This window comes from Oncorhynchus kisutch, linkage group LG26 (genome assembly GCF_002021735.2).
Source record: "Oncorhynchus kisutch isolate 150728-3 linkage group LG26, Okis_V2, whole genome shotgun sequence".
Classification (NCBI taxonomy): Eukaryota; Metazoa; Chordata; class Actinopteri; order Salmoniformes; family Salmonidae; genus Oncorhynchus; species Oncorhynchus kisutch.
Window position 1 is genome coordinate 34,129,089 of NC_034199.2, and position 144,179 is coordinate 34,273,267.

Here is a 144,179-nt window from a genome sequence, read left to right on the forward strand (position 1 = left end):
CCAATACAGGGCTAAGATTGAATCGTACTACACCGGCTCCGAAGCTCGTCTTATGTGGCAGGGCTTGCAAACTATTACAGACTACAAAGGGAAGCACAGCCGTGAGCTGCCCAGTGACACAAGCCTACCAGACGAGATAAATCACTTCTATGCTCGCTTCGAGGCAAGCAACACTGAAGCATGCATGAGAGCATCAGCTGTTTCGGACGACTGTGTGATCACGCTCTCCGTAGCCGATGCGAGGAAGATCTTTAAACAGGTCAACATTCACAAGGCCGCAGGGCCAGATAGATTACCAGGGCATGTGCTGACCAACTGGCAGGTGTCTTCACTTATATTTTCAACATGTCCCTGATTGAGTCTGTAATACCAACATGTTTCAAGCAGACCACCATAGTCCCTGTGCCCAAGAACGCTAAGGTAACCTGCCTAAATGACTACAGACCCGTAGCACTCACGTCCGTAGCCATGAAGTGTTTTGAAAGGCTGGTAAGGGCTCACATCAACACCATTATCCCAGAAACCCTAAATCCACTCCAATTTGCTTAACGCCCAAACAGATCCACAGATGATACAATCTCTATTGCGCTCCACCGTGCCCTTTCCCACCTGGACAAAAGGAACACCTACGTGAGAATGCTATTCATGAAATACAGTGTTCAACATCATAGTACCCTCAAAGCTCATCACTAAGCTACGGATCCTGGGACTAAACACCTCCCTCTGCAACTGTATCCTGGACTTCCTGATGGGCCACCCCCAGGTGGTGAGGGTAATTAGAAACACATCTGCCACGTTGATCCTCAACACTGGAGCGTGCTCAGTCCCCTCCTGTACTCCCTGTTCCCCCACGACTGCGTGGCCAGGCACGACTCCAACACCATCATTCATTTTGCAGACAACACAACAGTGGTAGTCCTGATCACCGACAACGACGAGACAACCTATAAGGAGGAGGTCAGAGACCTGGCCGGAATAAGAATAACAACCTGTGACAGAATAACAACCTATCCCTCAACGTAATCAAGACTAAGGAGATGATTGTGGACTACGGGAAAAGGAGGACCGAGCACCCCCCCATTCTCATCGATGGGGCTGTAGTGGAGCAGGTTGAGAGCTTCAAGTTCCTTGGTGTCCACATCACCAACAAACTAGAATGGTCCAAACACACCAAGACAGTCATGAAGATGGCATGACAAGCCTATTCCACCTCAGGAAACAAAAAATATTTGGCATGGGTCCTCAAATCCTCAAAAGGTTTTACAGCTGCACCATCGAGAGCCTCCTGACTGGTTGCATTACTGCCTGGTACGTCAACGGCTCGGCCTCCGACCACAAGGCACTACATAGGGTAGTGCGTAAGTTCCTGCCAGCCAAGACCTCAACACCAGGCAGTGTCAGAGGAAGACCCTAAAAGTTTTCAAAGACCCCACCCACCCGAGTCATGGACTGTTCTCTCTACTACCGCATGGCAAGCGGTACCGGAGCGCCATGAATGGACCAAAAGGCTTCTCAACAGGTTTTTCCCCCAAGCCATAAGACTCCTGAACAGGTAATCAAATGGCTACCCGGACTATTTGCATTGTGTCCTCCCCCATCCCCAACACGACTTTTACGCTGCTGCTATTCTCTGTTTATCATGTATGCATTGTCACTTTAATCGTATCTACATGTACATACTACCTCAATTAGCAAGACTAACCGGTGTCTGGATGTAGCCTCACTACTGTATATAGCCTCTCTACTGTATATAGCCTCACTACTGAATAGAGCCTCGCTATTGTTATTATTCACTGTCTTTTTACTGTTGCTTTTTATTTCCTTATCTATTGTTCACCTAATACCTATTCTTTACTTAAGATTGCACTGTTGGTTAGGGCCTGTAAGTAAGCATTTCACTGTAAGGTATTCAGCGTACGTGACAAATACACTTTGATTTGATTTGACATTGATATATTTACCATAATGAGGTTGCTTAAGAATTTTTTTAATCTGAAATATTTGGATAATCTATAGAGAGAGATTCATTTATTTTTACTCAGTTTTTCTTAACAGCAAGGGGGTTCCAGCAGCTCTGCCAAGGAGTAGATTTGTCACGGTGAAATTATGCTAGGATCAATTGTAGTCCAAGGGAAGATTACAACGACGTCAAGAATGACAGCCTATTGGCAAGAGTATGAAGGCAAAAATATGACACAGTCTACTGTACTGGAAGGGAAGGATAATGACATAGTCTACTGTTATGGAAAGAAAGGTAATATGACACTGTCTACTATACTGGAAGGGAAGGTAATATGACCAGTCTACTATACTGGAAGGGAAGGTAATATGATGAGTCTACTATACTGGAAGGGAAGGATAATGACACAGTCTACTGTAATGGAAAGAAAGGTATTATGACCAGTCTACTATACTGGAAGGGAAGGTAATATGACACAGTCTACTATACTGGAAGGGAAGGATAATGACACAGTCTACTGTAATGGAAAGAAAGGTAATATGACAATGTCTACTATACTGGAAGGGAAGGTAATATGACCAGTCTACTATACTGGAAGGGCAGGATATGACCAGTCTACTATACTGGAAGGGAAGGACATGACACAGTCTACTATACTGGAAGGGAAGGATAATGACACAGTCTACTATACTGGAAGGGAAGGTAATATGACCAGTCTACTATACTGGAAGGGAAGGATAATGACACAGTCTACTATACTGGAAGGGAAGGGAACATGACAGTCTACTATACTAGAAGGGAAGGATATGACACAGTCTGCACTACTGGAAGGGAAGGATATGACACAGTCTACTAAACTGGAAGGGAAGGATAATGACACAGTCTACTATACTAGAAGGAAGGAAATGACACAGTCTATTACACTGGAAGGGAAGGATATGACGCAGCCTACTGTACTGGAAGGAAGGAAATGACAGTCTATTACACTGGAAGGGAAGGATAATGACAGTCTACTATAGTGGAAGGGAAGGATAACGACACAGTCTACTATACTGGAAGGGAAGGTAATATGACCAGTCTACTATACTGGAAGGGAAGGAGATGACACAGTCTACTATACTGGAAGGGAAGGTAATACGACCAGTCTACTATACTGGAAGGGAAGGTAATATGACCAGTCTACTATACTGGAAGGGAAGGAGATGACACAGTCTACTATACTAGAAGGGAAGGTAATATGACCAGTCTACTATACTGGAAGGGAAGGATATGACACAGTCTAATATACTGGAAGGGAAGGATATGACACAGTCTACTATACTGGAAGGGAAGGATATGACACAGTCTACTCTTCTGGAAGGGAAGGATATGATACAGTCTACTATACTGGAAGGGAAGGTAATATGACCAGTCTACTATACTGGAAGTTGAGGCTATGACACAGTCTACTATACTGGATGGGAAGGATATGATACAGTCTACTATACTGGATGGGAAGGATATGATACAGTCTACTATACTGGAAGGGAAGGGTACATGACAGTCTACTGTACTGGAAGGGAAGGATAATGACACAGTCTACTATACTGGAAGGGAAGGATATGACACAGTCTGCACTACTGGAAGGGAAGGATATGACACAGTCTACTAAACTGGAAGGGAAGGATAATGACACAGTCTACTATACTAGAAGGAAGGAAATGACACAGTCTATTACACTTGAAGGGAAGGATATGACGCAGCCTACTGTACTGGAAGGAAGGAAATGACAGTCTATTACACTGGAAGGGAAGGATAATGACAGTCTACTGTACTGGTAGAGAAGGAAAAAGACACAGTCTACTATAGTGGAAGGGAAGGATAACGACACAGTCTACTATACTGGAAGGGAAGATAATATGACCAGTCTACTACACTGGAAGGGAAGGATATGACACAGTCTACTATACTTGAAGGGAAGGTAATATGACGAGTCTACTATACTGGAAGGGAAGGATATGACACAGTCTACTATACTAGAAGGGAAGGATATGACACAGTCTACTATACTGGAAGGGAAGGATATGATACAGTCTACTATACTGGAAGGGAAGGTAAAATGACCAGTCTACTATACTGGAAGTTGAGGCTATGACACAGTCTACTATACTGGAAGGGAAGGATATGACACAGTCTACTATACTGGATGGGAAGGATATGATACAGTCTACTATACTAGAAGGGAAGGTAACATGACAGTCTACTGTACTGGAAGGGACGGATATGACACAGTCTACTATACTGGAAGGGAACATGACAGTCTACTGTACTGGAAGGGAATGATAATGACAGAGTCTACTATACTGGAAAGGAAGGGAACATGATAGTCTACTGTACTGGAAGGGAATGATAATGACAGAGTCTACTATACTGTAAGGGAAGGATAATGACACAGTCTACTATACTGGAAGGGAAGGATATGACACAGTCTACTATACTGGAAGGGAAGGTAATATGACCAGTCTACTATACTAGAAGGGAAGGATAGGACACAGTCTACTATACTAGAAGGGAAGGATATGACACAGTCTACTATACTGGAAGGGAAGGTAATATGAAGAGTCTACTATACTGGAAGGGAAGGATATGACACAGTCTACTAAACTGGAAGGGAAGGATAATGACACAGTCTACTATACTAGAAGGAAGGAAATGACACAGTCTATTACACTGGAAGGGAAGGATATGACGCAGCATACTGTACTGGAAGGAAGGAAATGACACAGTCTATTACACTGGAAGGGAAGGATAATGACAGTCTACTGTTTTTTATTTCACCTTTATTTAACCAGGTAGGCTAGTTGAGAACAAGTTCTCATTTGCAACTGCGACCTGGCCAAGATAAAGCATAGCAGTGTGAGCATACAACAAAGAGTTACACATGGAGTAAACAATTAACAAGTCAATAACACAGTAGAAAACAAAGGGGGGGTCTATATACAATGTGTGCAAAAGGCATGAGGAGGTAGGCAAATAATTACAATTTTGCAGATTAACACTGGAGTGATAAATGATCAGATGGTTATGTACAGGTAGAGATATTGGTGTGCAAAAGAGCAGAAAAGTAAATAAATAAAAACAGTATGGGGATGAGGTAGGTGAAAATGGGTGGGCTATTTACCAATAGACTATGTACAGCTGCAGCGATCGGTTAGCTGCTCAGATAGCTGATGTTTGAAGTTGGTGAGGGAGATAAAAGTCTCCAACTTCAGCGATTTTTGCAATTCGTTCCAGTCACAGGCAGCAGAGTATTGGAACGAAAGGCGGCCAAATGAGGTGTTGGCTTTAGGGATGATCAGTGAGATACACCTGCTGGAGCGCGTGCTACGGATGGGTGTTGCCATCGTGACCAGTGAGCTGAGATAAGGCGGAGCTTTACCTAGCATGGACTTGTAGATGACCTGGAGCCAGTGGGTCTGGCGACGAATATGTAGCGAGGGCCAGCCGACTAGAGCATACAAGTCGCAGTGGTGGGTGGTATAAGGTGCTTTAGTGACAAAACGGATGGCACTGTGATAGACTGCATCCAGTTTGCTGAGTAGAGTGTTGGAAGCCATTTTGTAGATGACATCGCCGAAGTCGAGGATCGGTAGGATAGTCAGTTTTACTAGGGTGAGCTTGGCGGCGTGAGTGAAGGAGGCTTTGTTGCGGAATAGAAAGCCGACTCTTGATTTGATTTTCGATTGGAGATGTTTGATATGAGTCTGGAAGGAGAGTTTGCAGTCTAGCCAGACACCTAGGTACTGTACTGGAAGAGAAGGAAAAAGACACAGTCTACTATAGTGGAAGCGAAGGATAACGACACAGTCTACTATACTGGAAGGGAAGGTAATATGACCAGTCTACTATACTGGAAGGGAAGGATAATGACACAGTCTACTATACTGGAAGGGAAGGTAATATGACCAGTCTACTATTCTGGAAGGGAAGGATATGACACAGTCTACTGTACTGGAAGGGAAGGATAATGACACAGTCTACTGTACTGGAAGGGAAGGATATGATACAGTCTACTATACTAGAAGGGAAGGATATGACACAGTCTACTATACTGGAAGAGAAGGATATGACAGTCTACTATACTGGAAGGGAAGGTAATATGACCAGTCTACTGTACTAGAAGGGAAGGATAATGACACAGTCTACTATACTAGAAGGGATGGATATGACACAGTCTAATATACTAGAAGGGAAGGATATGACACAGTCTACTGTACTAGATGGGAAGGATAATGACACAGTCTACTATACTGGAAGGGAAGGATAATGACACAGTCTACTATACTGGAAGGGAAGGTAATATGACCAGTCTACTATATTGGAAGGGAAGGATAATGACACAGTCTACTATACTGGAAGGGAAGGTAATATGACCAGTCTACTATATTGGAAGGGAAGGATATGACACAGTCTACTATACTGGAAAGAAAGGTAATATGACAATGTCTACTATACTGGAAGGGAAGGTAATATGACCAGTCTACTATACTGGAAGGGCAGGATATGACCAGTCTACTATACTGGAAGGGAAGGATAATGACACAGTCTACTATACTGGAAGGGAAGGTAATATGACCAGTCTACTATACTGGAAGGGAAGGATAATGACACAGTCTACTATACTGGAAGGGAAGGGAACATGACAGTCTACTATACTAGAAGGGAAGGATATGATACAGTCTACTATACTGGAAGGGAAGGTAAAATGACCAGTCTACTATACTGGAAGTTGAGGCTATGACACAGTCTACTATACTGGAAGGGAAGGATATGACACAGTCTACTATACTGGATGGGAAGGATATGATACAGTCTACTATACTAGAAGGGAAGGTAACATGACAGTCTACTGTACTGGAAGGGACGGATATGACACAGTCTACTATACTGGAAGGGAACATGACAGTCTACTGTACTGGAAGGGAATGATAATGACAGAGTCTACTATACTGGAAAGGAAGGGAACATGATAGTCTACTGTACTGGAAGGGAATGATAATGACAGAGTCTACTATACTGTAAGGGAAGGATAATGACACAGTCTACTATACTGGAAGGGAAGGATATGACACAGTCTACTACACTGGAAGGGAAGGATATGACACAGTCTACTATACTGGAAGGGAAGGTAATATGACCAGTCTACTATACTAGAAGGGAAGGATAGGACACAGTCTACTATACTAGAAGGGAAGGATATGACACAGTCTACTATACTGGAAGGGAAGGTAATATGAAGAGTCTACTATACTGGAAGGGAAGGATATGACACAGTCTACTAAACTGGAAGGGAAGGATAATGACACAGTCTACTATACTAGAAGGAAGGAAATGACACAGTCTATTACACTGGAAGGGAAGGATAATGACAGTCTACTGTTTTTTTATTTCACCTTTATTTAACCAGGTAGGCTAGTTGAGAACAAGTTCTCATTTGCAACTGCGACCTGGCCAAGATAAAGCATAGCAGTGTGAGCATACAACAAAGAGTTACACATGGAGTAAACAATTAACAAGTCAATAACACAGTAGAAAACAAAGGGGGGGTCTATATACAATGTGTGCAAAAGGCATGAGGAGGTAGGCAAATAATTACAATTTTGCAGATTAACACTGGAGTGATAAATGATCAGATGGTTATGTACAGGTAGAGATATTGGTGTGCAAAAGAGCAGAAAAGTAAATAAATAAAAACAGTATGGGGATGAGGTAGGTGAAAATGGGTGGGCTATTTACCAATAGACTATGTACAGCTGCAGCGATCGGTTAGCTGCTCAGATAGCTGATGTTTGAAGTTGGTGAGGGAGATAAAAGTCTCCAACTTCAGTGATTTTTGCAATTCGTTCCAGTCACAGGCAGCAGAGTATTGGAACGAAAGGCGGCCAAATGAGGTGTTGGCTTTAGGGATGATCAGTGACATACACCTGCTGGAGCGCGTGCTACGGATGGGTGTTGCCATCGTGACCAGTGAGCTGAGATAAGGCGGAGCTTTACCTAGCATGGACTTGTAGATGACCTGGAGCCAGTGGGTCTGGCGACGAATATGTAGCGAGGGCCAGCCGACTAGAGCATACAAGTCGCAGTGGTGGGTGGTATAAGGTGCTTTAGTGACAAAACGGATGGCACTGTGATAGACTGCATCCAGTTTGCTGAGTAGAGTGTTGGAAGCCATTTTGTAGATGACATCGCCGAAGTCGAGGATCGGTAGGATAGTCAGTTTTACTAGGGTGAGCTTGGCGGCGTGAGTGAAGGAGGCTTTGTTGCGGAATAGAAAGCCGACTCTTGATTTGATTTTCGATTGGAGATGTTTGATATGAGTCTGGAAGGAGAGTTTGCAGTCTAGCCAGACACCTAGGTACAGTACTGGAAGAGAAGGAAAAAGACACAGTCTACTATAGTGGAAGCGAAGGATAACGACACAGTCTACTATACTGGAAGGGAAGGTAATATGACCAGTCTACTATACTGGAAGGGAAGGATAATGACACAGTCTACTATACTGGAAGGGAAGGTAATATGACCAGTCTACTATTCTGGAAGGGAAGGATATGACACAGTCTACTGTACTGGAAGGGAAGGATAATGACACAGTCTACTGTACTGGAAGGGAAGGATATGATACAGTCTACTATACTAGAAGGGAAGGATATGACACAGTCTACTATACTGGAAGAGAAGGATATGACAGTCTACTATACTGGAAGGGAAGGTAATATGACCAGTCTACTGTACTAGAAGGGAAGGATAATGACACAGTCTACTATACTAGAAGGGATGGATATGACACAGTCTAATATACTAGAAGGGAAGGATATGACACAGTCTACTATACTAGATGGGAAGGATAATGACACAGTCTACTATACTGGAAGGGAAGGATAATGACACAGTCTACTATACTGGAAGGGAAGGTAATATGACCAGTCTACTATATTGGAAGGGAAGGACAATGACACAGTCTACTATACTGGAAGGGAAGGTAATATGACCAGTCTACTATATTGGAAGGGAAGGATATGACACAGTCTACTATACTGGAAAGAAAGGTAATATGACAATGTCTACTATACTGGAAGGGAAGGTAATATGACCAGTCTACTATACTGGAAGGGCAGGATATGACCAGTCTACTATACTGGAAGGGAAGGATATGACACAGTCTACTATACTGGAAGGGAAGGATAATGACACAGTCTACTATACTGGAAGGGAAGGTAATATGACCAGTCTACTATACTGGAAGGGAAGGATAATGACACAGTCTACTATACTGGAAGGGAAGGGAATATGACAGTCTACTATACTAGAAGGGAAGGATATGACACAGTCTGCACTACTGGAAGGGAAGGATATGACACAGTCTACTAAACTGGAAGGGAAGGATAATGACACAGTCTACTATACTAGAAGGAAGGAAATGACACAGTCTATTACACTGGAAGGGAAGGATATGACGCAGCCTACTGTACTGGAAGGAAGGAAATGACAGTCTATTACACTGGAAGGGAAGGATAATGACAGTCTACTATAGTGGAAGGGAAGGATAACGACACAGTCTACTATACTGGAAGGGAAGGTAATATGACCAGTCTACTATACTGGAAGGGAAGGAGATGACACAGTCTACTATACTGGAAGGGAAGGTAATACGACCAGTCTACTATACTGGAAGGGAAGGTAATATGACCAGTCTACTATACTGGAAGGGAAGGAGATGACACAGTCTACTATACTAGAAGGGAAGGTAATATGACCAGTCTACTATACTGGAAGGGAAGGATATGACACAGTCTACTATACTGGAAGGGAAGGATATGACACAGTCTACTATACTGGAAGGGAAGGTAATATGACCAGTCTACCATACTAGAAGGGAAGGATATGACACAGTCTACTATACTAGAAGGGAAGGATATGACACAGTCTACTCTTCTGGAAGGGAAGGATATGATACAGTCTACTATACTGGAAGGGAAGGTAATATGACCAGTCTACTATACTGGAAGTTGAGGCTATGACACAGTCTACTATACTGGATGGGAAGGATATGATACAGTCTACTATACTGGATGGGAAGGATATGATACAGTCTACTATACTGGAAGGGAAGGGTACATGACAGTCTACTGTACTGGAAGGGAAGGATAATGACACAGTCTACTATACTGGAAGGGAAGGATATGACACAGTCTGCACTACTGGAAGGGAAGGATATGACACAGTCTACTAAACTGGAAGGGAAGGATAATGACACAGTCTACTATACTAGAAGGAAGGAAATGACACAGTCTATTACACTTGAAGGGAAGGATATGACGCAGCCTACTGTACTGGAAGGAAGGAAATGACAGTCTATTACACTGGAAGGGAAGGATAATGACAGTCTACTGTACTGGTAGAGAAGGAAAAAGACACAGTCTACTATAGTGGAAGGGAAGGATAACGACACAGTCTACTATACTGGAAGGGAAGGTAATATGACCAGTCTACTACACTGGAAGGGAAGGATATGACACAGTCTACTATACTTGAAGGGAAGGTAATATGACGAGTCTACTATACTGGAAGGGAAGGATATGACACAGTCTACTATACTAGAAGGGAAGGATATGACACAGTCTACTATACTGGAAGGGAAGGATATGATACAGTCTACTATACTGGAAGGGAAGGTAAAATGACCAGTCTACTATACTGGAAGTTGAGGCTATGACACAGTCTACTATACTGGAAGGGAAGGATATGACACAGTCTACTATACTGGATGGGAAGGATATGATACAGTCTACTATACTAGAAGGGAAGGTAACATGACAGTCTACTGTACTGGAAGGGACGGATATGACACAGTCTACTATACTGGAAGGGAACATGACAGTCTACTGTACTGGAAGGGAATGATAATGACAGAGTCTACTATACTGGAAAGGAAGGGAACATGATAGTCTACTGTACTGGAAGGGAATGATAATGACAGAGTCTACTATACTGTAAGGGAAGGATAATGACACAGTCTACTATACTGGAAGGGAAGGATATGACACAGTCTACTATACTGGAAGGGAAGGTAATATGACCAGTCTACTATACTAGAAGGGAAGGATAGGACACAGTCTACTATACTAGAAGGGAAGGATATGACACAGTCTACTATACTGGAAGGGAAGGTAATATGAAGAGTCTACTATACTGGAAGGGAAGGATATGACACAGTCTACTAAACTGGAAGGGAAGGATAATGACACAGTCTACTATACTAGAAGGAAGGAAATGACACAGTCTATTACACTGGAAGGGAAGGATATGACGCAGCATACTGTACTGGAAGGAAGGAAATGACACAGTCTATTACACTGGAAGGGAAGGATAATGACAGTCTACTGTTTTTTATTTCACCTTTATTTAACCAGGTAGGCTAGTTGAGAACAAGTTCTCATTTGCAACTGCGACCTGGCCAAGATAAAGCATAGCAGTGTGAGCATACAACAAAGAGTTACACATGGAGTAAACAATTAACAAGTCAATAACACAGTAGAAAACAAAGGGGGGGTCTATATACAATGTGTGCAAAAGGCATGAGGAGGTAGGCAAATAATTACAATTTTGCAGATTAACACTGGAGTGATAAATGATCAGATGGTTATGTACAGGTAGAGATATTGGTGTGCAAAAGAGCAGAAAAGTAAATAAATAAAAACAGTATGGGGATGAGGTAGGTGAAAATGGGTGGGCTATTTACCAATAGACTATGTACAGCTGCAGCGATCGGTTAGCTGCTCAGATAGCTGATGTTTGAAGTTGGTGAGGGAGATAAAAGTCTCCAACTTCAGCGATTTTTGCAATTCGTTCCAGTCACAGGCAGCAGAGTATTGGAACGAAAGGCGGCCAAATGAGGTGTTGGCTTTAGGGATGATCAGTGAGATACACCTGCTGGAGCGCGTGCTACGGATGGGTGTTGCCATCGTGACCAGTGAGCTGAGATAAGGCGGAGCTTTGCCTAGCATGGACTTGTAGATGACCTGGAGCCAGTGGGTCTGGCGACGAATATGTAGCGAGGGCCAGCCGACTAGAGCATACAAGTCGCAGTGGTGGGTGGTATAAGGTGCTTTAGTGACAAAACGGATGGCACTGTGATAGACTGCATCCAGTTTGCTGAGTAGAGTGTTGGAAGCCATTTTGTAGATGACATCGCCGAAGTCGAGGATCGGTAGGATAGTCAGTTTTACTAGGGTGAGCTTGGCGGCGTGAGTGAAGGAGGCTTTGTTGCGGAATAGAAAGCCGACTCTTGATTTGATTTTCGATTGGAGATGTTTGATATGAGTCTGGAAGGAGAGTTTGCAGTCTAGCCAGACACCTAGGTACTGTACTGGAAGAGAAGGAAAAAGACACAGTCTACTATAGTGGAAGGGAAGGATAACGACACAGTCTACTATACTGGAAGGGAAGGTAATATGACCAGTCTACTATACTGGAAGGGAAGGATAATGACACAGTCTACTATACTGGAAGGGAAGGTAATATGACCAGTCTACTATTCTGGAAGGGAAGGATATGACACAGTCTACTGTACTGGAAGGGAAGGATAATGACACAGTCTACTGTACTGGAAGGGAAGGATATGATACAGTCTACTATACTAGAAGGGAAGGATATGACACAGTCTACTATACTGGAAGAGAAGGATATGACAGTCTACTATACTGGAAGGGAAGGTAATATGACCAGTCTACTGTACTAGAAGGGAAGGATAATGACACAGTCTACTATACTAGAAGGGATGGATATGACACAGTCTAATATACTAGAAGGGAAGGATATGACACAGTCTACTGTACTAGATGGGAAGGATAATGACACAGTCTACTATACTGGAAGGGAAGGATATTGACACAGTCTACTATACTGGAAGGGAAGGTAATATGACCAGTCTACTATATTGGAAGGGAAGGATATGACACAGTCTACTATACTGGAAGGGAAGGTAATATGACCAGTCTACTATACTGGAAGGGAAGGATATGACACAGTCTACTATACTGGAAGGCAAGGTAATATGACCAGTCTACTATACTGGAAGGGAAGGATATGACCAGTCTACTATACTGGAATACTGGAAGGGAAAGTAAGATGACCAGTCTACTATACCAGAAGGGAAGGATATGACACAGTCTACTATACTGGAAGGGAAGGTAATATGACCAGTCTACTATACTGGAAGGGAAGGATATGACACAGTCTACTATACTTGAAGGGAAGGTAATATGACCAGTCTACTATACTGGAAGGGAAGGGAATATGACCAGTCTACTATACTGGAAGGGAAGGTAATATGACCAGTCTACTATCCTGGAAGGGATGGTAATATGACCAGTCTACTATACTAGAAGGGAAGGATATGACACAGTCTACTATACTGGAAGGGAAGGTAATATGACCAGTCTACTATACTGGAATACTGGAAGGGAAGGTAATATGACCAGTCTACTATACTAGAGGGGAAGAATATGACACAGTCTACTATACTGGAAGGGAAGTTAATATGACCAGTCTACTATACTGGAAGGGAAGGAGATGACACTGTCTACTATACTGGAAGGGAAGGATATGACACAGTCTACTGTACTGTAAGGGAAGGATAATGACACAGTCTACTGTACTGGAAGGATATGACAGTCTACTATACTGGAAGGGAAGGATAATGACAGTCTACTATACTGGAAGGGAAGGTAATATGACCAGTCTACTGTACTAGAAGGGAAGGATAATGACACAGTCTACTATACTAGAAGGGATGGATATGACACAGTCTAATATACTAGAAGGGAAGGATATGACACAGTCTACTGTACTAGATGGGAAGGATAATGACACAGTCTACTATACTGGAAGGGAAGGATAATGACACAGTCTACTATACTGGAAGGGAAGGTAATATGACCAGTCTACTATATTGGAAGGGAAGGATATGACACAGTCTACTATACTGGAAGGGAAGGTAATATGACCAGTCTACTATATTGGAAGGGAAGGATATGACACAGTCTACTATACTGGAAGGGAAGGTAATATGACCAGTCTACTATACTGGAAGGGAAGGATATGACACAGTCTACTATACTGGAAGGGAAGGTAATATGACCAGTCTACTATACTGGAAGGGAAGGATATGACCAGTCTACTATACTGGAATACTGGAAGGGAAAGTAAGATGACCAGTCTACTATACCAGAAGGGAAGGATATGACACAGTCTACTATACTGGAAGGGAAGGTAATATGACCAGTCTACTATACTGGAAGGGAAGGATATGACACAGTCTACTATACTTGAAGGGAAGGTAATATGACCAGTCTACTATACTGGAAGGGAAGGGAATATGACCAGTCTACTATACTGGAAGGGAAGGTAATATGACCAGTCTACTATCCTGGAAGGGATGGTAATATGACCAGTCTACTATACTAGAAGGGAAGGATATGACACAGTCTACTATACTGGAAGGGAAGGTAATATGACCAGTCTACTATACTGGAATACTGGAAGGGAAGGTAATATGACCAGTCTACTATACTAGTGGGGAAGATTATGACACAGTCTACTATACTGGAAGGGAAGTTAATATGACCAGTCTACTATACTGGAAGGGAAGGAGATGACACTGTCTACTATACTGGAAGGGAAGGATATGACACAGTCTACTGTACTGTAAGGGAAGGATAATGACACAGTCTACTGTACTGGAAGGATATGACAGTCTACTATACTGGAAGGGAAGGATAATGACAGTCTGCTATACTGGAAGGGAAGGTAATACTGCACAGTCTACTATACTGGAATGTCACATTTTTAGATGTTCCAAATTAATTAAGTTTAGGCATTAATTCCTCATTTTTAATTAAGGTTAGGGTTAGATTCAACATTCAAATGATTAACTAAGGTTAGGCATTAACTTTGAATGGTTAAGGTAAGGGTTGAGGCATGGGAAAGGCTTAAAACAAAAATGACTTTTTCATTCCTGGATTTGAACATGCAACCTTTGGAATTAGAGGCAGATGCTTACACCCATCTACAACAGCCTAGCAAAACGAAACCTACTTGAAGGTAACAGCGCTCACTCTTGCCCCTAGATGCCGGTTTCTATGTCATCTCCCAATATCCTTAGAAATGGTTTGACATCAAATTGTTATTTTATTTGTATTTAACCTTTATTTAACCAGGAAGGACTCATTGAGATTTGAAATCTCTTCTTCAATAGCGTCCTGGCCAAGATAGGCAGCACCAATTCATTACACAAGTACAGACACTCAACATGAAAAACTACAAGTAATCTAGTAAAAACCATAGAAATCACAGGAGTACGAAATCATTAAACAGTAAATTAAAACATTTCAGGTCAAGGAATCAGTCTCAAAATCCTTCATCAATGATTTAAAATGACAAGTTCTTCCAGTTTAAGTATTTTGTAAAGTGTTCCAAGCCGATGGTGCAGAGTACATAAAAGCCATTTTTCCAAATTCAGTTTGGCCATTTGGAACAGTTAGCAGGATCAAGTCTTGCGGATGAAGAGAGTACCCACCACATTTCTGAAGAATAAAAATGGCCAAAGAAAATGGTAATAAACGCACAATTGTAACGCTTGTCGTCTGGGGAAGGAGAGGAGGACCAAGATGCAGCGTGGTAAGTGTTCATATTATTTAATGAAATATACAACACTAGACAAAACAACAAACACGACAAACAAACAGTTCTGAAAGGTGAAACAAAAACACTAAACAGGAAACAACCATCCACAAAACACAATGGAAAACAGGCTACCTAAATATGGTTCTCAATCAGGGACAACGATTGACAGCTGCCTCTGATTGAGAACCATACCAGGCCAAACACAGAAATAGAAAATCATAGACAAACTAACATAGACAACCCACCCAACTCACGCCCTGACCATACTAAAACAAAAGACAAAACAAAGGAACTAAGGTCAGAACGTGACAAAAATGGCTTTGTAAATAAAAGTATACCAGTGACTGAGCTTGCAAATGACTAGAGAAGGTCAGCCAACCCTGGTATATAAAGTGCAGTGGTGCGTAAGGGTTTTGCAGTTTAAAATAAATCTCAATGCTCCATGGTAAAGGGTGTCAATTGATCTTAAACACTGAGCAGAAGCGTTCATATATCAAATGTTACCATAGTCTAGTATAGGTATCAATGTAGCTGATACTAGCCTCCTTCTGGATTCAAAAGAAAAAATCCTAAAATTCCTCAAATAAAATCTTCAGCTTCCATTTTTTTGTATATGCAATTTTAAAGAGAGGCTGTCATCAATTAAAATGTTTATGTGCGGTTACAACCTCAATCTCATTACCCTGACAGGTAATAATAGGTGAAAGGTTCAGAGGTCTATTTCTTGCTTTAGAAAACACCATGAGTGTAGTTTATTCAGCATTGAGGATAAGCTTCAATTGACACAAGGTATGTTGAACAGTATAAAAAGCAGTTTGCAAGTTCTGGAAAGCTTTTGTGAGACGAGGCACAACAATAAATAACAGTATCATCAGCATAAAAGTGAAGTTGCGCATTTTGCACATTTTTGTCAAAATTATTTTTATAAACACTAAATAAGGGGACCAAGAACAGAGTCCTGGGGCACACCATTACAGATAGACAATTTAGCAGACATGAGCCCATCAAATTGAGTGCTATCAGATAGATAGTTAGCAAACCATACAACTGCAAGCTCCAAAAGACCTACGCTCAACAATATCTGCCTCAGTATAGGATGATCAAATGTATCAAAAGCCTTAGAGAGACCAATAAAAAGTGAGACACTGCTGTTTTTGTCAAGCGCTTCAGTGATATAATTTTAAACATTCATGGCTGCTGTAATTGTGCTATGCTTCTTCCTGAAAGCCCAATTGGTATATAGATAAAATAGTTAGTATATAAAAACTATTGTAGCTTTTTACAAGCAAAGGTTTCAAGTATTTTTGCAAGGGGTGACAGCTTTGAGATTGGCCTATAATTATTTAAAAGAGTTGGATCTCCCCTTTTAATAGTGGTAGGACAAATGCTGATTTCTAGATCTTTGGAATTTCATTACATTCCAGGGATTGATTGAACAGATATGTAAGTGGTTCAGCTATGAAATCAGCTGCTAGTTTAAAAAGCAGGGATCAAGAAGATCAGAACCTGCAGGCTTTCTCTGATCTAAGGATGTCAGGGCTTTATATACCTCCTGCACTGAGAATGTGAAAAGGCTAAAGGTTTGACCAGCTCTCAACAGTTCATCCACACAAGGTTGTACAGAGACAGAGGATACTGAATCAAACAGCCTACCAGATGATGCAAAGTGCTCATTGAAACAATTCAGCATTTCAGTTTTGTCATATACAGCAACAGTCCTTCAATACACATAACGGTAATTCATTAACATTACTTTTACCAGACATAGACTTAATCTTCTTCCAAAACTGTCTAGGGTCATTCAGATTATCAGTGTTGACTTTTTTGGGGGGGAAAAAACATAATGAAATCATTTCCAGGCAGTTTCCACATCAGGAATAAGCTCAATCTTGCTCCAGTCAAAATAAAACAAATCATGAAAGAAAGCTCATTAAAACTCTTAACATTTCTCTTACGAATAAAGCGTGGGTTTGTCTTAGGAACCTTAGTATTTCTACCAGCAACAACAGCACAATGGTCACTTAAATCATTACAGAAAACACCAACCGCAGAATATTTGTGTGGAACATTTGTCAATATCAAATCAATCAAGGTAGATTTCTCTGGACATTTGAGAGTTGGGCGGGTGGGTGAGTTAATCAACTGGGTAAGATTCATAGAATTACAATACATTTTAAAATCTTTCACACACCAGCTTTAACCAACACCAGTTGAGATCACCAATCAAGATCATTTCTCTGTAAACATAAGGTGCATAAGAGAAGAAAATGCATCACCGAGAGCAGAGGGGGGTCTATAACAGCCAATCACGTACTGACTTGAATCACGGGTGACATGGCTGGGAACCCAATAGGAATTAGACATCACTTTGCAAGCCAGCATAATGTGACTTGCAGTCCTGAAAACCAAGAGGTTCCTAACACCACTGTGATTGGGTAAAACTAGATCAACAAAGTAAGACCTTTTGAGATCTGTATTGTATTATCTTAGCATTACATTTTTATGATGGTACTGAACTAAGTATTCACTTGGCCACAAGTCTATATATTATAGATTTCAATAACTATGTGTCTGTCACTAACAAATACAGTCATGGGTGGTAACTCTACAATTCACTCAAAAAGAGAAGGCACCATGGGAAATATGCACATTTGGCTTTGCACAACGCGCACAAAGGATCTACTGTAATAATACAGGTGTTCATTTCTTACACTGAGAAAGTGTAAGAGTTTCAGCACTAAGCAAAGTAAATCCAGTTCACTCTAAATCAAGTGTTATGTTTTACACTGTAGGTGTTGCATATTACTCCAGAGCAGAGCTATGCAAACACAACAATCAAGTTCTTTTGAACACTTTAAGAGTTGAATGGGGAACACTGCAACAGAGGTAAATCTTTAACACTTTATTTAAGTTATTTTAACACCAATTCTGTGGGAATCATATGTTCACTGAAAATAATGTACATTTAACACTTTTAGAGTTAAAAGTACTCCATTGATTTTGCTGTGTAAAGTACACCTGTCCGCAAGAAAGACCTACAGTTGAAGTCGGAAGTTAACATACACCTTAGCCAAATACATTTGAACTCAGTTTTTCACAATTCCTGACATTTAATCAGAGTAAAAATTCCCTGTCTGAGGTCAGTTAGGATCACCACTTTATTTTAAGAATGTGAAATGTCAGAATAATAGTAGAGACGATGATTTATTTAAGCTTTTTATGTATTTCATCCAATTCCCAGTGGGTCAGAAGTTTACATACACTCAATTAGTATTTGGTAGCATTGCCTTTAAATTGTTTAACTTGGGGCAAACATTTTTGGTGGCCTTCCTCAAGCTTCCCACAATAAGTTGGGTGAATTTTGGCCCATTCCTCCTGACAGAGCTGGTGTAACTGAGTCGGGTTTATAGGCCTCCTTGCTCACACACGCTTCTTCAGTTCTGCCCACAACTGTTCTATAGGCTTGAGGTCAGGGCTTTGTGATGGCCTCTCCAATACTTGGATTTTGCCACAACTTTGGAAGTATGCTTCCAAATTGTCCATTTGGAAGATCCATTTGTGACCAAGCTTTAACTTCCTGACTGATGTCTTGAGATGTTGCTTCAATATATCCACATAACTTTCCCTGCCTCATGATGCCATCTATTTTGTGAAGTGCACCAGTCCCTCCTGCAGCAAAGCACCTCCACAACATGATGCTGCCACCCCTGTGCCTTACGGTTGGGATGGTGTTCTTCGGCTTGCAAGCCTCCCCCTTTTTCCTCCAAACATAACGATGGTCATGGTGGCCAAACAGTTCTGTTTTTGTTTCATCAGACAAGAGGACATTTCTCCAAAAAGTAAGATCTTTGTCCCCATGTGCAGTTGCAAAGCGGACTCTGGCTTTTTAATGGCGGTTTTGGAGCAGTGGCTTCTTCCTTGCTGAGCGGCCTTTCAGGTTATGTCGATATAGGTCTCATTCTACTGTGGATATAGATACTTTTGTTCCTATTTCCTCCAGCATCTTCACAAGGTCCTTCGCTGTTGTTCTGGGATTGATTTGCATTTTTTACACGTTCATCTCTAGGAGACAGAACGCGCCTCCCTCCTGAGCGGTATGACGGCTGTGTGGTACCATGGTGTTTATACTTGTGTACTACTGTCTGTACAGATGAACGTGGTACCTTCAGGCATTTGGAAATTGCACCCAAGGATGAACCAGACTTGTGGAGGTCTACAAATTATTATGAGGTCTCGGTTGATTTCTTTTGATTTTCCCATGATGTCAAGTAAAGAGGCACTGAGTTTGAAGGTAGGCCTTGAAATACATCCACAGGTACACCTCAAATTGACTCAAATTATGTAAATTAGCCTATTCTGGAATTTTCCAAGCTATTTAAAGGCACAGTCAACTTGGTGTATGTAAACTTCTGACCCACTGGAATTGTGATACAGCGAATTATTTGTGAAATAATCTGTCTGTAAACAATTGTTGGAACAATGACTTGTGTCATGCACAAGGTAGATGTCTTAACCGACTTGCCAAAACTATAGTTTGTTTACAAGAAATTTGTGAAGTGGTTGAAAAATGAGTTGTAATGACTCCAACCTAAGTGTATGTAAACTTCCGAATTCAACTGTACATACAGCTCTTTGGCTGTCATGTCATTCAAGAGAACATCTTTGTACAGTGACTGACATAATAGATACCTCAAGGCTGTAGAGGCAGAACTCACCTCAGGCCTTTACTGCCACTCTGGCATTGAGTTTATTAGGCCAGTGTGAACAGCCGTGACCGAATATAATACTGAGAAAATCTGATAGCAGTCTATAAATGTAACCCTAATGGCTAAACCATTATAACATTGTTACAGTCCCTGCCTGGTTGCAGTTTGTGAATGAAGCCCTGGGAATGGAAAAGGAGGAGCAGGATGCATGCTGCTTCTTCCATTAGCTAATTGAATTTGAATCGCTCCTACAGATCTCTTAATTTGATCACTCTTTTGTTGCTGAGAATTTTTATGCACAGTAGCAAATGGAAACGTTACTGTATTCAAGGTTTAAAAAGGCTTCTAAAGTTTATAATTTCCACTTCAAAATTGCAGACTTGATATGCCATAACAAAGAATTATCAACCCCTACATCAGTATACTGACGTCTGATTTTCTCATCTTTTGTTTTTCACAGTATGTCAAATGCAGTGTTAGGAGCAGTAAATAATTACACTTTTGGAAGTAGCTAGAGAAAGGAAAAGTCAGCAGTGAGAAAATAAATGCTAACCTGTGAGATGGAGCTATTTTAGGTAAACGGCTGTAAACAACAGTATGATCCGTTGCATGGTTTCCACAAGCCAAAGTGAAGGGCTAATGGACCAAGGCTTGCTGTAGTAGTGGTTAGTTGTCTGTACCTAGCCGACCTTATAACCCTATAAGGACCAGTGTGCAGCAGTGTCACTAAATAATTGATCCAGCTTGTTCTGGCTTGATGCCATTATACCTTCACAGTTGGAGTCCTGCCTTAAATGTGAAATCTGGGAATCTGTTCAATGGTCAATTAAAAAGGAAAGTGATAGGTAAGATATACAAAACCTTGCAAGCAAAGAGCATATCCAACTGACAATCTCTTAGAAGAAAATATAAACTATTGGAACCAAGACTTAAAAAGAACTGATGTTGGCACAAGATGGAAGGAAAGTTGGAGCATAACTAATGAATGAACAGAAATGTAAGCTTAATCCAGTATAAACTAATATATATATATATAATGTATTATACAATTCACAAATTCTACAGTACAACAGCAGAGTCATGTTTTAAGTGCAAAACGAACAATGATTCAATAATCCATGCTTTCTGGGAATGCTATAAAGTCCAAAAGTTATGGGCAGAGCTAGAACGTTGGCTGTCAGAAGTATTACTACAACTTACTTTAAATTTGTCTGTCTGCATATTTCAAGACATGGCATATGGGGGTGTAGTGAGATACCCAACTGACTGGATGATTCTCTTCTCATCACTCATCTTGAAAAAAACGTATACTAAAACTTGGAAATCAATTAATCTGCCATCAATAACACAATGGAAAAATATAATGAATTGTTATTGAAATATTGAATTAGCATGGCGACAGAAAAGAAATTGGTACAATTTAAGGCCATGTGGCAAACAATAATGCAGGCTCTGGGGATAGAGGTGTGAGCATGCAGATCTGGTCAGAGGAGATGTGTAGTTCGTGTGTGTCTGTAAGTTGTTGTTCGTATGTGTATGTTTGTATTTGGTGTGAAAAAATACATAACAAAAATACAAAGGAAATTGACTTGGCTACTATGGAGCTGAATTGTTTTTCTCCAGATTGAAACCATCAGTGTTTCTAGGCTTCATACAATCATACAACCAGGTCACAGACAAGCATATACTGTAGTGTTAGATGGGAGATGATGTGATTCAGAGCTAAGAACTAAGCATGACACAGCCTGTGACTGTGGCTGCACATCTAGCCCCTGCCCATGGTCATGAGGAGCGAGCTCTCATTCAGAAGTCACACGAGCCGGTCTCGTTAACATCTTCAGAGGCTTACACAGACTCAAAAAGGCACGAGGAAGGTAAGTAAGGTAAGGTAACTCCCTGATAAGTACACTTAGGGCAGGTTTCCCAGTAGACTAAAGAGGGATTTTCAGTAGAGATTATCCATTCAACTTTTTATGATCAGAATTAGGCTTAATAAACTGTGTCCGGTACACAGGTCCATAAGCTTTGCTGGGTGTAGACGAATATGAAGACATGAGGGATAGCATCAATATGAATGAAGAAGAATATGATAATATTGTCAACAATGTATTTTAGTGAGAGACAGGGTCAGCACATTTCATACTGTACATTCAGGATAGATAATTGTTCTTATCATCAGTGCAAGTGCAACCTTATCCTTGCTTGTTAACATTTCAGCTGAAAATGTAATATAATATAGATGCATGTCACATCACACACGATGGCGTCAAACACCCACTTCACCAAGCGGCCACAGCTTCCCATTGGACTGCATCTGGATCTCACTAATCATTCAATACGAGAAATTACCCATGTAGAATTTCAGCAGTAGCGCCTTAGCTCAGAGAGTGTGTGTGTGTGTGTGTGTGTGTGTGTGTGTGTGTGTGTGTGTGTGTGTGTGTGTGTGTGTGTGTGTGTGTGTGTGTGTGTGTGTGTGTGTGTGTGTGTGTGTGTGTGTGTGTGTGTGTGTGTGTGTGTGTGTGTGTGTGTGTGGCTGATCGTCTTATGGAACATGCTGTGCCTATGATACTCCAGTACTGTGAAGGGTGACCTATCTATATGTTGCTATAGTGAAACCTTTCAAAGTCTGTGTGGGTCTGTATACCTGTGTGTGTTCATGTCTGTGTGTGCATGCATGCATTTGTAAGTTTGTGCCTGTGTATGCTGTGTGCATGTGTGTGAGCGTACGTGAATGTTTTTGTGCCTGTGTGCCTGCCTATATATGTGTGTGTGCATGTTTGTGTGATGGGTGTTGTGGGTGCGTGAGGAGCCAATTAGAGAGTACATTGCGTCGGTGATCTAACATGGAGACAGCTAACACGTTGCTATTAAAAATGTGAGAAATCATGCTTCAATTACTAAGGAGCAGGGATATGACATTAGTGATGGGTATTCCGAGTCTTTTCGGTGAGCCAGATCTTTTGGTTCAGCTCACCTAAATGAGGCGTTCATTTGGCTCCCAAACGGCTCTTGGTCCAGTGGTGCTTAAAATGTGATGAAAAGCAATGAAAAATAGCACATTTCTAATGTAAAGCCTAAAGGGCTGCCTACCATTATGTCAGATCATGAAATTTGAGTTCAAATACTACATTTCGCCTGACAAAATGTTGCATGGACCAGAATGTGGCTCTCTCCCCACTACCTATTGTTCCTGCAGTGAGGAATTACCATCTCCAGATAATGTTTTTATAATGTTTCTATAGATCATCATTTTCTGGTGCTCAAAAATCAGTAGAAGTAGTATACAAATCAGGTACTCAATTGAACGGCTCTCTCTCTCTCTCTCTCTCGATCCGGTTCCCTATGTTCTCCAAAAGATATCTGGTCAAAAAGAGCTGTTTGTTCGCGAATGAATCATCACTGTAAAACGTCATCCAGGGCTCTGACACAATTCATCCTGATTATCTCTGATAGGTGTTGTTTATGCTCCATTTAAAGAAGCATAGCACTGACTCTGACAGAGAGGACGGAGACAAGGCTAAGCACACACAGAGACATTATACCACACGCAGGCAAGCATACGCACACACACAGATGGACTTACTCACGTACTCTCACACACACACACACCGATGCATGGTACTCTCTCACACACACACACGCACACACACACACACACATACACACAACATTCTACAGTAGTGTACATGCTACATGTCTCTGCATGGCTACTTGTCAAGTGAGGTATTATGAGTATGTTTTCACTCAGAGATTAATCCACCCTTGACATTTTACACCATGTTAGCCAGAGATCCCCAGGGACAGCCTGAGAAGAGAGCTTTAATTATATCCATTATAGACATGAACCATACCCCTGTACTGTACAAGCAAATGCCTTGGGAGCTGAGCTCTGTAGTTTCTTATTTCTCCCCTCCACTCGAAAATGTTGCACCTCTGTAGGTTCTCTGTAGAGCAGATACGGTATAATGTGGAATTGTGTTAATCTTCAATCCTGGGAAATTACTGTGTAGTCTATTCTGAAATGAACATAACGCCACATTGTACATCATCTTTTCTCTAAGTCTATTTCAGTTATTTGCTGCAAGAATGGTAAAGTGTGTGTGATCTAGCTCATAGGCTACAGTAGCATAAATAACGTCTGCGCACAGAGAAACTGTGCTATCTGTTTATGAAGCTTTCAATAAAAAGTGTTCCACGTGATATTTAAGAGAGCAAACCCCATCCATCTATTTCGATTGATTCCGTGCATTTTGGGCGGATATCGATATAATAAAATGCCACTTCAAGTTCTTTGAAGGGTGATCTAGCTGCGCCAAACCATTCGCTTTTTCCTTGCTGGTCTGGGGAGCAACACAAGATGGGAAAGCTCTCCAATCTCCGCGTGCTCAGCGGGACGCTCGACTGAACAGCGACAGTGCTGAAGATAGCGCTGTCTGCCGCTGTGCCCTCTGCCACTGTCCGTGGTCCTGAAGTCAAATGCGTCCCCTCTTACTCACAAGGGCGATGTAAAGCGCCGCTGTTCTGCACGCTCCTCTTCACAAAATTGGCGGTATAGGCGGAGGACTTGAATCGGGGCTTTTTCGCCTCAGCTTATTCAACTAACGAGAATCAAGCTATGATTGGTAGGCTACCATATTCTCTGCTTCTTCCCGGAGAGTGCGCACGGAAAAGTGTGGACAAATAAAATATCTTTAGTAGGCTAAACATTTAACTTTTACTGGAGATGCTGGGTTTAAACTTATTTTCTTTTAGTTAATTTTTCTCTTCTTAAAGGTGTATCTTCCAGAGTTTGGGTCTATTGTTCAAATTGCACTCGCTGCTGGGTGTATGTTACAATGCATAATTCTGTTTTTGATCTACCTGCAGCATTTGGTAGTTGATTGAAATGACTCTCACTGCCGTGGACGACTATGAGTAGCCTATTGGCAAAAATAGAAGGCAATATAATTTCGTACCATTTTTTTCAAGGCTTCTTTTTCACACATCAGTACCTATTGTTATCTTTATCTACGGGAAATACGGGATCCTCTGAGTCATGTATCAGATTAATTTGTGTGTGCATATCACATCGCTCGCGCTGCTCCGAAGTCATCCGTACCGAAAATGGTCTGGTTTCTAACTGCTTTTACGCGCAACAACAGCAACTGAAGGGGGATTATAATTTTTTTATCTGGAGCCTGTTGGTTTAATCCAATGGTCAATCTGGAAGTTATTGGATCCTGTGTTTAATCCATTCTACTGGGTTTGGATCTCTGTTGATCCCGACTCCAACTAGTGGAACCGAACATTTCAACGCGGTGAGTTTATAATGCCCAATGTATCCACCTTCCCATTCACTGTAAAACTCATCCTAAAACCTCATGTCTGTTTTTCATTGTAAACACATCTTGTTTTTATTGGGGGGGGGGGGTTATCTTACTTAAAATACTGACATTCTGCAATGTATGTAAGAAATGTAATAATAGACAGAACATTATTCAGTGTTAAATCAACACTAGTCCATTGTCTATATGGGTCCACACTTTTCAGTGTTATATTAACAGTGTGTTAAGCATTATTTGCATATTTCCCAGAGTGCCTTGCCTTTCAGTGAATTGTAAAGCTACAAACCTTAACTGTATTTGTTAATGACAGAGACATGATTGTTGCATTCATCAAATAACATTTCCTGGCCATCAAATGAGATCCTATGCAAACATGTTATCATAAGATGTAATTAACACACTGAAACACTTCTATAATAAGATCTTATTTTGAGGGCTGCATTTTTACCTAATACAGTGGCCTGAAATTCATGGCTTTCATGCTACATCAGGCCTGCAAATCACATTATGCTGGCTTGGAAAGTGATGTGTAATTCCTATTGGAATACAGCCAGAGTGGAGATATTCAACATTTTGAATCTTTATTCACCCACAACCTGCATTTAGAAAGACTGCCAGGGTTGGGAAGACTAAGATAGGAGACCACACCATGGATGTCAAACATACGGTCCAATCTGGCCAATTTAAAATGACTCAAATCAAAACTGTGTATAAAGTATAATGGACCTACATTCATACAGTTTCAGTGGGGCCCTCTGGACCTCATTGAAGATCAAATGCAGCACCCAGGGAAAAATGTATTTGATACCCCTGAGCTAAACCATTTAAACTGGAACACCCATTTCAGTAACGGGTAACATATTTTTTCTCTGCCCCATGGCAAAAACTGTGGAATTACAGGAAAATAGCTTTAAAACTTCAACATGTTCTCTTAGCCTCATGACAAAAAGTGTAGAAATGCACATTTTTCTCTCTGCGCCATGGCAAAATGTATTGAAATGCAGTAAGTTAGCTTATTTCCCCCAAAAAACGGTGGGTGGGCCCCTGGAGGTCGGTGCCCTGGGGCCCCAAATGCGGTAATCCGGCCCTATAATGCAATAAATCCAGCTCACGGATTGGATTAGATTAGAAAAATGTTTGTTATTTATTTTTGAGTAGCATAATATTAATTAACCAATCAATGTACATGCACAAACATAGATATTGAAACAAACAATTCTAAAAAGCCACCTGCAATAGAGCATACTGGGAAATATGATAAAGATGAGCATGGTTTTAATTTAACACTGGTTATTAACACCAACACTGGGGTTATTTTACATAAGTGAGTATTAAATTAATTATGTTAGTGTTAAATTAACACCTGGATCAACACACTGGACCCGTGTTAAATTTAACACTAAGTGTTGAATTAACACTTGAGAATTTGCTGTGTTAGATTGTAAATCTTTTCTGGGATTGTGTCTGTTGCTGTGGATACTTCTAATTGAATATATACCATTCTATTTGCATGATATCATCAGCATGTTAATTTGGCCTTCGTGCTGCACAGACTGGGAATGGAATGGGCAAAGTAAATGCAACTTCGATCCTTTCCTTGACTGCAATAGGAATACCGCGGCGAAGGATGGGCCCTCTCTTTCCAACACCCTGCATTGTCCTCCTCGTCCTCCACGCCACCTTGTCACCAGCCTCCCTCAGTCCCGAGGATTACGCCGCGGACGAGGCAGAGCGAACTGCCAACAGCGACAACATAATTTTCGACGATTACCGGGGGAAAGTTTGCGTGGACGACAGTGGCTTTGTTTACAAACTGGGGGAGCGTTTCTTCCCAGGACACTCGAACTGCCCATGCGTGTGCACTGAGGATGGGCCAGTGTGCGACCAGCCGGAGTGCCCCAAGATACACCCTAAGTGCACAAAAGTGGAGCACAATGGATGCTGTCCTGAATGCAAGGAGGTTAAAAACTTTTGTGAATACAGGGGGAAAACTTACAAGATCCTGGAGGAATTTAAGGTAGGGATGTTTGGTGTTTATTGTTTTAATTTGCATGGTCTATTGATCAGTCGTTTGTAATCATTTTAAATGTTCAATTCTCATTTGGATGCAATTGCATTTGTACCACAATACACACTATAAGCAGTGTTGCTTATTTAGGTAGGCCGAATGAGCTACAGTGCCTTGCGAAAGTATTCGCCCCCCTTGAACTTTGCGACCTTTTGCCACATTTCAGGCTTCAAACATAAAGATATAAAACTGTATTTTTTTGTGAAGAATCAACAACAAGTGGGACACAATCATGAAGTGGAACGACATTTATTGGATATTTCAAACTTTTTAACAAATCAAAAACTGAAAAATTGGGCGTGCAAAATTATTCAGCCCCTTTACTTTCAGTGCAGCAAACTCTCTCCAGAAGTTCAGTGAGGATCTCTGAATGATCCAATGTTGACCTAAATGACTAATGATGATAAATACAATCCACCTGTGTTTAATCAAGTCTCCGTATAAATGCACCTGCACTGTGATAGTCTCAGAGGTCCGTTAAAAGCGCAGAGAGCATCATGACGAACAAGGAACACACCAGGCAGGTCCGAGATACTGTTGTGAAGAAGTTTAAAGCCGGATTTGGATACAAAAAGATTTCCCAAGCTTTAAACATCCCAAGGAGCACTGTGCAAGCGATAATATTGAAATGGAAGGAGTATCAGACCACTGCAAATCTACCAAGACCTGGCCGTCCCTCTAAACTTTCAGCTCATACAAGGAGACGACTGATCAGAGATGCAGCCAAGATGCCCATGATCACTCTGGATGAACTGCAGAGATCTACAGCTGAGGTGGGAGACTCTGTCCATAGGACAACAATCAGTCGTATATTGCACAAATCTGGCCTTTATGGAAGAGTGGCAAGAAGAAAGCCATTTCTTAAAGATATCCATAAAAAGTGTTGTTTAAAGTTTGCCACAAGCCACCTGGGAGACACACCAAACATGTGGAAGAAGGTGCTCTGGTCAGATGAAACCAAAATTGAACTTTTTTGCAACAATGCAAAGCGTTATGTTTGGTGTAAAAGCAACACAGCTCATCACCCTGAACACACAATCCCCACTGTCAAACATGGTGGTGGCAGCATCATGGTTTGGGCCTGCTTTTCTTCAGCAGGGACAGGGAAGATGGTTAAAATTGATGGGAAGATGGATGGAGCCAAATACAGGACCATTCTGGAAGAAAACCTGATGGAGTCTGCAAAAGACCTGAGACTGGGACGGAGATTTGTCTTCCAACAAGACAATGATCCAAAACATAAAGCAAAATCTACAATGGAATGGTTCAAAAATAAACGAATCCAGGTGTTAGAATGGCCAAGTCAAAGTCCAGACCTGAATCCAATCGAGAATCTGTGGAAAGAACTGAAAACTGCTGTTCACAAATGCTCTCCATCCAACCTCACTGAGCTCGAGCTGTTTTGCAAGGAGGAATGGGAAAAAAAATTCAGTCTCTCGATGTGCAAAACTGATAGAGACATACCCCAAGCGACTTACAGCTGTAATCGCAGCAAAAGGTGGCGCTACAAAGTATTAACTTAAGGGGGCTGAATAATTTTGCACGACCAATTTCTCAGTTTTTGATTTGTTAAAAAAGTTTGAAATATCCAATAAATGTCGTTCCACTTCATGATTGTGTCCCACTTGTTGTTGATTCTTCACAAAAAAATACAGTTTTATATCTTTATGTTTGAAGCCTGAAATGTGGCAAAAGGTCGCAACGTTCAAGGGGGCCGAATACTTTCGTAAGGCACTGTAAGTGTGACAATTGTATGTGATCAAAACAATGCAGCAGTGTTGACTGGATAGCCATTCCACTCAAAACATCATGATTTTGTTTTCCCCCAATGTTCTCTGCTCGTAGAGAATCGACACAGCAAATTCTCCATTGTTAAAGAAAGTCTAAATTAACAGTGTTCAATCAACCATGAAAGGATTGAGTCTGTGGACCTGTATAGACACCGCGACAGTGTTAAATTTACACACTCCGTAGTGTAAAGCCTTATTCAAATATTTCCCAGAGTGCCATTACTTTCGAGTAAATTGTAGAGTTACTGTATTTATTAGTGACAGATACATATTTGTTGCATTCATCCATTTCCAGTCCTATGGACTTCACCAAGTGACATCCTAAGTGGATATGTTATCTTTCAACATATATATTTAACACAACACCATACATTTTTTTCTTAAGACCTTATTTTGAGGGCCTAGCTTCACCCTAGTACAATGGCCTGAAAGTCATACACAGCTCATTATCATATTACCCAGCATTCAATATTGCAAACATTTATAAAAAACAAAATTATTTCATTAGCCTTGAAACCATGTCTCTGTAACTAATAAATTCAGTCATGGGTGGTAACTCTACAATTTACTCGAAAGGCAAGGCACTCTGGGAAATATTTAAATAAGACTGTACACTAAGCAGAGTTAACATTTAACACTGTTTCGGTGTAAACATGGGTTCACAGAGACTCAACATTTTAATTGTTGATTCAACACTCTTAGTCTTAATTCATTATATTACACTGTAAAAAACACAACTTGTTTTAATGGTAAATTACTGACAAACAGTTACCTGTAAGTTACTGTAAAAAGAAGTACAGCATGTTACTGTACATTGTTGTAAATAAGTGCCTTCTTTACAGTAATGTAGAGTTAAACCAAGGTTTATTGGAATTTACAGTAAAATAAGTTACCTTAAAAACAAGTAAACATTTTTACAGTGTATAATACTGATAATAATGGCCCCGGAGGGGATGGCTGCCGTTTTACGGGCTCCTAAACTTCTGTGCTATTTTGTTTTGCATTGTTTGTAACTCATTTTGTACATAATGTTGCTGCTACCATCTCTTATGACCTAAACAAGCAATTACTCACCTAGAACTGGACAAAGAGTTTTTCTTTAATGAGTCCGATGCAAAATATATGCTGCTTTGTCAAGACAAGGCCCAAATCCCACCTTTACTACACACACATACAAAGCATACAAAGCTCTCCCTCACCCTTCATTTTTGCAAATCTGATAATTAATAATTATAATAATTATATCATCCTGATTACTGCTTACAAGCAAATACTAAAGCAGGAAGTACCAGTGACTCATGCAATATGGAAGTGGTCAGATGATGCGGATGCTAAAGGACTGTTTTGCTAGCACAGACTGGAATATGTTCCGGGATTCATCCAATGGCATTGTGGAGTATACCACCTCAGTCACCGGCTTCATCAATAAGTGCATTGGCGACATCGTCCCCACAGTGATCGTATGCACATTTCCCAACCAGAAGCCATGGATTACAGGCAACATCCTCACTGAGCTAAAGGAGCGAACCATCAAACAGGCAAAGCGTCAATACAGGACTAAGATTGAATCCTACTACACCGGCTCTGATGCTTGTCAGGTGTGGCAGGACTTGAAAAATATTACGCACTACAAAGGGAAACCCAGACACGAGCTGCCCAGTGAAACAAGCCTACCAGACTTGCTAAATGCTTTTTATGCTCGCTTCGAGGCAATCAACACTGAAGCAAGCATGAGAGCACCGGCTGTTCCGGCTGACCGTGTGATCACGCTCCCCGTAGCGGATGTGAGTAAGACCTTTAAACAGTTCAACATTCACAAAGCCGCAGGGCCAGATGGATTACCAGGACTTTCAGAGATCAAGGTAAGACCCAGATGCAGACTGTCAAAGTAACACTGTTTATTGTAGCAACAGGGGCAGGCAAAGACAAGTCAAGGCAGGCAGGGGTCGAAAATCCAGGGTAAGGCAAAGGTAAAGGACGACAGGCGGGTACATGGTCAGGACAGGCAAAGGTAAAAACCGGGAGGACTAGCAAAGAAAGGCTGGGAAACGATAGGAGCTGACAGGAAAAACGCTGGTAAGCTTGAACGAACAAGACAAACTGGCAACAAACAGAGACCAACTGGCAAGTGTCTTCATTGACATTTTCAACCTGTCCCTGACCGAGTCTGTAATACCTACATGTTTCAAACATGTGCCCAAGAAAGCGAAAGTAACCTGCCTAAATGATTACCGCCCCATAACACTGACGTCGGTAGCCATGAAATGCTTTGAAAGGCTTGTCATGGCTCACATCAACACCCTCCTGCCGGAAACCCTAGACCTACTCCAATTCGCATACCGCCCCAACAGTTCCACAGATGACACAGTCGCACTCCACACTGCCCTTTCCCACCTGGACAAAAGGAACACCTACGTGAGAATGCTATTCATTGACTACAGCATTCAACACCATAGTGTTGCTGTTAATTGACTGTGTCCCCATCACCAACAAACTTTCATGGTCCAAACACACCAAGACAGTCGTGAAGAGGGCACGACAGAACCTATTCCCCCTCAGAAGTCTGAAAAGATTTAACATGGGTCCCCAGATCCTCAAAATGTTCTGCAGCTGCACCATCGAGAGCATCCTGACCGGTTGCATCACCGCCTGGTATAGCAACTGCTCGGCATCTGGCCGTATGGCGCTAAAGAGGGTAGTGCGTACGGCCTAGGACATCACTGGGGCCAAGCTTCCTGACATCCAGGACCTACAGTGGGGCAAAAAAGTATTTAGTCAGCCACCAATTGTGCAAGTTCTCCCACTTAAAAGATGAGAGAGGCCTGTAATTTTCATCATACGTACACTTCAACTATGACAGACAAAATGAGAAAAAAAAATCCAGAAAATCACATTGTATGATTTTTAATGAATTTGCAAATTATGGTGGAAAATAAGTATTTGGTCACCTACAAACAAGCAAGTTTCTGGCTCTCACAGACCTGTAACTTCTTTTTTAAGAGGCTTATCTGTCCTCCACTCATTACCTGTATTAATGGCACCTGTTTGAACTTGTTATCAGTATAAAAGAGACCTGTCCACAACCTCAAACAGTCACACTCCAAACTCCACTATGGCCAAGACCAAAGAGCTGTCAAAGGACACCAGAAACAAAATTGTAGACCTGCACCTGGCTGGGAAGACTGAATCTGCAATAGGTAAGCAGCTTGGTTTGAAGAAATCAACTGTGGGAGCAATTATTAGGAAATGGAAGACATACAAGACCACTGATAATCTCCCTCGATCTGGGGTTCCACGCAACATCTCACCCAGTGGGGTCAAAATGATCACAAGAACGGTGAACAAAAATCCCAGAAGCACACGGGGGGACCTAGTGAATGACCTGCAGAGAGCTGGGACCAAAGTAACAAAGCCTACCATCAGCAACACACTACGCCGCCAGGGACTCAAATCCTGCAGTGCCAGACGTGTCCCCCTGCTTAAGCCAGTACATGTCCAGGCCTGTCTGAAGTTTGCTAGAGAGCATTTGGATGATCCAGAAGATTATTGGGAGAATGTCATATGGTCAGATGAAACCAAAATATAACTTTTTGGTAAAAACTCAACTCGTCGTGTTTGGAGGATAAAGAATGCTGAGTTGCATCCAAAGAACACCATACCTACTGTGAAGCATGGGGGTGGAAACATCATGCTTTGGGGCTGTTTTTCTTCAAAGGGACCAGGACGACTGATCCGTGTAAAGGAAAGAATGAATGGGGCCATGTATCGTGAGATTTTAAGTGAAAATATCCTTCCATCAGCAAGGGCATTGAAGATGAAACGTGGCTGGGTCTTTCAGCATGACAATGATCCCAAACACACCGCCCGGGCAACGCAGGAGTGGATTCGTAAGAAGCATTTCAAGGTCCTGGAGTGGCCTAGCCAGTCTCCAGATCTCAACCCCATAGAAAATCTTTGGAGGGAGTTGAAAGTCTGTGTTGCCCAGCAACACCCCAAAACATCACTGCTCTAGAGGAGATCTGCATGGAAGAATGGGCCAAAATACCAGCAACAGTGTGTGAAAACCTTGTGAAGACTTACAGAAAACGTTTGACCTCTGTCATTGCCAACAAAGGGTATATAACAAAGTATTGAGATTAAGTATTTGGTCAATAACAAAAGTTTTGTTAATTTGCAAATTAATTAATTAAAAGTCCTACAATGTGATTTTCTGGATTTTTTACCTTAATTTTGTCTGTCATAGTTGAAGTGTACCTACAATGAAAATTACAGGCCTCTCTCATCTTTTTAAGTGGGAGAACTTGCACAATTGGTGGCTGACTAAATACTGTTTTGCCCCACTGTATATACTACGTGTTGTCAGAGGAAGACCCCCAAAATTGTCAAAGACTCCAGTCACCCAAGTCATAGATTGTTCTCTCCTCTACCGTATGGCAAGCGATACCGGAGTGCCAAGTCTAGGACCAAAAGGCTCCTTAACAGCTTCTACCCCCAAGCCATAAGACTGCTGAACAATTAGAAATAGCCACCCGGACAATTTCCATTGACCACCCTGTTTGTTTTTACACTGCTGCTATTCGCTGTCTATTATTTATGCATAGTCACTTTACAATTACCTCAACTAACTTGTACCCCTGAACGTTGACTCGGTACCGATACCCCCTGTATATAACCTTGTTATTGTTATGTAATTTTCTTGTCTTACTTTTTATTTTTATTCTTCTTTAGTTTATTTAGTAAAAAAAAATGTTGAACTGCATTGTTGGTTAAGGACTTATAAGTAAGCATTTCACTGTAAGGGCTACACCTGTTGTATTCGGTGCATGTGACAAATACATTTTGATTTGATTTGATAGTCATAGTGCAACATGAACTCATTAACTTATTGCATTATTTGACATCTGTCCTATTTACCTAATACACCAGATTTTGACGTTAAACTTTATTTTCCACTCAAAATGATGCCATAATATCCCCAAACTCTTTACATAGCAAGAACCTTGAAATGTTAAGGTTAGGTAAGAACCCTGAAAAGGTTAAGGTCCTTTAATTTGGTTTTTCAAAATTCAAAATGATAAATAATTATAACAATAAGCTATCAAGTCAAATTAGGCAAACCAAATGGTCATCTAATCAAGGAAAAGCAAAAACAAAAGCAATCTGTCCATCAGTCAGTCCACAATGTGTCTTTGTGTTGTGGGTGGGGTCTGGGCTGGCAGTTGCTGGATGGAGGTGGCAGTTGTGGTTGGTCAGTGCTGTGTCCAGGGTTGTTGCTGGTGTTGGGGCCAGGACTGAAGTCTTGTTGGTGCTGGGACCAGAGTGGAAAACTGGAGACCAGGAAAAAACAGGAACCGGGAACAAGGAACTGGGGCTGGTTCAGGTGCTGGATTGGTATCTGGGTCTGTAGAGGGGAGGAAGGACAACCTGATGAGCAAGCAAACACACAAAGGTGCCTTAGACCCACAGGCCCATGGTGTTACTTTCCTGTGGCCTGATCACCAGGTGAAGGTTTGATCTTTGGTCCCTCCTCTGCACTTTGTCTGGTGGTCTGGTGCTGGAACTGGTGCTGGAAGCCGGGTACTGGGATGAGGCTGTAACTGGACCTGCAGAGGGGAGAAAGGATAACCTGAGGAGGAAGCAGACACACAAGGGAGCCCTAGACCCGGATATCAATGGTGGCACTCCCCTGGTCTGCTCGCTCCGGGTGAAGGTTAGATGTTGGGTCCCTCCTCTGCACCTCTTCCAGTATTCTGGTGCTGTGACTCGGTCCGGTGCTGGAACTGGGTCTGGTGCTGGAACTGGTGTTGAATCTGCAGAGGGGAGGTTAAGGTTGGGGTTAAGGTTAGAGGAGAGGCTGGGCCTGAACCTGGTGGCAGAGAGAAAGTTGTAAATGTGCACGTTTTATGACACAGCAAATCATGGTATCTTGTATTCAGGCCTACGCCTACTCTGTGGATTAGAAATGGACAAAATTAGATTATATTAGATAATCTGGTCGGCGTCTAGCCTATGTATTTATCCATCCTCCAGGCTAAGATTCTCAAGCGTCTCAAGCATCTTTGCTGTGACAGTGGGGGGCGTAACGGATATGGCTGATTAGTAATGACACTGTGCTGCACAACTACAGGCACCTCACACTTTATCAATGGGCTTGGAGATTCCCCAAGCACATTCATCAATGGCAAACTGAATGCTTTGAGCCATGGTTGGAGCTGTACCACGCTTGAGGTAGGCTGGCCTACTATACTGTCCTATTATACTGGATAAAATCTACGCATACCCAGGCCTACCCTAAGGCCTGAACTGGCCTGATATATTTATATGATGATTAATCATGGCAATTAGTCATGTTGGTTGGACATTACATGATGGAAGAGGCTGAAGCACATTGTCAGTGTTGGAGGGCTATGTGTCAGTCGGGTGAGAGCAAGAGAAGATGGCAGAGTCATATATTTATTGTTCTGTAGTTGCCATGGCACCAGCCTAAACAGAGAGCTTAAACAGAGAACTCCTGTAAATGTGTACATATTTAATTATTTGTTATTTGTTTTTTATCAACTGTTTTGTTTTTGATAACATTGAGTTTTAGTGCATATTTCTGGTGTTTTTTACCCACAGATTTGCAGATAGACTGGCAGGTCAACTATTTTTGGCTTGTTAGCTAGCCAATTGTTTTTGTTTGAATGATGCATCTGGACACTGTACCAGCTTTTTTGTTTCACCTGGCTGCTGGTTCCTGATCTTTTGAAAACATCCATTTAAGAGTCACCTGAAGCCTGAGAAGAATGGGAGATGCAGTAAATTAATGCAGTGCTGAGGCAGAGGGCTTGTGGTTGGGGACGACTGGCTAGTACTCTGAACTGTGTGTGGTGAGCTTTCTGGCACCAAGAGCTGCTGATGCGTCACCCAACTGGATGCCATACATTGTGAAGGAGGATAAGTCCAGTAGCTACACGACTCGTGCTGGTTCCCAGAGTAGACTTCTACATGATTGTCACCAGACTCTTCATCAACCATCTCCCTGACCATACTACCTCTGATCAAGCCATGAACTTCCCATCTCTATCTTTGGATGATGCATGGACTCAAAGACATGACCTATTGGTTACCTAACTATGTCTAAACTACTCATGATGATGTATTGCTTGTTTATTTTTTGCTTTTGAATCGATTTAAGATTGTTATGAAAAGTGCTGTAGAAATGTGATAAATTATTATTATTATTATTATTATTATAGTGTTTGTATGGACATGTCTTGTCTATACTGACCAATAGTGATTCTTATCAGTGGCTTGTAAACATTACCTACAGTATACTACAGCGCTGCTCATTTAATTTAGCTATGAGAGAGTCAGTTGAACCTACAGATTGGAAGAGTAGGATTGAGTAAAGAATAAGTCGATTTTCACTTGCATAGATAGACCCATTTTTCACCCACACACTTGCCTATATCCTCCAACACTGTTTAATAGAACTCTGCCGGATAATGCAGCAATCATTCTAAGCATGAGAAGGAATTGTACCAACTTTTATCTCAGAACATATCTTAGACCTGTGACAGGAGGAACACCTGGGGGGATACACAATGAGCTGAATACAGTACAGTAGCTCTGACATGACAAACATAAACAAAATCATTCAGAGATATGCCCTAAATAGTAATGCATATTGAGACTGTAATGCCTTTTTTTACTGATGTGAAATAGGAAATGTTATATTAGAAACAGTAGGCTAGCTAGATGAGCAGCTTAATCCCATGGTGCCTCCCTAATCTGCTGTTAGAGCATTGTTTTTCTCTCCCTGTCAATAAAAAACAATATACACTATTTACAGGGTTCATATTTGTTATTATAAACTGGGTGGTTTGAGCCCTGAATGCTGACTGGCTGACAGCCGTGGAATATCAGACCCTATAACACTGGTATGACAAAACATGTGTTTTTACTGCTCCAATTACATTGGTAACCAGTCTATAATAGCAATAAGGCACCTCTGGAGGTTGTGGTATATGGTCAATATACCACAGCTAAGGGTTGCGTTGTACATAAGAACAGCCCTTAGCCCTGGTATATTGGTCTTATAAAACACCCCCTCAAGACTTATTTCTTAATTATAGTGTCAAGAAACATACCAACGCTTATGCAGTATCATATCATTCCTAGTATATCTTGTGTAAATTCCTCCAGTGAAGATGTGTATAGATCAAATCCAATTTAATTTTTCACATGCGCCGAATACAACAGGTGTAGACCTTTCCGTGAAATGCTCACTTACAAGCCTGTAACCAACAATGCAGTTTTAAGAAAATAATGAGGCTATATACAGGGGGTACTGGTACTGAGTCAATGTGTGGGCTTACAGGTTAGTCAAGGTAAAATTACTATGCATAGATAATAAACAGCCAGTAGAGATGTATAAACAAAGGGAGGGGGTGTCAATGCAAATAGTGCAGGTGGCCATTTGATTAATTGTTCAGCGGTCTTATTGTTTGGGGTTAGATGCTGTTAAGGAGCTTTTTCGACCTAGACTTGGCACTCAGGTACACTTGCCTTGCGGTAGCAGAGAGAACAGTCTATGACTTGGGTGACTGGCCTCCCTCTGACAACACGTAGTATGTAGGTCCTGGATGATGAACTAGGCCGTACGCACTACCCTCTGCAGCGCCAAGCAGTTGCCATACCAGGTGGTGATGCAACCGGTCAGGATGCTGTCAAGGGTGTAGCTGTAGAACCTTTAGAGGATCTGAGTACCCATGCCAAATCTTTACAGTCTCCTGAGGGGGAAAAGGTGTTGTTGTGGCCTCTTCACAACTTTCTTGGTGTGTTTGGACCATGATAGTTTGGTGGTGATGTGGAAACCAAGGAACTTGAAACTCCCGCCCTGCTCCACCTCAGCTCCATCGATGTGAATGGGAGCATGTTCAGCCTTCCTTTTCCTGTAGTACACGATAATCTCTTTTGTCTTGCTCACGTTGAGGGAGAGGTTGTTGTTGTGACACCACACTGCCAGGTCTCTGACCTCCTCCCTATAGGCTGTCCAGGGTTGGGTCGGTTACTTTCTAAATGTAATCCATTACAGTTACCTGTCCAAAATTGTAATCAGTAACGTAACTTTCAGATTACCCAAACTCAGTAACGTAATCTGATTACATTCAGTTACTTTTAGATTACTTTAGATTTAGATTACTTTCCCCTTGAGGCATTAGAAGAAGACAGCAATGTATGTTACCAATTGAAGAACATATTTTGCAAGATAAATATATGTTAAAGTTTATATTGCTGGCCATATATATTTTTTATTTAACCTTTATTTAACTAGGCAAGTCTTACTGTAAATTGGTCAGTGTAGATTAGATTAACAAGAATTTAAGCTTTTGCCCATATCAAACATGTCTATGTCCCGGGGATTTTTTTGTTTGTTTCTTACAACCTCATGCTAATCACATTAGCCTACATTTGCTCAACTGTCGCGTGGGGGATATTCTTATTTACAATGACGGCCAAACCCTGGCCTGGACGACGCTAGGCCAATTGTGCACCGCCCTATGGGACTCCCAATCACGGCTGGTTGTGATACAGCCTGGAATCAAACCATGGTCTGTAGTGATGCCTCTAGCAGTGAGATGCAATGCCTTAAACCATTGCGGGAGCCCAAAGTATATGGCTGTTAAATTTTATGGTTTGGTTATGTAGGCTTCTTCTAACCCATCACCACATACAATGATATGATTAAATGATAATATTTACATTAAAATCACAATTCCAGTCATTCCAATAAATGTTGTACCCCTTGATCTTCAAGAATAGGACTTTGAAATATGGAAGTCTAGATTAGCCAAATTGTTTTCCCTGAGCATAACCCCAAAACTAAGGATTTATTAGCCAGCCCTACTCTGTTGTTTATGATTTTGTTGTCATGGAGGACTGATTGGGCTCAATGATTCAAGTTGAAAAATAAACGCTGTGCTCATGGAAAGGCATGCTTTGAGCGCTACTTAAAAGTGCTATTTACATGTGATAAATGAATGCCATATGCTGCATTTGCAATAGGCCCATTGTTTACCTTTTTGTTGGTGACACTTTTATCTCGTTTAAAGGGCAAATCCACAGATGAAACAATAACAAAATGGATGCCCTGCTCTGTTTTTGGTAAATGGCTGAGGGATGGGCCACGAGAAATGAACCACTCTCAGATTAATAGACAGAGCTATCGATGCAAGGACAGACAGTCCATGATATATAAAAAGTATTGTTTTAATCATGTTATGAGGCTACAGTGTTTGTTTACATTTACAATGTTTACAAACTTCGGAGAAAAACAAGCTTACAGTTGAAGTCGGAAGTTAACATACACCTTAGCCAAATACATTTAAACTCAGTTTTTCCCAATTCCTGACATTTAATCCCAGTAAAAAATTCCCTGTTTTAGGTCAGTTAGGATCACCACTTTATTTTAAGAATGTGAAATCTTGGTTCCAGGAAGATTTCTTTTGGTTTTCCACAGAGGGTTTTACATGGAACTAAAAAGGGTTATCCTATGGGTACAGCCAAATAATCCTTTTGGAACTCTTTTCCCATTATACTTTAGTATTCACTGTGCATGCAGTTGCCAATGGCATTCATTTCCTTTACATGTAATGTGTCCCCAATCATCAACTTATGTGATGATTAGCATTAAATCAAATTATGCAAATGTTCCATTTCCATTCCCAAGCAAACCATGGTCCCTAAAGTTTGATATAAAAGTTAGACAGTAGCTAGGTTTCAATCCAATTGGCAAAATATTTTCATGCAAATATTCTAGAATCTGCATAAAGAAAACATGTGCATTTTCTAACCAAAGGTGTGTTTCCACCAAATGAACTTGTTGTGGATAAAAATCAGTGCGTGATGACATAGTGCACACACAAAATAATGATGCACCGAATCTAAAGTTCAATGTTTCCATCACTTTTTCAACTCTACCGATTTTGTTTTCACAAAACTGTTGCGTTAAATGGCAAATGTGCCTACTCTGGCTCTGGTCTTGGCACCGGCGCACTAGCCAACAGCTAGCAGATACAGTGCGGGTTAGCTAGTCTACAAAATGAGAGTATTTTTATTTGAGAATATTTTGACTTGTCAAATAGCAGTCAAGCATCGCTCATCATGTCCCCAGAGTAAAACCCTCAATAGTTATTGGAAAGCAGCATCAAGCTCATCACTGTGTACTTTCACCACCCTGTGAAATTCATCGTAACTTATTTTATCTGTAGCCTAATAAACAGCATGGTTTTCCAAGTAGTGGGAGGACCACACACCATATTGTTGCGTGACTTCAAATTGACTTTGTTTCCACCACCATTTCCCGCATAATTAATTTTACTAACACAAAAAGATCCCACCATGTCGAACTTTAGAAAAATTACACCGAAACTTCCTGTTTCCATCACATTTTTTTTTTATATATACGATATGACTTTACTTGGATAAAAACTGTGAATTGAAACGTGGTTAGTGGGCACCAAACTTTGTAATTTTTGTTTGTAAGAAATCTCATCTCTCGAATAGCTCAGTTCATTGATTTGATTTTCCTATTGTCCATGTTCCACCTTTGTCCTTGATCACATTCTTCAACTCAATTCAATTCAATCACAATGTGACTGCTCACCCCAGTGAAACACCTGCCACTAATTTTAGACTCCATATCATTTACAAGGCTTTTAGATCTCCAAAAAGAGCATGGCATTAGCTAATTTAGTATGAGGCACTTAAGTAAAGCAGTGTGTTGCTAATAAGGTTGTGAGAGATCAGCCCTTTAAACCCGTGTACTTAATCCATTGTGATCAGTGACTGGGGGCGCGTCCCATGGCACCTTATTCCCTTTATAGTGCATTACTTTTGACCAGGGCCCTTAGGGTAGTGCACTATAAAGGGAATGGGGTGACATTTGGAACTCAGCCTGGCTGGATCGGTGTTGAGCGGACGAAGCCTCTTAGGCCTGTATTGGGATGCAGATCCATGCTCCCCTCAGGGAGAGAGAGAGGCCTGTAAGTAAAGCCTGCTGGTTTGATGTGAGATCAAGTCCATCAATAGTGCAGCTCACCCTCACATCCCCACTAACCTTGAGTGGCAGGGCCGGGCGAGAGGGAAGGACATTTCACACCTCTTGAAAAACCATTCATTTGTTCCTATCGATTTTCTCACCTGAACAGAGAAATTACAGGGAGAGGCAGAACACAGAGGGGAAACTGTGGATGGTCAATGAAAATCGCCATTTTCAGATAGTTTAGATAAATAATTGATATAGCAAAGAATTCCCATTGACCACAGCTTTGAAGCTTTGGTCAGATCACTGTTGTGGGGTTGTTGATCCGTGACAGGCATCTGATGACTTGAGGAAGCTAAAGTCATAATCACCATGGTTGTGCCAGAATGAAAGTGCCTATTTATGAAAGTATTAAAGACATGAAAGTATAATTTCTCTTTGAATTACTGTATAAAACGATGACTGCATAGTGTCCAGCGGAGTAAACAAAAAATTGAAGGGTGTTGGTAGCTTCTGATCAAAGCCCCAATTAAGAGGATGCTGACAGGGCTGGCTGGTTAACCTTTGGCGTGGGCTGCGGTGGCATTTCCTTGGCCGTCGTCCTGGCTCTTTATGCATAGCTCCGCATTTACTGAACACAGCAGGCGGGGAAGGAGTCCAACAGAGATCTATATCTTTAAGACCCACAAGGCAGGTTCGATCTCTTTATGGTTGGAGATCTCTCTGATATCTCTTCTAAACAAAGAGGCATGCAGACATAGGGACCATGAGAGAAACACTGGGGTTTTGGAACACAAGCAGTGTATCTAAGAACAACAAGGCAGGTTTCATCTCTGTAAGGTTGGAGATATCTCTGAGGGTTGATTCACACTACTGTGCCAAGTGCCAGGCCGAGCTGAGCCATGATGCACTGGCTTGGTTAGTCATTCAACATAGTTGCTGGAACCGTGCTGGAAAGGACAATGTAGGGAGGATGTATAGGAGCCAGGATGTGAAAAGGGTATTATATTTCTCCTAAACACAGGCCAAGAGAGAAACACTAAAGTTTTAATCTCACAGATCAGACTGTATCACCACCTTGTCCAACATTTTGTGTCTCATAGTAACTAATTCACTGATCATGGAATAGGGAATGTGATCAATCTTTTGTGCAAGTGTCTCAGGGTTACATTCTGTATAGATGTAGGGTCTTCATTTGATCACTATTTTGTTAATGAGAATTTCCCTGCACAGCAGGAAATGTAAACTTGTAGTGTATTCAAGGTTTTAAAAGGCTTTTAAAGTTTGTAATTTCCACTTTAAAATGTCATACTTAATTTGCCCTAATGTAAAATGTATCAACTCCTACAAAAAATGTCCATTAATTATAATCCACATAATAATTTACATTTACGGTTGCTGTATTATTTTCCTGCTGGAGAAAACTGGCTCAAATTAAGATACTACATCTGTAGATACCTTGTCAGTAATAAAACCCTTTGATAAGTAAGGAATCTCTAAGCATTGATTGATCACGGACGATGCCCTGTAATCTGTTAAGAAATATGATCCAGCCTTAAAGACCTCATTCATCAGAAAGTGAATCTTTCCATCCACAGAATGCTGAGTCAGTCTCTATTGGGCAGTGGTCCATTTTTAATATGGATGTAATGTAGTTGATGTGGAGCTACTTTCTTAGCCTGATGGACAGTTATGTGGTTTGGTGATGGGGACGGTAGAGTGAAAACAATAGTAGTTCCATAGAAAAATAGTCATATTTGTGAGTTAGTCTGTAGAAATAAAATCACATAACTATGGGTGGGTCTTTGCTGCTGTGTTGTATTCAGTACTATAGCACACTAAGTACAGTTTCATTTCAGATGCATGTAATGTAGAATATAACACAGATATATATATAAATATATATATACAGTATATTTATAAGATAGAGAGATAGTATACAGTATGTATATAAGACAGTATGAGAGAGTTGTGCCACTCAACCTCGGTAGGTGTTTCACCTACAGGGTTCCCCGTCCGACGAGGAAGGGACCAGTCCGCCCGCCGTCGCGCCCGTACTACCCCCGGTCCTACCCCCAGCCTCTGCAGCGCAGCTCCAATCAAGAACCAGGAAATATAGGGTGAGTTCAGATCCCAGGCCACAGATATAAAACAACTGTTCTATATCTATGTCCCAGGTGAGAAGAACAGGACTCGACAGGCTGTAGGGCTGAAATCCGATCAATCCCCATCCCATCCATGCTCCTGACTGAGATCTCTAGGGGAGAGAGATGGGCTGAGAAGGACCTTAAAGACATTTGTTGTTGGGTCCCCATCCATTCAAAAATGACACAAAAAGCAACTGTAGTCTTACAAGCTACACTGATTTATTTTGTTTTTACATAACGTTAATCCTCTTAAATATATTCTGAGTGTAAAAAACATTATGAACACCTGCTCTTTCCATGACATAGACTGACCAGCTAAATCCAGGTGAAAGCTATGATCCCTTATTGATGTAAATTGTTAAATCCACTTCAATCCATGTAGATAAAAGGGAGGCAGGTTAAACGAGACAGGTTAAAGAGGGTGAATGGGCAAGACACAAGATTTATGTGCCTTTGAATGGGGTATGTTAGTAGGGGACAGGCGGGCCGGTTTGTGTCAAGGACTGCAATGGTGTTGGGTTTTTGACGCTCAACAATTTTCCGTCTGTATCAAGAATGGACCATCACCAAAAGGACATCCAGCCAACTTGACACAACTATGGGAAGCATTGGAGTCAACATGGGCCAGCATCCCTGTAGAATGCTTTTGTCACCTTGTAGAGTCCGTGACCCGATGGATTGAGGCTGGGCAAAAGGGTGGGGGTGGGTACAACTCATCAGCTAACATCACTTCTCGTGAATTTTTAAGCATTTATGTAATAAAAAAGCACATCGAGGCTTTATTCTTAATGTTAAATGACTGATATCATCTCATAGAACAAAACGTATTAGATCTCCTAAACCTGTGTTAACCTCAGACCATATTTTGCCGTTTATCCCAAAACCCTATTCTTTCCCCACTATTTTTCCCATAGGAATGTCTGAACAAACCAGAGGGGACTCATTTCCGTTTTTTAGGAATACAAGCTGGCGAGCTCTATTACCCACATTGTTACAAGAGACCGATTGGACACAGTTTAATAACATGGGAACCCAAGAGATCCAGCTCTGAATCTACTGAATACTAAAGCACTCATCAGAATCATAACAGAAGTGACTGCAGTGGACGTTTCTAAATAAAATGCAGTTATTTACTAATGACACTTTTGGACAAAATGTCAAGGTTTAGGTTCAATTCTGAGGGTTTTATAACTCTCAGCTCTCTCAACTGCCCAGTCTGACATTGCAGCAGCTTTTTAAACACTGATCAGGCTCATAAGAGTAGTGTCTGACTGCAATAAAAGTTCTGCAACAAAATGCAATGCCTTTCAAGATCACAAATCACAAATATTACAGGAAAACCAATTTACAAAGTAATGAACCAATATATCACCCTTTGCACAGCAGAAAATGATAGAATGGAGGACAGAACACACACTTTTACACACACGTGTGCATACACACACAAAAAAACTTCACCGCCCACACTGCACATCCTACACTAATTAGTTACTGTGCTCTTCAGCACTGACACCTATGAAAGGAAACCTATGAAAAGCATCTAAAATAAGTTGCTCAAATTGATTTTCCTATCCAATTTGCCTGAAGAAAAAAAGCATTGTTTTAATTTGAAAAGCTGATTAAGAGAAGCAAACAAGTAGGTCAGAGATAACTGGAGCGTTGAACTAGTTTGAGCAAGTTCCCCGCATAACTTACTTTAAATGAGTTAACTGAATGAGGTAAATGAAAGCTAAAAAAGATTGCCTTGTGTCTTTATCTGACTTTGGATATCCCTTATACCCCCCCCCCCCCCCATCCCTTCATTTCCCATCTCTACCTCTCCTCTCCCATCCCTTCATTTCCCATCTCTACCTCTCCTCTCCCATCCCTTCATCTCCCATCTCTACCTCTCCTCTCCCATCCCTTCATCTCCCATCTCTACCTCTCCTCTCCCATCCCTTCATCTCCCATCTCTACCTCTCCTCTCCCATCCCTTCATCTCCCATCTCTACCTCTCCTCTCCCATCCCTTCATTTCCCATCTCTACCTCTCCTCTCCCATCCCTTCATTTCCCATCTCTACCTCTCCTCTCCCATCCCTTCATCTCCCATCTCTACCTCTCCTCTCCCATCCCTTCATCTCCCATCTCTACCTCTCCTCTCCCATCCCTTCATCTCCCATCTCTACCTCTCCTCTCCCATCCCTTCATCTCCCATCTCTACCTCTCCTCTCCCATCCCTTCATCTCCCATCTCTACCTCTCCTCTCCCATCCCTTCATCTCCCATCTCTACCTCTCCTCTCCCATCCCTTCATCTCCCATCTCTACCTCTCCTCTCCCATCCCTTAATCTCCCATCTCTACCTCTCCTCTCCCATCCCTTCATTTCCCATCTCTACCTCTCCTCTCCCATCCCTTCATCTCCCATCTCTACCTCTCCTCTCCCATCCCTTCATCTCCCATCTCTACCTCTCCTCTCCCATCCCTTCATCTCCCATCTCTACCTCTCCTCTCCCATCCCTTCATCTCCCATCTCTACCTCTCCTCTCCCATCCCTTCATTTCCCATCTCTACCTCTCCTCTCCCATCCCTTCATCTCGCATCTCTACCCCTCCTCTCCCATCCCTTCATCTCCGATCTCCCATCTCTACCTCTCCCATCCCTTCATTTTGCATCTCTACCCCCCCTCTCCCATACCTTCATCTCCCATCTCCAACTCTCCTTTCCCATCTCCACCTCTCCTCTCCGATTCCTTCATCTCCCATCCCTCATCCCCCATATTTCATCTCTACCTCACCTCTCCCATCCAACTCCCATCTCCACCTCTCCCATCCCTTTATCTCCCATCTCCACCTCTCCTCTCCCATTCCTTCACCTCCCATCTCCATCTCTCCTCTCTCATTCTTTCATCTCCACCTCCTCTCTCATCCCTTAATCTCCCATCTCCACCACCTCTCATCTCCTCTCCCATTCCTTCATATCCCATCTCCACCTCCCCTCTTCCATCCCTTCATCTCCCATCTACACTCCACTCCACCTCTCCCATCCCTTCATCTCCCATTTCCACTCCACCTCTCCTCTCCCAATCCTTCATCTCCCATCTCCAATCCACCTCTCCTCTCCCAATCCTTCATCTCCCATTTCCACTCCACCTCTCCTCTTCCATCCCTTCATCTCCCATCTACACTCCACTCTACCTCTCCTTCATTCTGGTAATATAAGATGTTGTTTTGACGTAACTTAGAATAACGTAGAATAGTATCAGAGTACAACCACTACAGTCTCTAATGCAGCTTCGACAGTCAGTTCACTCTTATGTGAACCTAAATGGGCTCACAAATCACCATATAGTTTGATCCACAAACTCACTAACACACCCCTCGGCATGGCAAAACATCGTCTTGGTGTTTTTCTTTTTTTTGTGAGTTACTGTCGTACTTCCAGACCGTGGCATGATTAATCCACTTCACCGAACGGTACATCTCACACAAAAGGTTGCATTCAAAGCACTCTAGCACTGTTACAGTAAATACATTGATGGGCGCATGCACTAGACTGCAATGTATTTTTGAGATGCAGGAAGTACAGTATACAGTGGATACTTCCCGTTCATTTTAAATATACTTTAATTTCAGATGTATCAAATGTATAACAATGCATCCAGTCAAGAAATTGCATTCAATGTGTTTTTCTTGTCATGATTACAGAGAAATATGTAATTATTCCGGTGATCATGTCAAATAAATTAATCTTACAGTCTTTGTAAGAGACACTGTGACAGCACATGAACATGTACCGTAGGGACGTAACACAACATATACAAAGGAAATAAATAATAGCTTCAGTTGAATTCAACCATCCATATCTAATGTATCCCTCGATGAGTAGTGTGCAATTTCTTATTTTGTTTCATCTTCTATCTATGCCATGAAGAAGCAAATGTTTGTTATATGATGGTAAATATAGAGTGCAGTAAAGGCTTGTCAGTGTTTTAACTTCATCACCTTCCCCATAGATTTGGTAGTGGCACCAGATCAAGCAAATTCAGCGAGATATATCCGTCCATTTACAGTGCCTTGGAAAGTATTCGGCCTCCTTGAACTTTGCGACCTTTTGCCACATTTCAGGCTTCAAACATAAAGATATAAAACTGTATTTTTTTGTGAAGAATCAACAACAAGTGGGACACAATCATGAAGTGGAACGACATTTATTGGATATTTCAAACTTTTTTAACAAATCAAAAACTGAAAAATTGGGCGTGCAAAATTATTCAGCCCCCTTAAGTTAATACTTTGTAGCGCCCCCTTTTGCTGCGATTACAGCTGTAAGTCGCTTGGGGTATGTCTATCAGTTTTGCACATCGAGAGACTGACATTTTTTCCCATTCCTCCTTGCAAAACAGCTCGAGCTCAGTGAGGTTGGATGGAGAGCATTTGTGAACAGCAGTTTTCAGTTCTTTCCACAGATTCTCGATTGGATTCAGGTCTGGACTTTGACTTGGCCATTCTAACACCTGGATATGTTTATTTTTGAACCATTCCATTGTAGATTTTGTTTTATGTTTTGGATCATTGTCTTGTTGGAAGACAAATCTCCGTCCCAGTCTCAGGTCTTTTGCAGACTCCATCAGGTTTTCTTCCAGAATGGTCCTGTATTTGGCTCCATCCATCTTCCCTGTCCCTGCTGAAGAAAAGCAGGCCCAAACCATGATGCTGCCACCACCATGTTTGACAGTGGGGATGGTGTGTTCAGGGTGATGAGCTGTGTTGCTTTTACGCCAAACATAACGTTTTGCATTGTTGCCAAAAAGTTCAATTTTGGTTTAATATGACCAGAGCACCTTCTTCCACATGTTTGGTGTGTCTCCCAGGTGGCTTGTGGCAAACTTTTTATGGATATCTTTAAGAAATGGCTTTCTTCTTGCCACTCTTCCATAAAGGCCAGATTTGTGCAATATACGACTGATTGTTGTCCTATGGACAGAGTCTCCCACCTCAGCTGTAGATCTCTGCAGTTCATCCATAGTGATCATGGGCCTCTTGGCTGCATCTCTGATCAGTGTTCTCCTTGTATGAGCTGAAAGTTTAGAGGGACGGCCAGGTCTTGCTAGATTTGCAGTAGTCTGATACTCCTTCCATTTCAATATTATCGCTTGCACAGTGCTCCTTGGGATGTTTAAAGCTTGGGAAATCTTTTTGTATCCAAATCCGGCTTTAAACTTCTTCACAACAGTATCTCGGACCTGCCTGGTGTGTTCCTTGTTCTTCATGATGCTCTCTGCGCTTTTAACGGACCTCTGAGACTATCACAGTGCAGGTGCATTTATACGGAGACTTGATTACACACAGGTGGATTGTATTTATCATCATTAGTCATTTAGGTCAACATTGGATCATTCAGAGATCCTCACTGAACTTCTGGAGAGAGTTTGCTGCACTGAAAGTAAAGGGGCTGAATAATTTTGCACGCCCAATTTTTCAGTTTTTGATTTGTTAAAAAAGTTTGAAATATCCAATAAATATCGTTCCACTTCATGATTGTGTCCCACTTGTTGATTCTTCACAAAAAAATACAGTTTTATATCTTTATGTTTGAAGCCTGAAATGTGGAAAAAGGTCATAAAGTTCAAGGGGGCCGAATACTTTCGCAAGGCACTGTACATCTACAAGAAAACTGGAGGCAGTAATCTAGTGCTGAAAATATTTGTTCAAGGTCTCTTACTAAGTAAGGTATTTTAATGACCATTGAGTGCTGGTAAAAAATATTCCAAAGGAAAGGGGATAGAGAAAGTTACAGGTATGTTGGAAGATCAGTTGCAGGAAAATATGTCAATTAGATTGATATTAAGTAGATATCACAGTTTGAGGAGTTTTGTGTTGTCTGAAAATGACAGGTTTCATGAAAGTCTGTATCATGAAATTGCATGTTACTACTAGTTACAAGCTGAGGATGCTTGAGTTGTCTGACAGTTCACTTTTACTAAAGGTTCAATAAGACCATTATCCCAGAGCTGAATTCCATAGACCTTTAAATGCCTTCATAAAAATGTTACTGCCAGTCTGTGTATAATAAAGTGTTTTCAAAAATGATAAATTACATATATGATAAGGCATTTCTTTGGGGGCCTAGTTATGTCTAGTGATGTTTGATACTGGAGCTCTGAGGCATGCATCAAAATCTCTATGCAGTATACTTCAAAGCAGTGTGCTGATGCCTGTATCACTTTATCAGAAGCATGTGATCAATGATGTCTGAAGTTTAGTTTCATCGAACAACCACCTGATTGGTTTGGAATTGGTTTGGTAGAAGACAAAAAGGCTGTTGCGCACGAGATACGGGGTGTGGGACGTCATCTATAATAATTTGGCAGCTGTAAATTATTTTTACCAGCAGGTGCCACTAATGTACACTGTGTTAATCAATGTCTCTAGTAATGAACCTGTTTTCAAGACTATTGGAAAACCACAATGCTTCATCAAGCTTTGTTTCACTATCACTAATTATACCCTAACACAGTGTTAAGAATCTCCTGTTTTACAGGTCACATCAAGCATGCAAGTCACATGCTGGCTTACAAAGTGACATGTAACTCCTATTGGAATCCAGCCAGAGTTAGGATATCCAACAAGTGGCATTGTTAATCACCTGCATTCAGACTGACTGGCAGAGTAAGGCAACTTGAATACTGAGACTGTCAGTCATCCAAACTGGAACAACCATCTCAGTAACGGGTGCAATACATCCAATAGATTGGATTAGTTTAGAAAACTGTATGTTCTTTATTTTTGTGTTGCATAAAATGAATCAACCAAATAATGCACATGCAAAATAACAGACATGCTAGGAAATATTATATGGTTCTATGTAGAACCCTTCTTGCCTTCCAAAGAATAATCAAATAACCCTTTCTTCCAAAAATAGTTCTTAAGATGTTAATGTTCTAGGTAGAACACTTTGCCTTACAAAGAACCCGCTTTTAACCCTTTTTTTATGTACAGTTGAAGAGTATGTACAGTTGAAGATGGAAGTTTACCTTACACCTTAGCTAAATACATTTAAACTCAATTTTTCACAATTCCCAACATTTAATCAGAGTAAAAATTCCCTGTCTTACATCAGTTAGGATCACCACTTTATTTTAAGAATATGAAATGTCAGCTTTTATTTCCTTTATCACATTCCCAGTGGGTCAGAAGTTTACATATACTCAATTAGTATTTGGTAGCATTGCCTTTAAATTGTTAACTTGGGTCAAACGTTTCGGGTAGCCTTCCACAAGCTTCCCACAAGAAGTTGGGTGAATTCTGGCCCATTCCTCCTGACAGAGCTGGTGTAATTATAGGATTGAGGTCAGGGTTTTGTGATGGTCACTCCTGCAGCAAAGCACCCCCACCCCCGCAAAGCACCCCCACAACATGATGCTGCCACCCCTGTGCTTCACGGTTGGGATGGTGTTCTTCGGCTTGCAAGCATCCCCCTTTCTCCTCCAAACATAATGATGGTCATTATGGCCAAACAGTTCTATTTTTGTTTCGTCAGACCAGAGGACATTTCTCCAAAAAGTACGATCTTTGTCCCCATGTGCAGTTGCAAACCATAGTCTGGGTTTTTTATGGCGGTTTTGGAGCAGTGGCTTCTTCCTTGCTGAGCAGCCTTTCAGGTTACGTTGATATAGGACGCATTTTACTGTGGATATAGATAATTTTGTACCCGTTTCCTCCAGCATCTTCACAAGGTCCTTTGCTGTTGCTCTGGGATTGATTTGCACTTTTCGCACCAAAGTATGTCCATCTCTAGTAGACAGAATGTGTCTCATTCCTGAGCGGTATGACGGCTGCGTGGTCCCATGGTGTTTATACTTGCGTACAATTGTTTGTACAGATGAACGTGGTTCCTTCAGGCATTTGGAAATTGCTCCGAAGGATGAACCAGACTTGTGGAGGTCTACAATTGTTTTTCTGAGGTCTTGACTGATTTCTTTTGATTTTCCCATGTCAAGCAAAGAGGCACTGAGTTTGAAGGTAGGCCTTGAAATACATCCACAGGTGCACCTCAAATTGACTCAAATTATGTCAATTAGCCTATCAGAAGCTTCTAAGTCATGACATAATTTTCCGGAATTTTTTCCGGAATTTTCCAAGCTGTTTAAAGGCACAGTCAACTTGTGTATGTGTATGTAAACTTCTGACCCACTGGAATTGTGATACAGTGAATTATTAGTGAAATAATCTGTCTGTAAACAATTGTTGGAAAAATGACTTGTGTCATGCACAAAGTAGATGTCCTAACCAACTTGCCAAAACTATAGTTTGTTAACAAGACATTTGTGGAGTGGTTGAAAAATGAGTTTTAATGACTCCAACCTAAGTGTATGTAAACTTCCAACTTCAACTGCATCACTAACTGTGAGGCTTCACAGTAAAAGTCATGCAGTTTCAGTCGAAAAGACTGCCATTTCACCCTCAGGCACAAACTTGTTTGTTTGTTCTTGTTTACCATTGAGCTCAGTACAATTAGGGAGCGTTTCCATGGATAAGAGCCCTTGGCTCTGTGGCCAAACAGTGTTATTTAAGGCATAGACAGGTAATTGCCAGACTGAGACAGATCCCCTATGTACAAAGTTTAAACACCTTGGCTACTGAGAGGGCTCAGGCTTCTCCTCTGTCTCTCATCACCCTATTGACACACACACACACACACACACACCACCAGCCAGACGGAGGCACCGCTCCAAATGTATGAGTCAACATCTCTCTGGCTTTGTCTCAAATGGCTCCCCACTCGCTTTATAGTGCATTATTTTTGACCGGGGCCCATATGCCTATGGTCAAAAGTAGAAGACTATATAGGAAATAGGGCATTGTTAATAGACATTGTTAAGTTGGGGCAGAGAAAAGGCCATTGGGGCTGCAGGGACTTTTAACATTGCTAAAAGGATACCCTTTGCAGTGGGTGAATGTGAAAATGAAAGATAGTGGTTTTGTCATTCTCTAGAGGCAGTGACTTGCTTTCACTGTAGCTTACAACATGATGGCATACATTCTATACTACAAAAGGCATGTAGTACACTCTTAGGAAAAATAAGTGCTATCTAGAACCTTAAAGGGTTCTTTGGCGGTCCCCATAGGATTACACTTTGAATAATCCTTTTTGGTTGCCGGTTGAACCCTTTTGGTTCCAGGTAGAATCCTTTTGGATTCCATTTAGAATCCTTTCCACAGGGGGTTCTACCTGGAACCAAAAAGGGTTTTCCTATGGGGACAGCAAAATAACCCTTTTTTTTTAAAGAGTGTACAAACTATAATCGAAATGTGGTCAGTGGGTAAACTAAAGGTTTCTGCTTATGCAGACATGGCATGACAACAACTGTTGGAGTTCATTCTGTTTCAATTGGGTTGAGTTCTCCCACGCAGTATATTCTTTACGTGAGCTTAATATTTACTACAGACATTTTTCACTTTTATTTTACCTTGGACTTACTCTAAGTCCCGTGGACATGCAGTAACTTTTTTCCAATAGGAGACCTGCCCATGACATTAGGTACCTTTTGGTAGAGGGACAGACGGAAACATACCCTGGTTGATGTGGCGTGATTGAGATGTTCCAATTCAATCACTGTTTCCAGCATGGCCCCCAAGGATGAGTAGGCTAAGCACTGTTGCTTAGGAACACTGCTAAATAATATCATAGTTGTCAGTTTACAAGTGAAGTGTCAGTGGATTTCCTAATGTGTTGTAAAGAGTAACCCTACACACTTACAAAAAATGTGTTATCTAGAACCTAAAAGGGTTGTTCAGCTGTCTCCATAGCAGAACCCTTTGGTTTCAGATAGAACCTTTTGGGATTCAATGTATAACCCTTTCTACATGGGGTTCTACCTCAAACCCCAAAGGTTTCTAAGTGGAACCAAAAAAGGTTATCCTATGGGGACAGCCAAAGAACTCTTTTGGAACCTTTTTTTCTAAGAGTGTGCAGACATCCTACTGTGACCATGAGTTGATCTTTTAAATGTTCAGTCAAATTAACCATTGTATTTTTTCAAGGCTTATAACTTGATATTAACAGTAATCTTGCCACCATGTTGTTACAATAGTTATATGATTGGTATTCAAATGCAATTAAAATCTTCCCCCCTCTCTCTGCCTCTCTTTCTCCCTCCCTCCCCTTGGTCTCTCTTTCTCCCTCTCCATTTTCTCCCTCCCCCCTCTCTCCCTTCAGCCTTCGCCTTGTGAGTGGTGTCGCTGTGAACCAAATAACGAGGTGCACTGTGTGGTCTCTGACTGTGCCGTCCCAGAGTGTGTCAACCCAGTCTACGAGCCAGAACAGTGCTGTCCTGTCTGTAAAAACGGTAAGGACACTTACTGTCGTGTGTTTCTGACACGCATGCACATAGGTTTTACTGAAATACTTTATGTATATCAACCTTACGATTGCATTGCTGGTTGTTGTGTACATGTACCCTGGTAAACCAGACTGACGCTGTGCTCACCATTGTTTCACAAAACAGAATGATGAACATAGCTATTTGTCTGGTTAACCAGGCTAGTATGTTTGTATATTTCTTGCTGATCTTGTGATTTTATTGTGAGCACACTGGAGAGTTACATTTCTAAAGTAGTCATTACACATTCGTTACACAAATAAACTTGAAACGAAACTGTTTGAACCTCAACCCACACACACACACAAAACCACTACAAAATAATTACACTTTTATCACATCGAAACCAACCAAAAGATTATCTTTCTCTACGTCTATATTTTCATGATTCAAGTCTTCAGTCTCTTTAATTGAGGACGTGCATCTTTTATGTTTTACTGTATATTAAACTGTTACTTTGGGGGGGGTTGCCCGAGCACTAATGAGGACACAACAAACTGCTTTAATTAAATACAACACACTAAGCAGCATTAACACTGCAAATGTGTATGAGTCTCAGGCCCATGTATTTGTGTAAAACTAGGCCCTCTAAACAAGGCTTAATGAAATATGTATGATATTTAGTGATGTTACGTTTGATACAGGAACTCCAAGGCATGTGTCGAAATCGCTAAGCAGTGTGTCTATGTCTGTATCACTTTATCAGAAGCACATGATCAATGACGTCTGAAGCTTTGTTTTGTCAAACAACCATCTGATTGGTTTGGTATTGGTTTGGTAGGAAACAAAAAGGCTACACTGCAAACGCGATATGGGGTGTGGGACGTCATCTATAATAATTTGGCAGCTCTAGATTATTTTGACCAGCAGGGGCCACCAATGTACACTGTGTTGATCAAAGCTTCAAGTAATGAACCTATTTTCGATGCAATTGGCTAGGAAACATCAACGCTTCAGGAAGCTCAGTTTCCCCATCACTAAATGGTATTGTGTTAAATAATAAAACATTTTAATTATAACATATGACAGAAAATGAATGAATGCAACAACATTGTCTCTGTCACTAACAAATACAGTCATGGGTGGTAACTCTACTAAGTCCTGTGTTAATTTAATATGGTTCATGTGTATATATTGGTCCACAGACTCAACATTTTCAGTGTTTAATAGATTAAAACATTTACACTGAAGAATTTGCCTTGTAGCTCAGGGCATCCATACCTGAGCCAAATAGCCACTATGCGGGTATGGTCTTGCAGGTCAGACGTCATGATGATTTTGCCGTTGTATAGGCTAACTCTCTCAATGGAAAATGCAAAAGGGACTAAACTGACTGTTGATTAAACTAGCTCCACATAAACAATGAAGAACAAACTAATGAAGGGCTTCTCACATGCAAGAGACAGGAAAGGACATTTCAGTGCATCCTTAAGGAAAAGGACAAGAGCATCCACTTGGGATATGGCTCATAGCAGTATATATAAGGAATAAAGAATAAATAAATGTCCCAATTTAGACTTCAATCAAATTCCTATGTTCACTAAAATGACTGTATCTTCGTTTGTAGCGCAGTTTGTCCTATATAGGCTAAGCTCTCTGAAAGAGGGTACTGGAGCTGTAAGGTGTACAAGGAAGATGCTTGTACACACAGACACACACTTCCGCAGGCGTGCGCGCACACACGTTGGGCCTGCAGCTGGAGGAAGCACTAATCCACACAGACAGGATACAGTGACACCCTCGTGGTGGTGGCATTTCAGGTAGCCTGCCTGCCATCTCCAGCCCCATAGGGAACCAAAGCCAGCTCTGGCAAGATTCATCTCTGTTGTAGAGCGAGAGAGAGAGTGTGTGTGCGCATGTGTGTGTGCGTGTGTGTACGCATGTGTGTGTGTGTGTGTACGCATGTGTGTGTGTGTGTACGCATGTGTGCGTTTGATTTTGTGTGTGCTTTTTCTTTGCAACTGACTAGAAGGCCAGGATCCCAGAGTTGCCTCTTCACTGTTGACGTTGAGACTGGTTTTTGCGGGTATTATTTAATGAAGCTGCCAGTTGAGGACTTGTGAGGCGTCTGTTTCTCAAACTAGACACTAATGTACTTGTCCTCTTGCTCAGTTGTGCACCGGGACCTCCTACCCCTCTTTTTATTCTGGTTAGAGCCACTCCTCTTTCTATTCTGGTTAGAGCCAGTTTGCGCTGTTCTGTGAAAGGAGTAGTACACAGCGTTGCATGAGATCTTCAGTTTCTTGGCAATTTCTCGCATGGAATAGCTTTCATTTCTCAGAACAAGAATAGATAGATGAGTTTCAGAAGGAAATTCTTTGTTTCTAGCCATTTTGAGCCTGTAATCAAGCCCACAAATGCTGATGCTCCAGATACTCAACTAGTCTAAAGAAGGCCAGTTTTATTGCTTAATTAATCAGCACCACAGTTTTCAGCTGTGCTAACGTAATTTCAAAAGGGTTTTCTAATGATCAATTAGCCTTTGAAAATTATAAACTTAAAACGTGCCATTGGAACACAGGAGTGATGGATGCTATTAACGGGCCTCTGTACGCCTATGTAGATATTCCATCAAAAAATCTGCCGTTTCCAGCTACAATAGTCATTTACAACATTAACAATATCTACACTGTATTTCTGATCAATTTGATGTTATTTTAATGAGCAAAAAAATGAGCTTTTCTTTCAAAAACAATGATATTTCTAAGTGACCCCAAACTTTTGACTGGTAGTGTGGCTCTGACCATATCTGGATAGTGCCAATACTGAGATATTCAAGGTAACTTGATGCCAGAGAAATTAAACACAGTAAAAGTAACTATTAAACTGTAAGAAAATTATTTCTACAGTATTTTACTGTAATTACAAGGGATTAGACCAAGCAGGTTGTCTCTATGTATTTACATATTACAGCATAAATGTAAATACTAGGTGTTTTATATCAGTTGCACTTTTGGCCTTAACAAAGGCTTCTAAACTGACAGAAACGGATCAAAAGCACATGGCTAGTCACGCAACCATTAAAGGTCCATTTAAATGGTTATTCCAAAATTCAATACATGCTAAAATTTCAAGACAAATTTTGTTCAATTCCAAAAATAATAAACAATTCAAACAAGAAATAATCAATTCAGCTTACATTAATCAAATCACACCCCCCCAAAATTGCATCTGTTATAATAACATGTAACAATCATCAGTCCATTAGGCACCCGGCCCACAAGGGGTCGTTCAAGCACAATGAGCCAAGTAAAGTCCCACCAGCTAAACCCTCCTCTAACCCAGACGGTGCTGGGCCGATTGTGAACCATTCGATATCTCTCACGGCCAAGGCCGACCATGTCACAGCCCAGGAATGTATCTGTTTTAGCCGTAGACTGTTGCACCATTGGAGTAGCTTATATTACCGTATTCTGTGGAGGTAACAAATATAGTCTTTTACAAACCATACCTTAAAATATGTTAATGAGTCAGAGACTCTTTCCCTGCCCACACCATTTTCTGAAAATGCACCATAATTAATACAGTAAAACACATTTACGTTATTTTACTCTGCATTTCAGTGTTTTACTGTTGAAATTACGGTGTACTGTAAAATAAATGTTCAGTATTTTACTGTGCATCCTACGGTAATTTACTATATTCAGTTTACACAGTATCCTACTGTTGATTAATACAGTAAATTACTACTAAAATGACAAAAAAACGGCTAACATTGCAGGGCCCATCGGGTGACATATGGGACACTCACATAGCATCAGCAGATACACATACTTTGACTAAAGTACTCTGACTTGCAGAGGGCTTCATCAGGCTTTCTTCAAGGTTTCCTTAGGCAAATTAAGCTGAGGATCCCTAAGGACTATGCAAATGTAACAACCTAGCTCTATCCTAAAGGGATATAAATTAACTTATGAATTTGATTTAAATATGAATTTACTTTATGTAAGATACATTTAAATTATTCACAAGTAAATGTAGCTTACATATAGTTCTTTTACAGTTTTGCAGGGAAAATACACATGGGAACTAGTCTTTTCAGCGTCTATCTATTCCTTTTCATCTGACCTGTCAGTCACTGTATTCCTGATAGACAGTCAAGTGACAACACAGAGAAACAGGTAACATGTATCCCTGTTGACAGTACTAACAGACAAGCACTGGCTTTGAATGGAGCAATGTCCCAAAGTCTCAGAGCCTTGTCTTTTCCATCTTCTGCAGTGACAGGCAGTAGTGACAGGCAGTGGTGACAGGCAGTGGTGACAGGCAGTGGATACTGTGTCCTTGCATGTGACTGCATCACAAATGGCACCGTATTCTCTTTACAGTGCCGTTATCGGGAGCCCCATAGGGCGTCGCACAATTGGCCCAGCGTAGTGCGGGTTAGGTGGTGGTTTGGCCAGGGAAGGCTTTGCTCTAGCGAATCCTTGTGGCAGTTGAAGTGCGGTTTGGCGGGTCATGTTCCGGTTTGGCGGGTCGTGTGCGGTTTGGCGGGTCATGTTCCGGAGGACGCATGACTCGGTCGTCAGTTGAATGGTGTTTTCTCCGACACATTGGAGTGGCTGGCGTCTCGGTTAAGTGGGCGGGTGTTAAGAAGTGCGGTTTGGCAGGTCATGTTTCGGAGGACGCATGACTCCACCTTCGCCTCCCAAGCCTGTTGGGGAGTTGCAGTGATGAGACAAGATCGAAATTGGGGAGAAAAGGTACTGCACTGCAAAGGGAATAGGGTGCCATTTGGGACCCGTATTGTGCCTTTCCCCTGATGTGACTCAGAAGTGTCATTTCCCATCGTAAACACCCACACTTGGCAGGGCTGCTTGATGCCCACTTTTCTTATCAACCTCTGCCCAGTTTGTCTATGACTTGTGCCAGCTGTACTGAAGGTGGGTGGTGGATCAATGAGAATTAGGACTTGGCATCAGGCCACTTACGATTTCTCCATTGAGGTACAGGTTGATTGATGGGCTTTTATCATATCTTAGTAGACTACGAGAGGAGAATCGACCCGGGCACGGAAGAGAGGGTATGGGTAGCCCAAGGTGCCGGAAGGAGGTAGTGCTAGGCTAGATAGTGTTTGATGTATTATATGGTATACTTGATGCCATTAGATATATTTGGTTCAGAGCAGTCTTGCACTGCTACACTGCTAGTGTGTTCACTCAGCTATTAGCAAGAAATCCGGAAACCGAAGTTTGTTCCAGAGCAGCTGAGGGGTGTTTCCAAATGCCTGGGTGTCTGTTAAAACACTAAACTCCTGGATGGAGTCAGTAGTATACCTTGAGGAAGAGGAGTAAGAGACAGTACTGCAGATCATTGAGGACTGCTTACAGTAGGCCTTGAGACAAGCTATTTTATTGCAATAAAATCAGAAAGAAAACTGATAGTGATTGCATATTTTAGATTCTGCTGTGGGGATGTGGGCAGTGTCTTATTATTATGAGGTGTAGCTAGTGGTCTATTATTACTATAGTGAGAGATGTTTTTACATATGATTATTCCTGACATGATATTCCCCTATGTGGGTTAAACAGACAAGGGTGAGTTAAATATGCGTCTGAAATGGCACCCTATTCCCCTATATAATTCTGACTACAATCCTAAAGAAAATATGTACTTTTACTCCCATACATTTTCCCTGACACCAAAAAAGTTACACTTCGAATGCTCAGGCAGGACATAATTATGGTCCAATTCAAGCATCTATTAATATACCGCTGTAATGAATACTCAGGGAGAAAAAGGTGTAGATTAATGCGCAGCTGTTGTTAATTTCACCTTAGAAGGCAGGAATCGTGGTCACAGGCAGGCAGTGGTCATACACAGGTAGGCAAACAGGCAGGTGAATCAAAACTAGGACTGAAGGCTGTAACTGGTTCTCACAAACGAGATAGGAAAAGGTTTGGTAGAGTCACAAACAGAATGAACTGAACTAAATAAGGAGCAGATGAGACCAGGTGAGTAACTAACACAGGTGAAATCAATGAACATAAATGAAAGACAGGGCTACGTTCAAGAACTCAGAGAAACAGGGCTACGTACAAGAACACAACGAAACAGAAAACAAGGTTGACTAAGAAAATAAATACAGAACCTTACAACCATGTTGTCATCCCTAATGCCTCTGATCTGAAGCACTTACTAAACGCAAGTGCTGTGTTTGTAAATTATGTCTGAGTGTTGGAGTCGGACCCTGTCAGTCAGTAAATAAAATAAACAAGAAAATCATTAATTCTTAATATTAATCAAATGTTTTGTCACATGCTTCATAAACAACAGGTGTAGACTAACAGTGAAATGCTTACTTACGGGCTCTTCCCAACAATCCAGAGAGGAACATTTTTAGAAAGTGTAAAAATAACCAAGCAGTGATGCAGCCAGTCAAGATGCTCTCAATGGTGCAGCTGAAGAACCTTTTGAGGATCTGAGGGCCCATGCAAAATCTTTTCAGCCTCCTGGGGGGGAAGAGGCATTGTCATGCCCTTTTCACGACGTGCTGATGTGTGTGAACCATGATAGTTCCTTAGTGATGTGGACACAGAGGAACTTGAAGCTCTCCACCTGTTCCACAACAGCCCTGTCGATGTGGATTGGGGCATGCTCGGCCCGCGTTTCCTGTAATCCACAATCAGCTCCTTTGTCTTGCTGACGTTGAGGGAAGGGTTGTGTTCTTGGTACCACACTGGTCTCTGACCTGGCAGGTGTCAAACTCATTCCACGGAGGGCTACAGGTTTCAAACTCGTTCCACGGAGTGCCAAGTGTTTTTGTACATAATTGATTAATTAGGTCACTAATTAGTAAGGAATTCCCCTCAGCTGGTTGTCGAGGGCTTAATTGAAAGAGAAAAGCAAAAACATGCAGACACTATACCCTCCGTGGAATGAGTTTGACACCCCTGCTGTAGGCTGTCTAATCATCGTCGGTGATCAGTCCTACCACCGTTGTGTCATTAGCAAACTTAATGATCTTGTTGGAGTCGTGCATGGCCGCGCAGTCGTGGGTGAACAGGGAGTACAGGAGGGGACTAAGCACGCACCACTAAGGGGCCCCTACTGTTTGTTGAGGGTCAGCATGGAAGATGTGTTGTTGCCTACTCTCATCACCTGGGGACGGACCGTCACCAAGTCCAGTATCCAGTGAGGTGTTTAATCCCAGGGTCCTTAGTTTAGTGATGAGCTTGGAGGGCACAATGGTGTTGAACGCTGAGCTGTAGTCAATGAACAGCATTCTCACATAGGTGTTCCTTTTGTCCAGGTGGGAAAGGGCAGAGTAGATTGCGTCATCTGTGAATATTTTGGGGCGGTATGCAAATTGGAGTGGGTCCAGGGTGTCTGATGATGGTGTTGACGTGAGCCATGATCAACCTTTCAAAGCATTTCATGGCTACAGATATTAGTGCTACGAGGCGGTAGTCAGTTAGACAGGTTACCTTGGCATTTGTAGGCACAGGGACTATGGTGGTCTGCTTGAAACATTTAGGTATTACAGACTGGGTCAGGGAGAGGTTGAAAATGTCAGTGAAGACACTTACCAGCTGGTCAACGTATGCTCTCAGTACACTTTATGGTAATCCGCCTTGTGAATGTTAACCTAGTTAAAAGGTCTTACTCACATCGGCTATGGAGAGCGTGATCACACAGTCGTCCAGAACAGCTGATGCTCTCATGCATAGTTCAATGTTGCTAGACTCGAAGGGCGCATAGAAGGTATTTATCTTGTTTGGTAGGCTTACATCACTGGAAAGCTCGTGGCTGGTTTTCCCTTTGTAATATGTGATAGTTTGCAAACCCTGCCACATCCTACAAGCGTCAGAGCCGGTGTAGTAGGATTCAATATTGATCCTATATTGATGCTTTGCCTGTTTGATGTAGAGCATTTACTTTGACTTTTTACTGAAGTATAATTTAGGCCATGCAATAGACTTGTGTCCTGTCCAGGACGTGTACTTGTACAGCAAGCTACCTCGCGCATCAGAAACAGGAGATAGGCTCCTGCCCTATGGGCCATTCCAGTTCAGACAAGGCTAGCTACTTACTTTACATTACTTTTGAATCAAGATCATATGCAGCCAGGGAGCAGGGACACAATCTGGACATGATTATCTTTTCCAAAGAAATTAAATAGGCTACTAGGCTTTCCTAATCTCAGCACCCAGAACCAAATCTCACATGCATGCTGGGAAACATTGTTAAGTCTTGTAGGAAGATAATGTAATACATTATTCAAAGCGACTTACTGTCCTGTGTGCATTTCACATATGGGTGGTCATGGGAATCAAACCCACTATCTTGTGCGTTGCTAGCGCAATGATCGACCAAATAAACTTTCTACAGAGGCTGAGGCCTTTCCATGCAGACTAGGAATCAAGGAGTGACTTTCTCTCTCTGTGTGTTGGTGTGCATTTGTTTTTGTGTGTGCGGGAGTACATGTGTACATGTGTGCATTTGCGTGTGTGTTTGTATACCATGCCCTCTCTGTGCTGTCAAGCCCTCTCCTTCCTCTTCTCTCCTCCTCTCTGCTTGCGGCACATTGAAATGCAAAGCATTCTATGTCGAGGGAGAGCCAGGCTAAGAAAAGCGCTTTAATGTTGCAAAAACAAGCCCATCTGTGCATGCCCGTGAAAGGATTTGTGTGTCTGTCCTGACTTCGAAACTCCCCAAGCAGGCATCACTCTGCCATCCTCTTCTTACAGAACCTCCCGAGAAAACAACCACCACACTCATTTCTCCTTTTCTCTCCCCTCCCTCCTTCCCTCTCTGTCTCTCTTCCTTCTGTCTTTCTCTCTTCACTCTCTTCCTCTGCTCCCATGAGGCAGGTCCAAATTGCTTTGCCGGAACGACCATCATCCCAGCCGGTATTGAAGTGAAGGTAGATGACTGCACCATTTGCCGCTGTCACAATGGGGACTGGTGGAAGCCAGCACAGTGCCTGCGCCGGGAGTGCCTCAATGGCCAGACGTTGTCATAGAAACCCCGGCGGGGACGGTGTCGGTGACGTGCAGCCAGGGAGCGGTCCTGCCTGCTGCAAAGGCAAACAAACAAACAAAACGCTCATCTTGTATGATTGATAGGATGGACAGGAGAGGAGCACAATTCCTTGGCAACATTGACTAGGAGACTGCATAACAAGCTGAAATGAAAAGCTCTCGTACACAGTACCTACACACCACCACTACCACAACTTTAACCACAGAGGAGCGGAGAGAGCAGGAGGAACTTTTCTTGAGACTGTTTTTTTGTCTTCTGTTTTGACTGTGTGACTATTTATATTTTCTGATAACTACTTACTGCTTATGCTGCTTATAAACATAATGTTTATATATTTCATGAAGTCATTTCCACCTAACCATTAGCACTGTTAAACATGGTCAGATGTGTTCTGTCATCTGCTTACTGTAGCTCTCTCTGAGATGTCTTCACCACACCGCTTCGCTATGGGAATTACAATGGTCACAAAAACATATCACTCACAGCTGTTGGCTTCCACTAAATGCACAATCCTTCTATGAGTCAATAGCAAGAGTTCACTTCTGGTGTTGGGGTCAATGAAATTAATTATTGACATAAAATGTGGGCTGACAAAAGATGCATGGCCACAAACAGATCCCCTCAGTTACTGTTTTTACTACACACAATATGCTTGATGAGACTGTCTTCGAGGTGCTCTTCTCTGCATGGAGAGATTGGAGGCCAGTTTTATCTAATATACAGTACCTGTCAAAAGTTTGGACACATCTACTCATTCAAGGGTTTTTCTTTATTTGGATTATTTTCTACATTGTAAAATAATAGTAAAGACATCAAAACTATGAAATAACACATGGACTCATGTAGTAATTAAAAAAGTGTTATACTAATCTAAATGTATTTTAGATTTGATATTCTTCAAAGTAGACACCCTTTGCCTTTATGACATCTTTACACACTTTTGGCATTCTCTCAACCAGCTTCACCTGGAATGATTTTCTTGAAGAAGTTCCCATATATGCTGAGCACTTGTTTATTGCTTTTCCTTCACTCTGCAGTCCAACTCATCCCCAACCAATCCCAATCTCAATTGGGTGGAGGCCAGGTCATCTGATGCAGCACTCTCTCACTCTCCTTCTTGGTCAAATAGCCCTTACAAAGCCTGCAGAGGTAACTGGGCGCTTGATGGTTTTTGCGACGGCACTTGAAGAAACTTAAAGTTCTTGAAATTTTCCAGATTGACTGGCCTTCATGTCTTAAAGTAATGACGGACTGTCATTTCTCTTTGCTTATTTGAGCTACAGTATTCTGGCAATAATAAGGACTTGGTCTAGGAAATTAATTCCACAAATGGACATTTAACAAGGCACACCTGTTAATTGAAATGCATTCCAGGTGACTACCTCATGAAGCTGGTTGAGAGAATACCAAGAGTGTGCAAAGTTGTCATCGAGGCAAAGGGAGGCTACTTTGAATAATCTCAAGTATAAAATATGTTTTGATTTGTTTAACACTTTTTTGGTTACAGCATGATTCCACGTGTTATTTCATAGTTTTGATGTCTTCACTATTATTCTACAATGTAGAAAACCTTTGACTGGTACTGTATAGCCAACCGATACATTAGTAAGTGATAAGTTACTGGAAACAGTAGAAAAAGGAACCAACTTTACTTATTTTAGTAGTTGAAACAACTACTTAAGTTAGAAGCCATGTAACCCATAACAGAGGGGGTAAAAAATAAATATGCTCCAGCATTCATACACTACCGGGGCCATTCCTCTTGGCTTAATTGCCTTTGTTGTTTTTCCCCATAGCCCAAACCAACAAAAATTGTCCTCAGTGTGAACAGCTTGAACTTGTTATCTAAGAAATTAGCGAGCCAAGCAGGGGCATGCTTTAATTTCCATTAAGCAAAGGGTATTCTGTGATAAATCATCTGGCCGGGCCTCTCTGCGCTCAACACTACGCCACCTGGCTGCCGTCTGCAAGCATCAGCCAAGCACCAAGTACACTCGGCAAGAACTCAGAGAGAGACAAAGGGGATATCTGCATAAGCAAACAAACACACAGGTGAACACGTATGCATGTGCCTACACACAAGCATGTGCGGGCACACACACACTTGTACGCACACCCTTTTCATCCTCTAAGGCCCAAACCTACAGCTTTCACAATTCATTTTCAGCTTAAAAAATGTTGATCCACTGCACCCCAAGAAGAAGTACTTAAGCCAATAAAGCTCTCACTGAGATACACAGCTCCTCTCCTCCCCTCCCCTATAGATTACACAATAGATTTTCTGTTTTGTAGCCTCCTCCATATATCTGCATAGCTCAGCTACAGCACCCCACAGTATGGCAAGGGTTATAACTTAGCTTGATTTAATGCATTGCTTAGCCTATAGATTCCTTCCTATAGGTTTCAGGGTCACACTCCAAGCAACCAACCTCCTTTTCTTTTTGAAATGATAAAAACTATTCATTAACTCAAAGGCAGATTTCCTGCTAAGCCCATGCAATTCATCACTGATACTTTATATTTGTGTGTTTCAGTGAGAATCCATTCCTGTTCACCTTTTAGAAGCTATTCGTCCTGTGTGATTAACTACTTAATAACGGCTTCCAGCTTCTGGTAATGAGACGGAAATGAACACAGGAGTGACAGACCCCTGACTAAAGAGGTGGTAGAATAGAAAATGACAGACTGTGTCCCAAATGGCACCCCTATTCACAATGTAGTGAGTGCACTACATTTGACCAGGGCCCAAAGGGCTCTGGATAAAAGTAGTGCACTATATATGGAGCAGGGTCCCATTTGGGACATTCCCAAAAATATACATGACCTAATAAGCCTCTCCTCCCAAACCCATCTATGTCTGTCTGCAGCCACTGTACTGTAGACTAGCTCATTCTGTTATACTCAGCTGCCTGTAGTTGTATCATTATTGATTCAGGAATTCAGAAGATGAACAAATGAGGGAAGGGGACTTCAAACCTGGGTGCATCATTATGGTCAAAGTTGCTCAGGTCATTTTTATCATTACCTTGTCTCGTGATGAATTAGTCATTTGTAATGAGAAGAGAGACGCAATTTGTCAAGCCAGAATACTTACTCGAACAGTACCTAGAGAAGAGAGTAGAATGTTACCTTATTAATCCCAACTTGGGAAGTTGTTTTATCACAGCATACATCATCAATAACTCACAAGGACACATAACAACAGCAGACATAGAATTAAAAAACGACACATATTAAGATGCATGAAGGCACATGTACCCTAAGATATACATCACTCTTCAGGTCCATACATTGTATGAGACTCCATGACACCTTTATCACTCATCTCTTTTAATTAGGTCTATCATAGTCCTGATATCTGAGATTTTCTCTTTAGTGTGTTATAGATTTTTAGTACTGGATATAGATTATCTCTTGCTACCATGGTAATAATTGAGAGACAGAAAGAGAGGTGGAGACAGAAAAAGAGAGAAAGACAGTATTCCAGATGAACAAGACAGAAGTTGCTCTGGAACCCTTTACAGGAACCGTCCATGGTCCGCAGCTGCAAACCAACCAGCTGAGACCTCCTCAAGTGCTATGTATATCCATTATCTGCCTCAATTTAGTTAAACACACTCTACATGCATAGCCAAGAGGTAGTGGATATGTAGCTCCCCATACATACAGCATAGCCAAGAGCTAGTGGAGTCACCTCGAACCTGCATAGCTCCTCTGTGACCAGTGGCCAGCTGGGTTCAGTGTACAGTGGGATAAGGCAGAGCCATATATAATGTATAACAGTGCATATACAGTATATAGCGCTGGGGATAGGGAAGGGGTCCTCCAGGGATTGTGTGGGTAGCAGTACAGCTGAACTCAGACTAACCTGTTCTAGATAGGTGGTTAACCTCTCCCTCAGGAATTGCTCACTTCTGCAATTCTACACATTTTGCCATGGGGCAGAGAGAAAATGTTGCTGTTTTAAAAGTAATTCAAGCTCAAATATAGGTGTGTTGACTGTGATAAAGGAACTGGATTATGAGCTGTCATGCTTGTTGAACGAACAAATGATGTAGGCAGTGGCATGGTGCATATAGCCATAGAAGCACAGTGACATATCCATCAATGCGGTCATATTCATGGCTTTGTTGGGATGTGGCTTTCAGTTAGTTGTATTTGGCCACCCATCCCATGAAAGTGAATTTCATTCCAGTGCACTGCTTGCTATTAATTTTTCTGGTGGTGTTTGCATGTTCAGGTAAAAATGCTAAATAATGTCCCATTTAGAACACTGACAAGTAGAGAGCCATAGAGATTACATTACAATAATAGAGGGGCTATGTCATAAACCCTCAATGTTCCAGAATAGGGTGAAAAAAGCAGTCATATTGGTCAGGGAGAAACCCAAACCAGTCTAACTGGAATTAATGGCAGTAGAGGCATTTAATTATGCAGGGGGGAAAAAGTAAGATGTGATATATTTAAAAAGATGTGGTAATATAATTATTTTCAACACAACTTAAAAAGGTTTTATACCAATTTTCTGTAAAATAGCCTCTACAATATATGCAAAGACCATACATATCAACACATTTGTTTTCTTGGAAAGCTGTGAGTGCTATTATATGAGACAATATCAGTACTTGTTGCATTTACAACTTGTGTAAGTCCTATCATCAACTGATTTCAGCCAGTGTATTGACTGCATTGTTTGAATGGAATGTTGGCCTATTGGCAGTTAGACATATTTATGGAATCATTCCTCTAAAACTGTCTGGACAGCTAGCTAACAAGCGTACAGTGCAGATCAATTATTAAAATTCATTATTTTACACAATATCTTATCACAGCAATGGCAAACAATGGTTGACCAACTCCCTGACCAAAATGGCTGACCTTTATCCCATAATAAGAAGGTTCTACTCCATTCTAGTATTGTAATTACTAATTCTATGTAGGGAGCATAATATTGAAATAACCCCTCTCCCATTAATATTGCTAACCCCTATCTCTTTATTGACAATCATATTCCAGGTATTTGTTTCATGAACAGTTGTACAATGAAAGGACGGAAAGTCTTATTTGAATAATACAGAGGGAAATTATTCAAGTACAAAAGGTTAAGACGGCAGTTATAATTGTTTTCACCACCAGCTACCGCCTAGCATCCTGAACATGGGTTACTGCAGGGAGCTTTCAATGTACTCAAACTGTTCAGTGAACCTGCAGTAGATTTGGAATCCAACTGTGAGACCCCAGCTGCAGTGAAGAATTATTGACTGAGTAATAGAGTTTCAAAATGTATCGAAAGATAGTCTGAGGGAGCAGTCGATATCCCTGTTAATTTTCTGCTCATGAAATAGTCTGGTCTTTTGTGTGTCTGGCCATGAAAGTCTAGCCTACTACTCACAAAGCACTCTCCAACCCATTCAACTTGACACTGCTCATTTGCTGTAAAGGTTTACCATACAATTTCTCTTTGCACCGACTTACTGTAGCTGGAACCTATGAAAGATTGTTCTAATTGCTTCTTTTTTTACAAAAAAATGTACATAAAGTGTGCCTGAAAAAACAAGAGTACTATCTAGTATTGAGAGAAAAACACTTAAACAATCAAATTGCATTATTATACAGGTGCTGGGGGGTTACTCCTAAAGATTCTATTAATATTAACTCCTTCTGTTATCAATTAATGTTATATTGAATTAGAGCCAGAAATGTTCATAATAAAAACAAAGAGATGGTTTGGTTGGAAATACCAAGACACACTGACCTCTAGAGTCTAGAGACCATACATAGCTTATAACAAACACATAGTGGGTACATACATCTAACCAAACACTCCCGATTTTTGTTCCAATTGAAATAAAACCCTTGGTGCCAATTATGGTGTATAGTAAGTTGTAAATACCTTCACAACGTATGTGTATTCTGAAAATCAGAGTTGAAGAAAAAAATGTGTATTATTTATGGAGACAAACTATTTTGTTAAACAGAGTGAAAAATAAGTGTTATTATACAGCAAGGGTGTGTGTGTCAATTTATTTCATTTCCACGTCTATTGTCCAGGCAGAAACACAATCCTACATGCGTGCAACTCTTCACCACTTTATTGTAGGAAAGGTCACTCCTTATTCACAATATAACCTCTGCATGAAACTTGGGGGCTGTAATGCACTGCACCACAAATGAGATAAATATGGTGGTGTGTTAACATTTTACTTCCAATTCTTCACCATTGACACCGACAGTATTTCATATGACTTACACCTGAAGCATCAGGCTTCTTCCCATCCCGGTGTAGCTGGGAGCGAGAACACCAGTCAAACAAACCATGCAGAGATCAGAAAAATAACTATTTTGGGAATAGTGCCTGGGCCATAGCCTACCACTATAGAAAACCAGGAAAGGGAGGATACTTGTTTCAGGGGTAGGTCAACTTTAATGATGTACAGATAGAGGATATAAATGTCAAAGAAGTGGGAATTCCTGATTGATCAGGAATAATCATATCCCCGAGGTCTACTAGAGGAAGTGACCCAGGGCTTTCCTCTGTCTTTCTAACAAATGGCACCCTATTCCCTATATAGTGAATTACATTTGACCAGATCCTATATGGCTCTAGTCAACAGTAGCGCACTATGCAGGAAATAGGATGCAATTTGGGATACACAGCATCTGCTTACACACACCATCTGCTTAAACACTCTGGTTCTATTCCACATTCCTATTAATTACAAGGCTGAGCTGAGGTTCTGTCTGTCTGCACCATTAATTGCCCCCCTACACCTCCCGCAAGAACAGGAAGGGGTAATTTAATGTGGCACGCTGCAATCAATAGCAATTAGACCTATCCCTGACTAATGCTATTGAGAAGGAGAGGGGCATCCTGGGATATGGAAGAGAGAATGGCTGTGTCCTACTTCAAAGGCTGGCAGATGGCGATATTGAGTCATTTCATCTTACTGTCCAAAGGCATCGTATGTAGCCAGCTATACACTTGTATCCCCGTGGACCGGTTCGTATATAAAAATAATAAATTAAACAACAAAAATAAATAAAAACATTCTCAATTCAGGCTGCAAAGGCGTTTCTTTCCTCCTTAACTCGGTTTAATGGAGAGAAGGCGGGAAAAAAATGGGAATATAAATATATACTTTATGAAACACAATTTTTCACCATTATGGCTAATGCTACTTTCTGATGTTACACCCCAACGTTCAGCCAGGGACTGCTGCAACCTGATTGGCTGAATACGATACCCAACATCCAGGACTAGCATTCCTATGCATTAGCCACTATGTCCACCTTCTAGCCATAAAATTCCTAATATTGAGTTGCACCCCCCTTTGCCCTCAGAACAGCCTCAATTCGTCAGGGCATAGACTACATTGGGTCGAAAGCGTTCCACAGGGATGCTGGCCCATGTTGACTCCAATGCTTTCCACAGTTGTGTCAAGTTGGCTGGATGTCCTTTGGGTGGTGGACCACTCGGGAAACTGTTGAATGTGAAAAACCCAGCAGCGGTGCTGTTCTTGACACAAACGCACTGGTTGGAGTGTGTCAAGAACTGCATCGCTACTGGGTTTCACATTCAACAGTTTCCCGTGTTTATCAAGAATGGCACCTACTACCATACCCCATTCAAATATTTTGTCTTGCCCATTCATCCTCAATCATCTCAAAGCATGAAAAAAAAATAAACTTTAGTCTGTCTCCTCCCTTCATCTACACTGATTGAAGTGGATTTAACAAGTGACATCAATAAGGGATCATAGCATTCAACTGGATTCACCTGGTCAGTCTCATGGAAAAAGCAGATGTTCTTAATGTTTTGGACACTCAGTGTATATAATTAAGATGCATATGAGTCAGTAATTGTGTTGCTGCAACAACGTTTATTTTGTAGAATACCATTCGTTCTCAAAAGCCCAAACAGAAAACTGTGTGCAGCAGCAGGAGGTGACGTTGGTATTAATAAAAGGCAGTGTTTCATAATTTTTCTTTTTTAAGTCATACAAATGAAGAGGCAGTCACAATTCAGTTTCAAAGAAAAGGTTATTCTCAAAAGCACAGACGTTATAAAGAGTCTCAGTAGGAGAAAACAGTTAGATTTTTCACTCCTTCATTCAAAATAGTGCTAACATTTTTATAATCTTCTATCGTCATTGAGCGGGGATAAAATTAAACACTTCCCTAGCTTATCTTTGAGCTACAGGTACAAGTCGTGGATATATTTAAGGCCAAATCCAGAGACATCAGAGATTGGGGACTGACTGTGGCTGTACAATCTCCATTATGTCAAGGTTATAGTTTTACAACCACAGCTGTCTGTGTTCTGATTAGACCTTGATATTCAGGTGCGAGACGGAAAGACCATGGGCCTGTTAAAGAGGGTGCAATGTTACAGAACATTTACATAGAAACATATTGTGTAGAACAGATATGATTGTCTGTCATGTAGAATAGGTAATCATGACAACCCGATTTATTACATTTCTATCAGAAATGTTGCGAATGTTTCACCTCACTGTTTACACACCAGGTGTGTCTGATTCAAGCTCAGGCACTGGCAGTAGCTGGAAGGCCGATATACAGTTTACAACCCATGTAGATGGAGCTGACCACACCTTTCCTAACCTCACCCTGGGTGGCCTGTAAGAGCCCTGGGGATCATAGATGATGTACTGGGTACACAGGGTCTGGTCTGAGCCCAGAGAGGCGTGGTAGGCTGCAGCAGACAGGGTCTGGGTCACATCACTGTCTGGTTTGGGCTGTCGGGTAAGAATCTGGCCCCCTGCCTCTCTCACCAGCTGGAGGAGCTCGTCCCTGGGGGGCTTCCTGAAGGAGCCCATGAGGTAGAAGAAACAACCGTCCAACAGCGGGGGCAGCTGGGGTAGAGTAGAGATGAGTGGAGTATTTAAGAGTAGAATAAAATAAAGTAAAATACAGTAGTCAAAAAGAGTATAGTTAAACAGAGTAGAGTCAAAAAGAAAGAGGGGACAGAAATGAGATAAGGCTTGTTAAGACAAAAACACGTTGTCTGTGGACTGCAAGGAGAACTAAACAAATCATTTGTTGTCCTCTAACAAGGAAAAGTGAGGATGTTTCATGGATTTTGTAAATTACGGTAGACAAGCCCTTACAAATTCATCAAAGCCGTGCACCTACAGAGGGAGAAAAAAAGAGAACAGAGAATGTATCTTCTTCCTTGATCCTAAACGATGCTAACCACTCTAGGTGCCTCGGGATAAAATCAAGTCCCACTAAGAATAGCCGAGTGTCTGGACAAAGTGTCCAGACAACAGAGATTGTTCTGTAGTTAATGAGTTGAAATGCTGCTGAATCACTGCTACATCACAGACACAACATTTCAGTTTTTACATAACCGCAGCCTCTACTCCACTCCTAATGAAATACCAAATACTCCACTCCTAATGAAATACCAAATACTCCACTCCTAATGAAATACCAAATACTCCACTCCTAATGAAATACCAAATACTCCACTCCTAATGAAATACCAAATACTCCACTCCTAATGAAATACCAAATACTCCACTCCTAATGAAATACCAAATACTCCACTCCTAATGAAATACCAAATACTCCACTCCTAATGAAATACCAAATACTCCACCAGGGTTGGGTGATATGGACTAAAACTCATACCTTGGTTATTTCAAAACTTCTGGGCGATTTATGATATACATTTCGATTTGTTTTATTTTAAGCTTTGTTGCACAATTAAAAAGTTCAAACACACCACATTTTTTAAAAACAGTCAGCAATAATCTATTGATTTCAAAGCTTGTGTAATGATACCGAGGCTGAATACATACCTTCCAACAACCATAAGACCCACTAATCATTTCATCAAAATAGTTGTACCTGCTTTTTTTGTTGCAATAATCACTGATCTGGATTTCAGGTCTGTCTATAGAAATGTCATTTTTGTTACAAATTTAATCACCAGAACCATTCTTAATGCACATTCACTAATAATGTAGCAGGCATTATAGAAAATTAAAACTGGTCTCAAACAATTGCTCAAGCACAAGCCCACGTGCTAGTGAGTAGCCAGCTAATATTTATATTTCAAGTTTAGCCAACTTGGCATGAGGTATAATTTCATAATCTCTGAATTCAGCTAACAAGGCAGAACAGTTGAATTGTTATGAACACAGCTTTCTGTCCATCTCCAACTGTTTGATCAGCATGCTTGCCAGATGTTGAAATCAAGTGGCCTACCTTATTTCTCAGAATGAGATGAGACTAAACAGCTAGTATAACAATCCTTATTTGACTAAAATGCTGCTAGCGATACATGGTACCGTAATGCGCACGCAACAAACTGAGCCTACATTTTCCAGAATGAATGTTCATTGGTACATCCGTTTTAGTAGTGTCTGCTCAAAAAGATCAAACATAAACAGGGTATGGTTCAAAGGTTAACTTCAGTGTCACAGTAAAATAACGTCTCCATGTGTTTCGGTGTCCATATGACCAATTCTGTTGGACCAAACCTCAAAATGCAAATCGCAGTTGAAAACATTTATCAGAGAAGAAAAAGTGATCTCTCATCTTTGTTGTTTTGAGTGGTAGGGGGGGGGTGTAGGAGAAAGTGGCGAAGCGAGAGGTTTTACTCCCGCCAAAATCTGCTTATTTTGAACCTTAGGTGGGCAGGCGACCAGCTGACCAGCTGCCTTTGGGACAACGACTCCCATTGTTAGGGCGGAGACAGGAGCATCTCAGAAGGAGAGAATGAGACAAGACCAAAAAGACATGAGTACAAGCGGACATAAACGCTCAAAAACTATTCTACAATTCTGGTATTTGGAATATCACGCAAAAACATTTATTTGAATTAATCAAATTAATTCCATAGATCACCCAGCCCTATTGCATTGTACTCCTGTATTGTATTCCTCTATTGCATTCTATTCCATTCCATTGCATTCTATTCCATTGGGATTGCATTGTAATGACGTTGCTTTCCAACCCAAGAGTCAGACTCCATTGTAGCTTTTTTTATTTTTTTTACCAAAACTCTTATCAGTTTAGTGGCTGTGTATTCAGGTGCCAGAAGGCCCCTCCACTGAATGCACCAATGCACTCAATTGTTTCCTGCTGTAAACTGGTACTCTCCAGAGTTTTAGAGAAAGCCGGTTCATTGCCTCCATTTTGTTTTGTTTCTTGTTTGCAGGGGTGTGTGTGTGTGTGTGTGTGTGTGCGTTACCTACCAGGCTGTGTCTGTTAATGCGGCTGCGTTGCGGTCCTGCTCCTGCTTCATAGTCACTCTCGGAGATCCAGCTGTCTGCCTGCAGGCACGCCTCTACCCCTGTATGAGGAGAGAAAGAGACAGGGACAAGAAGGGGACAGCAGAAGTTTAGATAAGAGGAGAGAACTTGAAAACCTATTTTATAGCTAGATGAGGAGATCCCTGCAGTCAAATGAACTAGAGGTCGACCGATTAATCGGAATGGCCGATTACTTAGGGCCGATTTCAAGATTTCATAACAATCGGAAATCTGTATTTTTTTTTACACCTTTATTTAACAAGGCAAGTCAGTTAAGAACACATTCTTATTTTCAATGACAGCCTAGGAACGGTGGGTTAACTGCCTTGTTGAGGGGCAGAACGATAGATTTTTTCCTTGTCAGCTCGGGGATTCAATCTTGCAACCTTACAGTTTATGGTTAGGTACACGTTGCATATAATCGATGCGGTGCGCATTCGCGGAAAAAGGACTGTCGTTGCTCCCACGTGTACCTAACCATAAACATCAATGCCTTTCTTAAAATCAATACATAAGTATATATTTTTAAAATCTGCGTATTTAGTTAATATTGCCTGCTAACATGAATTTCTTTGGGGTATGGTGCAGTATTTTCACATACGGATGAAAAGCATGCCCAGAGTAAACGGCCTGCTACAAAGCCATAAAAGCTACAATATGCATATTATTATTAGTAGATTTGGATAGAAAACACTCTGCAGTTTCTAAAACTGTTTGAATGATGTCTGAGTATAACAGAACTCATATGGCAGGCAAAAAGCTGAGAAAAAAACATCCTAAAGATTGATTCAAAATATTGTTTGACATGTTTCTACTGACTGTTACGGAACCTTTTGACATTTCGTCTGCTTTTAGTGAACGCGCTTCGTGACTTTGTTAACCAAACGCGCTAACAAAAGTAACTATTTGGACATAAATGGACATTACCGAGGAAGTGGGAGTCCTGTGGAAGTGGGAGTCCTGGGAGTGCATTCCGACGAAGATTCAGCAAAGTGAAGATTAAAAATGCTATTTATGACTTTTGTTGACTGCATAATATGGCGGATATATTTGTGTCTTGATTGGGCTCTGGGCGCCGACTCAGATTATTGCATGGTTTGCTTTTTCGAAATCTGACACAGTGGTTGCATTAAGGAGAAGTATCTTGTATCTTTTAGCAATGTTTATTATGAGTATTCCTGTAAAATCACCAGATTTTTTGGAACTACTGAACATAAAGCGCCAATGTAAACTCAGATGTTTGGATATAAATATGAACTTTACCGAACAAAACATACATGTATTGTGTACCATGAAGTCCTATGAGTGTCATCTCATGAAGATAATCAAAGGTTAGTGATTCATTTTATCTATACATCTATACTTTGGCTGGAAAAATGGCTGTGTTATTCTGTGAATAGGCACTCCCCTAACATAATCGTTTGGTTTGCTTTCGTCGTAAAGCCTTTTTGAAATCGGACACTGTGGCTGGATTTACAACAAGTGTATCTTTAAAATGGTGTAAAATACATGTATGTTTGAGGAATTTTAATTATGGGATATCTGTTGTTTTGAATTTGGCGCCCTGCAGTTTCACTGGCTGTTGAATAGGTGGGACGCAACCGTCTCATGTACCCTAGAGAGGTTAACTAGGTAAATTATGTCACTTCTCTTGCAACAGAGTCAGGGTATATGCAGCCGTTTGGGCCGCCTGGCTCGTTGCAAACTGTGTGAAGACTATTTCTTCCTAACAAAGACAGCCAACTTCGCCAAACGGGGGATGATTTAACAAAAGCGCATTTGCGAAAAAAACACAATCGTTGCACGACTGTACCTAAACACATTCAGTAGTGTTGTAATTGTCATTATTACAAATAAATAGATCGGTATCGGCATTTTTTTGGTCCTCCAATAAATCGGTATCGGCGTTGAAAAATCATAATCGGTCGACCTCTAAAATGAACCCAAGAAATTGGCTGTTAGTACCACACACCAGGGTTGTGAACATATAAAAACAAAATTGGGATCCTTCAAGTTAAGAAAAATCCCTAACTCAAAAACGTTTTAATCAGTGTAGTTATCACAAAATATTTGTGTTATAGCCTAATTAGAAAAATAAATGTGTAATTTGAATGTAGACTTGGTTATATGAAGTAGATACACAGAAAGTAAACAGCAGTGGGTCAATTTCCACAAAAACGAAAGAGCTCTGAAGCGCAAGGCTCTGGTGCCCTAGCTACCACGCTGTAGATAGAGTGAAGCGAACCTGTGCACATGTGCCAATCATGTGTGAGCCAAGTGTTGAATTTCGCTCATCTCAATAATCTAGCCTATTCATTGATGATGGCACGGCCCCTGCTTTACTGAAGTTGCGAGACATTGTAAGCCAATCATTGCAGATAGATAATCCTAGTGCACCATTCGGACTATCTGCCAGGTGGCCAACCTGCCTATACTGTGCCCCTCCTCTCTCGCTCTGCCCCTTGCTAGTTCGCTATGAAAAATTTGAGTTTTTGTGTTCTCGAAAGTACGGCAACTAATCAGTCTCCTCCGGTCCAACAATACTGAATCAAATCTTGACACTCAGAAATGGGAGTAGACGGTACACCACTACATCATCGTCATTAAGAGTTGGAAAAATGGCAGAGAAAGGCAAGCGAAAGCAGCAAAGTCCTGTGTGGCAATACTTTCAGAAGGAAATGCAAACTTTGCGGGGTAGAATTGAGGTAAAGTAATGGTAGTATAGGTGCAATGCTTAACCATCTGAAAGGGACGCACTGAGACCCAAACTGTTGCTGGCAGCAGCACAGCTGCATTGTGAATTCATATGGAATTTTATGAAATGCTTATCGTTTTAATGGAAAACTGATTTCCATTTGTCAAATCCCTACCATACACTTACAGATCATAGCTACAGTATATAACCATGAACATGTCCTATGTACCCGCATTTAACCATGGAAAGGTGACTAGGAACATGGCAGAACACAGTAGTCATTCCCTCCGCAAGGCAATCAAACAGGCAAAACGTCAGTATAGAGACAAAGTGGAGTTGCAATTCAACGGCTCAGACATGAGACGTATGTGGCACAGACTACAGACAATCACGGACTACAAAAGGAAAACCATCCACGTCGCGGACACCGACGTCTTGCTTCCGGAAAGGAACATGTTCTTTGCCGGCTTTGAGGATAACACAGTGCCCCTGCTGCCGACCCAGACGGAATCCCTAGCCACGTCCTCAGAGCATGTGCAGACCAGCTGGCTGGTGTGTTTAAGGACATATTCAATGAATCCCTATACCAATCTGCTGTCCCCACATATTTCAAGATGGCCACCTAGAGACTAGTCAAGGATCATATCACCTCCGCCTTACCTGCCACCCTAGACCCACTTCAGTTTGCTTACCGCCCCAATAGAGCCACAGACGATGCAATGGCCATCACACTGCACACGGCCCTATCCCATCTGGACACATATGTAAGAATGCTGTTCATTGACTATAGCTCAGCATTCAACACCACAGTACCCTCCAAGCCATCATTAAGCTAGAGGCCCTGGGTCTGAAGCCCGCGCTGTGCGGGCCGCCCCCAGGTGGTGAAGGTGGGAAACAACACCAGTTAGGTGATCCTTGACACTGGGGCCCCACAAGGGTGTGTGCTCAGCCCCCTCCTGTACTCCCTGTTCACCTATGACTGCGTGGCCAAGCACGCCTCCATCTCAATCATCAAGTTTGCAGACGACACAACAGTAGTAGGCTTGATTACCAACAATGACGAGACAATCTACAGGGAGGAGGTGAGGGCTCTGGGAGTGTGGTGTTAGGAAAACAACCTCTCAATTAACGTCAACAAAACAAAGGAGATGATTGTGGAAACAGCAGAGGGAGCACCCCCCCTATCCACATCGACGGGACAGCAGTGAAGGTGGAAAATTAAGTTCCTCGGCATACGCATCACAGACAAACTGAAAATGGTCCACCCACACAGACAGTGCGGAGAAGGCGGCACAACAGCGCCTCTTCAACCTCAGGAGGCTGAAGAAATTTGGCTTGTCACCGAAAACCCACAAACTTTTACAGATGCACAATCAAGAGCATCCTGTCGGGCTGTATCACTGCCTGGTACGCCAACTGCATCGCCCACAACCGCAGGGCTCTCCAGGGGGTGGGGCGGTCTGCAAAATGCATCAACGGGGCAAAATACCTACCCTCCAGGATACCTACAGCACCCGATGTAATAGGAATGCCAAAAAGAGCATCAAGGACAACAACCACTGCCTATTCACCCCACTACCATCCAAAAGGCGTGGTCAGTACAGCTTCAAAATTTGATTTGAAGAAACCATTTGAAAAATTAAAGTGTGATGAAGAGTAGAATGCCCTCAACACACTTGCCCTATAGGCGAATGATGCAACACAGAATGAAATACAGCAAGCTTTAGCGTAGTATCTCCTCCTCTCCACGTGTAAGAAGTGAACCGTTTACAAAAAGCAGTGATTTTTCCCACATAGCACTTGAATAAATTGAGTACCAGGATCTGGTCTAGTCGTGCTTCTAACCACTGACGACATATGGCCCCCAGTGGCAGGAGTTCAATACACACATCCACCTTAATCCTCTCTTCACTTCACTCTAATCTAGCGCCATCTTTCATTTCTTAATATGTCACAATTGTTTTTAAAAAACAGGAGAAGTTGCATAGAGATGAAAAGGCCCTAGGATTGATCCCAAATGGCATCCTATTCCCTACATAGTGCACTTATTTTGACTGTAGGATCCTGGGCAAAAATACTGCACTATATGCAGTAGGTTAGAGGGTGCCATTTGGGAAGCAGACGTTTTCCCCCTCCATGTGGTGCCCTCCCTGTGATGCCACAGACAAGAGGAAGGTTTTCTCCAACGGTACCAGACAACAGAACCTTAATAGTACTGTCTGGGACTAGGTAAATGCTCCATTATTACATTATCGATTGTAAAAACAAAAACAATATTTGGGTTGTTGTGTTGCTCACCACTGGGAGACCTCTTCGTGCCGAGAGAGGTTCGGATTACAGATGAACAGCAGTCATGGCTAAAATAAGAAGCATTTCAAGGGGATGGGAGTGAGGGTTGCTTTAAACTTTTCCATTGGCTGCATCCGAAATGGCACTCTATCCCCTACATATCGCACTATATCAAATACAATTTCAGACAACCCTTACTCCAGTAAAATAAGGCTTTCAAGGTGATGGAGGGTTGCATTACACTTTTCTGTTAGTTGGGGTAATTTATGGACATTAGTTACTACATGCAAATAACATGGCCTAAAGCTTAATGACAATCTGCAAGGTAACCAAGTGTTTTCCATTTGAATGTCTCATGATGCCATTGTGCTTGGCATGATGATATATGCTATCAATACAACAGTGCCATGTTGATCACTGCCTAACCGCAGCAGTGGCAGCTACAATGTATTTTCTCATGAGGGCACTTCCCATGTGACCACACTACACAGTCACACAACACTCTGACACACACAAACAGTGTCCAAAGCAGTCATCAAGCATAATTACATTTACTAATCCCCCTTAATTGCAGCTTTCATTTCGAGAGACCCTGCGAGGCCTTGGCGGGGGGGAAAGAGATACCGGGGTTAATCCAGGCTCCCACTCCACTCTGCTTTGGAAGATAGGGCCAGCTAGTTAGCCCCACCACCAGAGACAGGGGTTCATGGAAAGAGGGACAGACAGAGGGATGGAGCGTAGCACACTTGTTGTTGAGGGTAGACAGGCTGTGTCAAGTGTTCATCCTCCGTGGAGGAGAGAGAGGTGTTGGGAATAATAAAAATTCTCTCAATCCTAAAAAGACAAGACACACACACATACCCCAAGGCATCAGACACCTTGATGACAGTCACCTTTTTCCTTTTTGAGGTAGACTGCCTGTGAATATCTAGTATATTTTATGGTTGCCGCTAGGAATAGATATAAAACTGCATGGAAATTGTAAAGTTTCCACTTATAAATTCACCTCTGTAGGAAACAAACACAAGAGAAGAGAGTTTCTTTCTTTGATTTCTACCAATTTTGACATCTAGGTCCACTGACAATTCTCAAACCCCCCTATTTCAATCCACTGTATTTGCCTGTATGCCCGACACGTAATATCTACAATATCCTGTTGAACAAACGCTTCATGCCTCTCAGGACACTGCATGACATAGAATAAAGAAGATAAAAGACAAAGTACAAAAGCAAATGCATTTCTTCCAAAAGCAAGGAAACAGCAGATAATGCAAGGGAAGATGAATAAAAAGTAGGCATATTTCTCCATCTAGATTATTAAGGAGTATAAATCCATACTGCTTTAAAGCATACTTGAAACAGAGGGTAGAGGATAACTCTGAATGCCTGACATCGATCATGTAAAAATGTAAGGGTTTGAAATGATATATTATTAATGCCCAATGTATCCATGTACAGTATATTACACAAAATATGGACAGTTTCACAGTATAATTATATTTCTCATTAGAATACATTAACCATAGATAGACACACATTTGAAAGAAGCAGTACAGAACCAAGGTCAAAGTTAATGTATGAGGGAAAAGAGTGCCATTTGGGATGCAGCCTGTATAAGAATAATAAGATACTTAGACACAAGTTCATAGAGGCTGAAGGTATGGTAAGAGGCAGAGTTGTAGGCCAGGCTACTGTCAGCCTAGGAGGCAGAGGTGAACGTTTCTTACAGCTAAAGTTGAGGACCCAGCAGCCGTTCAGGAGGCCAAGGAGAGTGGACAGGGTGGTGGGCATCGGCCCGTCTGGTACCACCACATGAGTGACTAGAGGAATGGGAGAAGAAAAATGGGATGTCATTCAAAGATCTATTTTAGTGCATGGGTAGTGATGGATACAGCACATATATCAACTAATGTCTGCCATTTCATGGGTTGGGTTAGTACACATTAAATGCATGCCAGTGCATTCAATTGGTTTCGTATCTGTTTATAACAGTTACAATCTGATAATTAGGCCTAGTTATGAAAATGTAATATCAATTTAGGCCTACTAAATAAATAGACAGTTGAATACAATTTTAATAGAATAGCCTTTTCCAAAATATTATTTGAATAAAATAATGGCAATGTCTTTGTTGTGAGTGATTGCAACACCGGCACCGGAATCAGCCTCATTCACACCAGGCTTAGACAATGCGCCTTTTATGTATATATATATATATATATACACATAAAAGTGGTTGACAGGCTGCAAAATGACCTTAATTGTATCTCGGGGCTAAACTCTGTGGTTTACATGCTGTGGAGCTTTGCTCTGCCTTCACTTTAAATAATATGAGACACTGAAGTCTTTACTACCCAAAGCCCTGTAGTCTAACGCTCATCACAACAGAAGTCACAAACACCTTATGAGAAATTACTTCACTTACTTTCCAGCCCTATCCTCTTTTCCAACTGCCATTACCAAAGAACTAACAAACTGCCTTCCCTGTTACTCTGTATCACTAAGATTAGCAAAGCTCCAAAAAGGTAGCTACTTGTATGTAATAAGTGATATTGCAACCCTTTCACAATACGACAAATGTGAGTCTTCTATTTCTTAATCAAAGCTAGAGTGGACAGGTAAGTTACCAGAGCAGGAGAAGGCGTCTGCCCTCTTTCCTCCCAGGAGATGTCCCAGTTTGGCCAGCCGGGTCTGTTGGGACTGGGACAGTTTACTACCCAGTACAACTGCCTGTTCCTCCAGTCTCACACCTTCACTGGCCTGTAACAGAACATAGACACACACCATGGGTTTTAAATGACAGATTGTATATGTTGTTGCCCTCTTGCAACTTACTGTATATAATAAATAAAAAAGGTATAAAATAAAACAACTTCCTGCTCTTTCCGTAGTCGTATAATTTAGAATAAGTTAACGCAGAGCTAGAAGGTGATTGATTGTAACATTGCTTTTGTGTGAGAACAATGATGGGCTGATGGGCATACCTTATTGAGGCTGGGTGAAGGACTGAGAGGTGAGTTGACTGGGTGGGGTCCTTCAGAGGCTGCCAGAAGGATTGCCTGCATCTCTGGGCTCACGGCATAGTCCACAGGGCGAAGGCCAAACATATTCCTGTTAGATAGAGATACAGACTGTCTCCGTCACAAACCAGAACCATGTCAAAACTGTCTGGGTATCCGTATACACAGACTAGAACCATCTAGCAGCCGGACAGCAATGCATCATTCTGGGTGCTAAGATTAGGGATATATAGACATGGATGGTAACAAAGTCACTCATCGGTGACAATATGATACAATATATTAGTGCATGGATTGACATAGGGCTATGAGGATCCAGTGAACAGCAATGCAGCGCGAGACACTGAGACACAGAAGACAAAGTGAAACAGCACATTCCTGGAGGAGGGGAAGGAAGGGATGAGAAAAAGGAGGGGAAGAGGGAGGAGAAGCAGAACAGGTTGGTGCATAAAGATTAGGCGTCAGCAAAGATAACACCTGGGGGACAATTAATAGGTCCACTGGTCCATAAAATATTTCAATTGGATTCATAACACCCCCCCCACACACACACACTGATAGACACACAAATACTGCAGACGCGAACATGTACAAAAACACACACACACACACATTCCCAGTGAAAGGATATGAAAAGCATGGAAAATTGCTTTGGGTAGGTGGTGTAGTGTGTGTATCTAAGGGGTGTGGGTAACCACTGAAAATGCATGAATTTATCAATTCAGATCTGAATGCAGAGTACAGTAGTTGCACAGTGTTGTCCATTTTATTTTTTATAAAAATGAATTCTCAAACTTCCTCCATCTACATACGACAAACCTTGCTATAAATGAATAGGCCAGATGTTTTGTCAGTTGTTATATCTGTAGGTAAATACCCCATTGAGATCATCTTTTATTGATCATGATACATATATGATGTGTGAGGATCCAAGCCAAGACGATGACATCCAGAAGAGGAACCAGAAACACCCGATGCATGGCTCTGTGCAGTTCTCAGTGCAGCTGGGAAAGCGAAGCGATCAGCTGTGAAAGCCCAAAAACACCTTGTGTCTGTCTGGGAGTGCCTTGTTTCTCTTGTTTCTTACATTTTTCTGCACCAAAAAAATATACATCTCTCGTGTTTTGTTTTGGTTATACCTTTTTATATTGAATACTGCCCTGCTGTGTAGGGCTTGCAAGTTTAACCCAGAATGCAATCAAAAACTAAAAGCATTGTAATTTGGGACAAACCATTCACTAAACCCTAAACCTCAACTAAATCTTGTCATGAATAATGTGGAAATTGAGCAAGTTGAGGTGACTAAACTTCTTGGAGTATCCCTGGATTGTAAACTGTCATGGTCAAAACATATTGATACAACATTAGCTAAGATTGGGAGAAGTTTGTCCATAATAAACCGCTTCTCTGCCTTAACGCTATCAACAAGGCAGGTCATACAGGCCCTAGTTGACGCACCTGGACTACTGTTCAGTCATGTTGTAAGGTGCCACAAAGAGGGATTTAGGAAAATTATAATTGGCTCAGAGCAGGGCAGCACGGCTGGCCATTAAAAGTATACCGGAAGCTAACAATGATATGCATGTCAATCTCTCATGGCTCAAAGTAGAAGAGAGATTGACTTCATCATGACTTATTTTTGTAAGAAGAATTGACAAGCTGAATGCTTCGAGCGGTCTGTTTAATCTGTCCTTTGTTCTGATGAGTCCAAATTTGAGATTTTTGACCATCAAATGACCTGACCTCAACCCAATTGAGATGGTTTGGGAGGAGTTGGAGCGCAGTGAAGGAAAAACAGCCAACAAGTACTCAGCATATGGGAGTACTCATTCAAGACTGTTGTTAAAACATTCCTCATGAAGATGGTTGAGAGAATGCCAAGAGTGTGCAAAGCTGTCAAGGCAAAGAGTGGCTACTTTAAAGAACCTCAAATATATTTGTTTAACACTTATTTGGTTACTATATGATTCTGTATGTGTTATTTCATGGTTTTGATGTCTTCACTATTATTCCACAAAGGTAAAAATAAAAACTCTTGAATGAGAAGGTGTCCCCAAACATTTCACTGGTAATGTATGCATGTAAACTCATAAAGAAAATTTTTTAAATGCCTTTTTCAGGAGCCGGTCTTTCAAAGATAATTCGTAAAAATCCAAATAACTTCACAGATCTTCATTGCAAAGAGTTTAAACACTGTTTCCCATGCTTGTTCAATGAACCATAAACAATTAATGAACATGTACCTGTGGAACGGTCGTTAAGACACTAACAGCTTACAGAGGCAATTAAGGTCACAGTTATGAAAACTTAGGGCAATAAAGAGGCCTTTCCACTGATTCTGAAAAACACCAAAAGAAAGATGCCCAGGATCCCTGCTCATCTGCGTGAACGTGCCTTAGGCATGCTGCAAGGAGGCATGAGGACTGCAGATGTGGCCTGGGCAATAAATTGCAATGTCCGTACTGTGAGACAGGACGGACAGCTGATTGTCCTCGCAGTGGCAGACCACGTGTAACAACACCTGCACAGGATCAGGTACATCCGAACACCACACCTGCGGGACAGGTACAAGATGGCAACAATTGCCAGAGTTACACCAGGAACGCAAAATCCCTCCGCCAGTGCTCAGACTGTCCGCAATAGGCTGAGGAAGGCTATTACACCAGCAACAACATCGTCTATGGGCACAAACCCACAGTCACTGGACCAGACAGGACTGTCAAAAAGTGCTCTTCACTGACGAGTCGCGGTTTTCGTTGAAGGAATGAGCGTTACACCGAGGCCTGTAGTCTGGAGAGGGATCGATTTGGAGGTGGAGGGGCCATCACAGCATCATCGGACTGAGTTTGTTGTCACTGCAGGCAATCTCAACGCTGTGCGTTACAGGGAAGACATCCTACTCCCTCATGTCGTACCCTTCCTGCAGGCTCATCCTTACATGACCCTCCAGCATGACAATGCCACCAGCCATACTGCTCGTTCTGTGCATGATTTCCTGCAAGACAGGAATGTCTGTTCTGCCATGGCCAGCAAAGAGCCCGGATCTCAAACCCATTGAGCATGTCTGGGACCTGTTGGATCGGCGGGTGAGGGCTAGGGCCATTCCCCCCAGAAATGTCTGGGAACTTGCAGGTGCCTTGGTGGAAGAGTGGGGTAACATCACACAGCAAGAACTGGCAAATCTGGTGCAGTCCATGAGGAAGAGATGCACCGCAGTACTTAATGCAGCTGGTGGCCACACCAGATACTGACTGTTACTTTTAATTTTGACCCATCCTTTGTTCAGGGACACATTATTAAATTTCTGTTAGTCACATGTCTGTGGAACTTGTTCAGTTTATGTCTCAGTTGTTGAATCTTGTTATGTTCATACAAATGTTAAATTTGCTAAAAAATAAAAGCAGTTGACAGTGAGAGGACATTTCTTTTTGAGTTTATGTATGTATGTACATACGTACACAGTGCAACTAGCAAAATATTAAAAAAACTACAGTTGAGTTGTTTGGAAGGAACAAACAACACTATGTGTGAAAAAAAAGCACACCAACATCAAAACCTCATCCCAACTGTAAAGTATGGTGGAGGGAGCATCATGGTTTGGGGCTGCTTTGCTGCCTCAGGGCCTGGACTGCTTGTTATCGTCAACAGAAAAATTATTTCCCAAGTTTATCAAGACATTTTACAGGAGAATGTTGGGCTATCTGTCCGCCAATTGAAGGTCAACAGGACAACGACCCAAAACACAGAAGAAAATCAACAGAATGGCTTCAACAGAAGAAAATAGACCTTCTGGAGTGGCCCAGTCAGATTCCTGACCTCAACCCGGTTGAGATGCTGTGGCATGACCACAAGAGAGCAGTTCACACCAGACACCAAGAGACTATTGCTGAACTGAAACAGTTTTGAAAAGAGGAATGGTACAAAACTCCACCTGACCGTTGTGCAGGTCTGATTCGCAACTACAGAAAACATTTGGTTGAGGTTATTGTTGCCAAAAGGAGGGTGAACCAGTTATAAATCCAAGGACTCACATACTTTTTCCACCCTGCACTGTGAATGTTTACAGGGTGTGTTCAATAAAGACATGAAAACATAATTGTTTGTGTTTTATTAGTTTAAGCAGAATGTGTTTGTCTGCTGTTGTGACCTAGATGAAGATCAGATCAAATTTGATGACCAATTTATACAGAAATATTCCAAAGGGTTCAAATACTTTTTCTTGTCACTGCATGCATGTATGCATGTATGTATGAAGTGGGAAGTTTACATACACCTTAGCCAAATACATTTAAAACTCAGTTTCACAACTCCTGACATTTAATCCGAGTAAAAATGCCAGTTAGTTAGGATCACCACTTTATTTTAAGAATGTGAAATGTCAGAATAATAGTAGAGAATGATTTATTTCATCCAAATCCCAGTGGGTCAGAAGTTTACATACACTCAATTAGTATTTGGTAGCATTGCCTTTAAATTGTTTAACTTGGGGCAAACATTTTTGGTGGCCTTCCTCAAGCTTCCCACAATAAGTTGGGTGAAGTTTGGCCCATTCCTCCTGACAGAGCTGGTGTAACTGAGCCAGGTTTGTTGGCCTCCTTGCTCGCACATACTTTTTCAGTTCTGCCCACAAATTTTCTATAGGATTAAGGTCAGGGCTTTGTGATGGCCACTCCAATACCTTGACTTTGTTGTCCTTAAGCCATTTTGCCACAACTTTGTAAGGATGCTTGGGGTCATTGTCCATTTGGAAGACCCATTTGCAACCAAGCTTGAACTACCTAACTGATGTCTTGAGATGTTGCTTCAATATATCCACATAATTTTACTTCCTCATGCAGCCATCTATTTTGTGAAGAGCACTGTCCTTCATGGTTGGGATGCTGTTCTTTGGCTTCCAAGCCTCCCCATTTTTCCTCCAAACACAATGATCATTATGGCCAAACAGTTCTATTTTTGTTTCATCAGACCAGAGGACATTTCTCCAAAAAGTACGATCTTTGTCCCCATGTGCAGTTGCAAACCGTAGTCTGTCTTTTCTATGGCGGTTTTGGAGCAGTGGCTTCTTCCTTGCTGAGAGGCCTTTCAGGTTATGTCGATATAAGACTTATTTCCTTGGTCATCTTCACAAGGTCCTTTGCTGTTGTTCTGGAAATGATTTGCACTTTTCACACCAAAGTACGTTCATCTCGAGGAGACAGAATGCATCTCCTTCCTGAGCGGTATGACGGCTGCGTGGTCCCATGGTGTTTATACTTGCGTACTGTTTTTTGTACAGATGAACGTGGTACCTTCAGGCGTTTGGAAATTGCTCCCAAGGATGAACCAGACTGTGGAGGTCTACAATTGTTTTTCCTGAGGTCTTGGCTGATTTCCCCATGATGTCAAGCAGAGGCACAGAGTTTGAAGGAAGGCCTTGAAATACATCCACAAGTACACCTCCAATTGACTCAAATGATCTCATTTAGCCTATCAGAAGCTTCTAACGCCATGACATCATTTTCTGGAATTTTCCAAGCTGTTTAAAGGCACAGTCAACTTAGTGTATGGTAACTTCTGACCCACTAGAATTGTGATGCAGTGAATTATAAGTGAAATTATCTGTCTGTAAACAATTGTTGGAAAAATTACTTGTGTCATGCAAAGTAGATGTCTAAACAGACTTGCCAAAACTAGTTTGTTAACAATAAATTTGTGGAGTGGTTGTAAAACAAGCTTTAATGACTCCAACCTAAGTGTATGTAAACTTCCCAATTCAACTGTATGCATCTCTGCCTGTCTACACTATGAGGTTGGAATAATACTGTGAAATGGTGAAATATTAGGATAATACCATTTTAGTGTAATAGCAGTTTGAAATAACTGCCTAACATTACTGCCTGTGAGTTGGGTTGTGTTGAGTGGTGACATCACCAGGTGGTAAATTAGTTAGACCAATAAGAGTTTCCAAACCTCTGCCCATAACAGCAAGTTTTCTGTTTTCCCCTCCCCACTCACAAAATTCTTGCTTGAGAAATTGCTCTTTGCTAAGAAGCTATTTTTGTTAATTTTTGATGATTTTAATTGAAAACTATGACAGTAAGGTACTTAATTGTCACACAGAAAATATTTGATATTGAGATTTTTTTTTAAAGGCTGCATGAGACCTTTATGCATTTCACTGTGCTACTGCATGTGACAAATAAAACTTTCAGTTGAAACACAAACACTTCTCATGTAGTCTAAATCCACAAACAAAAAAGACAGCTGGTCCATTGTTGCAGATGCAGAGCTGGGTTGAGGCTATCGAGATGGATGATTTCAGTGGACATGGCCACAGAGAAATCCTCTTTCTTTCTCTCACCGTGTAGCTCTGTGTGCCAATCAATCCATTAGGGATGGCACTGGCTCTCTGTCTGACTCCGGCACAGCCTTCAGGGAAATGATTTCGGACTTGGAGGACCAGGGTGTGTCTTTGTGTTTAACTATACTTGTGGGGACCAGAAGTAAATTAACAAAAATTGGACTAACTGGGGATATTTTGTTAGTCCCCACAAGGTCAAATTATTTTTCTACGGATTTAGGGTAGAATTTGGTTTTGGGGTTAATGATAGAGTTAGGGCAATGGTTAGGGAAAACAGGATTTTGAGTGGGACTGAATTGTGGGTCTGTCCCCAAAAGATGAGTTATACAAGACTGAGGCAGCGTGTGATCATCCCTGTGTGTGTGTGTAGACTAAATTCAATGATAGTGTGTGACGGGGAAGGGTTGCACTTGTCTTGTGGCATCATGACAGATCGTCTCTTTTGCCTTGCAGACGACTAGCAGGCAGGCAGGGTAAACTTGAGTAAATCTGCTGTTGCTAACCTCCGTCGCCAAGGCCCCGGGCGCCACCCACTACAGCGCATCATCATGCTGAGCAGTGGGGAAGAGAGAAGGGAAGGTGAGAGAGAAAAGACAGAGGGGGAAAAAAGAAATGGAAGGAGAGAGAAGATAGAAGGGAGAATATACAACCAATCAGTGTCCGGCTGTCCAGCTAGAATTGTGACTCCGGCTGTCCGCTACCGCAGATCATGAAATTTGTGACTGGTAAATAGGGTTGCAAAGGGTCGGGAAGTTAAGCCCTGGAATTTGGGAACTTTGCTTAAATTCATCAAAAAGTTTAGCTTATAGCAGATAACCTTTTTTTGTAGGATACACATAAAGCAATTCTCGGTATTACGGCATATTTAGGCTACACTATCCCCATTACAATGGAATTGCAACCCTCTGCATGCACAGTGCATTCTTCCATCATATGTACAGCTGATTCTCCAGGACTTGCACACTAATGAGATACTATGGAGCCCACACTACTACATGGACTGCGCCAAGGAGTACATGCTTTCTGGTAAGTTTTTATTACAATACCAGGTGGGGTGAATATATTTTATATGACATGATATATTTTTTTTTAACTAGTAAATAGTAGCCTACAGCAAAGTATGTTTAAATCATTTCAAACTTTTATCAATTTCTGATAGTTTTTGCTACCATGTGGGTTTTAGCTTGCTTGAGCCTGCTAACTGAGGAGTGTTAATTCACCTGTTTCCATACATGTTTCATTTTAAAACATTTATCTTACAAAGGAGTTGTTTAATCTAACTGCTTAACTATTTATCTGTTCATGGAATTGTATTTGTTTTACTCATTTAAAAAAATCTTAACAGGAAAATGCCAAGGGCACTATCTGATGTTTGGAAAGATTTCACTGCAGCTAATGTAGGAGGAAAAGCTGTGTACATTTGCAAATAATGTTCAAAATAATATGTGAAGAATGCAACAAAGATGCAGAATCATCTGGCCAAGAGCATAAAGTTCCCTCAGCGCTCATAACAAGCAGCCTCTGACAAAAGTCCCTCTACTTCTATTCGAAGTGAAAATGATGAATCGGACACCTTATCGATAGCAACAGCTCATGGTCCTTCTGGAATCAGAAGGTTTTTTGACTCAATGGAGGAACTTGGTCAGAGAAATGCTGATGAATGTATGCAAATGGTTCACCTCTGATGCTCACAGGCAATGTGTATTGGAAGAGATTTCTGAATGTTCTTTGCCCAGCATACACCTCTCCAACCAGACATGTTTTATCTACTCATTTGCTGGATGTAGAGTTCAAGTGAAGGTGAAGCAAATCATAGAGAAAGCAGACTGTATTGTAATGATCTCTGATGGGTGGCCTAATGTTCGTGGGCAAGGAATATTTAACTACATCATCTCCACCCCTCAACCAGTATTCTACAAGAGCAGACACAAGGGACAACAGACACACCGGTCTCTACATTGCAAATGAGCTGAAGGCAGTCATCAATGACCTTGGACCACAGAAGGTATTTGCACTGGTGACAGACAATGCTGCAAAAATGAAGGCTGCTTGGTCTAAAGTGGAGGAGTCCTACCCTCACATCACACCCATTGGCTGTGTTGCTCATGCATTGAATCTGCTCCTCAAGGACAGCATGCCACTGAAAACAATGGATACACTCTACAAGAGAGCCAAGGAAATTATTAAGTATGTGAAGGGTCATCAATTTATAGCACTACCTCACCAAGCAAAGTGAGAAAAATAAGAGCACCACATTGAAGCTGCCCAGCAACACCCGTTGGGGTGGTGTTGTCAATATGTTTGACAGTCTCCTGGAGGGGAAGGAGTCTCACTAAGAAATGGCCATATCACAGTCTGCCCCATCAAGAGGATCCTCCTGGATGATGTATTTTGGGAGAGTGGTAAGCAGACTGAAACTCCTGAAACCTATAGCAGTAGCCATTGCAAGGATTGAAGGAGACAATGCCATCCTGTCTGATGTTAAGACTAGAGGTCGACCGATTATTGTACTATAGCTCACCAGCATGTTTTTTTCATCGACAATCAAAAAGCCCAGATCTTTATAGGCGGGAAACTCATCTTTGGGAATATCAATCGATTCATAAATATGTAGACCATCTCTATTTTAGAGAACATATATTTAGTGTTCCTGACATTAAGTATAAGTTTGAAACTAAACATTTTTGTAAGGTAACAAAAACAGAATGCAGCTCTAAAAACACCTGGTCTACAGTTGGGGCAATGGCATCTGAGGAGACAAATGCCTCAGATCCTGTAACCAGTCACATACATTGGGGCAAAAAACTATTTAGTCAGCCACCAATTGTGCAAGTTCTCCCACAACTATGACAGACAAAATGAGAAAAAAAAATCCAGAAAATCACATTGTAGGATTTTTTATGAATTTATTTGCAAATTATGGTGGAAAATAAGTATTTGGTCACCTACAAACAAGCAAGATTTCTGTCTCTCACAGACCTGTAACTTCTTTAAGAGGCTCATCTGTCCTCCACTCGTTACCTGTATTAATGGCACCTGTTTGAACTTATCTGTTTGAAAGACGCCTGTCCACAACCTCAAACAGTCACACTCCAAACTCCACTATGGCCAAGACCAAAGAGCTGTCAAAGGACACCAGAAACAAAATTGTAGACCTGCACCAGGCTGGGAAGACTGAATCTGCAGTAGGTAAGCAGCTTGGTTTGAAGAAATCAACTGTGGGAGCAATTATTAGGAAATGGAAGACATACAAGACCACTGATAATCTCCCTCGATCTGGGGCTCCACGCAAGATGTCACCCCTGTGGGGTCAAAATGATCACAAGAACGGTGAGCAAAAATCCCAGAACCACACGGGGGGACCTAGTGAATGACCTGCAGAGAGCTGGGACCAAAGTAACAAAGCCTACCATCAGTAACGCACTACGCCGCCAGGGACTCAAATCCTGTAGTGCCAGACGTGTCCCCCTGCTTTAGCCAGTACATGTCCAGGCCAGTCTGAAGTATGCTAGAGAGCATTTGTCATATGGTCAGATGAAACCAAAATATAACTTTTTGGTAAAAACTCAACTCGTCGTGTTTGGAGGACAAAGAATGCTGAGTTGCATCCAAAGAACACCATACCTACTGTGAAGCATGGGGGTGGAAACATCATGCTTTGGGGCTGTTTTTCTGCAAAGGGACCAGGACGACTGATCCGTGTAAAGGAAAGAATGAATGGGGCCATGTATCGTGAGATTTTGAGTGAAAACCTCCTTCCATCAGCAAGGGCATTGAAGATGAAACGTGGCTAGGTCTTTCAGCATGACAATGATCCCAAACACACCGCCCGGGCAACGAAGGAGTGGCTTCGTAAGAAGCATTTCAAGGTCCTGGAGTGGCCTAGCCAGCCTCCAGATCTCAACCCCATAGAAAATCTTTGGAGGGAGTTGAAAGTCTGTGTTGCCCAGCAACAGCCCCAAAACATCACTGCTCTAGAGGAGATCTGCATGGAGGAATGGGCCAAAATACCAGCAACAGTGTGTGAAGACTTACAGAAAACATTTGACCTCTGTCATTGCCAACAAAGGGTATATAACAAAGTATTGAGATAAACTTTTGTTTTTGACCAAATACTAATTTTCCACCATAATTTGCAAATAAATTAATAAAAAATCCTACAATGTGATTTTCTGGAATTTTTTTCTTCATTTTGTCCGTCATAGTTGAAGTGTACCTATGATGAAAATTACAGGCCTCTCTCATCTTTTTAAGTGGGAGAACATGCACAATTGGTGGCTGACTAAATACTTTTTTGCCCCACTGTATGTGACTAAGGGTTTCGCTGCAGATATCAGTGTGCATTCTTCCATACTCACAATATGCTCTACCATATTAATGTGTATAATGCCATGTGGGATGGGCCACAAGAGTGGCTAAAAAAATAATACATAAATTCAATCATACTCACAAGACGCTCTGTGAAGCCCCGTGCTGCAGCAGTAGCATGGCAATGCCAGTATGTCCGTTCCTGACAGCGTCGTGTAGAGGAGAATCGTTCTTGTAGCCTGGTGTGTTCAACAGCACGCCTCCCCTCTCCACCAACACCTCCACTACACCCAGGTGGCCCAGGTTACATGCCTCGTGCTGTAACACAGGAGCACCGTTATTACATACATTATACAGTAACTGCATCCTTCCTCTTGCATACGGCCTTCTATTACCATGTAATACATACTAGCACTGATGACATTGAATATTCAATGAGGCTGTTAAAGGGATACTTCGGAATTTTGAGTCAGTGGAACTCGTGGATACCAATTCTGTGTCTCTGCATGCAGTTTGAAGGAAGTTGTTAACTAGCACTAGCGCAATAAGATACCCATAGACTTCATCATTATGCTAACGCTAGTTAGCATTGGCTCACGAAACTACCTCTAACTTCCTTCAAATTGAACACAGAAAAACAAAAATGGTTTCCACAAGTTGATTGGACTCTAGAAAAGTAGATAATTGGGCAATTTGCAGAAATTTCTAAGTATCCCTTTAAAAATGCCAAAAGTCATAGATTTGTAATACTGTATGCATAAGTATAACAGCGCTTCTATCGGGCAGGGCAAAGTTAGACTGGCATGCTATACAAACATGTAAATCAGGTTTGTCAAACATGAAGCCCGTATGAAGGGGTCTAATCCGGCCGAGGGTAGTTTGAGTAAAAATTTGTACAAAAGGTGTTGGGGAGGAACGAACACAATATACTTTAAAATGACTAAAACCAAATTAAAACGGTGTAGAAATGACAATGGACCTACATTCATAAAGTGTGTCAAGCCCGCTAAAAATCACTGAAATGAAAGCTAGATAGTCAGGGAGCATCGGAAATTTCGAAATCAAATTTTTACGGCAAGGAAATACAACCAGTTTTCAATGAGTCCTTCCGGACTGAATGCAGCCCCCGGGACAAAATGAGTTTGACACCCCTGACCTGTAATCCTATCTGTCCCTTGATGTATATGATTGGATGTATTTGCTGTCTAGACAAGGAGAGACTGAGGAGACAAGGCTTCACTCACCAGCGGTGTCCATCCAGCATTGTCTTTCAGGTTGGGGTCAGCCCCTTGGTCTAGGAGCTCCTTCACTGTCTCCACATCACCCTGCAGGGGTGACAGAGAGAGGAGACAGGCCACAGGTTTAGGGTCAGTTGTGAAAGATATGAACATGCCATTCAAACACATTGGCTGATCCAAAATCATCTTGACCAGCTGCTATGATCAATCAATTACTCTGTGAGGTTCACAAAGATGCATCAGGCCACATGTCTAGGGTCAGGTGTTAGAGACATGTCAACATGTACTCCAAACACAGCATCTGATCCTACACAGGCATCATGGGGCCTGCAGTGATCATCAATCAGGTTCACAGGTACAGAGTCAGTTACTAGAGACATGAGAAGATGCACTTCACACAACCAGCGTGTGTCACAAATGGCAACCTAAGCCCTATATAGTGCAGTACCTTTACATAGGTATAGGGTGCCATTTGGGAAGCAGACAGTAATACAATCAAAGAGATAGTAACATAACCTTAAACTACAATAGTCTCCCCAGGTTATGTTACTATTGTAGTTTAAGGTTATGTTACTATTGTAGTTTAAGGTTTTCTGGGTGCCTTGTTGTTTATCTAGCTTAAATCGGAATTTCTAAATCTACCTGGTTGTGCGGTGTGGTTCTCTCATGGCCCATAGCACTACTCTTTACTGATCAGACAAGCATTCCCTTCCCAGCCCTGGGAGAATAGCAGGGAGCTTAACATAAGCCCTGTAAACACTGCTGTAATCCCTGCATGGATCCTCCCGAGGTAATCAATGTCCCAACGCTGTGAATGATTGATAATAGCAGCAGGTCTGGGATCAGCTGCTACAATTTGACATGTCTCTAACAACTGACCCTGAGCCTGTGACCCAAGTCATGTTTAGCTCACCTTTATTGCTGCCAGGTGTAGGGGTGTCTCCCCCTTGTGGTTTCTCTTCACTACCGCTGGGCTGTTCTGTGAAAGTCTGCCCGGGGATCTCTTCCCCAGGGGGGCGGGGGAACACGGACTACTGCCCCACTGCTGCTCTCCTTCTCTGGATATCCTGGTGCTGGTTCGACCCTGTCTGGGGCAGGCAGCGGGGGAGGGCGAGGTATGCATGGCTGGGAGTGCAACCCTGTCCACTGCCGGACGTCTACCCTGGCCAGGAGATGCCTTGGGTTTCTTTGGGGTACACTGTGAGATGTTTTTATCTTCCACACAGAATCTTTTGGGAGTGCGCTTAGGAGGGGAGGGCAGGTCAGGCTTTTTAGTCATTTCTTCATTTGGTTTGGAGTGCTGCTTTGCAGATATCTTATCCAGCTGAGAAGGGGTGGTGTGTGGGCTTGGACCGTCCTGGTCCTCAGAGAGTGGGACGTTCTCTCCTGGCTGAACCACCTTCAGGATGCTTCTGCTGGGGCTGAGGATTATGGTGTTCCCCTGAGAGAGATCCTCCTTCTGAGGCTCCGCAGTGACAGGCAAGGTGGCTGGACTTTGGAAGGAAACTCTTTTACTAGACCTGTGCTCTCTTTCCTCTGCAGTGACCTGCTCTTCTTCCTCTCCGACATCTCCTTCTCTCGCTCCGCCAAAGCCCCACTGCTGGTTGATTGCCTCCAGCCTCTGTGTCTTGACATTCTGCTTGGTTTCTTCATGCTTGGTTGGTTTCTGCCCACCCCCAGCTGCAGGCTTCCTGACACCACCACCATTTCTCGTCTTCTTAGTCGCCTTCTTCTTTTCATAGTTAGTCGCCCTTTGAGGAGAGGAGGAGCCAGAGTCTTGGGAGGAGGAGTTGAAGTTGAAGACAGACAGGTCTTTGCCTTTAGACTCAGGTAGTGTCTCAGGATGTCTTGGAGCAGCTTTCACAGTCCCACTCCCAACCTCCGGGAGAGGCACCGCCGCAGGCTTCTCTACCCGGCAGCGCACCTTGCGGCTGCGGGGACTAAACCAGATCTTGAAGTTCTTCTTGTGCTTTAAGACAGATTTATCTGACTGTGCTGGTGGTGTAATGGGAAGGGCATCTGAAAATAGTACAGTAAAGAGAAAAATACTGGTAGGACAAACTGAAACCACACATCAAAACGTCTCACCTAAGCTAAGGACAGAGTCTATAATGGCATATGTGAAAGCAAGCGGTAAGGTAGCACTATAATTTTTTCTTTCCTTGTCATGGCACAATTTGTATTCCACTAGATTCACCCGTGGTTGTGTTTGGTTGTCTGCGCTGCATTCATTCACGCAACCTTGCTTGTCACACATCCAGCCTGTTCTGCCTAGCAAGCTAGCTAGTATCTAATTTGGTGACCCAGAGGGGCATGTAGCTGCCAGTCAGTGTTCCTCTACCACTGAGGCAACATGAACATCACCCGTTTGTTAGAGCTCAAGTATAGAAGCTAAACACCACCATACATAATGGCATTGCATCATTACTGTCATTAACAGGGATTATGATGGGAGGGAGGAAAAAAAGAGGGAATACATGGTAATACTTCCATTTGTGCTAAATGCTAAGGGATACAGGCCTACCTTTGTTAAGGAATAATATCACAGGTGAGATGAGGGCAGTGGAAAGGTAGGCCCCTAAATGGCAGGTAATAAAATTGAATATATTTACAAAGGAATACATATGGGAGCAGTCAGAATTGTACATCAGGGTGAACAACCCGTTGCAGTTGTGCATCCTGACTGCTCCTGTATGTATTATTTTGTAAATACGGTATATTTTGTTAATAGTTTACTAAAGTGTATTGCACCACACTGGCCGCCTATTTATTTAACTTTTATTGAACTAGCCAAGTCAATTAAGAACAAATTCAATGGCAGCCTAGGAACAGTGGGTTAACTGCCTGGTTCAGGGGCAGAACAACAGATATTTACCTGGGGATTCGATCTTGCAACCTTTTGGTTACAAGTCCAACGCTCTAACCACTAGGCTACATGCCGCCTACTCGTCTTCTTCAAGGAATACTATCATTAATATCCTACAAGTTGTACCTACCTACAGGGGAAACAAAGTGAAAGCATAGTCATAACTATCATGTTGAGTGAACAGTCACAGACGTTCGGGGGAATAAACAGTGAATCTAGGTTGTGGAAGAGTTCAGTGATGTCTGTAATTCCTTTATCTTAAGGCTTGTGCACATCACACTGAATGTGGATCTAGCGTTAGTCTGCTGTGTTTTAAGAACCACCTGCTATAGACGTATGACTGCCAACATTTTCACCCGATTCCATCCTATGAAATTGGTCAGCACTCTTTCACAAATTACAGCCTGCACTGTTCAGGGGTTATAAGTACTCTCGGCCAGCAAACACTAGCGGTGTTTATCATTAATTATCATGGTGAGTGACAGGCACAGTCGTTATAATATAATAATCTGGGGGTGTTGGGAAAAGCAGTAGAAACATTTCCATTCTAACCAATGGACAATAGTTGTTTTTATTTTCTAATAATAACATACCAGAATAATCGGAGCCAGTGGGATTGAGCAGTGAGTCTAGGTTGCCATAGAGTTCTGTGATATTGCTGAGTTGTCTGTTGATCCGAATGTCTTTCACCCAGGCAGGACTGTGACACACCACACATCCCTCTCCAGCCTGAGGACCAGCACACGACCTAGTAGTTAGTACAAAGAATCACAAGTCATTGATTACCTCAGGATAGTAAAATAACAAGCCAAGTAAAGTACAACAATCTGCTTCTACCAAGTTAGCCATTCCAAGAGGGACAGCATCCACTCACCTGCAAAGCATATGTTCACAAACCCCGAGGCACACAGGTTCGTTCATCAGTTTTGAACTGGAATGACAAAGTATATCAAAGACATGACACGACATGATAATCATGGAAGTTAGATCTCGCTATTATTATAAATGACCTCAACTAGTTAGCAACAAGCAGCCAAGCATGCCCAGTTTCATAATAAATCATTCAAGTTAAATGTAGCGTGTTTACCATTTTGAGCACAACAAAAGTTTTCGAAAATGCGCGACAGCCTCCTTCGTTTTCGTCCAGCCTTCGTCCGTGCAAAGATCAGGATCCATTTAACGAAATGTAGCTACGTTTTCCACTATTTCGAAATTATATTCGTACACGTTTGATATCTTCAAATGACGCTAAAGCTGAGTTTGACTGCGGTAGCTTCACTTCTTAGTTTTTTTCGCTTCTCCCGCCAAAGCGTCAGGGACAAGGGCCTGCCCGTGATGTAACTGCGTATACCTCCCTCCCGCCCTCTTTTTCTTCTTCTTTGGATTTCACAACCGAGAAGGGTGTATTGCTGCCACCAACTGGACCGGTTGAAACCAAAACAAGGTTAAAAGAAAATCCATACGTAATAGGGAAACTAACTTAATCCACCCAAATAAAAATAGTACATTGACAAGACAAAAATCCCAGTTCTTCCTTCTTTCAAATCTCCATGTCTCCCTTCTCAGGCTGTAGGGCCTGAGAGGGTGGTACGGCTTGTGACAACTCCTTCGCCAAGAAATCTTTCAGCCCCAGGAACCTCTCTGCAGCATCCACAATGATTTATATCTTCCTGGTCCTTCTCTCCACCTTGGCAGTGCCCTTTATCCCCATAGATATAAAGGCCACGAAGTCCAACTTCTTAATTGCAAGATGGCGCAGCAGTAAGACGTGTTTGTTTATGTCCCATGTAAATATTGTATTTTCCGGCAGGGGGGTTGTATACATTTCATTATATTGAAATCTATTTTTTTCTATTTTTGAATTAAATATACCTTCCTGCAACCTGCCTCACCCAATGTGGTACAGATCTGCTATTTTTTAGACCTTGTAACTGGAACATCCATCAGAAGCTAGCCAGCTAATTAGCTACTAGCTATTTAGTCATTGTTAGCCACTGCTAGTGGTCTTTACCTTTAGCTCGGATTCCAGCCGCTTTAGCCCGGACAGGCCGGATAATACCTGCAGTAATATTCATATGTGTAAACATACTGAATTGTAATTGGATGCATTTTACCCCCATATCATACTGTGCTATGATTGGTTAAGACTACCCAAATGGTTAGGTCATGGTCGTTTTGAACCTAGTTGGCGATACATGAACATGCCTGTTATAGCTAGCTAATAAAGAGCTACGTTAAGAAATATCCTGTAGCACTGCATTTTATTATTTTGTACAAAGTGTGCAAAACAAGACATGGTGTCAGAGTAAAAGGTCTTACAAGAAGGGTTTTTCTGGAGTTCCTTCACCTCGAATGGACTGGGAGTCTACAAACTTACCCGATGCATGGCGTAAGTACAAACAGCATGTGGAGCCAATGTTCAAGGGTCCTCTGAAGGACAGAGGAGAAGAGGAAAAATGCAGCTACCTGCTCCTCTGGATGGGTGAAAAAAGGAGAGATATTTACAACACATGGACACTTACCGAGGCTGAATCAAAGGTACTGAAAACATACTACGATCGTTTTGAAGCATATGTTGCGCCGAAGACCAATACAATTTTAGCTAGGTACAAATTCCATGAGAAAGTACAGGGAGCTAGCGAGTCTTTTGAACAGTTTGTGACAGAGTTGCGTCTGCTTGTGAAAGACTGTGATTATGCTAACAAGGATGAGATGGTCAAGGACCGTATTGTATTTGGAATACACTCACCGCGAGTGAGAGAGAAACTTTTGAATGTTGGGTCTGAGCTAACGCTGGACAAAGCTATCGACAAAGCCAGATCTCACGAGCGAGCACAGGCTCAGATGAAAACCATTTCGCGCAGCAGCAAGAGCGCAGTGCATGCAGTCAGGCAGACATCAAAGCACACCTCCGGTGCACAGAGAGTGTGATTTAGAACAGAGAGACATAACTCCAAAACAGCGATACAGACTCAAAACGCCCCAAAACGTGGATGTTGTGGACACAAAGTGCATGGCGAACAGGGAAATTGCCCAGCTTAAGGCAAACAGTGTACTAAATGTGGTAAATGGAATCACTTTGCAAAAGTATGCAGAGCTTACGATGGAAAAACAGTACACACAGTGAGTGAAGATGAAATGTCAATCAAAGAGTCAAACGCTGATGAACTGTTTATTGATTCAATGACACAGAAAAGTAAAATATCAGAGACAGACTTGGTCATGAGAGAACAAGGATCAATCCTTGCCTACTACGACCCCGACAAAGAGCTCAGACTCCAAGTGGACGCGTCGAAGTATGAACTAGGTGCAGTGCTACTGCAAGAAGGAAAGCCCATCGGCTACACTTCCAAATCTCTCACAGACTGTGAAATCAACTACGCTCAAATCGAAAAAGAGCTCTAAGCCATTCAGTTCGGATGTAAACGTTTCCATCAGTACATATATGGACGACAAGTCATTGTAGAATCTGACCACAAGCCCCTTGAGTCAATTATGAGGAAACCACTAGCCGCAGCCGCGCCAAGGCTACAGAGAATGATCCTTCAACTATAAAAATACGACTTCACAATGACTCAAAGACATCCCTGTCGCAGACACACTCTCCAGGAAGTTTCTTACCTATAAGGACAGCAGCCTTAGTGAAGGCTTGGACATGCAAGTGCACACTGTGTACAGTAACTTACCAGTTAGTGACACAAAACTGAAGGAGATCCAAGCAGAAACAGAACAGGACACAACTCACACAGCTGAGGAAAGTCATACAGGATGGATTATCTGAGGAGAGGAGAAAATGTCCTCAGAGCGTCTCAGAATTCTGGAACCATCGTGATGAACTATCACAGATCAACGGAATCATTTTCAAAGGAGAGAAAATCATTATTCCTACCAGTCTCAGAGAAGAGATTTTGACAATGATCCATGCTGGACACATGGGCATGGAAAAGTGCAAACAGAGAGCATGGGACATTTTGTTTTGGCCCGGAATGTGCAAACATTGTTGGTAAATGCACCATATGTCTTGAACGACGTCCCTCAAACACCAAAGAACCAATGTTACCTCACTGTATCCCAGACCGACCCTGGCAGGTCGTGGCAACCGATCTGTTCACCTGGAACAGCGAGGACTACATCGTAACAGTGGACTACTACAGCAGATACTCCGAACTTGACAAGCTTCACAGCACCACATCTGCAGCTGTGATACACAAGCTGAAAGCAGCCTTTGCCAGGCATGGCATTGTAGATACTTTAATATCTGACAATGGGTCCTGTTACAAATCAAATGAGTTTGAATCCTTCACAAATTCATGGGAGTTTACACATGTCACCATAAACCCACATTACCCTCAAAGTAATGGCCTTGCTGAAAAATCTGTGCAGATTGCTAAATCACTCATGGATAAAGCAAAAGTAGACAAGAGAGACCCCTACCTCAGTCTCCTTGAATACCGCAACACTCCAGTTGACAACTTCAAATCACCAGCCCAGCTGTTGATGAGCTGCAGACTTCGCTCAATCCTTCCCAGCACCAACCAGCAGCTGCAACCTGAGGTCGTCAGCTACAAGGAAATGCATGGAAAACGTGCAGAGACAACAACAACAACAAACGCAATACTACGACAAGTCCGCTAGACCACTGCTACCACCACTGATCGACAGAGAGTCAGTTAAAATCCAGGAGCATGGCCTCTGGAAGCCAGCGGTCGTCATCCAGCCAGCTGACACTGAACGTTCCTATCACGTCCGCACCGCAGAAGGAGCGGTGTACCGCCGCAATCGTCGTCACCTACGGACACAAAAGAACAGCACCCCGATGGGATGAACTGTTCCTCTGAAAGAGAACGTGATGGACTAAACACACACACCGCACAACATACACCACACTCACCTGCAACACCACAAGAACTGTTGTCTGACACAGAAGCATGCTCAGCATCATATCGCACAAGGTCAGGAAGAGAGGTCAAGCCCAGAGCTGTCCTAGACTTGTGAAATGTCAAAGGGTGTAGGCGGATCGCTGTCCTAAAAGAGTTGCAGACTGTAAACTTGTTATTTAAAGTTCACTTGAAATGCTTTGGTATTGTATTAGTTTGAAATGTTAAGATGTTATTTCTACAGTGAAAGCTGAGTTGCTGAGAATCCCTTGTTTTAAAAGTAACAGTATGTTGGATTATTGTTTCAGAGTCTATGTTGATTCAGTTGGTGTAGTATGTAATATAAATGGTTACTTACCTTGAGTTCAAACTACAGAGCATGTATTCAAAAGAAACCCTTAGAATATGGAAACATTTATTTTGTTTTAAAAGAAGGGGAGGGATGTAATATGCATATGTGTAAACATACAGAATTGTAATTGGATGCATTTTACCGCCATATGATACTGTGCTATGATTGGTTAGGTCATGGTCATTTTGATCCTGGTTGGTCGATACGTGAACATGCCAGTTATAGCTAGCTAATAAGGAGCTACGTTAAGAAATATCCTGTAGTACTGCATTTGATTATTTTGTACGAAGTGTGCAAAACAAGACACCTGCCAGTCTGCACAGCGCGATATCAGCCCTGAGTATATCGGATTGCTTTTTTTCCCCACTACATCACCGGATTCATGCCGCAAGCTCTGAACCATTACACCAAATCTTTTCAGCTAGCTAGTTGCTACTGAGTGGCTATTGTGGCTAACGCCGTTGTCCAGAAACATGCACCAGTTAGCCTCGAGCAAGGTCCATCTCCCAGCTAGCAAACGAAGTACACCAACTACAATACCTCTCTTGCCAATTGGCCTGGACCCTTTGTCGACACGGAGCCCCGCCAATCCATCACTGCTGGTTTGCTGACATAATTCGGCCGATGTGCTCTCAACGTCATGGATGTTGGTGATGATCCATCTGCTATCCCCGGCCCACTAGCTTCCTGAACGCTGTGTCTCCCACTCGCCTAGTGTAGTAATTGACTACTGAACAGCTCCCTGTTTCATCTATTGCTTTGGACCCTATGATCACTCAGTTACACAGCTGATGCCTGCTGGACTGTTCATTAACACGGTACTTCATTTTGTTTATCTGTCGGCCCCAGCCTCGAACTCTGCCCATTCATCACCATTTACCCATTGTTGTCCTAGCTGTTTACCCGTTGCTGTCTCACCCGTTGTTGTCTTAGCTCTCCTAATCAACACCTGTGATTGCTTTATGCCTTTCTCTGGTGTCAATATACCTTGTATACTGTTGTTTAGGTCAGCTCTAATTGTTTTATTTTACTGAGGAACCCCTAGTCCTGCTCAACATGCCTCAGATAGCCCCATTGTCCCACCCTACACACATGCGGAGACCGCACCTAGCTTAACTGGGTCCTCCAGAGGTGCAACCTCTCTCATCTTCACTCAATGCCTAGGTTTCCCCCCACTGTACTCGCACCCTACCATACCATTGTCTGTACACTATGCCCTGAATCTATCCTACCACGCCCAGAAATCTGCTCCTTTTATTCTCTGTTCCCAAAGCACTAGACGACCAGTTCTTACAGCCTTTAGCCATACCCTCATCCTACTCCTCCTCTGTTCCTCTGGTGATGTAGAGGCTAAGCCAGGCCCTGTATGTTCCCAGGCGTTCTCATTTGTTGACTTCTGCAACCGTAAAAGCCTTGCGTTCATGCATGTTAACTTCAGAAGCCTCCTCCCTAAGTTTGCTTTATTCACTGCTTTAGCACACTCTGCCAACTTTGATGTCCTAGCCGTGTCTGAATCCTGGCTTAGGAAGGCCACCAAAAATTCTGAAATTTCCATCCCCAATTACAACATTTTCTGTCAAGACAGAACTGCTAAAGGGGGTGAAATTGCAATCTACTGTAAAGATAGCCTGCAGAGTTCTGTCATACTATCCACATCTACTATTAAGATCCATCTCTCCAGAAATAAGTCCCTCACTGTTGCCGCTTGTTATATACCCCCCTCAGCTCCCAGCCGTGCCCTGGACACCATATGTGAATTGATTGCCCCCCATCTATCGTCAGGATTCGTACTGCTAGGTGACCTAAATTGGGATATGCTTAACACCCCGGCCATCCTACATTCTAAGCTAGAAGCCCTCAATCTCACACCAATTATCAAGTAACCTACTAGGTACAACCCCAAATCTGTAAACATGGGCACCGTCATAGAGTTCATCCTGACCAACTTGCCCTCTAAATACACCTCTGCTGTTTTCAACCAGGATCTCAGCGATCACTGCCTCATTGCCTGCGTCGATTATGGATCCGCGGACAAACGACCACACCTCATCACTGTCAAACACTCCCTAAAACCCTCCTGCAAGCAGGCCTTTCTAATCGACCTGGCCCGGGTATCCTGGAAGGATTTTGACCTCATCCTGTCAGTAGAGGATGCCTGGCTGTTCTTTAAAAGTGCTTTCCTCACCATTTTTAAATAAGCATGCTCCTTTTAAAAAATATAGAACTAAGAACAGATATAGCCCGTGGTTTACATCATACTTGACTGCCATTGACCAGCACAAAAACACCCTGTGGCATACTACACGAGCTTCGATTAGTCCCCGCGATATGCAACTTTCAGGGAAGTCAGGAACCAATACACACAGTCAGTTAGGAAAACAAAGGCTAGCTTTTTCAAACAGAAATTTGCATCCTGCAGCACTAATTCCAAAATGTTTTGGGACACTGTTAAGTACATGGAGAATAAAAGTACCTCCTCCCAGCTGCCCACTGCACTGAGACAAGGAAACACTGTCACCACTGATAAATCCACCATAATCAAAAATTTCAATAAGCACCTGGCTACCCCAACCCCGGCCAACAGCTCTGCACCCCCCTCCCCAGCAACTGGTCTAAGCCCCCCCCCCCCTCTGGACCCCTACAAATCAGCTGGGCTAGACAATCTGGACCCTCTCTTCAATTATCTGCCACAATTGTTGCAACCCCTATTACTAGTCTGTTCAACCTCTCTTTCGTATCGTCTGAGATTCGAAAGATTGGAAAGCGGCCTCGTTCATCCCCCTCTTCAAAGGGGGAAACACTCTAGACCCAAACTGTTACAGACCTATATCCATTCTGCCCTGCCTTTCTAAAGTCTTCGAAAGCCAAGTGAGCAAACAGATCACCGACCATTTCGAATCCCACCGTACCTTCTCCGCTATGCAATCTGGTTTTCGAGCTGGTCACGGGTGCACCTCAGCCACACTCGAGGTCCTAAACAATATCATAACTACCATTGATAAAAGACATTACTGTGCAGCGGTCTTCAACAACCTGGCCAAGGCTTTCAACTCTGTCAATCACCTTATTCTTATCGGCAGACTCAACAGCTTTGGCTTCTCTAATGACTGCGTCGCCTGGTTCACTAACTACTTTTCAAATAGAGTTCAGTGTGTCAAATCAGAGGGCCTGTTGTCCGGACCTCTGGCAGTGTCTATGGGGGTGCCACAGGGTTCAGTTCTCGGGCCGACTCTTTTCTCTGTATATATCAATGATGTCGCTCTTGCTGCGGATGATTCTTTGATCCACCTCTACACAGACGACACCATTCTGTATACATCTGGCCCTTCTTTGGACACTGTCAAATCAAATCAAATGTATTTATATAGCCCTTCATACCTCAGCTGATATCTCAAAGTGCTGTACAGAAACCCAGCCTAAAACTCCAAACAGCAAGCAATGCAGGTGTTGAAGCACGTTGGCTAGGAAAAACTCCCAAGAAAGGCCAAAACCTAGGAAGAAACATAGAGAGGAACCAGGCTATGAGGGGTGGCCAGTCCTCTTCTCGCTGTGCCGGGTGGAGATTATAACAGAACATGGCCAAGATGTTCAAATGTTCATAAATGACCAGCATGGTCAAATAATAGGTCTGGGACAGGTAGCACGTCTGGTGAACAGGTCAGGATTCCATAGCCGCAGGCAGAACAGTTGAAACTGGAGCAGCAGCATGGCCAGGTGGACTGGGGACAGCAAGGAGTCATCATGCCAGGTAGTCCTGTCCAATCGTAAGTTTCTCAGAGTTCTTGCCAACATTAGGTCATGCATAGTTCAATGGTTCTCAATCTCTCCTTAGTCACACTGAAGTTTACCATTCTAATTCATTATACATGTCACAGAATCAAATGATGACTAATAGTTACATTTGTCTAATTATTCATTATATCTGTTACATCATGTCATAATTACGTTTCAGGATGGAATTTGTTTAGTCATTACCTTTCAGCATATAATTCCCTTATCAGTGGACAACTACAAATACCTAGGTGTCTGTCTAAACTGTAAACTCTCCTTCCAGACTCACATTAAGCATCTCCAATCCAAAGTTACATCTAGAATCGGCTTCCTATTTCGCATCAAGGCCTGTCATTTACAAAATAGCCTCCAACACTCTACTCAGTAAATTGGATGTGGTCTATCACAGTGCCATCCCTTTTGTCACCAAAGCCCCATATACTACCCAGCACTGCAACCTGTATGCTCTTGTTGGCTGGTCCTCGCTACATATTCGTCGCCAAACCAACTGGCTCCAGGTTATCTTTGCCAGTTAAAGCTCCAACTTATCTCGGCTCACTAGTCACCATAGCAACACCCACCCGTAGCACGCGCTTCAGCAGGTATATTTCACTGGTCATCCCCATAGCCAACCCCTCCTTTGGCCGCCTTTTTTCCAGTTCTCTGCTGCCAATGAATGAAACGAATTGCAAAAATCACTGAAGTTGGAGACTTGTATCTCCCTCACTAACTTTAAGCGTCAGCTGTCAGAGAAGCTTACTGATCGCTGCAGCTATACACAGCCCATCTGTAAATAGCCCATCCAACCAACTACCTACCTCATCCCCATATTTGTTTTTGATTTTCTGCTCTTTTGCACACCAGTATCCCTACTTGCACATCCTCATCTGCACATATATCACTCCAGTGTAAATTGACAAATTGTAATTACTTCGCCACTATTGGCCTATTTATTGCCTTACCTCCTTACTTAATTTGGACACACTGTATACAGATTTTTCTATTGTGTTATTGACTGTAAGTTTGTTTATCCCATTGTTGTTGTTATTTGTTGCACTACTTTGCTTTATCTTGGCCAGATCGCAGTTGTAAATGAGGACTTGTTCTCAACTGGCCTACCTGGTTAAAAAAAAAGTGAAATAATAATAAATAAATACAATTTAAACACCCGAGCCATTGCCTGTTCACCACACTACCATCCAGAAGGCAAGGTCAGTACAGGTGCATCAAAGCTGGGACCGAGAGACTGAAAAACAGCTTCTATCTCAAGGCCATCAGACTTAAACAGTCATCTCTAACACAGATAGGCTGCTGCCTACATACAGACTTGAAATCACTGGCCACTTTAGTAAATGGAACATTAGTAACTTTAATAATGCCAGTTATCTTGCATTACTCATCTCATATGTACTGTATATACTGCATTCTATACCATCTATTGCATTTTCGCTTATGCCGCTCTGTCATTGCTCATCCATCTATTTATATATTCTTATTCCATTCCTTTACTTAGATTTGTGTCTATTAGGTATTTCTTGTGGAATTGTTAGATATGACTTGCCTGATATTGCTGCACTGTCAGAACTAGAAGCACAAGCATGTTGCTACACTCGCAATAACATCTGCATGTGACCAATAAAATTTGATGAAATGTCTAGCAGTGAAGGCCTTTCCACCACCATGGACTCTTCAGGTGCACCATTCCAACCCTCAACCCTTTTAACAGCTGCTGCATATGAAATGCTCTGGACAGCCCTGACTTTGGCCACCTCATTCTCTTTCACTCTTGTGGGGCATTCGAAAGCTGTGGCTTCATGGTTCCCACCACAATTGCAACATTTCACATTTTCATCACTTTTATAACACATGATATGATCTTTTCCACAACTTGGACATCTTGGCTTCTCCCTTCTGCAAACACTTGAAACATGACCAAAAACGTTCCAATGGTCACACTGCATTGGTCTTGGGATAAATGCTCTAACTCTGTAGTTTATATACCCCAACTGCACTTGAGTAGGGAGAGACTCTATATCAAAAAACAAAAGAACAGATAGACTTCACTTTTTCACCACACGATTCATCCGACGTGCTTCAATCACTCCAGGAATATTTTTCAACTCTTCAAAATCTACTTCCCACGAGATGCCAGATATAACCCCCTTGAGGTGTGCCCTGTTCCAAAGAGACACACATGATACTTCAAACTTATAAAATCGGTTAAGACACAACGCACATTCCTTCTGATCCGCAGAAGCACAAAAAATCTTAACAATCCTCACAGCCTTCACTTTGCCCAGCACTCTCGCCATCAGTTTGGATAACTAAAATGGTTTCTTCAAGATTGGTACTCTGCTCAGCTGTTCCTCATTAACAAAACATACTCCTACTTGATACAAAGGGTCATTCTTATCACTGTACGCTACTTTCCTCCGTTTTTCATTCTTTTGGACAATACTCAAATTTTCCTTGATTCTGCCATAATTGTATTCAGAATCCACTTCATCGTCCACTTCCACCATATTTTTTCCTGCTGATGAAGCAGACACATTTCGAACCTCTGCTAGTTGCCGCTCATAGCTGGGCCTCGTATCCCCTCCTTCCCTTCCTCCCTCCCTTTTCAGCTCCATCAAAAGCAGCCTTCTTCTTCTTTGGTGGGGTTTATTGGCGTTTGGCATCCAAAGTTATGGTGCATTACCACCCCCTACTGTATTGGAGTATGGGCCAGAGACATTGAGAAACTAAAACCTACCTGTCAGCCCCGTTGCCAACCGCCGATAAACCTCACCAAAGAAGAAGGCTACTCAATATAATCTTTAAACAAATTTCCTGTACCCCCTTCTCCCTCATACTCTCAGCCTCTCTCTTTCTCTCTACTGCCCACACTGTATCAATGCATGGTCCGTGGTCTCTGTTTCCTGATGAAAATCCCACTTTCTTGTTAGATGCTTTTCAACCGGCTGTGTTCCCCCCTTAATCTTGCGAAAATAGCCTCCTCTCTTCTGTCCCTTCCTGCCACCCTCCCGTCCCGGACTTTCCTCTGCACTTGAAATAAATGCCTACTCTTAGTTTATCTATTTCACTGCTCCTGCCATCTCTGCACCATTGGTGTTTATATCAGGCTTTTTGCCTCTGACTTGCTCATTGAAACCACAACATCAACATCCTCACTACTATGTGTTGTTTAGCCAGTACATCAACTGCCTCGTTCCCCTCCACCCCCACATGTGCTGGGACCCAAGTAAATCTTATCTGCATACCCATCTGTCTAATCCTGCCATGGGTTTGTAGCGCGTCATAAAGCAGGTCTTGTCTGCTACATGAGCTAAAGGACTGCAGACTCACAACACTGCATATGAATAAGAGCAAATAACCACTCTGTCTGGTTTGTCTTCCTCCACCCATTGCAAGGCCAACAGTATGGCCATCAGCTCCGCCGTATATACAGCCAGATGATCTGTAATACATTTCCTGACTGCCACCCAACATTCCTTCACTACAAATGCTGACCCAGTACATCCTGTCCTTGGATCTTTTGAACCATCTGTGTAAATGGCCACAATATCCGGATACACAGTATCCAGACATCTTTCTGTAGTCTCTTCAACACTTCTAGATCAACTTCTTGAGGCAGGAGTAGCCATGGTGGATTTACAGGAATAGCTCCAGTTTGACTAAACTCCCTTCCATACAGTCCCATCTCTTTCGCCTGGGTATTACTCACCCACCCAAAGTTTGTGTTCTGTCCTCACTCATGTTCCCAGCATGCCTTTAAAATCCCTTTCACAGGATGAGACCCCACATGTCCCTGTAGGTTGACCCAATAATTAATTGGCAGCTGCTGTCTCCTATTCTGCAATGGCAGCGCATCACATTTAGCACCTTCTTACACTTTCCCATGACTCTCTCTCTCTCTCAGGTCAGTCTAGTGTCAAAACATACCCCAAGGAACCTGAAAGCCTCACCCTCTCCAAGTTTCTCCCATATAACCTCAAGTGTACCTCATCTCTACCTTCCTGGTAAAGAACACTGTCTGAGTTTTCTCTACAGAGAACCTGAATCCCCACATTATTGCCCACTGCTCTACCTCATCAATTGCTTCCTGTGCCTTCCTGACTGTGTATGGCACATTTCTTCCATAAATGAAAAAAGCCTTAACAAGTAGATACTGTATCTACCATCTCAACGTTATACTCATTCATTATGCATTGAATATACTTAGAATTATAATGAAAATGACGGTAGCTAGCAACGATCTTTAATCATACTGGAATAGAGGAAGGTCATTTGCATGCACATGGTGAAATGCAATAGATAAGCCTAATGGACAAAGTAATGTTTTATGACACATTGTTGTAATAAGGAACCAACACTTGCTATCATATAATGAGCACACCACACAGCAACAAATGCTTTGAAAAATAGCGTAATTAAATGTACAAAAATAAGTTCAGTGCATTCATGTTTATGTGGAACTGTGCTTAAAGGGGCAATATACAGCTAGCTACATAAATTGTTGCACTTATAAATGAATAACATATTCCCATTGATTCTTGAAGAATATAACTTATGAGTTTAGTTCAACTGTTATACCCCATCAGAACTAAAAATATAAGCTTGTTTTACTACAATGTTTGTAAACAATAAATGTAAACAAACACTATAGCCTCAAAACATGATTAAAACTATCATTTTGATATTATGGATGGTCAGCCCTTGCACCCTTAGCTATGTCTATGAATTTGAGAGTGGTTACATTTCTCCTGCCCCATACCTCAGCTTTCTAGAGAAACAGTGGCAGGGAGAACGATTTGTCAACTGCTGATTGCCGCTTTAAAGCATTTGGAGGTGCCAATAAAACATTTAGATATGCCCTCAGAGGAAGTAGTAATGAGAAACGGAGAGATATTGAGAACATTTGTATCTCTGGGTGGCGAAACGTTTTTTTTTCTATTGACTTACATCTATCTCAGAAGCTTTGATGATATTATCGTCACCATAAGTACAGTCTCTGCACATATAGTAGGTCGTACATTTTCAAGTATTTTTTTTAGATCTTTTTTTGCTTAACCATTGGGCCAAATAAATATAATTTAATCAACAAAATATAAGAGTTTCACCATTGGAATGCAGAGAATGGTTAAACATGGGGAATACTGATTTCTCTAAGGTTATAACTGTTGGTGAAGAGCAGTGCTTCCACCACAGTACTTCGATTTGGAATGATAATAACATGACAATACCATTTATTTGCTCTTAGATGTGATTGTAATTGTAGATATGTAATTGTACTTTTGTTAATTGGTTATAGCCTACGGGTGAGGAAGGATGGCCATTACATTTTTAGGACTTCAACCCATATTAGTGAAGAAACATGATAGAAGCATGTTAACATCTCTTTGATTCTCATTACATGATGAAACATCAATAGAGCAACCCGGTTCTATTTAACAGTCCAAAGTGGCCACAAAGTGACTTCATAAGTTATCCTTTATAAGGTATATGTGATACAGTGATTACAGTACCAAAAGCAAAATTATACAATTAAAATAAAGTAAATGAATTACAAGAAGAATTAATTTCATATTTGTATTATTATTAAACGTACATGCAGATCCATTTATTCATTTCCAACCCAGATTGAATGTTGCTCTTCTTCCTTCACAGTGGGTGTCCTCAGACAGACAGACACATTGAATTGTGAACAAGATAGCTGCAAAAGCTATGTATCTGAAGCCTCAATGTATTCGAGGCTTATGCTGTGTGCTTGGGATTGTCTCCATCCCAACCTTTCCCATGGCAAAGTTCATGAAGACCTGGAAGGATCAGTGACTGGGTTTGTTATTCAGACTGCTTTACATACTGTAGTGTTATGCCCCAAATAGCACCCTATTCCCTAGTGCACTACTTTTGACCTATAAAGGGAATAGGGTGCCATTTTGGGATGCAGAATAGGTAGGATTCAAAACATATTTTGCACCTTGATTTTTGAAGTGTGAAGACATAATGGCCTTTTAAGTCTCTGGCAGACTCCCCCCACCATCTCTGTCTGTCTCTCTTTTCTCACACCCCATATCTCACTTTCTCCATCTCCCTTCCTCTCCCTGTCTCTCTCGCTCACCTCATCCAGGGTAGTCTGGCTGACAGAGAAGTGCTTGATCTGCAAAGTGGCTTTGTTGGACTCCAGCTGGTCAAATATGTATACCATACCTCCAGGTGCCACAGGAACATGATACTCCACAATGAAAGAGTGTTGATCCTGTGAGGAGACAGGAGGGCACATGTCAATCAATCAATCATCAATCAGGTGCCATACATCATAAACTGTGTGAATGTGCTTTGGGAACGTGCTGGGAGAAATGTGGGGAAGTGGTGTTGAATGAAGTTGGTAATAAACTCCACCTCACAGGAAGACATTGCCAGATACGTCTTCACTGTGAAGCCACTGCCAAAGCTGAGAGACACACACTCAACCACAAAGGAATGTATATATTTTATTACCAATCAGAGTCAATGTTATTATCTGTCAGAAGGGGGAATATTAGGTTATAGCCATAGCGTACAGTTAGCCTGGTCCCAGATCTTTTTGTGTTGTCATGGTGCAATAGCTGGCTATACAACACAAATAGATCTGGGAACAAGCTAGCTTAGGGCACATGAAACAAACATCAAATCAGCATAAAATTAATGAATCAATCACAGTAGGAATTGCCTGGTCCTAGATCTGTTTGTGCTCATATGAGTTGGCAAGGCAGCACATAATACATATATGGGAGAATGCTACACAGCAAAATCTTCAGTGTAAAAAAACCATTAAATTAACACAGTGTTAATTCAGCACGTAAAGTGTTGAGTCTGTGGACCCATAAAGACACTGGAATATTGTTAAATAGTTCCTTGCCTTTCCATGACATGTTGCATTCATCTATTTTTTGGTCCTATGGACTTCAAGTGAGATCCTAAGTGAATATATTTTATAATTAAAAGTATCAATTATCTAACACAATACAACATGTATTTCATAAAGCCTTATTTTGATGGCCTAGTTTTACCCTAATACAAAGCCCAGAAACACAAACCAAAACCATGCCCATCATTATCATATTTCCCAGCAGGCTGTATTTCAGGTTGTTTCAATATCTGCTTGTGCATGTACATTGATTGATTGATTCATTAATTTTATGCAACTAAAACCCGGACACTTATAAGAAATCCTGCTATGTCCTGCGACGAACAAGCAAACAGTCAAAGCATCAATACAGGGCTAAGATTGAATCATACCACACCGGCTCCGACGCTCGTCTTATGTGGCAGGGCTTGCAATCTATTACAAACTACGAAGGGAAACACAGCAGCAAGCTGCCCAGTGACACGAGCCTACCAGACGAGCTAAATCACTTCTATGATCGTTTCGAGGCAAGCAACACTGAGGCATGCATGAGAGCATCAGCTGTACCGGAAGACTGTGTGATCACGCTCTTCGTAGCCGACGTGAGTAACACCTTTAAACAGGTCAACTTTCAAAAGGCTGCGGGGCCAGATGGATTACCAGGACGTGCGCTCTGGGCATGTGATGACCATCTGGCAGGTGTCTTCACTGACATTTTCAACATGTCCCTGATTGAGTCTGTAAAACCAACATGTTTCAAGCAGGCCAGCATAGTCCCTGTGCCCAAGAACACGAAGGCAACCTGTCTAACTGACTACAGACCCGTAGCACTCAAGTCTGTAGCCATGAAGTGCTTTGAAAGGCTGGTAATGGCTCACATCAACACCATTATCCCAGAAACACTAGACCCACTCCAATTTGCATACTGCCCAAACAGATCCACAGATGATGCAATCAATATTGCACTTCACACTGCCCTTTCCCACCTGGACAAAAGGAACACCTATGTGAGAATTCTATTCATTGACTACAGCTCAGCGTTCAACACCATAGTGCCCTCAAAGCTCCTCACTAAGCTAAGGATCCTGGGACTAAACACCTCCCTCTGCAACTGGATCCTGGACTTCCTGACGGGCCACCCTCAGGTGGTGAGGGTAGGTAGCAAGACATCAACACTGGAGCCCCGCCGGGTTGCGTGCTCAGTCCCCTCCTGTACTCCCTGTTCACCCACGAATGCATGGCCAGGCACGACTCCAACACCATCATTAAGTTTGCAGATGACACAACTGTGGTAGGCATGATCACCGACAATGACAAGACAGCCTATAGGGAGGAGGCCAGAGACCTGGCCGGGTGCTGCCAGAATAACAACCTATCCCTCAAGGTAACCAAGACAAAAGTAGATGATTGTGGACTACAGGAAAAAGAGGACCGAGCACACCCCCATTCTCATCGACAGGGCTGTATTGGAGCAGGTTGAGAGTTTCAAATTTCTTAGTGTCCACATCACCAACAAACTAGAATGGTCCAAACACACCAAGACAGTCGTGAAGAGGGCACGACAAAGCCTATTCCTCCTCAGGAAACTAAAAAGATTTGGCATGGGTCCTGAGATCCTCAAAAGGTCCTCAAAAGGCTGCAACATCGAGAGCATCACTGCCTGGTACGGCAATTGCTCAGCCTCCGACCACAAGGCACTACAGAGTAGGGCCCAGTACATCACTGGGGCTAAGCTGCCTGCCATCCAGGACCTCTACACCAGGCGTTGTCAGAGAAAGGCCATACAAAGTGTCAAAGACCCCAGCCACCCCAGTCATAGACTGTTCTCCCTACTACCGCATGGCAAGCGGTACCAGAGTGCCAAGTATAGGACAAAAAGGCTTCTGATCAGTTTTTACCCCCAAGCTATACATTCTATACGTTCATGTACATACTACCTCATTTGGCCCGACCAATCAGTGCTCCCGCACATTGGCTAACCGGGCTATCTGAATTGAGTCCCGCCACCCACCACTCGCCAACCCCTCTTTAACACTACTGCTACTCTCTGTTCATCATATATGCATAGTCACTTTAACCTTACTACATACTATCTCAATCAGCCCGACTAACCGGTGTCTGTACGTAGCATCGCTATTTTTATAGCCTCGCTACTGTATATAGCCTCGCTACTGTAGTTTTTCACTGTCTTTTTACTGTTGTTGTAATGCTCGTCGTTGCATGAAGAAGGAGTGGACCAAAACGCAGCGTGGTACGTGTTCATGATAATTTATTTAAACTGAACACTGAGACAAAATAACAAAATGGAACAAAACTAAATAGTTCTGTCTGGTGCAGACGCAAAACAGAAAACTACCCACAAAACACAGGTGGGAAAAAGCTGCCTAAGTATGATTCTCAATCAGAGACAACGATAGACAGCTGCGTCTGATTGAGAACCACACCCGGCCAAACAGAAAGAAATAGAAAACATATAAATAAATAAACTAGAATGCCCACCCTAGTCACACCCTGGCCTAACCAAAATAGAGAATAAAACCCTCTCTATGGCCAGGTCATGACAGTTGTTTTTATTTCTTTACTTGCCTATTCTTCACCTAATACCTTTTTTGCACTATTGGTTAGAGCCTGTAAGTAATAATTTCACTGTAAGGTCAGCGCACGTGACAAATAAACTTTGATTTGATTATTATTATTTATTTTTTTACTAATCCATTATGCTACTTGGACTTATTGCACCGATTAAATGAAATGGTTGTTCAGGTTTAGATTTTTGGGTAGTCTCATAGCTTAGTCTTCCCAACCCTGGCAGTCATTCTGAATACAGGTTGCGGGTGATAAAAAAAATCCTAAAGTTGGCTTTCCCCAAACTGGCTGGATTCCAATACGAATTACACATCATCTTGCATGCCAACATAATGTGACTTGCAGGCTTGATATTGCCTTTAAACTGTGAGTTCCAGGCCATTGTATTATGCTCTCAGAAAAAAAGGTTTAGATTTGTTCATAAAGTGGTACAAACATTTGACACTATAGTGGTACCTCGTGATGTTACGTTTTATACCAGAGCTCTGATGCATGCGTTGAAATGGCTAAGCAGTTTATTTCAAAGCAGTGTGCCGATACATGTATCAATTTCATTTTTCTGTTTCCAGGAAACTTCCAACCAAGCTTCCTGGAAAAACTGGTAATTTTACCAAAATTATGCAACTCTACCTGCAAATCACATTAAACTGGCTTATAAAGTGACATTAATTCGTTTTGGAATCCGGCCAGAGTTAGGATACCCAACTGTTGGAATCTTTGTATCACTTGCAACCTGTATACAGAACAGTACAATAATCTCAATAAAATTGTGTGATACACAAAGCAACTCAAACATTGAAATTCCATCAACTTTCATCAATTTTGGCATGTCTTGTGCAACGGGTCACAGCAGCACCGACAGATGTGTTAACTTGACAACTGCTTCTGAGTTTTGAACGACCCCCCCACCCCTCATTTTGTTCCATGCTGGCTGAAGACCTAGCTAGCCAGTAAATAACTAACTAACACCAGACACAGATGAAGACCTAGCTAGCCAGTAAATAACTAACTAACACCAGACACAGATGAAGACCTAGCTAGCCAATAAATAACTAACTAACACCAGACACAGATGAAGACCTAGCTAGCCAGTAAATAACTAACTAACACCAGACACAGATGAAGACCTAGCTAGCCAGTAAATAACTAACTAACACCAGACACAGATGAAGACCTAGCTAGCCAGTAAATAACTAACTAACACCAGACACAGATGAAGACCTAGCTAGCCAGTAAATAACTAACTAACACCAGACACAGATGAAGACCTAGCTAGCCAGTAAATAACTAACTAACACCAGACACAGATGAAGACCTAGCTAGCCAGTAAATAACTAACTAACACCAGACACAGATGAAGACCTAGCTAGCCAGTAAATAACTAACTAACACCAGACACAGATGAAAGGGGAAACATACAGGGTTGGGTAGGTTACTTTCTAAATGTAATCCGTTACAGTTACCTGTCCAAAATTGTAATCAGCAATGTACATTTTGTTTGACCTAAACCCAGTAACGTAATCTGATTACATTCAGTTACTTTTAGATTACTTCTCCTCAAGAGGCAAAAATGTATGTTACCAATTGAACCACATCTATTGCAGGATAAATCAATGTTAAAGTTTACATAGCTGGCCAAATATGGATGATACATTTTACTTTAAGCTTTCTACTACATATAATAATACAATAAAATGTTATCTTTACATTAAAATCCAAAGTCTATCAGAATTCCAGTCATTCCAATAAACATTATACCCCTTGATCTTCAAGAATAGGACATGGAAATATAGTTTAGCAAAATTGTTTTACCTAAGCATGACCTCAAAACTAAGGACTTATTAGCCAGCGCTACTCTGTTGTTTATGATTTTGTTGTCATGGAGGACTGATTGGGCTCATTGAATCGAGTTGAAAAATAAACGCTATGCTCATGGAAAGGCATGCTTTGAGCGCTACTTAGAAGTGCTATTTACATGTGATAAATGAATGCCATATGCTGCATTTGCAATAGGCCTATTGTTTACTTTTTTGTTGGTGACACTTTGATATCTTGATAATATGCAGCAGTTTAACAGGCAAATAGACAGATGAAACAATAACAAAATGGTTGCCCCACCTCTGTTTTGGTAAAGGCAAAGGGGGATACCTAGGCAGTTCTTCTTCACAACAGTATCTCGGACCTGCCTGGTGTGTTCCTTGTTCTTCATGATGCTCTCTGCGCTTTTAACGGACCTCTGAGACTATCACAGTGCAGGTGCATTTATACAGAGACTTGATTACACACAGGTGGATTGTATTTATCATCATTAGTCATTTAGGTCAACATTGGATCATTCAGAGATCCAAGATTGAAATATCCAATAAATGTCGTTCCACTTCATGATTGTGTCCCACTTGCTGTTGATTCTTCACAAAAAAATACAGTTTTATATCTTTATGTTTGAAGCCTGAAATGTGGCAAAAGGTCGCAAAGTTCAAGGGGGACGAATACTTTCGCAAGGCACTGTATTTGACCAAGAAGGAGAGTGATGGAGTGCTCCATTGGATGATGTGGACTCTATAATCATGCGGCCACAAACAAATTGAAATGGTTTGGGAAAAGCAGTCTACAATTGCTCAGCATATGTGGGAACTCCTTCAAGACTGTGTGGAAAGCATTCCAGGTGAAGCTGGGTGAGAGAATGCCAAGAGAGTGCAAAGCTGTCATCAAGGCAAAGCGTGGCTACTTTTAAGAATCTCAAATATAACATACATTTTCAATTGTTTAACACTTTTTTAGATTCTACATGATTCCAAATGTGTCATTTCATAGTTTTGATGTCTTCACTATTTATACAATGTAGAAAATAGTACAAATAAAGAAAAACCCTTGAATGAGTAGATGTGTCCAAACGTTTGAGTCATACTGGACACAGTTGAAGTCGGAAAATTTACATTCACCTTAGCCAAATACATTTCAACTCAGTTTTTCACAATTCCTGATTTAATCCTAGTAAAAATTCCCTGTCCTGTCTTAGGTCAGTTAGGATCACCACTTTATTTTAAGAATGTGAAATGTCAGAATAATAGTAGAGAGAATGATTTATTTGAGCTTTTATTTCTTTCATCACATTCCCAGTAATTCGGTTAGGGGAATGGGTTAGCTGCTCAGATAGCAGATGTTTGAAGTTGGTGAGGGAGATAAAAGTCTCCAACTTCAGCGATTTTTGCAATTCGTTCCAGTCACAGGCAGCAAAGAACTGGAACGAAAGGCGGCCAAATGAGGTGTAGGCTTTAGGGATGATCAGTGAGATACACCTGCTGGAGCGCGTGCTACGGATGGGTGTTGCCATCGTGACCAGTGAACTGAGATAAGGCGGAGCTTTACCTAGCATGGACTTGTAGATGACCTGGAGCCAGTGGGTCTGGCGACGAATATGTAGCGAGGGCCAGCCGACTAGAGCATACAAGTCGCAGTGGTGGGTGGTATAAGGTGCTTTAGTGACAAAACGGATGGCACTGTGATAAACTGCATCCAGTTTGCTGAGTAGTGTTGGAAGCAATTTTGTAGATGACATCGCCGAAGTCGAGGATCGGTAGAATAGTCAGTTTTACTAGGGTAAGCTTGGCGGCGTGAGTGAAGGAGGCTTTGTTGCGGAATAGAAAGCCGACTCTTGACTTGATTTTTGATTGGAGATGTTTGATATGAGTCTGGAAGGAGAGTTTACAGTCTAGCCAGACACCTAGGTACTTATAGATGTCCACATATTCAAGGTCGGAACCATCCAGGGTGGTGATGCTGGTCAGGCGGGTGCAGGCAGTGAACGGTTGAAAAGCATGCATTTGGTTTTATTAGCGTTTCAGAGCAGTTGGAGGCCACGGAAGGAGTGTTGTATGGCATTGAAGCTCGTTTGGAGGTTAGATAGCACAGTGTCCAAGGACGGGCCGGAAGTATATAGAATGGTGTCGTCTGCGTAGAGGTGGATCAGGGAATCGCCCGCAGCAAGAGCAACATCATTGATATATACAGAGAAAAGAGTCGGCCCGAGGATTGAACCCTGTGGCACCCCCATAGAGACTGCCAGAGGACCGGACAGCATGCCCTCCGATTTGACACACTGAACTCTGTCTGCAAAGTAATTGGTGAACCAGGCAAGGCAGTCATCCGAAAAACCGAGGCTACTGAGTCTGCCGATAAGAATATGGTGATTGACAGAGTCGAAAACCTTGGCTAGGTCGATGAAGACGGCTGCACAGTACTGTCTTTTATCGATGGCGGTTATGATATCATTTAGTACCTTGAGCGTGGCTTAAGTGCACCCGTGACCGGCTCGGAAACCAGATTGCACAGCGGAGAAGGTACGGTGGGATTCAAGATGTTCAGTGACCTGTTTGTTGACTTGGCGATATGAAAGAGAGGTTGAACAGGCTGGTAATAGGGGTTGCGACAATGGCGGCGGATAGTTTCAGAAATAGAGGGTCCAGATTTTCAAGCCCAGCTGATTTGTATGGGTCCAGGTTTTGCAGCTCTTTCAGAACATCTGCTATCTGGATTTGGGTAAAGGAGAACCTGGAGAGGCTTGGGCGAGTAGCTGCGGGGGGGGCGGAGCTGTTGGCCAAGGTTGGAGTAGCCAGGCGGAAGGCATGGCCAGCCGTTGAGAAATGCTTGTTGAAGTTTTCGATAATCATGGATTTATCGGTGGTGACCGTGTTACCCAGCCTCAGTGCAGTGGGCAGCTGGGAGGAGGTGCTCTTGTTCTCCATGGACTTCACAGTGTCCCAGAACTTTTTGGAGTAGGAGCTACAGGATGCAAATATCTGCCTGAAGAAGCTGGCCTTAGCTTTCCTGACTGACTGTGTGTATTGGTTCCTGACTTCCCTGAACAGTTGCATATCGCGGGGACTATTCGATGCTATTGCAGTCCGCCACAGGATGTTTTTGTGCTGGTCGAGGGCAGTCAGGTCTGGAGTGAACCAAGGGCTATATCTGTTCTTAGTTCTGCATTTCTTGAACGGAGCATGCTTATCTAAAATGGTGACGAAGTTACTTTTAAAGAATGACCAGGCATCCTCAACTGACAGGATGAGGTCAATGTCCTTCCAGGATACCCGGGCCAGGTCGATTAGAAAGGCCTGCTCACAGAAGTGTTTAGGGAGCGTTTGACAGTGATGAGGGGTGGTTGTTTGACTGCGGCTCCGTAGCGGATACAGGCAATGAGGCAGTGATCGCTGAGATCCTGGTTGAAGACAGCGGAGGTGTATTTGGAGGGCCAGTTGGTCAGGATGACGTCTATGAGGGTGCCCTTGTTTACAGATTTAGGGTTGTACCTGGTGGGTTCCTTGATGATTTGTGTGAGATTGAGGGCATCTAGCTTAGATTGTAGGACTGCCGGTGTGTTAAGCATATCCCAGTTTAGGTCACCTAACAGAACAAACTCTGAAGCTAGATGGGGGGCGATCAATTCACAAATGGTGTCCAGGGTACAGCTGGGAGCTGAGGGGGGTCGGTAGCAGGCGGCAACAGTGAGAGACTTATTTCTGGAGAGAGTAATTTTCAAAATTAGTAGTTCGAACTGTTTGGGTATGGACCTGGAAAGTATGACATTACTTTGCAGGCTATCTCTGCAACTCCTCCCCCTTTGGCAGTTCTATCTTGACGGAAAATGTTATAGTTGGGTATGGAAATCTCAGAATTTTTGGTGGCCTTCCTGAGCCAGGATTCAGACACGGCAAGGACATCAGGGTTAGCAGTGTGTGCTAAAGCAGTGAGTAAAACAAACTTAGGGAGGAGGCTTCTGATGTTGACATGCATGAAACCAAGGCTTTTTCGCCTAGAGCGTTGGGGACAGAGAATAAAAGGAGCAGATTTCTGGGCATGGTAGAATATATTCAGGGCATAATGCGCAGACAGGGGTATGGTGGGGTGCGGGTACAGCGAAGGTAAGCCCAGGCACTGGGTGATGATGAGAGAGGTTGTATCACTGGACATGCTGGTTGTAATGGGTGAGGTCACCGCAAAAATCAAATCAAATCAAATTTATTTGTCACATACACATGGTTAGCAGATGTTAATGCGAGTGTAGCGAAATGCTTGTGCTTCTAGTTCCGACAATGCAGTAATAACGAACAAGTAATCTAACTAACAATTCCAAAAAAACTACTGTCTTATACACAGTGTAAGGGGATAAAGAATATGTACATAAGGATATATGAATGAGTGATGGTACAGAGCAGCATAGGCAAGATACAGTAGATGATATCGAGTACAGTATATACATATGAGATGAGTATGTAAACCAAGTGGCATAGTTAAAGTGGCTAGTGATACATGTATTACATAAGGATGCAGTCGATGATATAGAGTACAGTATCTACGTATGCATATGAGATGAATAATGTAGGGTAAGTAACATTATATAAGGTAGCATTGTTTAAAGTGGCTAGTGATATATTTACATCATTTCCCATCAATTCCCATGATTAAAGTGGCTGGAGTAGAGTCACTGGCATTGACAGTGTGTTGGCAGTAGCCACTCAATGTTAGTGGTGGCTGTTTAACAGTCTGATGGCCTTGAGATAGAAGCTGTTTTTCAGTCTCTCGGTCCCAGCTTTGATGCACCTGTACTGACCTCGCCTTCTGGATGACAGCGGGGTGAACAGGCAGTGGCTCGGGTGGTTGATGTCCTTGATGATCTTTATGGCCTTCCTGTAGCATCGGGTGGTGTAGGTGTCCTGGAGGGCAGGTAGTTTGCCCCCGGTGATGCGTTGTGCAGACCTCACTACCCTCTGGAGAGCCTTACGGTTGAGGGCGGTGCAGTTGCCATACCAGGCGGTGATACAGCCCGCCAGGATGCTCTCGATTGTGCATCTGTAGAAGTTTGTGAGTGCTTTTGGTGACAAGCCGAATTTCTTCAGCCTCCTGAGGTTGAAGAGGCGCTGCTGCGCCTTCTTCACGATGCTGTCTGTGTGAGTGGACCAATTCAGTTTGTCTGTGATGTGTATGCCGAGGAACTTAAAACTTGCTACCCTCTCCACTACTGTTCCATCGATGTGGATGGGGGGGTGTTCCCTCTGCTGTTTCCTGAAGTCCACAATCATCTCCTTAGTTTTGTTGACGTTGAGTGTGAGGTTATTTTCCTGACACCACACTCCGAGGGCCCTTACCTCCTCCCTGTAGGCCGTCTCGTCGTTGTTGGTAATCAAGCCTACCACTGTTGTGTCGTCCGCAAACTTGATGACTGAGTTGGAGGCGTGCGTGGCCACGCAGTCGTGGGTGAACAGGGAGTACAGTAGAGGGCTCAGAACGCATGTGTGGGAGGTGGGACAAAGGAGGTATCAGGGGTGTGAAGGGTGGAACTAGGGGCTCCATTGTAAACTAAAACAATGATAACTAACCTGAACAACAGTATACAAGGCATGTTGACATTTGAGAGAGACATACAGCGAGGCATACAGTAATCACAGGTGTTGAATTGGGAGAGCTAGCTAAAACAGTAGCTAAAACAGTAGGTGAGACAACAACAGCTAATCAGCTAGCACAACAACAGCAGGTAAAATGGCGTTGACTAGGCAGGGAGGGTCAGATTAACTACACACAGAGCCTGAGTGCGGCTGGGGCCGACAGATAAAACATAAACAAGCAGAATGGAGTACCGTGATTAATGGACAGTCCAGCATGCATCAGCTATGTAGCCAAGTGATCAGTGTCCATGGGGGCAGCGGTGGATGGGGCAGGGAAGGTAGACTGGCGATTATTATCCAGGTTAAAAAACTGTCTGGTTGTGCATAAGGTAAAAAGGTAAAAGCCGCTAGCAGTGGCTAACAATGACTAGCTTGTAGCTAGTTAGCTTCTGGAGGTTCTTGAGTGTGTTCAAAAAATAAAAAATAATAGCGATTCCGTATCACATTGGGTGAGGCAGGTTACCGGAAGGTATAAACGAATTAAAAATCAAAAAGAGATTGAAAGTAAATATGGGTCCAGTGAGTGGTTGGGACGCGGCGATTCAGACGGTTAGCAGGCCTGTGCTAACAAGCTAACAGTTAGTAGGCCGGGGCTAAACAAGGTAGCAGTTAGCGGACCGGGGCTAAACAAGCTAGCAGTTAGCAGGCCGAATTAGCAAGCAAGGAGATAGCAAGGGCTAGAAAGCTAGCCTTTGGGGGACGTCGCGATGGGGTGAGTCTGTTTATGCCTCTTCATGCGGTGACATCGATAGACCGGTCGTGGGTCCGGATATTGTAGCCCAGGAGTATGCTTCGGTGGTAGCACAGGAGCTCTGGCCGGGATAGCTTCAAGCTAAGTGGGTGGAAACACTAGCCAGGAGTAATCATCTGGGGTTGCGGTTAGCTAATTAGCTAGTTGTGAAGATCCAGCTGAGAATGTTCCGTTTGCGGTGGGAAGCCGGTGGGAATCCGGGGATAAAAAATAATAGGTCCGTTATGCTCTGGTTAGAGTCGCGTTGTTCGAACTGGCGAGAGCTTTCCGAGCTAAAGGTTAGCTGATGACCGGTTAGCTGAAGACCGCTAGCAATGGTTTGCTGATAGCTGGTAGTTAGCTGGCTAGCTTCAGTTGAGGGGGGTTCTGGATCCGAAGTAAATATAAATACTTTAGAAAAAAAAGCAGATCCGCGCTACATTGGGTGAGAGTATTTAGAAGTTGAGGTTTAGCAAAATGTTTTAAAAGATATGCGAAGAAAAATATGTAAAAAAAACGATATATACAAGGGACACGACACGACAAGACGTCTGACTGCTACGCCATCTTGGATTCTGTAGCGAAATGCTTGTAAATAATACATTTAAAAAAAATACTGCATAGTTTCCTTAGAAGGCGAAGCGAGGAGACCATCTCTATCGGCACCATTTTTACACATCTTTATAATTTTACACGTCTGCACTCATTAGCACAGTGGAAAGATAAGATTCTTTATTATCTCTCCGTGGGCGACGGAGAGAAACAAAATGGTGCAGTTTTAGGCCAAGTGGCGAAGAGTGATGGAGATGGGGGTGTGAGCACGTAGGTCTGGGCAGGTATGAAGTAGTTGATGTTTGTGTGATGATGTTGTTGTTCTTTGTATGTGTATGTTATATATTGTTTAAAAAAACAAAATAAAAATAAAAAGCATGACAGCAACAACCATGTCTCTATCACTAACAAATTCAGTCATGGGTGGTCACTCTTCAAAAATATACGCCACATGTAACGTGTTGGTCCCATGTTTCATGAGCTGAAATAAAAGATCCCTGAAATTCCTTATTCACACAAAAAGCTAATTTCTCTCCAATTTTGGCCATAAATTTGTTGACATCCCTGTTAGTGAGCATTTCTCCTTTGCCAAGACAATCCATCCACCTGACAGGTGTGGCATAGCAAGAAGCTAATTAAACAGCATGATAATTACACAGGTGCACCTTGTGCTGTGACAATAAAATGTGCCGTTTTGTCACACAACACAATGCCACAGATGTCGCAAGTTTTGAGGGAGCGTGCAATTGGCATGCTGACTGCAGGAATGTCCACCAGAGCTGTTGCCAGATAATTGAATGTTAATTTCTCTACCATAAGCCATCTCCAGAATCTGGCAGTACGTCCAACCAGCCACACAATTGCAGACCATGTGTATGGTGTCATGTGGGTGAGTGATTTGCTGATGTAAACATTGTAAACAGAGTGCCGCATGGTGAAGTTGATTATGGTATGGGCAGGCAAAAGCTATGAACAACAAACACAATTGCATTTTCTCAATGGCAATTTGAATGCACAGAGATACCGTGATGAGATACTGAGGCCATTGTCGTACCATTCATCCACTGCCATCACCTCATGTTTCAGTATGATAATGCACAGTCCCATGTTGCAAGGGTCTGTACACAATTCCTGGAAGCTGAAAATGTCCCAGTTTTTCCATGGCCTGTACACTGTACACCAGACATGCCACCCAATGAGCATGTTTGAAATGCTCTGGATCAGCGTGTACGACAGCCACAATCAACAGCCTGATCAACTCAATGTGAAGGAAATGTATTTAAAATTTTTTGAATAGGGATAGACATCCCATCAGCGGGACACCTGTCGAAACATCTGGTGAAATTGGAGGTTGCGCAATTCAAATAAATAATTGTTATATTAAGCATTTCTGAACATACAAGTAGCTTATATCGATTAAAAGCTTAATTATTGTTACTCTAACTGCATTGTCCGATTTACAATAGCCTATTTACAATAGGCTTTACAGCGAAAGCATGCAACTGTTTGACGGCGCCCCATATCAACATATTTTTCAACCAGCACAGGCTACATAAAATCACAAATAGTGATTAAATAAATCACTTACTTTTCAAAATCGTCCTCTGTTTGCAATCCCAAGGGTCTCAGCTACAACATGAATGGTTGTTTTGTTCGACAAAATCCTTCTTTATATCCCAAAAGGTCAGTTTAGTTCCACTCGTTCAACGTGCAGACAAAGGAATCCAAAAAGCTACAGCTAAACTTTGTTCAGACAAGTCAAACTACGTTTCTATTTAAGCCTCAGGTACCCTAAAATGTAATTAAACTATAATATTTCATATGGAAAGAAGTATATTCAATAGAAAAAGAATTAGCAGGCCCGCCAACAGACTGATTTTCCACTGTGACTCTTTGTACCAAAACTCAACATTCTTCCTCATTTTGGAAGAAACAAGCCTGAAACCTTGAACAAAGACTGTTGACATCTAGTGGAAGTCATAGGAATTGCAATCTGGGACCTAGAATTGCATAGGACACATAGTTTTCCACTATAAGAGCCTGGGATCTCAAAACAATTACTAATTCTGTTTGGTTTTTCTTTGGATTTTTGCCTACCATATACATTGTGTTATAGGGTCATACATTATTTTAACATTTCTACAAACTTCAAAGTGTTTTCTATCCAACACTACCAATGATATGCATATCCTGGCTTCTGGGCCTGAGTAGCAGGCAGTTTGCACTGGACACATCAGTCAGGTGGAATTTCAGGAAAATAGACCCTAGCCCTAAGCAAGTCAGTTAAGAACAATTCTTACTTTCAATGACGGCCTAGGAAAAGTGGATTAACTGCCTTGATCAGGAGCAGAACAACATATTTTTACCTTGTCAGCTTGGGGATTCGATTTAGCAACCTTTAGGTTACTCGTCCAAAGCTCTAACCACAACCACTAGGCTACCTGCCATATCGCACTGCATGATGCAAATGATGGTCACACCAGATACTTACTGGTTTTCTGATCAAAGCCCCTATCTTTTATTATCTGTGACAAACAAATGCCTTCTCAGTCATGGGAAATCCATAGATTAGGGCCTAATGAATTTATTTCAATTCAACTCATTAAAATAGTTGAAATTGCTGGATGTTGTGTTTATATTTTTGTTCAGTATACTTGAAAAAGCAAGGCACTCTGAGAAATATCTGAAAAACGCTTTACACTACACATTGTGTTAATTTAACACTGTTCCGGTGTCTATATGATTTAAAACTCTGTGTTCATTTTTTAAATGTTATTAACACTGGAGAATTTTATGTATAGGCATAGAGTACATGGAACAAAAGGTGAGTCAGAGAACAATAGAAATAGTCTGGTTTCAGATCTCATTTGGCCATTGTCATGCCAAACAACAATCATAGGAGTTGGCAAAGCAGCACAAACAAATCTTCAAGCAGCCCAGACTGACTAATGACTAGCTGAAAGGGAATGAGAGTGGGAGGGGAAGGAGATGGTGAGGGGAATGGGAGAGGGAGGAGAGGGGGGGGAGGTGGGAGAATCCACTGACAGGTGATGTGCTGCAGGGAGCCCAGACACCTGAACTGGCCCATCGCCGTGATGACCAGAGTGTACACAGAGCCTCACACTCCTTCATACTGCAACACACACAGTAGAGGTTATAGAGGGAACATGGATCCTTAGGTATCATAATCTAAAGTATATACGGCAACACACACACTATATATACAAATGTATGTGGACACCCCTTCAAATTAGTGGATTTGGCTATTTCAGCCATACCCATTTCTGGCAGGTGTATAAAATCGAGCATACAGCCATGCAATATCCATAGACAACATTGGCAGTAGAATGGCCTTGCCGAAGAGCCCAGTGACTTTCAACGTGGCACCGTCATAGGATGCCACTGTGCTGAAGCGTGTAAAAATCATCTGTCCTCACCTGCAACACTGCCTCTGGAAGCAATGTTAGCACAATAACTGTTTGTCGGGAGCTTCATGAAATGGGTTTCCATGGCCGAGCAGCCGCAGACAAGCCTAATATCACCATTCGCAATAACACGCTTTCTCTGGAGTGATGAATCAAGCTTCACCATCTGGCAGTCCGAAGAACTAATCTGGGTTTGGCAGATGCCAGGAGAACAATACCTGCCCCAATGCATAGTACCAACTGTAAAGTTTGAGAGGATAAATAATAGTCTGGGGCTGTTTTTCATGGTTTGGGCTAGGCCCCTTAGTTCCAGTGAAGGGAAATCTTAATGCTACGGCATACGATAACATTGGAGATGATTCTGTGCTTTCAAATTTGTGGCAACAGTTTGGGGAAGGTACTTTCCTGTTTCATCGCGACAATGCCCCCGTGCACCAAGCAAGGTCCATACAGAAATGGTTTGTCGAGATCGGTGTGGAAGAACTTGAGCCCTGACTTCAACCCCATCAGACTTCTTTGGGATGAAGGGGTTAAAGCCAACTGTGAGCCAGGCCTAGTCGCCCAACATCAGAGCCCGATCTCACTAATGCTCTTGTGGCTGAATGGAAGGAAGTGCCTGCAGCAATGTTCCAACATCTAGTGGAAAGCCTTCCCAGAAGAGTGGCGGCTGTTATAGCAGCAAAGGGAGACCAATTTCATATTAATGTGCATGATTTTGGAATGAGATGTTTGATGAGCAGGTTTCCACAAACTTTTGGTAATGTAGTGTAAGTGTATAGAGAATTCTTAAATATTTTTTTCTGAGTTTTCTTCTATCTGTCAGACATACTTCCTTTTGAATACATTTTTAACTGTCTGTTTTTCCACGTATAAATATGTTATTAAAAGTATTTCTATGGCCTAATAGCAGTAAGGCCAAATTCAAGGTTTCATAAAAAAAAATGATATGTGTTTTTTGAGAGAGAGAAAGAGAGGTGTCAGCACTTCGTGCAGGAGTTTAAATATCTACAGTATGTCTCAATCCATGGGATGTCAACTAGGTAAACAACGAAATAGCTTCATTATTGAATAATATTGAAAGGAAGTTGCCTTTCAAAACCCTTCTTTGTTTACCTAAGAAGTACAATGTTTATCAAGCCTAAAGAGTAATGGAATCAGAAACCTCTTCAATATAAAAAGACAATCAGAACAACTGTCTGAACTACATATATTTTCAGGGGAAATATCTTTTGAACATGGTTTCAGTTAACATTTACATTTTAGTGATTTAACAGACACTCTTATCCAGTGACTTACAGGAGCAATTAGGGTTATGTGCCGTGCTCAATTTTCATAGTTCTGTCATTGACTGTACAGTGCCTTGCGAAAGTATTCGGCCCCCTTGAACTTTGCGACCTTTTGCCACATTTAAGGCTTCAAACATAAAGATATAAAACTGTATTTTTTTGTGAAGAATCAACAACAAGTGGGACACAATCATGAAGTGGAACGACATTTATTGGATATTTCAAACTTTTTTAACAAATCAAAAACTGAAAAATTGGGCGTGCAAAATTATTCAGCCCCCTTAAGTTAATACTTTGTAGCGCCACCTTTTGCTGCGATTACAGCTGTAAGTCGCTTGGGGTATGTCTCTATCAGTTTTGCACATCGAGAGACTGAAATGTTTTCCCATTCCTCCTTGCAAAACAGCTCGAGCTCAGTGAGGTTGGATGAAGAGCATTTGTGAACAGTTCTTTCCACAGATTCTCGATTGGATTCAGGTCTGGACTTTGACTTGGCCATTCTAACACCTGGATATGTTTATTTTTGAACCATTCCATTGTAGATTTTGCTTTATGTTTTGGATCATTGTCTTGTTGGAAGACAAATCTCCGTCCCAGTCTCAGGTCTTTTGCAGACTCCATCAGGTTTTCTTCCAGAATGGTCCTGTATTTGGCTCCATCCATCTTCCCATCAATTTTAACCATCTTCCCTGTCCCTGCTGAAGAAAAGCAGGCCCAAACCATGATGCTGCCACCACCATGTTTGACAGTGGGGATGGTGTTCAGGGTGATGAGCTGTGTTGCTTTTACACCAAACATAACGTTTTGCATTGTTGCCAAAAAGTTCAATTTTGGTTTCATCTGACCAGAGCACCTTCTTCCACATGTTTGGTGTGTCTCCCAGGTGGCTTGTGGCAAACTTTAAACGACACTTTTTATGGATATCTTTAAGAAATGGCTTTCTTCTTGCCACTCTTCCATAAAGGCCAGATTTGTGCAATATACGACTGATTGTTGTCCTATGGACAGTCTCCCACCTCAGCTGTAGATCTCTGCAGTTCATCCAGAGTGATCATGGGCCTCTTGGCTGCATCTCTGATCAGTCTTCTCCTTGTATGAGCTGAAAGTTTAGAGGGACGGCCAGGTCTTGTTAGATTTGCAGTGGTCTGATACTCCTTCCATTTCAATATTATCGCTTGCACAGTGCTCCTTGGGATGTTTAAAGCTTGGGAAATCTTTTTGTATCCAAATCCGGCTTTAAACTTCTTCACAACAGTATCTCGGACCTGCCTGGTGTGTTCCTTGTTCTTCATGATGCTCTCTGCGCTTTTAACGGACCTCTGAGACTATCACAGTGCAGGTGCATTTATACGGAGACTTGATTACACACAGGTGGATTGTATTTATCATCATTAGTCATTTAGGTCAACATTGGATCATTCAGAGATCCTCACTGAACTTCTGGAGAGAGTTTGCTGCACTGAAAGTAAAGGGGCTGAATAATTTTGCACACCCAATTTTTCAGTTTTTGATTTGTTAAAAAAGTTTGAAATATCCAATAAATGTCGTTCCACTTCATGATTGTGTCCCACTTGTTGTTGATTCTACACAAAAAAATAGAGTTTTATATCTTTATGTTTGAAGCCTGAAATGTGGCAAAAGGTCGCAAAGTTCAAGGGGGCTGAATACTTTCGCAAGGCACTGTATAAAGGAGGTGCTATCAATTTTTGGACAATGTAGCAAAGCTAGAGGAAATGTATTGTATCAGCTAACTGTGCATGATGTGTTGGCGTAGTCCTACCATGTCGTTGAAGAAGTTAATAGCTCAGTGGAAGGGTTCTCCTATCCCAGATATGTGCTGCTGTCTCTTGATGCTGCTGTGGTGCTCATGGACCTCGTAGATCACGAAGCTAGCCGTCATAATAGAGTAGCTAGTCAGGACACACAGAGCCACCAGAATATGGTCCATACCTCAAAGGTGGAGACACTCTAGAACCAAACTGCTACAGACCTATATCCATCCTACCCTGCCTTTCTAAGGTCTTCAAAAGCCAAGTTAACAAACAGATCAATGACCATTTTGAATCCCACCGTACCTTCTCCGCTATGCAATCTGGTTTCCGAGCTGGTCACGGGTGCACCTCAGCCACGCTCAAGGTCCTAAACGATATCATAACCGCCATCAATAAGAGACAATACTGTCCAGCTGTATTCATCGGCCTGGCCAAGGCTTTCAACTCTGTCAATCACCGTATTCTTATTGGCAGCCTCAACAGCCTTGGTTTCTCAAATGACTGACTCACCAGGTTCACCAACTACTTCTCAAACAGAGTTCAGTGTGTCAAATTGGAGGGTGTGTTGTCCGGACCTCTGGCAGTCTCTATGGGGGTGCCACAGGGTTCAATTCTCGGGCCGACTCTTTTCTCTGTATATCATTAATGATGTTGCTTTCACTGCTGGGGATTCTCTGATCCACCTCTACGCAGACAACACCATTCTGTATACTTCTGGCCCTTCTTTGGACACTGTGTTAAGGAAGCAATAAAACTGGCCTTGTTTAGACTAGGTGAGTGCCTGGAGCATCATTATTTGTGGGTTCGATTACAGACTCAAAATGGCCAGAAACAAATAACTTTCTTCTGAAACTCATCAGTCTATTCTTGTTCTGAGAAATTAAGGCTATTCCATGCGAGAAATTACCAAGAAACTGAAGACCTCGTACAACGCTGTGTACTACTCCCTTCAGAGAACAGTGCAAACTGGCCCTAACCAGAATAGAAAGAGGAGTGGGAGGCCCTGGTGCACACCTAAGCAAGAGCACAAGTACATTAGAGTGTCTAGTTTGAGAAACAGACGCCTCACAAGTCCTCAACTAGCAGCTTCATTAAATAGTACCTGCAAAACACCAGTCTCAACGTCAACAGTGAAGAGGCGACTCTGGGATGCTGGCCTTCTAGGCAGAGTTCCTCTGTCCAGTGTCATTGCTCTCTTTCCCATCTTAATATTTTCTTTTTTATTGGCCAGTCTGAGATATGGCTTTTTCTTTGCAACTCTGCCTAGAAGGCCAGCATCCCAGAGTTTTATTTAAAAAACAAGGACATTAGTAAGTGACCCCAAACTTTATCACTACATTTACATTACAATTTAGCCATTCAGCAGCATCCAGCGTGACCCACAGCTAGTGCATTCATCTTAAGATAGTCAGGCGAGACAACCGCATAGCACAGTCGTACCCCAACCTCGTATCACATACATAATATAACGCAAAATACAATACAACATGTCTGTGTGTCTCTTCACAGTCCCCGTCGTGCAGTAAAGTGGTTTTTATATGTTTTGTTTATATTTCTAGCTTGAGTTACATGGGGTGGCAGAGAGTTCCATTTAGGGGGAAGAATGGAGCCCTAGGGAGGGATGGAGGGAGGGACCTCCCCCTTCTGCTTGCTCTTTGGGGTCTAGACCTGGTTACTAAAAAGCACTTTGTGACAACTGGTGGTGTAAAAAGGGCTTAATAAATACATTTGATTGATTGATTAACTGATCACAAAGCCAAATGTCCCATGTTTATTAGTCCTGCTACAAACTGTCCTGTGTCCTTATTTGACAGGCCTGGAGACAATGTTAGTTTTCCATGCCAGCAGAACCAGTAATTACTCTGAATGGTTCAGCGGAGAAACCCACAACAAACAGCATTTCATTCATAATAAATGATCTCTCGCAAACAGAAATGTTCCAACTCCAGATGTTCCAACTTCCAGCACCACGAAGAAGCAATTACTGTTTGCCAACACCCCCTGCCAGAGCTCTCCTTACAATTTATGAATCAAACCAGCTGCTTCCTGCTTTTGAAACGTCTCAGTGATAAATAAATATTGTTCGAGGGATTGTTGAGAAGCATCATGGGGTTGTCAGACAGATTCATAGTTACTAGCTGGAGTCCTTTAAGATTATCTGGGCTATTATCACTAGGCTAACCCCCGAGCTGACAAGGTACAAATCTTTCGTTCTGCCCCTGAACAGGCAGTTCCACACTGTTCCTGTCATTGAAAATAAGAATTTGTTCTTAACTGATTTGCCTAGTTAAATAAAGGGAAAAAAAGGAAAAATATCACCTACTGTGTATTTGGTGCCTCCTCATTCATTTTTATCATTGTTCAGACCAATTAATGTAATGATAGTAGACATAACAAATATTAGTGATTTCGAGTTCTCGTCTGAGGGAAAAGTTAAAAGTCAACTTTTTAAAAAACACAGCATTTGAGACTCACATCATAGGCAGAACAAAGCTAGAACTGTATGTGTGTGTGTGGTCGGGAGACTTCCACACTGCATAGCTTACTCAATTAAGGCAAATTGGCAACAGTAGACAGAGCAAATATCAACTACTGATTCAGATTTCTCATCTGAGGTAAGCAAGTTAAGATTTCATAAAATCTCAAGAGATCTTTAAAAATGATGATGATGAAAGAACTGGGGAACATCTTGCTCTAAACAGGGTTCTCCTCTCTGCTCTGTCAGTTCCTCTCAGTTCAAAATAACCAAAGCTAGCTCAGGTTGTGGGTGGGGGAATCCTGCTGCACTTCATATGCAGCAAATTTGAGACCAGAATTCTAAGGTCCCGAGCAGTCTTTTTTTTTGGGGGGGGGGGGGGGGGGAATGCAAAATAATAAACTGCATGCTTTCCTCGTGGGAGTGGGAGGACCACACAAAATGTCACCGCGGAACTCCAAGTTTACTTTGATATGATTGTTATTATATCAATATTTGTCCATAAAAGCGTTTCCACCAACATTTCGTGCATAATGAACAAAAAAATCCCACCAATGAATTTTATCAACACAAAATACGTCGAAAAAACGTCGAAAAAACGTTTATAAAATTGTACCAAAATGTCCTGTTTACGTCATAGATTTTTTTAATATACAGTATGACTTTACACATTGAACCTGTGGGTGAAAACATGGTTACAAATGTATTTATTTTTATATACAGCTCCTGATGGGCACGTCTCTTGCGATGCAATTCGTAGCAGCACTGATGAATGTGGTGACATGACAACTGGTTTGAATGACCATTCCCCCACTTTTGCTCCATGCTGGCTGAAGACCTAACTAGCCAGTAACTATTTAACACCAGACACATGTGAAAGTGGAGACATTCTATGCATTTGAAAGTATTCACACCACTTGACTACGTTACAGCCTTACTAGAAAATGTATAATATTTTTTTCCCGTCATAATGGAAAAAATAATGACAAAGCAAAAGCAGGCTTATAGAATTTTTTGCAAATTTAAAATGCGGGTGTGACAGTACAAGCTTGGGCTCCAGAGTGGCGCAGCGGTCTAAGACACTGCTGTCATTGTAAATAAGAATTTGCTCTTAACTGACTTGACTAGTTAAATTGAAAAAATATATATAATAACAACAACAAAAAAAGCTTGGCACACCTGTATTTGGGGAGTTTCTAAAAACCTGTTTTCGCTTTGTCATTATGGGGTATTGTGTGTACAGTAGATTGATGAGGCAACATAAAAAAAAAAATCCATTTTAGAATAAGGCTGCAACGTAACAAAATGTGGAAAAGGGGAAGGGGTCTGAATACTTTCCGAATGCTCTGTATAAGTATCCTTGCCATAAATGAATAGTGTAAACTTTTAATTAGAGTTGAAGTCAGAACTTTACATACACTTAGGTTGGAGTCATTAAAACAAACTATAGTTTTGGCAAGTCGGTTAGGACATCTACTTTGTGCATGACACAAGTAATTTTTCCAACAATTGTTTACAGACAGATTATTTCACTTATAATTCACTGTGTCACAATTCCAATGGGTCAGAAGTTTACACACACTAAGTTGACTGTGCCTTTAAACAGCTTGGAAAATTCCATAAAATGACGTTATGGCTTTAGAAGCTTCTTATAGGCTAACTGACATAATTTGAGTCAATTGGAGGTGTACATGTGGATGTATTTCAGGGCCTACCTTCAAACTCAGCGACTTTTTGCTTGACATTTTGGGAAAATCAAAGGAAATCAGCCAAGACCTCGGAGAAAAAAAAATGTAGACCTCCACAAGTCTGGTTCATCCTTGGGAGTAATTTCCAAACGCCTGATGGTACCACGTTCATCTGTACAAACAATAGTACGCAAGTATAAACACCATGGGAACATGCAGCCGTCATACCACTCAGGAAGGAGATGCGTTCTGTCTCCTAGAGATGAACGTACTTTGGTGTGAAAAGTGCAAATCAATCCCAGAACAACAACAAAGGACCGTGTGAAGATGCTGGGGGAAACAGGTACAAAAATATCTATATCCACAGTAAAACGAGTCCTACATCGACATAACCTGAAAGGCCGCTCAGCAAGGAAGAAGCCACTGCTCCAAAACCGCCATATAAAAGCCAGACTACGGTTTGCAACTGCACATGGGGACAAAGAAATGTCCTCTGGTCTGAAAAAAAAACTTTAAAAAAACTGTTTGGTCATAACCATTGTTATGTTTGGAGGAAAAATGGGGACGCTTGCAAGCCAAAGAACACCATTCCAACCATGAAGCACTGGGGTGGCAGCATCATGTTGTGGTGGTGCTTTGCTGCAGGAGGGACTGATGCAATTCACAAAATAGATGGCATCGTAAGGATGGGAAATTATGTGGATATATTGAAGCAACATCTCAAGACATCAGTCAGGAAGTTAAAGCTTGGTCACAAATGTCTTATTTTTTATTTATTTTACCTTTATTTTTCAGTTTTTTTCTCAGTGAGATAATATCTCTTTTCCAAAAGAGACCTGGTCCAATAGCAGCAGGGGGAACAACGTTTCAGACAAAACAACTTACATACACTAACACATCATTAAACAAAACTATAAACACACATACAGTGCAACAATTACATATTACATTAAAAACTCAAACATCTTGACTAAAAACCGCTGGCCTAAAAACAATTACACTCTTCTATGATATATACATCGATCAAGTGTTTAAACTCCACCAACGAAACTAGGTCATCAGATTTTAAAAGTATCACAATTGTATCACAATTGTCGTCAAGGAAATGACCGGACCAAGGTGCAGCGTGGTAAGTGTACATTATTTTATTTTAAATGGAGCCAACAAAACAATAAACAACATGAATCTGAAGCTCTGTACAGCTATACATAAAAAAGACAACAACCCACAAATGAGAAAAGGAAGAAAAGCTGCCTATGTATGATTCAAAATCAGAGACAACGATAGACAGCTGTCCCTGATTGAGAATCATACCCGGCCAAAAACAAAGAACCAGAAAGCATAGACTTTCCCACCCGAGACACACCCTGACCAAACAAACATAGAGAATAAAAGGATCTCTGCGGTCAGGGCGTGACAAGGAAAGAATTCCAGGACCACGGTGCTAAGTAACTAAAACTATTTCTACCATGACCTGTTCTAATTTTTGGTACTGTTAGAATCAAATCAGAATGGGACCGTAATTGATATTTATTTACTGACCTGACTAAAAAAGAACAGTAAAATGGCATTTTACCCAATATGGCCTTATAAATCAGTGTATACCAGTGTTTAAGCCTACGCAAGGTCAATGACGACCAGCCAACAGCGCTGTAGAGATCACAATGATGTGTTAGACATTTCTGATTTGTAATGAACCTGAGGGCTGCATGATACACTGAATCAAGTGCTCTCTGGGTAGTGGCTGAGGCCGGCATATATATAACATCACTACAATCTAAAACCGACAGTAATGTATATCGTACCAGCTCCTTCCTGGCCTCAAAAGAAAAACAAGCCTTATGCTGGTAATAAAATTATATTTTCAGCTTGAGCTTCCTTATCAAGTTCTCTGCATGCACAGTGAAGCTCAGCTTATCATCAACTCACACACCCAAATATGTGTACACTTTAACTTGTTCTATAGTATGTCCAGCCAATGTAGCCATGACATGATTTGTAACATGCCTAGCATTTGAAAATACCATGCATTTTGTTTTACCCGAATTTAGAATCAGCTTTAAATCATACAGATTCTGATGTATGATGTTAAATGCTCTTTGGGCATTTTCAAAAGCTAAAGATAAACTACTACCACTTGAATAAAGAACAGTCTCATCTGCAAAAAAATTTACATCCGCTGTTTCAATAAGATCCCCAATGTTGTTGATATAAAAAATGAACAACAGTGGGCCCAAAATAGAACCTTGCGGAACACCTGAGCACACCTCTATGGACTCAGATTTACAGCCATCCGCCATTACACATTGTGTACGATTTGATAATTTATAAACCAATCTAGAGCATGACCTGTAATTCCACAAAATTGTAACCTTTGCACTAACACAGCATGGTCCACGGTGTCAAAAGCCTTCAATAAAATCAATAAAAACAGACACACAATGTAATTTCGTATCAAGAGCACAGTGGATGTAATTTAAAACCTTCAATGTTACTGAAACAGTGCTGTGGCCAGACCTAAAACCTGATTGCATTCCATTTAAGATGTTGTTTTCTTGGAAGTAGGTCTTTAGCTGCCTACTAACTAAGGACTCCAGTAACTTTGACAGTACAGACACTTTTGATATGAGCCTATGGTTGGACTGGTCACTGGAGGTTCAACATGGCACCTCATGGCAAAGAACTCTCTGTGGATCTGAAAAAAAGAATTGTTGTTCTACATAAAGATGGCCTGGGCAATAAGAAGATTGCCAAGACCCTGAAACTGAGCTGCAGCACGGTGGCCAAGACCATACAGCGGTTTAACTGGACAGGTTCCACTCAGAACAGGCCTCACCATGGTCGACCAAAGAAGTTGAGTGCACGTGCTCAGCTTCATATCCAGAGGTTGTCTTTGGGAAATAGACGTATGAGTGCTGCCAGCATTGCTGCAGTGGTTGAAGGGGTGGGGGGTCAGCCTGTCAGTGCTCAGACCATACGCCTTACACTGCATCAAATTGGTCTGCATGGCTGTCGTCCCAGAAAGAAGCCTCTTCTAAAGATGCACAAGAAAGCCCGCAAACAGTTTGCTGAAGACAAGCAGACTGAGGACATGGATTACTGGAACCATGTCCTGTGGTCTGATGAGACCAAGGTAAACTTATTTGGTTCAGATAGTGTCAAGCATGTGTGTCGGCAACCAGGTGAGGAGTACAAAGACAAGTGTGTCTTGCCTACAGTCAAGCATGGTGGTGGGAGTGTCATGGTCTGAGGCTGCATGAGTGCTGCCGGCACTGGGGAGCTACAGTTCATTGAGGGAACCATGAATGCCAACATGTACTGTGACATACTGAAGCAGAGCATGATCCCCTCCCTTCGGAGACTGGGCCGCAGGGCAGTATTCCAACATGATAACGACCCCAAACACACCTCCAAGACGACCACTGCCTTGCTAAAGAAGCTGAGGGTAAAGGTGATGGACTGGTCTCCAGACCTAAACCCTATTGAGCATCTGTGGGGCATCCTCAAAGGGAAGGTGGAGGAGTGCAAGGTCTCTAACATCCACCAGCTCCGTGATGTCGTCATGGAAGAGTGGAAGAGGACTCGTTGCAACCTGTGAAGCTCTGTTGAACTCCATGCCCAAGAGGGTTAAGGCAGTGCTAGAAAATGATGGTGGCCACACAAAATATTGACACTTTGGGCCCAATTTGGAGATTTTCACTTAGGGGTGTACTCACTTTTGTTGCCAGCGGTTTAGACATTAATGGCTGTGTGTTGAGTTATTTTGAGAGGCCAGCAAATTTACACTGTTATACAAGCTGTACACTCACTACTTTACATTGTAGCAAAGTGTCATTTGTTCAGTGTTGTCACATGAAAAGATATACTCAAATATTTACAAAAGTGTGAGATGTGTACTCACTTTTGTGATATACTGTATATATATATATATATATATAAAATGTTTACTGTGCGTGTGGGGGGGGTGTTTTAAAACCAAATTTATAATTGCTCCGGAAATGCGATCAGGAGGCTCCATATGGAGGGTTTGACACAGTTGAGGAGCCTCCGGAAGCCAAATCAGAACAAAGCATAGGGCTCCGTATAGCTCCGCATTGACATGATTGGTTGACGGTAGGTGGGGAGCGGTAGGTCCTGTATAATTTGTATTTTATTTTACCAGGTAAGTTGACTGAGAACACATTCTCATTTACATCAACAACCTGGGGAATAGTTACAGGGGAGAGGAGGGGGGATGAATGAGTCAATTGGAAGCTGTGTATAATCAGCTGGCCATGATGGTACAAGGGCCAGACTGGGAATTTATTGTGGGCTTTGTGTTTTGCCGATTGCATGGTCACACTAGCAGCGAGTGGATCTGGTTGTCCTTGTTCAATAGAGCTATTGGACTTGTCTCAATGATGTTCTTATCTGCCAGGACATTGTGGGATATCTACATTGACTCATTTTCCCTGGCTTTGTAAAGAATACAGCCTGACGGGAGCCCTACTTTCTTGTTCCCACCCTCGAAAGCAGGCTTTTCAAAACGGGGTACAAGTTTACAGGTTCACTAGAGCTATGTTACCGTGCACTGTCTATCCAAGACTGCTAAATAACATCTGATGATTCCTCTTTCCAAGAAGAGCTGGACGACAAAACATGTTTTAATGTTATTTTACATAGGAACACATAGACCTATTTATTTGAGCGGCAATAGACTGAATAGGAGTTAAAACAGCAAGAAAAATAATTGTGAAAACAGCAAGCAGCTGTGGTAGCCTAGACCAACTGGACCAGGACTCAGGAGGGCAAATGACAAACGAGTAAGTTTGTAGCTAGCTAGCAATATAACCTCTCCTTTTACACAAGGCAGTGTTGTTCAGTACATAACAATTTGGAGACCGAATCGGACATAACAGAGCTTGCTAGTAATACTACAAGCCAAGCGGGCCAAGTTTAGCTAGCTGTGTTTGCTATATCTAAAATGTAGTGATATTATGTTTGAGACTGAGGCCCTTGCAGTGGTCGAATGGTTCTGGTGCACAGAGGAGGTTTGGAGTGAGGCTCATGTGAGGTTCCAGTGTGCCATCCGTTGCCAGAAGGAGCAGGCGGATCGCCACCACAGTGACGCGCCCATGTTCCATCCTGGTGATCGCATCTGGCTCTCCACCAGGAACCTCCCACTCCGCCTGCCCTGCAAGAAGCTGGTCACCCGGTCTGTGGGGCCGCTCAAGGTTCTCCGGAGGGTCAACGAGGTGACGTATAGGTTACAGCTTCCCAGTGACTACCGTATCTCACCTACGTTTCATGTCCCCCTTCTCAGGCCGGTGGTTCCTGGTCCCCTGGCTGATTCTGTCCCCCACGACCCTCCTCCACCTGGACATCGAGGGAGGACCCACCTAGGCCGTCAGATCCCTACTGTACTCCTCTTCACTGATTACCCCCCCCCCCCTTATATCTGTCATCTCTTTAGTCAATACTGCCTGGGGAATGGAACTATGTGATTCATGTCTATATGCTACTCGTGTTTGTTATATTGTTCTATGTTCCGTTTATTACAGGATCGGTGTCCCCTTCGCGGGACAGTTGAGCTAATGTAGGCTAATGTGATTAGCATGAGGTTGTAAGTAACAAGAACATTTCCCAGGACATAGACATACTGTATCTGATATGGGCAGAAAGCTTAAATTCTTGTTAATCTAACTGCACTGTCCAATTTACAGTAGCTATTACAGTGAAATAATACCATGCTATTGTTTGAGGAGAGTGCACAGTTGTGAACATGAAAATGTATTAATAAACCAATTAGGCACATTTGAGCAGTCTTGATACAACATTTTTGTCTTGGTCGTCCTCCTCTTCATCTGAAGAGGAGAGGCGAGAAGGATCGGCAGCAGCGCCGGACAGGCGGGAGGCTCCGGCAGCAGCGCCGGACAGGCGGGAGGCTCCGGCAGCAGCGCCGGACAGGCGGGACCACCTGCAGGGAGGAGACAGAGAGAGCCTGGTGCGTGGGGCTGCCACAGGAACCACCAGGCTGGGGAGACCTTCAGGAGGCTTGGTGTTAGGAGGAGGCACCTGAAGGACCGGGCTGTGGGGGAGCACCGGAGCTCTGGTGCGCAACCTTGGCACCACTTCCCCAGGCTGGACAACTACTCTAGCCCGGACCCTCCAGAGTGCAGGCACAGGTTGAACCGGGCTGTGGGTAAGCACAGGAGATCTAGTGCTTACTACATGCACCTCTCCCTTAGGCTCCACTCCCACATTTGCCCAGCACGAGCGGAGCGCAGGCAGAGGACGCACTGCACCCTCCCAGCGCCCCGGAGACACAGCACGCAGAGCCGGCGCAGGATACCCTGGACCAAAACTGCGTACCGGCGACCAGACCCGTTGAGCAGGCACCATACGCCCTGGCTCGATGCCCGCACTCGCATGACACTCTCGGGGGGCTGCCCTATAGCGCATCGGGCACGCACTGGTGACACCGTGCGCTTTACCGCATAACACGGTGACTGACCAGTAATACGCTGCTTATAATAAGCACGAGGAGTGAGCTCAGGTCTGCTACCTGGCTTAGTACCACACCTCGTCTGCCCCCCAAAAAAATGTTTTTGGGCTGCCTCTCGTACCTGTCGCGCTGCCGTGCTGGCTTCGCCAACCTCATTCTCCTGTAACCTTCCTCGCACTGCTCCATCGAATCCCAGGCGGGCTCCGGCACTCTCCCTGGGTCGACCGCCCATCTGTCTATCTCCTCCCAAGTAGTGTAGTCCTGTGATGCTGGCCGCTGTTGTTGTTGTTGCTGCTGCTGCTGCTGTCGTCGCTGTCTTTTACCACGCTGCTTGGTCCTTGGTTGGTGGGTGATTCTGTCACGGTCTTCCTCCTCTTCATCTGGATCGGAGGACCAAAATGCGGCGTGATATGTGTTCATCATGAATTTTAATAAAGAAAACACTGAACACTGAAACACTATACAAAAACAGCCATCAACATAGACAATCACCCACAAACAAACAGTGCAACCCAGGCTACCTAAGTATGATTCTCAATCAGAGACAACTAATGACACCTGCCTCTGATTGAGAACCATACTAGGCCGAAACATAGAAATACCCAAATCATAGAAAAACAAACACAGACTGCCCACCCCAACTCACGCCTTGACCATACTAAATAATGACAAAACAAAGGAAATAAAGGTCAGAACGTGACAATTTTGAACATAAATTCAATGGTTTATTGAATCAGTCAAAACTCATACACATACACTGCTGCCAGTGTACACTGCTGCTAGTGGCCAAAATCTAAATTGCGCCTAACCTGGTATAGTACATTATGGCCTTTCTCTTGCATTTCAAAGATGATGGAACAAAAAATGTATCTTTTACCAGATCTAATGTGTTATATTCTCCAACATTAATTTAACATTTCCACAAACTTCAAAGTGTTTCCTTTCAAATGGTGTCAAGAATATGCATATCCTTGCTTCAGGTCCTGAGCTACAGGCAGTTAGATTTGGGTATGTCATTTTAGGTGAAAATTGTAAAACAGGGTGTGATCCTTAAGAGGTTTTAAACTCACCACCTGCACTTGCTTTCCGAATCCCAGCGTATATGTTAATCTAAAATGGATTAAATTGTTTTTCCCCCTCATCAATCTAAACACAATACCCCATAATGACAAAGTAAAAGTAAAAAATTGTCAAAGACTCCAGCCACCCTAGTCATAGAATGTTCTCTCTGCTACTGCATGGCAAGCAGCACCGGAGCCACAAGCACCACCCCCAAGCCATAAGACTGCTGAACAGCTAATCAAATGGCTACCCAGACAATTTGCATTGCCCCCCCCCTCTACGCTGCTGCTAAACTCTGTTATTATCTATGCATAGTCACAACATGTAAATATTACCTGACCATAATTCGATCCTCCTGATTCCTGCTTACAAGCAAAAATTAAAGCTGGAAGCACCAGTGACTAGATCAATAAAAAAGTGGTCAGATGAAGCAGATGCTAAGCTACAGGACTGTTTTGCTATACACAGACTGGAATATGTTCTGAGATTCCTCCAATGGCATTGAAGAGTACACCACATCTGTCATTGGCTTCATCAATAAGTGCATCATCGTCGTCCCCACAGTGACAATAAGTCACATCGTCGTCCCCACAGTGACAATAAGTGCATCAACGTCGTCCCCACAGTGACAATACGTACATACCCCAACCAGAAACCATTGATTACAGGCAGCATCCGCACTGAGCTAAAGGCTAGAGCTGCCGCTTTCAAGGAGTGGGACTCAAACCCGGAGGCTTATAAGAAATCCGGCTATGCCCTCCAACGAACCATCAAACATGCAAAGCGTCAATACAGGACTAAGATCGAGTCATACTACACTGGCACCGAACGCTCGTCGGATGTGGCAGGGTCTGCAAACCATTACAGACTACAAAGGGAAGCACAGTTGAGAGCTGCCCAGTGACACTAGCCTACTGGATGAGCTAAACTCCTTCTATGCTCGCTTTGAGTAAAATAACACTGAAACATGCATGAGAGCACCAGCTGTACCGGAAGACAGTGTGATCACACTCTCCGTAGCCGATGTGAGAAAGACCTTTAGACAGGCCAACATTCACAAGTGTGCAGGGCAAAGACAGATTACCAGGATGTGTAATGCGAGCATGCGCTGACCAACTAACAAGTGTCTTCATGGACATTTTCAACCTCTCCCTGTCCGAGTCTGTAATACCAACATGTTTCAAGCAGACCACCATAGTCCCTGTGCCCAAGAATACTAAGGTAACCTGCCTAAATGACTACCGACCCATAGCACTCACGTCTGCAGCCATGAAGTGCTTTGAAAGGCTGGTCATGGCTCACATCAACACCATCATCCCAGAAACCCTAGACCCACTCTAATTTGCATACTGCCCCAACAGATCCACAGATGATGCAGTCTCTGTACTCTGGCCTTTCCCACCTGGACAGAAGGAACACCTATGTGAGAATGCTATTCATTGACTACAGCTCAGCGTTCAACATCATAGTGCCATCAAAGCTCATCACAAAGGTAAGGACCCTGGGACAAAACACCTCCCTCTGCAACTGGATCCTGGACTTCCTGACGGGCCGCCCTCAGGTGGTGAGGGTAGGTAACAGCACATCCGCCACGCTGATCCTCAACACTGGGGCCCCCCAGTGTTGCATGCTCAGTCCCCTCCTGAACTCCCTGTTCA

General features: G+C 42.3%; 2 protein-coding genes across 3 annotated transcripts; one reads left to right on the top strand and one right to left on the bottom strand.

Annotated features, from left to right (window-relative positions):
* Nucleotides 1–24,605: 24,605 nt before the first annotated feature.
* Nucleotides 24,606–69,092, top strand: LOC109887621 (von Willebrand factor C domain-containing protein 2-like). 2 transcript variants are annotated; one of them, XM_031806335.1, is made up of 5 exons: nucleotides 24,606–25,685; nucleotides 27,323–27,729; nucleotides 43,605–43,718; nucleotides 53,944–54,073; nucleotides 62,920–69,092. In XM_031806335.1, exons 2-5 carry the CDS (start codon nucleotides 27,340–27,342, stop codon nucleotides 63,069–63,071), a joined length of 786 nt encoding a protein of 261 aa, XP_031662195.1. In that variant the 5' UTR covers nucleotides 24,606–25,685; nucleotides 27,323–27,339; the 3' UTR covers nucleotides 63,072–69,092. The 2 variants fall into 2 exon arrangements, with proteins under 2 accessions (XP_031662195.1, XP_031662196.1); XM_031806336.1 differs by lacking the exon at nucleotides 43,605–43,718.
* A 1,859-nt stretch (nucleotides 69,093–70,951) lies between these two features.
* bard1 (BRCA1 associated RING domain 1) lies at nucleotides 70,952–98,561 on the bottom strand. The gene is made up of 11 exons (XM_020462219.2): nucleotides 98,217–98,561; nucleotides 98,004–98,060; nucleotides 97,723–97,877; nucleotides 95,177–96,282; nucleotides 94,270–94,350; nucleotides 93,168–93,343; nucleotides 82,342–82,468; nucleotides 81,985–82,117; nucleotides 81,085–81,177; nucleotides 74,317–74,414; nucleotides 70,952–71,964 (listed from the first exon to the last, which is right to left on the bottom strand). Exons 1-11 carry the CDS (start codon nucleotides 98,303–98,305, stop codon nucleotides 71,608–71,610), a joined length of 2,472 nt encoding a protein of 823 aa, XP_020317808.1. The 5' UTR covers nucleotides 98,306–98,561; the 3' UTR covers nucleotides 70,952–71,607.
* Nucleotides 98,562–144,179: the final 45,618 nt, after the last annotated feature.

Excerpts from the sequence above, each read along its gene's own strand:
- bard1 (XM_020462219.2), bottom strand. The coding sequence starts at position 98,305 with ATGGATCCTGATCTTTGCACGGACGAAGGCTGGACGAAAACGAAGGAG. Across the intron at positions 98,061-98,216 it reads CTTTTGTTGTGCTCAAAATG|TTCAAAACTGATGAACGAAC; the intron begins GTAAACACGCTA and ends TTGTCATTCCAG. Across the intron at positions 74,415-81,084 it reads CTGGGTCCTCAACTTTAGCT|GGGTAGAGGCGTGCCTGCAG; the intron begins GTAAGAAACGTT and ends CTCCTCATACAG.
- LOC109887621 (XM_031806335.1), top strand. The coding sequence starts at position 27,340 with ATGGGCCCTCTCTTTCCAACACCCTGCATTGTCCTCCTCGTCCTCCAC. Across the intron at positions 27,730-43,604 it reads AGATCCTGGAGGAATTTAAG|GGTTCCCCGTCCGACGAGGA; the intron begins GTAGGGATGTTT and ends TTTCACCTACAG. Across the intron at positions 54,074-62,919 it reads CTGTCCTGTCTGTAAAAACG|GTCCAAATTGCTTTGCCGGA; the intron begins GTAAGGACACTT and ends CCCATGAGGCAG.